This window comes from Oncorhynchus kisutch, linkage group LG19 (genome assembly GCF_002021735.2).
Source record: "Oncorhynchus kisutch isolate 150728-3 linkage group LG19, Okis_V2, whole genome shotgun sequence".
Classification (NCBI taxonomy): Eukaryota; Metazoa; Chordata; class Actinopteri; order Salmoniformes; family Salmonidae; genus Oncorhynchus; species Oncorhynchus kisutch.
The window spans coordinates 58476017-58604862 of record NC_034192.2 but is presented as its reverse complement, the minus strand read 5'-3'; the positions used below and the strand labels follow the sequence as shown (position 1 = coordinate 58604862).

General features: G+C 45.5%; 3 protein-coding genes and 1 long non-coding RNA gene across 5 annotated transcripts; 2 read left to right on the top strand and 2 right to left on the bottom strand.

Annotated features, from left to right (window-relative positions):
* Positions 1–30478: 30478 nt before the first annotated feature.
* Positions 30479–63440, top strand: LOC109881226 (E3 ubiquitin-protein ligase SH3RF3-like). Its single transcript, XM_031797355.1, has 9 exons — positions 30479–30620; positions 31156–31630; positions 42905–43445; positions 57026–57150; positions 57574–57744; positions 58400–58686; positions 58908–59350; positions 59821–60110; positions 62919–63440. The coding sequence occupies exons 2-9, from the start codon at positions 31617–31619 to the stop codon at positions 63097–63099; spliced, it is 2052 nt and encodes a 683-aa protein (XP_031653215.1). The 5' UTR covers positions 30479–30620; positions 31156–31616; the 3' UTR covers positions 63100–63440.
* Positions 63441–66441: 3001 nt separating this feature from the next.
* LOC109881224 (kinesin-like protein KIF3A) lies at positions 66442–96996 on the top strand. Of its 2 annotated transcripts, XM_031797353.1 has the most exons (18): positions 66475–66678; positions 67287–67569; positions 69058–69202; positions 69464–69548; positions 70407–70512; positions 73818–73957; positions 74420–74617; positions 75931–76105; positions 76619–76717; positions 80450–80527; positions 83686–83845; positions 84075–84255; positions 87328–87438; positions 88576–88701; positions 88819–88872; positions 89029–89097; positions 91357–91478; positions 92683–96996. In XM_031797353.1, exons 1-18 carry the CDS (start codon positions 66673–66675, stop codon positions 92729–92731), a joined length of 2187 nt encoding a protein of 728 aa, XP_031653213.1. In that variant the 5' UTR covers positions 66475–66672; the 3' UTR covers positions 92732–96996. The 2 variants fall into 2 exon arrangements, with proteins under 2 accessions (XP_031653214.1, XP_031653213.1); XM_031797354.1 differs by lacking the exon at positions 80450–80527 and having other exon boundaries at positions 66442–66678.
* On the bottom strand, positions 94751–96422 carry LOC109881225 (uncharacterized). The gene is made up of 4 exons (XM_020473376.2): positions 96213–96422; positions 96001–96060; positions 95516–95629; positions 94751–94921 (listed from the first exon to the last, which is right to left on the bottom strand). The coding sequence occupies exons 1-4, from the start codon at positions 96345–96347 to the stop codon at positions 94778–94780; spliced, it is 453 nt and encodes a 150-aa protein (XP_020328965.1). The 5' UTR covers positions 96348–96422; the 3' UTR covers positions 94751–94777.
* Positions 96997–110559: 13563 nt separating the features above from the next.
* On the bottom strand, positions 110560–111704 carry LOC116354946 (uncharacterized). Its single transcript, XR_004204121.1, has 2 exons — positions 111323–111704; positions 110560–110730 (listed from the first exon to the last, which is right to left on the bottom strand). It is a non-coding gene; the product is annotated as an uncharacterized LOC116354946 (long non-coding RNA).
* Positions 111705–128846: the final 17142 nt, after the last annotated feature.

Below are 128846 nucleotides of genomic sequence, written 5' to 3'. Positions count from 1 at the left end.
CCTATTCCTCACTGCCTCTGACCACAGTCCTCACTTCCTCTGACCACAGTCCTCACTGCCTCTGACCACAGTCCTCACTTCCTCTGACCCCTATTCCTCACTTCCTCTGACCACTATTCCTCTCTGCCTCTGACCACAGTCCTCACTTCCTCTGACCACAGTCCTCACTGCCTCTGACCACAGTCCTCACTTCCTCTGATCCCTATTCCTCACTTCCTCTGAACACAGTCCTCACTTCCTCTGACCCCTATTCCTCACTTCCTCTGAACACAGTCCTCACTTCCTCTGAAAACAGTCCTCACTTCCTCTGAACACAGTCCTCACTTCCTCTGAACACAGATCTCACTTCCTCTGATCACAGTCCTCACTTCCTCTGACCCCTATTCCTCACTTCCTCTGAACACAGTCCTCACTTCCTCTGACCCCTATTCCTCACTTCCTCTGAACACAGTCCTCACTTCCTCTGATCCCTATTCCTCACTTCCTCTGAACACAGTCCTCACTTCCTCTGACCCCTATTCCTCACTTCCTCTGAACACAGTCCTCACTTCCTCTGAAAACAGTCCTCACTTCCTCTGAACACAGTCCTCACTTCCTCTGAACACAGATCTCACTTCCTCTGAACACAGTCCTCACTTCCTCTGAACACAGTCCTCACTTCCTCTGAACACCGTCCTCACTTCCTCTGAACACAGTCCTCACTGCCTCTGACCACAGTCCTCACTTCCTCTGAACACAGTCCTCACTTTCTCTGAACACAGTCCTCACTTCCTCTGATCCCTATTCCTCACTTCCTCTGAACACAGTCCTCACTTCCTCTGAACACAGTCCTCACTTCCTCTGACCCCTATTCCTCACTTCCTCTGACCTCTATTCCTCACTTCCTCTGACCTCTATTCCTCACTTCCTCTGACCCCTATTCCTCACTTCCTCTGAACACAGTCCTCACTTCCTCTGACCCCTATTCCTCACTTCCTCTGACCCCTATTCCTCACCTTCTCTGACCCCTATTCCTCACTTCCTCTGACCACAGTCCTCACTGCCTCTGACCACAGTCCTCACTTCCTCTGACCCCTATTCCTCACTTCCTCTGATCCCTATTCCTCACTTCCTCTGACCCCTATTCCTCACTTCCTCTGACCACTATTCCTCACTTCCTCTGATCCCTATTCCCCACTTCCTCTGACCCCTATTCCTCACTTCCTCTGACCAAAGTCCTCACTTCCTCTAACCCCTATTCCTCACTTCCTCTGACCACAGTCCTCACTTCCTCTGACCCCTATTCCTCACTTCCTCTGACCACAGTCCTCACTTCCTCTGCCCACAGTCCTCACTTCCTCTGACCCCTATTCCTCACTTCCTCTGACCCCTATTCCTCACTTCCTCTGACCACAGTCCTCACTTCCTCTGACCCCTATTCCTCACTTCCTCTGACCACAGTCCTCACTTCCTCTGACCACAGTCCTCACTTCCTCTGACCACAGTCCTCACTTCCTCTGACCACAGTCCTCACTGCCTCTGACCACAGTCCTCACTTCCTCTGACCACAGTCCTCACCGCCTCTGACCACAGTCCTCACTTCCTCTGACCACAGTCCTCACTTCCTCTGACCCTATTCCTCACCGCCTCTGACCACAGTCCTCACTTCCTCTGACCACAGTCCTCACTGCCTCTGACCACAGTCCTCACTGCCTCTGACCACAGTCCTCACTTCCTCTGATCCCTATTCCTCACTTCCTCTGACCCCTATTCCTCACTTCCTCTGACCAAAGTCCTCACTTCCTCTGACCCCTATTCCTCACTTCCTCTGATCCCTATTCCTCACTTCCTCTGATCCCTATTCCTCACATCCTCTGACCCCTATTCCTCACTTCCTCTGACCACAGTCCTCACTTCCTCTGACCACAGTCCTCACTTCCGCTGACCCCTATTCCTCACCTCCTCTGACCCCTATTCCTCACTTCCTCTGACCACAGTCCTCACTTCCTCTGACCCCTATTCCTCACTTCCTCTGACCACAGTCCTCACTTCCTCTGACCACAGTCCTCACTTCCTCTGACCACAGTCCTCACTTCCTCTGACCACAGTCCTCACTGCCTCTGACCACAGTCCTCACTTCCTCTGACCACAGTCCTCACCGCCTCTGACCACAGTCCTCACTTCCTCTGACCACAGTCCTCACTTCCTCTGACCACAGTCCTCACTTCCTCTGACCCTATTCCTCACCGCCTCTGACCACAGTCCTCACTTCCTCTGACCACAGTCCTCACTGCCTCTGACCACAGTCCTCACTGCCTCTGACCACAGTCCTCACTGCCTCTGACCACAGTCCTCACTGCCTCTGAACACAGTCCTCACTTCCTCTGACCCTATTCCCTACCGTCTTTGACCCTATTCCCTACCATCTCTGACCCTATTCCTTACAGTCTCTAAACCTATTCCTTACAGTCTCTAAACCTATTCCTTGCAGTCTCTAAACCTATTCCTTAAGGTCTCTAAACCTATTCTTTACAGTCTCTAAACCTATTCCTTAGTCCCTAAACCTAGTCCTTACAGTCTCTAAACCTATTCCTCAGTCTCTAAACTTATTCCTTACAGTCTCTAAACCTATTCCTTACAGTCTCTAAACCTATTCCTTAGTCTCTAAACCTATTCCTTAGTCTCTAAACGTATTCCTTACAGTCTCTAAACCTATTCCCTACAGTCTCTAAACCTATTCCTTAGTCTCTAAACGTATTCCTTACAGTCTCTAAACCTATTCCTTACAGTCTCTAAACCTATTCCTTACAGTCTCTAAACCGAATCCTTGGTCTCTAAACCCATTCCTTACAGTCTTCTCCTGACCCCCTACCCGTACTACCTCTGACCCCCTACCCGTACTGCCTCTGACCCCCTACCCGTACTGCCTCTGACCCCCTACCCGTACTGCCTCATACCCCCTACCCGTACTGCCTCTGACCCCCTACCCGTACTGCCTCTGACCCCCTACCCGTACTGCCTCTGACCCCCTACCCGTACTGCCTCTGACTCCCTACCCTTTACTGCCTCTGACCCCCTACCCGTACTGCCTCTGACCCCCAGCCCTCACTGACTCTGACCCCCTACCCGTACTGCCTCTGATACCAGCCCTCACTGCCTCTGACCCCCAGCCCTCACTGCCTCTGACCCCCTACCCGTACTGCCTTTGACCCCCTACCCGTACTGCCTCTGACCCCCTACCCGTACTGCCTCTGACCCCCAGCCCTCACTGCCTCTGACCCAAGCCCGAGAGAGAGGGCAGAGGAGCTCAGGAAGTCCCAGAGGCAGGGAGAGGGAGGCAGGCAGCTGGCTCCAAGGTGTGTGTGGACTATTTTTAGTTTCCCTCATGTCTGTCTCCTACTCAGACAGCTGTTTGAGCATTCAAACACTAAATTACTAAGAGACTGCCACTAAGAGACTCAACACGAAGCAAAGGCATCTCCCGTGTTCAAAGGGAGTTCAGAGATGGGTAGGTACAGAAGAACTGTTTCAATTTTGATGGGATGGAGAGTGTGTGTGTGTGTGTGTGTGTGTGTGTGTGTGAGGGAGTGTGTGTGTGGGGATAACTAATACAAGCATACACCCATCCCCCACCTGACACAAATAAACCACAGCATGAGTTTGAAAAACTATTTATAAACTACCAGTTCAGCATGTTAGACTGTAGGTCCACTGGGGACCAGCTCAGCATGTTAGACTGTAGGTCCACTGGGGACCAGCTCAGCATGTTAGACTGTAGATCCACTGGGGACCAACTCAGCATGTTAGACTGGAGGTCCACTGGGGACCAACTCAGCATGTTAGACTGGAGGTCCACTGGGGACCAGCTCAGCATGTTAGACTGTAGGTCCACTGGGGACCAACTCAGCATGTTAGACTGTAGGTCCACTGGGGACCAGCTCAGCATGTTAGACTGTAGGTCCACTGGGGACCAGCTCAGCATGTTAGACTGTAGGTCCACTGGGGACCAACTCAGCATGTTAGACTGGAGGTCCACTGGGGACCAACTCAGCATGTTAGACTGGAGGTCCACTGTGGACCAGTTCAGCATGTTAGACTGTAGGTCCACTGGGGACCAACTCAGCATGTTAGACTGTAGGTCCACTGGGGACCAGCTCAGCATGTTAGACTGTAGGTCCACTAGGGACCAGCTCAGACTGTTAGACTGGAGGTCCACTGGGGACCAGCTCAGCATGTTAGACTGGAGGTCCACTGGGGACCAGCTCAGCATGTTAGACTGGAGGTCCACTGGGGACCAACTCAGCATGTTAGACTGGAGGTCCACTGTGGACCAGTTCAGCATGTTAGACTGTAGGTCCACTGGGGACCAACTCAGCATGTTAGACTGTAGGTCCACTGGGGACCAGCTCAGCATGTTAGACTGGAGGTCCACTAGGGACCAGCTCAGACTGTTAGACTGGAGGTCCACTGGGGACCAGCTCAGCATGTTAGACTGGAGGTCCACTGGGGACCAGCTCAGCATGTTAGACTGTAGATCCACTGGGGACCAGATCAGCATGTTAGACTGGAGGTCCACTAGGGACCAGTTCAGCATGTTAGACTGGAGGTCCACTGGGGACCAGCTCAGCATGTTAGACTGTAGGTCCACTGGGGACCAGATCAGCATGTTAGACTGGAGGTCCACTAGGGACCAGTTCAGCATGTTAGACTGGAGGTCCACTGGGGACCAGCTCAGCATGTTAGACTGTAGGTCCACTGGGGACCAGATCAAGTAACATGTTCAAAAGGTAGTCGCACTCAAACCATGAAAAGGAATAACCCAAGGAAGCTGAAATGCAAATATATATTTATCTTCTTAGTTTAATCCATATTCGAAAGCATACCATTTTTATTCTGGGGGGGGAGGTTGGGCCTTCATTAGGATTGTAGAAAGGAAGACAAGAGAAGAGACACGGACTTAAGTACACACACCTGCTGTGAGTAACAAGCTGGTGCAGCCATCTAATTAATTAGATACCAGCGAATGGGGAGTCGAGGTATATTAGCATAGAAATCTGTAGTAGAAAAATATACAAAATGGACAATTCAAATGTCACATATGATTTAAGTAAGACACAACGGTATAGGCTACATATATCAGTATATCGGTACTGTACTCAAGAGTAAAGCTCAAAGAGGGCAGGGCGGTGGACTGATTATAGTAAATGGATGTATCTTTCGTTAGGAAAAATGTTTTTTTTAATATATATATATATTTGTATTATATGTTCAAGGCAAGCAATCGTTTTGTTTTTTTTACAGGGTTCAGTAACTCCAGTCCTCGAGGGCCTGATTGGTCACAGTTTTGTCCCAGCCCCATCTAACACACCTGACTCCAATTATCACCTAATCACGATCTTCAGTTTAGAATGCTATTTGATTAATCAGCTGTGTTTGTTAGGGATGGAGAAGAAGTGTGGCACCAATCAGACCCTGGAGGACTGGAGTTGCCCACTCCTGATATAGAGAGTAGGGTGGCATTTGAGATGCATATCAATGGACTCAGAACATTATGAGGGACCATTGGTGGTTCTGCTACATTATTACTGTAATGACATTATCTCCCCTATTGATATGAGGGTTCTGCTACATTATTACAGTAATACCATTATCTTCCCTATTGATATGATGGTTCTGCTACATTATTACAGTAATGACAGTATCTCCCCTATTGATATGATGATTCTGCTACCCCGGCACACATATGTCAGAGTCAGGGTGGGTTGCAGTCCAGCCCACCATCCCAGTCTCTCCAACACTGTATTTTCAATAAAAGCTCAAAAATTACGAATGGAGCGGGACTGCCCCAATCTTTAAAAAATACCTTTCAGAATGAATAAATAATTGCAAAAAATGACCACATCAAACTCTCTGTATAGTGCAGTCCACTTTAGGGCACTACATAGGGAATAGGATGCAATTTGGGATGCAAAAAACATTGTCAGTACAGATCCAAGTATGTAACTTAGTTCATTGGATGGAAGTATAAAAACTGTCTGTTTTTACACTTTACTTTTTAAGACAGGTTATTTTATCCCATTTCACATCACCATCAATATTTATTACACAATATGCCTGCCTGCCTGCCTGCCGCCTTCCTGCCTTCCTGCCGCCTGCCTGCCTGTCTGCCTGCCTGCCTTCCTGCCGCCTTCCTGCCGCCTGCCTGCCTGCCGCACCTAACTCTGGGCGGAGAGAGAAACTACTGTGCAACTGTGAAGTAGCTCTCTGCTGCAGATAGATGTTAGGAAGGAGCTGGCTTATGGACCACCTGCGTACTCACACACACCACCCTCCCCTCACACCTACTCTTCCACTCAGCCTGCTGCCCGCCACATCTGTCCATTCTAAATTAGATTGCATGCTTTCAGACAGGCCTGATTAACTATCCCAGGATTGAAAAGTCAACTTACTGTAAACCATTAGCACAATTCTCTGTTGTTTCCTCTCCTCTGCCTGGCAGAGAGAGAGAGAGAGAGAGAGAGAGAGAGAGAGAGAAAAGACTGACTCTATCTGCAGGGGAGGGCCCAGAGAGAACCCATCTGGGAAAGTGCAAGGAATCACACACACACACACACACAAAACACAACTGCCCTCCCACCCCCACCACATACACATAGCCACGGTACAATGCAGATGTTCAGGTTGGTCCGGTTTGACCTGTTTCCTTTTAGTATTCCAAACTAGGCCTAGACTACAACAGTCTGGGTGAGAGAGAGTAGCACAGTAGACCTTTTAACATGCTATTAACATGAAGTAGCCCATCTCTACAGTAGACCTTTTAACATGCTATTAACATGAAGTAGCCCATCTCTACAGTAGACCTTTTAACATGGTATTAACATGGAGTAGCCCATCTCTACAGTAGACTTTAACATGGTATTAAAATGGAGTAGCTCTTATGAAGGAAAAGGTTGGAGACCCCTGATCTAGATTATATGTCCTAGGACCTTGGTAGGTAAAAGACATGAGTAACACATTTAATCCAGATCCTCAGAACTATACTGTCAGAAGGAATGCCACTTTGGGACTGAGGGACTATCTGGTCAGAACAGGAAAAGTGTATCGCATGGCCTTGGTGACATAAACAAAAGAGCTGTTAGATTTACTGTTAATCCCCTTCAAAATAGCGCTGCTGCAGGATTAGCTATGCTGCATGACTAACACCTTGCAAGACTGGTGCGACTGTGTGCACAGACACACCTGAATTATATTCATGCAGATGCACATAAACACATAAAGGAAATACCATTCAAAAACGATATTTTGGTATTTGTTTCATTAGTCCACCGTTGATACAATCCCAACAATGTTTTGCATTTCTACAATCAGGTTTTGCAGTATGATGTAGTATTATGTACTATGATGCAGTATGATGCAGTATTATGTAGTTTTATGTACTATGATGCAGTATGATGCAGTATGATGTAGTATTTTGTACTATGATGCAGTATTATGTACTATGATGTAGGATTATGTACTATGATGCAGTATGATGTAGTATTATGTACTATGATGCAGTATTATGTACTTTGATGCAGTATTATGTACTATGATGCAGTATGATGTAGTATTATGTACTATGATGCAGTATTATGTACTATGATGTAGTATTATGTACTATGATGCAGTATTATGTACTATGATGCAGTATGCTGTAGTATTATGTACTATGATGCAGTATGATGTAGTATTATGTACTATGATGCAGTATGGTGCAGTATGATGTAGTATTATATACTATGATGCAGTATGATGTAGTATTATGTACTATGATGCAGTATGATGTACTATGATGCAGTATGATGCAGTATGATGTAGTATTATGTACTATGATGCAGTATGATGCAGTATGATGTAGTATTATGTACTATGATGTAGTATGAATCAGTATGATGTAGTATTATGTACTATGATGTAGTATGATGCAGTTTGATGTAGTATTATGTACTGTGATGCAGTATGATGTAGTATGATGCAGTATGATCATGATCCCAACCCATCTTTTACGCTGCTGCTACTCTCTGTTCATCATATATGCATAGTCACTTTAACCATATCTACAAACTACCTCAATCAGCCTGACTAACTGGTGTCTGTATATAGCCTGGCTACTATATATAGCCTGGCTACTGTATATAGCCTCTCTACTGTATATAGCATCTCTACTGTATATTGCCTCGCCACTGTATATAGCCTCTCTACTGTATATAGCCTTTCTACTGTATATAGCCTGGCTACTGTAAATAGCCTCTCTACTGTAAATAGCCTCTCTACTGTATATAGCCTGGCTACTATATATAGCCTGGCTACTGTAAATAGCCTCTCTACTGTATATAGCCTCTCTACTGTATATAGCCTGGCTACTGTATATAGCCTCTACTGTATATAGCCTCTCTACTGTATATAGCCTCTCTACTGTATATAGCCTCTCTACTGTATGTAGCCTGGCTACTGTATATAGCCTCTCTACTGTATATAGCCTCTCTACTGTATATAGCCTCTCTACTGTATATAGCCTGGCTACTGTAAATAGCCTCTACTGTATATATCCTCTCTACTGTATATAGCCTGGCTACTGTAAATAGCCTCTCTACTGTATATAGCCTCTCTACTGTATATAGCCTGGCTACTGTATATAGCCTCTCTACTGTATATAGCCCTCTCTACTGTATATAGCCTCTCTACTGTATATAGCCTTTCTACTGTATATAGCCTGGCTACTGTAAATAGCCTCTCTACTGTATATAGCCTCTCTACTGTATATAGCCTGGCTACTGTATATAGCCTCTCTACTGTATATAGCCTCTCTACTGTATATAGCCTCTCTACTGTATATAGCCTGGCTACTGTATATAGCCTCTCTACTGTATATAGCCTCTCTACTGTATATAGCCTCTCTACTGTATATAGCCTCTCTACTGTATATAGCCCCTCTACTGTATATAGCCTCTCTACTGTATATAGCCTCTCTACTGTATATAGCACCTCTACTGTATATAGCACCTCTACTGTATATAGCCTCTCTACTGTATATAGCCTCTCTACTGTATATAGCCCCTCTACTGTATATAGCCTCTCTACTGTATATAGCCTCTCTACTGTATATAGCCCCTCTACTGTATATAGCCCCTCTACTGTATATAGCCCCTCTACTGTATATAGCCTCTCTACTGTATATAGCCCCTCTACTGTATATAGCCTCTCTACTGTATATAGCCTCTCTACTGTATATAGCCTCTCTACTGTATATAGCCCCTCTACTGTATATAGCCCCTCTACTGTATATAGCACCTCTACTGTATATAGCCCCTCTACTGTATATAGCCTCTCTACTGTATATAGCCTCTCTACTGTATATAGCCCCTCTACTGTATATAGCCTCTCTACTGTATATAGCCCCTCTACTGTATATAGCCCCTCTACTGTATATAGCCCCTCTACTGTATATAGCCCCTCTACTGTATATAGCCTCTCTACTGTATATAGCCTCTCTACTGTATATAGCCTCTACTGTATATAACCTCTCTACTGTATAGCCTCTCTACTGTATATAGCCCCTCTACTGTATATAGCCTCTCTACTGTATATAGCCCCTCTACTGTATATAGCCCCTCTACTGTATATAGCCTCTCTACTGTATATAGCCTCTCTACTGTATATAGCCTCTCTACTGTATATAGCCCCTCTACTGTATATAGCCTCTCTACTGTATATAGCCCCTCTACTGTATATAGCCTCTCTACTGTATATAACCTCTCTACTGTATATAGCCTCTCTACTGTATACAACCTCTCTACTGTATATAGCCTCTCTACTGTATATAACCTCTCTACTGTATATAGCCTCTCTACTATATATAGCCTCTCTACTGTATATAGCCTCTCTACTGTATATAGCCCCTCTACTGTATATAGCCCCTCTACTGTATATAGCCTCTCTACTGTATATAACCTCTCTACTGTATATAGCCTCTCTACTGTATATAGCCTCTCTACTGTATATAGCCTCTCTACTGTATATAGCCCCTCTACTGTATATAGCCCCTCTACTGTATATAGCCTCTCTACTGTATATAGCCTCTCTACTGTATATAACCTCTCTACTGTATATAGCCTCTCTACTGTATATAGCCTCTCTACTGTATATAGCCCCTCTACTGTATATAGCCCCTCTACTGTATATAGCCTCTCTACTGTATATAGCCTCTCTACTGTATATAACCTCTCTACTGTATATAGCCTCTCTACTGTATATAGCCCCTCTACTGTATATAGCCTCTCTACTGTATATAGCCCATCTACTGTATATAGCCCCTCTACTGTATGTATCCTCTCTACTGTATATAACCTCTCTACTGTATATAACCTCTCTACTGTATATAGCCCCTCTACTGTATATAGCCTCTCTACTGTATATAGCCCATCTACTGTATATAGCCCCTCTACTGTATGTAGCCCCTCTACTGTATATAACCTCTCTACTGTATATAGCCTCTCTACTATATATAGCCTCTCTACTGTATATAGCCTCTCTACTGTATATAACCTCTCTACTGTATATAGCCTCTCTACTGTATATAACCTCTCTACTGTATATAGCCTCTCTACTATATATAGCCTCTCTACTGTATATAGCCTCTCTACTGTATATAGCCTCTGTCTTTTTACTGTTGTTTCTGTTATTTCTTTACTTTTTGTTTACTTATTGTTCACCCAATACCTTTTTTGCACTATTGGTTAGAGCCTGTAAGTAAGCTGTTGTATTCAGCATTTCACTGTAAGGTCTACCTACACCGGTTCTATTCAGCATTTCAATGTAAGGTCTACCTACACCTGTTGTATTCAGCATTTCACTGTAAGGTCTACTACACCTGTTGTATTCAGCATTTCACTGTAAGGTCTACTACACCTGTTGTATTCAGCATTTCACTGTAAGGTCTACCTACACCTGTTGTATTCAGCATTTCACTGTAAGGTCTACCTACACCTGTTGTATTCAGCATTTCACTGTAAGGTCTACCTACACCTGTTGTATTCAGCATTTCACTGTAAGGTCTACCTACACCTGTTGTATTCAGCATTTCACTGTAAGGTCTACCTACACCTGTTGTATTCAGCATTTCACTGTAAGGTCTACCTATACCTGTTGTATTCAGCATTTCACTGTAAGGTCTACTACATCTGTTGTATTCAGCATTTCACTGTAAGGTCTACTACACCTGATGTATTCAGCATTTCACTGTAAGGTCTACCTAAACCTGTTGTATTCAGCATTTCACTGTAAGGTCTACCTACACCTGTTGTATTCAGCATTTCACTGTAAGGTCTACTATACCTGTTGTATTCAGCATTTCACTGTAAGGTCTACTACACCTGTTGTATTCAGCATTTCACTGTAAGGTCTACCTACACCTGTTGTATTCGGCATTTCACTGTAAGGTCTACCTACACCTGTTGTATTCAGCATTTCACTGTAAGGTCTACCTACACCTGTTGTATTCGGCACACGTGACAAATACACTTTGATTTGATGCAGTATTGTCCATTTACAGTACGGTGCGGTATGATGCCGAATGATGCAGTATGATGCATTTTGCCGTATAATGAAGTATGATAAAATATAATGCAGTATGATGCAGTATGGTTCAGTATGATGCATTTTGCAAGATGATGAAGTATGATGCAGTATCATGCAGTATGATACAGTATGATGCAGTAGTATGATACATTTTGTAGTATGATGCAGTATGATGCAGTGTGATGCAGTATGACGTATTATGATGCAGTATGATGCAGTAATATGATACATTTTGTAGTATGATGCAGTGTGATGCAGTATGATGTATTATGATGCAGTATGATGCAGTATGATGCAGTAGTATGATACATTTTGCAGTATGATGCAGTATGATGTATTATGATGCAGTATGATGCAGTATGACTCAGTATGATGCAGTGTGATGCAGTATGATGTATTATGATGCAGTATGACGCAGTGTGATGCAGTATGATGTATTATGATGCAGTATGATGCAGTATGACGCAGTGTGATGCAGTATGATGCAGTATGATAGGTTTTGTAGGATGATGAATGACATGTTCTGTATTTTGAAAGTTCTATAAGTTAAAAACTTGATTGCTGACATGCAAAACATTTTAGGATTGTATTAACAGTGGACTAATGAAACAAATACCAAAATATAGTTTTTGAGTCCAATTTTCTTTGACACATACACGCACAGGAACACACACACTGGAACACACACTGGAACACACACACTGGAACACACACACTGGAACACACACGGAGAGAGGCATTGCTCAAACAAATCACATTCAATGAGTTAGCAGCACTCTGTGAGTTAGACAGGACTTTAAATAAAACATGAAAGCCATGCAGGCCAGAGACAGAGAGGGAGGGAAAGATTGAGAGAGAGAGACTCTCCTCTCCTCATGCTGCAGTGTGTGACAGGGCCTGATATTCCCTGAGACAGCACTCCCAGCTCCCCCCTAGAGGTACCACTCCCAGCTAACCCCTAGAGATACCACTCCCAGCTAACCCCTAGAGATACCACTCCCAGCTAACCCCTAGAGATACCACTCCCAGCTAACCCCTAGAGATACCACTCCCAGCTCCCCCCTAGAGCTACCACTCCCAGCTAACCCCTAGAGGTACTACTCCCAGCTCCCCCCTAGAGATACCACTCCCAGCTAACCCCGAGAGATACCACTCCCAGCTAACCCCTAGAGATACCACTCCCAGCTAACCCCTAGAGGTACCACTCCCAGCTAACCCCTAGAGATACCACTCCCAGCTAACCCCTAGAGATACCACTCCCAGCTAAACCCTAGAGATACCTCTCCCAGCTAAGCCCTAGAGATACCACTCCCAGCTCCCAGCTAACCCCTAGAGATACCACTCCAAGCTAACCCCTAGAGATACCACTCCCAGCTAACCCCTAGAGATACCACTCCCAACTAACCGCTAGAGATACCACTCCCAGCTAACCGCTAGAGATACCACTCCCAGCTAACCGCTAGAGATACCACTCCCAGCTAAACCCTAGAGATACCACTCCCAGCTAAACCCTAGAGATACCACTCCCAGCTCCCAGCTCCCCCCTAGAGATACCACTCCCAGCTAACCCCTAGAGATACCACTCCCAGCTAAGCCCTAGAGATACCACTCCCAGCTCCCAGCTAACCCCTAGAGATACCACTCCCAGCTCCCCCCTAGAGATACCACTCCCAGCTAACCCCTAGAGATACCACTCCCAGCTAACCTCTAGACATACCACTCCCAGCTAACCCCTAGAGGTACCACTCCCAGCTAACCCCTAGAGATACCACTCCCAGCTAGCCCCTAGAGATACCACTCCCAGCTAACCCCTAGAGATACCACTCCCAGCTAACCCCTAGAGATACCACTCCCAGCTAACCCCTAGAGATACCACTCCCAGCTAACCCCTAGAGATACCACTCCCAGCTAACCCCTAGAGATACCATTCCCAGCTAACCCCTAGAGATACCACTCCCAGCTAGCCCCTAGAGATACCACTCCCAGCTAACCCCTAGAGGTACTACTCCCAGCTCCCCCCTAGAGATACCACTCCCAGCTAACCCCTAGAGATACCACTCCCAGCTAACCCCTAGAGATACCACTCCCAGCTAACCCCTAGAGATACCACTCCCAGCTAGCCCCTAGAGATACCACTCCCAGCTAACCCCTAGAGATACCACTCCCTGCTAACCGCTAGAGATACCACTCCCAGCTCCCAGCTAACCCCTAGAGATACCACTCCCAGCTAACCCCTAGAGGTACCACTCCCAGCTCCCAGCTAACCCCTAAAGATACCACTCCCAGCTCCCCCCTAGAGATACCACTCCCAGCTCCCAGCTAACCCCTAGAGATACCACTCCCAGCTAACCCCTAGAGGTACCACTCCCAACTAACCCCTAGAGATACCACTCCCAGCTAACCCCTAGAGATACCACTCCCAGCTAACCCCTAGAGATACCACTCCCAGCTAACCCCTAGAGATACCACTCCCAGCTAACCCCTAGAGATACCACTCCCAGCTAACCCCTAGAGATACCACTCCCAGCTAACCCCTAGAGATACCACTCCCAGCTACCCCCTAGAGATACCACTCCCAGCTACCCCCTAGAGATACCACTCCCAGCTAGCCCCTAGAGATACCACTCCCAGCTAGCCCCTAGAGATACCACTCCCAGCTAACCCCTAGAGATACCACTCCCAGCTCCCAGCTAACCCCTAGAGGTACCACTCCCAGCTCCCAGCTAACCCCTAGAGGTACCACTCCCAGCTAACCCCTAGAGATACCACTGCCAGCTCCCAGCTAACCCCTAGAGGTACTACTCCCAGCTCCCAGCTAACCCCTAGAGGTACTACTCCCAGCTCCCAGCTAACCCCTAGAGATACCACTCCCAGCTCCCAGCTAACCCCTAGAGGTACCACTCCCAGCTAACCCCTAGAGATACCACTCCCAGCTAACCCCTAGAGATACCACTCCCAGCTAGCCCCTAGAGATACCACTCCCAGCTAACCCCTAGAGATACCACTCCCAGCTAACCCCTAGAGATACCACTCCCAGCTAGCCCCTAGAGATACCACTCCCAGCTAACCCCCAGAGATACCACTCCCAGCTAACCCCTAGAGATACCACTCCCAGCTAGCCCCTAGAGATACCACTCCCAGCTAACCCCTAGAGATACCACTCCCAGCTAACCCCTAGAGATACCACTCCCAGCTAGCCCCTAGAGATACCACTCCCAGCTAACCCCTAGAGGTACTACTCCCAGCTCCCCCCTAGAGATACCACTCCCAGCTAACCGCTAGAGATACCACTCCCAGCTAACCCCTAGAGATTCCACACCCCATAGGGCTCAGGTCAAGAGTAGTGCACTATATTGGGAATAAGGTGCCATTTGTAATGCACCCCATAATAAACATACATGCTAAGACCTCATCCCACTGGAGGACTACAGTATTTCCTGGTGAGATCACATGACCAGGAGAAACTCAGGGCCCGAGTTATAGACTACAGTATTTCCTGGTAAGATCACATGACCAGGAGAAACTCAGGGCCTTAGTTATAGACTACAGTATTTCCTGGTGAGATCACATAACCAGGAGAAACTCAGGGCCCGAGTTATACCATCAGTCCTGTCAGTGTAGAGATATTATTATCCAGAAGAAATAATGTACAGTGAAAATGCTCTGTTCCAATGAAATATTTGGGCTCCCGAGTGGGGCAGCAGTCTAAGGCACTGCATCTCAGTGCTTGAGGCGTCACTACAGACACCCTGGTTCGATTCCAGGCTGTATCACAACCGGCCGTGATTGCGAGTTCCATAGGGCAGGCGCACAATTGGCCCAGTGTCGTCCGGGTTTGGTCGGTGTAGGCCGTCATTGTAAATAAGAGTTTGTTCTTAACTGACTTGCCTCGTTAAATTATAAACATGTAATAAAACATGATTCTGTGTTTATCAGCCTAACTATACCTTTCCACTCAACAGCCATTGGCTGCTGTAATGCTTGGACTGTGTCTCCTGCGTCAACATGTGAATAAGTAATGACAATTTTCTCTCTTTCTATCATTCTCCCATCCCTCTTTTTAAAAGCTATATTTAAAAATTCCCCCGTGCTCTGGTGTTCTGTTGACATGCAAAAGAGATAAAAGATTCATGCATGTTTAAAAGATTTAAGTGAATGTCCTGAACTTTCAGTACACTGCCAATAGCTAGGTTTTTATCCAATTGGCAACATATTTGCATGTGAATATACTAAGATGAAGTAGTGCCCATAAAAATGACTTTTGCAGTTAAATTCCCATGTACCGAATTCAAAATACAAGATAACTTGATTTCCATTGTATTTACAACTCTGAGGGTTTGTATTTACAACTCCATACTGATGGTTTTGTCACAAAACATTTTGCATTATATAGTGAATGTGCCCACTCTGCGAACTCTGGTCTTGGCACGTGGGCTCTAGCCAACAGCTCACAGACACAGTGTGGGTAGTCTACTAATCTAACCTGTCTGAAACTAGATACTGGTCTTGGCACGTGGGCTCTAGCCAACAGCTCACAGACACAGTGTGGGTAGTCTACTAATCTAACCTGCCTGAAACTAGATACTGGTCTTGGCACGTGGGCTCTAGCCAACAGCTCACAGACACAGTGTGGGTAGTCTACTAATCTAACCTGCCTTATCTCAGCTCACTGGTCACGATGGCAACACCCATCCGTAGCACGCGCTCCAGCAGGTGTATCTCACTGATCATCCCTAAAGCCAACACCTCATTTGGCCGCCTTTCGTTCCAGTACTCTGCTGCCTGTGACTGGAACGAATTGCAAAAATCGCTGAAGTTGGAGACTTTTATCTCCCTCACCAACTTCAAACATCAGCTATCTGAGCAGCTAACCGATCGCTGCAGCTGTACATAGTCTATTGGTAAATAGCCCACCCTTTTCACCTACCTCATCCCCGTACTGTTTCTATTTATTTACTTTTCTGCTCTTCTGCACACCAATATCTCTACCTGTACATGACCATCTGATCTTTTATCACTCCAGTGTTAATCTGCAAAATTGTAATTATTTGCCTACCTCCTCATGCCTTTTGCACACATTGTATATAGACCCCCCCTTCGTTTTCTACTGTGTTATTGACTTGTTAATTGTTTACTCCATGTGTAACTCTTTGTTGTATGCTCACACTGCTATGCTTTATCTTGGCCAGGTCGCAGTTGCAAATGAGAACTTGTTCTCAACTAGCCTACCTGGTTAAATAAAGGTGAAATAAAATAAAAAATAAATAAAAAAACTAGATACTGGTCTTGGCACGTGGGCTCTAGCCAACAGCTCACAGACACAGTGTGGGTAGTCTACTAATCTAACCTGCCTGAAACTAGATACTGGTCTTGGCACGTGGGCTCTAGCCAACAGCTCACAGACACAGTGTGGGTAGTCTACTAATCTAACCTGCCTGAAACTAGATACTGGTCTTGGCACGTGGGCTCTAGCCAACAGCTCACAGACACAGTGTGGGTAGTCTACTAATCTAACCTGCCTGAAACTAGATACTGGTCTTGGCACGTGGGCTCTAGCCAACAGCTCACAGACACAGTGTGGGTAGTCTACTAATCTAACCTGCCTGAAACTAGATACTGGTCTTGGCACGTGGGCTCTAGCCAACAGCTCACAGACACAGTGTGGGTAGTCTACTAATCTAACCTGCCTGAAACTAGATACTGGTCTTGGCACGTGGGCTCTAGCCAACAGCTCACAGACACAGTGTGGGTAGTCTACTAATCTAACCTGCCTGAAACTAGATACTGTTCTTGGCACGTGGGCTCTAGCCGACAGCTCACAGACACAGTGTGGGTAGTCTACTAATCTAACCTGCCTGAAACTAGATACTGGTCTTGGCACGTGGGCTCTAGCAGACAGCTCACAGACACAGTGTGGGTAGTCTACTAATCTAACCTGCCTGAAACTAGATACTGGTCTTGGCACGTGGGCTCTAGCCAACAGCTCACAGACACAGTGTGGGTAGTCTACTAATCTAACCTGCCTGAAACTAGATACTGGTCTTGGCACGTGGGCTCTAGCCAACAGCTCACAGACACAGTGTGGGTAGTCTACTAATCTAACCTGCCTGAAACTAGATACTGGTCTTGGCACGTGGGCTCTAGCCAACAGCTCACAGACACAGTGTGGGTAGTCTACTAATCTAACCTGCCTGAAACTAGATACTGGTCTTGGCACGTGGGCTCTAGCCAACAGCTCACAGACACAGTGTGGGTAGTCTACTAATCTAACCTGTCTGAAACTAGATACTGGTCTTGGCACGTGGGCTCTAGCCAACAGCTCACAGACACAGTGTGGGTAGTCTACTAATCTAACCTGCCTGAAACTAGATACTGGTCTTGGCACGTGGGCTCTAGCCAACAGCTCACAGACACAGTGTGGGTAGTCTACTAATCTAACCTGCCTGAAACTAGATACTGGTCTTGGCACGTGGGCTCTAGCCAACAGCTCACAGACACAGTGTGGGTAGTCTACTAATCTAACCTGCCTGAAACTAGATACTGGTCTTGGCACGTGGGCTCTAGCCAACAGCTCACAGACACAGTGTGGGTAGTCTACTAATCTAACCTGCCTGAAACTAGATACTGGTCTTGGCACGTGGGCTCTAGCCAACAGCTCACAGACACAGTGTGGGTAGTCTACTAATCTAACCTGCCTGAAACTAGATACTGGTCTTGGCACGTGGGCTCTAGCCGACAGCTCACAGACACAGTGTGGGTAGTCTACTAATCTAACCTGCCTGAAACTAGATACTGGTCTTGGCACGTGGGCTCTAGCAGACAGCTCACAGACACAGTGTGGGTAGTCTACTAATCTAACCTGCCTGAAACTAGATACTGGTCTTGGCACGTGGGCTCTAGCCAACAGCTCACAGACACAGTGTGGGTAGTCTACTAATCTAACCTGCCTGAAACTAGATACTGGTCTTGGCACGTGGGCTCTAGCCAACAGCTCACAGACACAGTGTGGGTAGTCTACTAATCTAACCTGCCTGAAACTAGATACTGGTCTTGGCACGTGGGCTCTAGCCAACAGCTCACAGACACAGTGTGGGTAGTCTACTAATCTAACCTGCCTGAAACTAGATACTGGTCTTGGCACGTGGGCTCTAGCCAACAGCTCACAGACACAGTGTGGGTAGTCTACTAATCTAACCTGTCTGAAACTAGATACTGGTCTTGGCACGTGGGCTCTAGCCAACAGCTCACAGACACAGTGTGGGTAGTCTACTAATCTAACCTGCCTGAAACTAGATACTGGTCTTGGCACGTGGGCTCTAGCCAACAGCTCACAGACACAGTGTGGGTAGTCTACTAATCTAACCTGCCTGAAACTAGATACTGGTCTTGGCACGTGGGCTCTAGCCAACAGCTCACAGACACAGTGTGGGTAGTCTACTAATCTAACCTGCCTGAAACTAGATACTGGTCTTGGCACGTGGGCTCTAGCCAACAGCTCACAGACACAGTGTGGGTAGTCTACTAATCTAACCTGCCTGAAACTAGATACTGGTCTTGGCACGTGGGCTCTAGCCAACAGCTCACAGACACAGTGTGGGTAGTCTACTAATCTAACCTGCCTGAAACTAGATACTGGTCTTGGCACGTGGGCTCTAGCCAACAGCTCACAGACACAGTGTGGGTAGTCTACTAATCTAACCTGCCTGAAACTAGATACTGGTCTTGGCACGTGGGCTCTAGCCAACAGCTCACAGACACAGTGTGGGTAGTCTACTAATCTAACCTGCCTGAAACTAGATACTGGTCTTGGCACGTGGGCTCTAGCCAACAGCTCACAGACACAGTGTGGGTAGTCTACTAATCTAACCTGCCTGAAACTAGATACTGGTCTTGGCACGTGGGCTCTAGCCAACAGCTCACAGACACAGTGTGGGTAGTCTACTAATCTAACCTGCCTGAAACTAGATACTGGTCTTGGCACGTGGGCTCTAGCAGACAGCTCACAGACACAGTGTGGGTAGTCTACTAATCTAACCTGCCTGAAACTAGATACTGGTCTTGGCACGTGGGCTCTAGCCAACAGCTCACAGACACAGTGTGGGTAGTCTACTAATCTAACCTGCCTGAAACTAGATACTGGTCTTGGCACGTGGGCTCTAGCCAACAGCTCACAGACACAGTGTGGGTAGTCTACTAATCTAACCTGCCTGAAACTAGATACTGGTCTTGGCACGTGGGCTCTAGCCAACAGCTCACAGACACAGTGTGGGTAGTCTACTAATCTAACCTGCCTGAAACTAGATACTGGTCTTGGCACGTGGGCTCTAGCCAACAGCTCACAGACACAGTGTGGGTAGTCTACTAATCTAACCTGCCTGAAACTAGATACTGGTCTTGGCACGTGGGCTCTAGCCAACAGCTCACAGACACAGTGTGGGTAGTCTACTAATCTAACCTGCCTGAAACTAGATACTGGTCTTGGCACGTGGGCTCTAGCCAACAGCTCACAGACACAGTGTGGGTAGTCTACTAATCTAACCTGCCTGAAACTAGATACTGGTCTTGGCACGTGGGCTCTAGCCAACAGCTCACAGACACAGTGTGGGTAGTCTACTAATCTAACCTGCCTGAAACTAGATACTGGTCTTGGCACGTGGGCTCTAGCCAACAGCTCACAGACACAGTGTGGGTAGTCTACTAATCTAACCTGCCTGAAACTAGATACTGGTCTTGGCACGTGGGCTCTAGCCAACAGCTCACAGACACAGTGTGGGTAGTCTACTAATCTAACCTGCCTGAAACTAGATACTGGTCTTGGCACGTGGGCTCTAGCCAACAGCTCACAGACACAGTGTGGGTAGTCTACTAATCTAACCTGCCTGAAACTAGATACTGGTCTTGGCACGTGGGCTCTAGCCAACAGCTCACAGACACAGTGTGGGTAGTCTACTAATCTAACCTGCCTGAAACTAGATACTGGTCTTGGCACGTGGGCTCTAGCCAACAGCTCACAGACACAGTGTGGGTAGTCTACTAATCTAACCTGCCTGAAACTAGATACTGGTCTTGGCACGTGGGCTCTAGCCAACAGCTCACAGACACAGTGTGGGTAGTCTACTAATCTAACCTGCCTGAAACTAGATACTGGTCTTGGCACGTGGGCTCTAGCCAACAGCTCACAGACACAGTGTGGGTAGTCTACTAATCTAACCTGCCTGAAACTAGATACTGGTCTTGGCACATGGGCTCTAGCCAACAGCTCACAGACACAGTGTGGGTAGTCTACTAATCTAACCTGCCTGAAACTAGATACTGGTCTTGGCACGTGGGCTCTAGCCAACAGCTCACAGACACAGTGTGGGTAGTCTACTAATCTAACCTGCCTGAAACTAGATACTGGTCTTGGCACGTGGGCTCTAGCCAACAGCTCACAGACACAGTGTGGGTAGTCTACTAATCTAACCTGCCTGAAACTAGATACTGGTCTTGGCACGTGGGCTCTAGCCAACAGCTCACAGACACAGTGTGGGTAGTCTACTAATCTAACCTGCCTGAAACTAGATACTGGTCTTGGCACGTGGGCTCTAGCCAACAGCTCACAGACACAGTGTGGGTAGTCTACTAATCTAACCTGCCTGAAACTAGATACTGGTCTTGGCACATGGGCTCTAGCCAACAGCTCACAGACACAGTGTGGGTAGTCTACTAATCTAACCTGCCTGAAACTAGATACTGGTCTTGGCACGTGGGCTCTAGCCAACAGCTCACAGACACAGTGTGGGTAGTCTACTAATCTAACCTGCCTGAAACTAGATACTGGTCTTGGCACGTGGGCTCTAGCCAACAGCTCACAGACACAGTGTGGGTAGTCTACTAATCTAACCTGCCTGAAACTAGATACTGGTCTTGGCACGTGGGCTCTAGCCAACAGCTCACAGACACAGTGTGGGTAGTCTACTAATCTAACCTGCCTGAAACTAGATACTGGTCTTGGCACGTGGGCTCTAGCCAACAGCTCACAGACACAGTGTGGGTAGTCTACTAATCTAACCTGCCTGAAACTAGATACTGGTCTTGGCACGTGGGCTCTAGCCAACAGCTCACAGACACAGTGTGGGTAGTCTACTAATCTAACCTGCCTGAAACTAGATACTGGTCTTGGCACGTGGGCTCTAGCCAACAGCTCACAGACACAGTGTGGGTAGTCTACTAATCTAACCTGCCTGAAACTAGATACTGGTCTTGGCACGTGGGCTCTAGCCAACAGCTCACAGACACAGTGTGGGTAGTCTACTAATCTAACCTGCCTGAAACTAGATACTGGTCTTGGCACGTGGGCTCTAGCCAACAGCTCACAGACACAGTGTGGGTAGTCTACTAATCTAACCTGCCTGAAACTAGATACTGGTCTTGGCACATGGGCTCTAGCCAACAGCTCACAGACACAGTGTGGGTAGTCTACTAATCTAACCTGCCTGAAACTAGATACTGGTCTTGGCACGTGGGCTCTAGCCAACAGCTCACAGACACAGTGTGGGTAGTCTACTAATCTAACCTGCCTGAAACTAGATACTGGTCTTGGCACGTGGGCTCTAGCCAACAGCTCACAGACACAGTGTGGGTAGTCTACTAATCTAACCTGCCTGAAACTAGATACTGGTCTTGGCACGTGGGCTCTAGCCAACAGCTCACAGACACAGTGTGGGTAGTCTACTAATCTAACCTGCCTGAAACTAGATACTGGTCTTGGCACGTGGGCTCTAGCCAACAGCTCACAGACACAGTGTGGGTAGTCTACTAATCTAACCTGCCTGAAACTAGATACTGGTCTTGGCACGTGGGCTCTAGCCAACAGCTCACAGACACAGTGTGGGTAGTCTACTAATCTAACCTGCCTGAAACTAGATACTGGTCTTGGCACGTGGGCTCTAGCCAACAGCTCACAGACACAGTGTGGGTAGTCTACTAATCTAACCTGCCTGAAACTAGATACTGGTCTTGGCACGTGGGCTCTAGCCAACAGCTCACAGACACAGTGTGGGTAGTCTACTAATCTAACCTGCCTGAAACTAGATACTGGTCTTGGCACGTGGGCTCTAGCCAACAGCTCACAGACACAGTGTGGGTAGTCTACTAATCTAACCTGCCTGAAACTAGATACTGGTCTTGGCACGTGGGCTCTAGCCAACAGCTCACAGACACAGTGTGGGTAGTCTACTAATCTAACCTGCCTGAAACTAGATACTGGTCTTGGCACGTGGGCTCTAGCCAACAGCTCACAGACACAGTGTGGGTAGTCTACTAATCTAACCTGCCTGAAACTAGATACTGGTCTTGGCACGTGGGCTCTAGCCAACAGCTCACAGACACAGTGTGGGTAGTCTACTAATCTAACCTGCCTGAAACTAGATACTGGTCTTGGCACGTGGGCTCTAGCCAACAGCTCACAGACACAGTGTGGGTAGTCTACTAATCTAACCTGCCTGAAACTAGATACTGGTCTTGGCACGTGGGCTCTAGCAGACAGCTCACAGACACAGTGTGGGTAGTCTACTAATCTAACCTGCCTGAAACTAGATACTGGTCTTGGCACGTGGGCTCTAGCCAACAGCTCACAGACACAGTGTGGGTAGTCTACTAATCTAACCTGCCTGAAACTAGATACTGGTCTTGGCACGTGGGCTCTAGCCAACAGCTCACAGACACAGTGTGGGTAGTCTACTAATCTAACCTGCCTGAAACTAGATACTGGTCTTGGCACGTGGGCTCTAGCCAACAGCTCACAGACACAGTGTGGGTAGTCTACTAATCTAACCTGCCTGAAACTAGATACTGGTCTTGGCACGTGGGCTCTAGCCAACAGCTCACAGACACAGTGTGGGTAGTCTACTAATCTAACCTGTCTGAAACTAGATACTGGTCTTGGCACGTGGGCTCTAGCCAACAGCTCACAGACACAGTGTGGGTAGTCTACTAATCTAACCTGCCTGAAACTAGATACTGGTCTTGGCACGTGGGCTCTAGCCAACAGCTCACAGACACAGTGTGGGTAGTCTACTAATCTAACCTGCCTGAAACTAGATACTGGTCTTGGCACGTGGGCTCTAGCCAACAGCTCACAGACACAGTGTGGGTAGTCTACTAATCTAACCTGCCTGAAACTAGATACTGGTCTTGGCACGTGGGCTCTAGCCAACAGCTCACAGACACAGTGTGGGTAGTCTACTAATCTAACCTGCCTGAAACTAGATACTGGTCTTGGCACGTGGGCTCTAGCCAACAGCTCACAGACACAGTGTGGGTAGTCTACTAATCTAACCTGCCTGAAACTAGATACTGGTCTTGGCACGTGGGCTCTAGCCAACAGCTCACAGACACAGTGTGGGTAGTCTACTAATCTAACCTGCCTGAAACTAGATACTGGTCTTGGCACGTGGGCTCTAGCCAACAGCTCACAGACACAGTGTGGGTAGTCTACTAATCTAACCTGCCTGAAACTAGATACTGGTCTTGGCACGTGGGCTCTAGCCAACAGCTCACAGACACAGTGTGGGTAGTCTACTAATCTAACCTGCCTGAAACTAGATACTGGTCTTGGCACGTGGGCTCTAGCCAACAGCTCACAGACACAGTGTGGGTAGTCTACTAATCTAACCTGCCTGAAACTAGATACTGGTCTTGGCACGTGGGCTCTAGCCAACAGCTCACAGACACAGTGTGGGTAGTCTACTAATCTAACCTGCCTGAAACTAGATACTGGTCTTGGCACGTGGGCTCTAGCCAACAGCTCACAGACACAGTGTGGGTAGTCTACTAATCTAACCTGCCTGAAACTAGATACTGGTCTTGGCACGTGGGCTCTAGCCAACAGCTCACAGACACAGTGTGGGTAGTCTACTAATCTAACCTGCCTGAAACTAGATACTGGTCTTGGCACGTGGGCTCTAGCCAACAGCTCACAGACACAGTGTGGGTAGTCTACTAATCTAACCTGCCTGAAACTAGATACTGGTCTTGGCACGTGGGCTCTAGCCAACAGCTCACAGACACAGTGTGGGTAGTCTACTAATCTAACCTGCCTGAAACTAGATACTGGTCTTGGCACGTGGGCTCTAGCCAACAGCTCACAGACACAGTGTGGGTAGTCTACTAATCTAACCTGCCTGAAACTAGATACTGGTCTTGGCACATGGGCTCTAGCCAACAGCTCACAGACACAGTGTGGGTAGTCTACTAATCTAACCTGCCTGAAACTAGATACTGGTCTTGGCACGTGGGCTCTAGCCAACAGCTCACAGACACAGTGTGGGTAGTCTACTAATCTAACCTGCCTGAAACTAGATACTGGTCTTGGCACGTGGGCTCTAGCCAACAGCTCACAGACACAGTGTGGGTAGTCTACTAATCTAACCTGCCTGAAACTAGATACTGGTCTTGGCACGTGGGCTCTAGCCAACAGCTCACAGACACAGTGTGGGTAGTCTACTAATCTAACCTGCCTGAAACTAGATACTGGTCTTGGCACGTGGGCTCTAGCCAACAGCTCACAGACACAGTGTGGGTAGTCTACTAATCTAACCTGCCTGAAACTAGATACTGGTCTTGGCACGTGGGCTCTAGCCAACAGCTCACAGACACAGTGTGGGTAGTCTACTAATCTAACCTGCCTGAAACTAGATACTGGTCTTGGCACGTGGGCTCTAGCCAACAGCTCACAGACACAGTGTGGGTAGTCTACTAATCTAACCTGCCTGAAACTAGATACTGGTCTTGGCACGTGGGCTCTAGCCAACAGCTCACAGACACAGTGTGGGTAGTCTACTAATCTAACCTGCCTGAAACTAGATACTGGTCTTGGCACGTGGGCTCTAGCCAACAGCTCACAGACACAGTGTGGGTAGTCTACTAATCTAACCTGCCTGAAACTAGATACTGGTCTTGGCACGTGGGCTCTAGCCAACAGCTCACAGACACAGTGTGGGTAGTCTACTAATCTAACCTGCCTGAAACTAGATACTGGTCTTGGCACGTGGGCTCTAGCCAACAGCTCACAGACACAGTGTGGGTAGTCTACTAATCTAACCTGCCTGAAACTAGATACTGGTCTTGGCACGTGGGCTCTAGCCAACAGCTCACAGACACAGTGTGGGTAGTCTACTAATCTAACCTGCCTGAAACTAGATACTGGTCTTGGCACGTGGGCTCTAGCCAACAGCTCACAGACACAGTGTGGGTAGTCTACTAATCTAACCTGCCTGAAACTAGATACTGGTCTTGGCACGTGGGCTCTAGCCAACAGCTCACAGACACAGTGTGGGTAGTCTACTAATCTAACCTGCCTGAAACTAGATACTGGTCTTGGCACGTGGGCTCTAGCCAACAGCTCACAGACACAGTGTGGGTAGTCTACTAATCTAACCTGCCTGAAACTAGATACTGGTCTTGGCACGTGGGCTCTAGCCAACAGCTCACAGACACAGTGTGGGTAGTCTACTAATCTAAGCTGCCTGAAACTAGATACTGGTCTTGGCACGTGGGCTCTAGCCAACAGCTCACAGACACAGTGTGGGTAGTCTACTAATCTAACCTGCCTGAAACTAGATACTGGTCTTGGCACGTGGGCTCTAGCCAACAGCTCACAGACACAGTGTGGGTAGTCTACTAATCTAACCTGCCTGAAACTAGATACTGGTCTTGGCACGTGGGCTCTAGCCAACAGCTCACAGACACAGTGTGGGTAGTCTACTAATCTAACCTGCCTGAAACTAGATACTGGTCTTGGCACGTGGGCTCTAGCCAACAGCTCACAGACACAGTGTGGGTAGTCTACTAATCTAACCTGCCTGAAACTAGATACTGGTCTTGGCACGTGGGCTCTAGCCAACAGCTCACAGACACAGTGTGGGTAGTCTACTAATCTAACCTGCCTGAAACTAGATACTGGTCTTGGCACGTGGGCTCTAGCCAACAGCTCACAGACACAGTGTGGGTAGTCTACTAATCTAACCTGCCTGAAACTAGATACTGGTCTTGGCACGTGGGCTCTAGCCAACAGCTCACAGACACAGTGTGGGTAGTCTGCTAATCTAACCTGCCTGAAACTAGATACTGGTCTTGGCACGTGGGCTCTAGCCAACAGCTCACAGACACAGTGTGGGTAGTCTACTAATCTAACCTGCCTGAAACTAGATACTGGTCTTGGCACGTGGGCTCTAGCCAACAGCTCACAGACACAGTGTGGGTAGTCTACTAATCTAACCTGCCTGAAACTAGATACTGGTCTTGGCACGTGGGCTCTAGCCAACAGCTCACAGACACAGTGTGGGTAGTCTACTAATCTAACCTGCCTGAAACTAGATACTGGTCTTGGCACGTGGGCTCTAGCCAACAGCTCACAGACACAGTGTGGGTAGTCTACTAATCTAACCTGCCTGAAACTAGATACTGGTCTTGGCACGTGGGCTCTAGCCAACAGCTCACAGACACAGTGTGAGTAGTCTACTAATCGAACCTGCCTGAAACTAGATACTGGTCTTGGCACGTGGGCTCTAGCCAACAGCTCACAGACACAGTGTGGGTAGTCTACTAATCTAACCTGCCTGAAACTAGATACTGGTCTTGGCACGTGGGCTCTAGCCAACAGCTCACAGACACAGTGTGGGTAGTCTACTAATCTAACCTGCCTGAAACTAGATACTGGTCTTGGCACGTGGGCTCTAGCCAACAGCTCACAGACACAGTGTGGGTAGTCTACTAATCTAACCTGCCTGAAACTAGATACTGGTCTTGGCACGTGGGCTCTAGCCAACAGCTCACAGACACAGTGTGGGTAGTCTACTAATCTAACCTGCCTGAAACTAGATACTGGTCTTGGCACGTGGGCTCTAGCCAACAGCTCACAGACACAGTGTGGGTAGTCTACTAATCTAACCTGCCTGAAACTAGATACTGGTCTTGGCACGTGGGCTCTAGCCAACAGCTCACAGACACAGTGTGGGTAGTCTACTAATCTAACCTGCCTGAAACTAGATACTGGTCTTGGCACGTGGGCTCTAGCCAACAGCTCACAGACACAGTGTGGGTAGTCTACTAATCTAACCTGCCTGAAACTAGATACTGGTCTTGGCACGTGGGCTCTAGCCAACAGCTCACAGACACAGTGTGGGTAGTCTACTAATCTAACCTGCCTGAAACTAGATACTGGTCTTGGCACGTGGGCTCTAGCCAACAGCTCACAGACACAGTGTGGGTAGTCTACTAATCTAACCTGCCTGAAACTAGATCACCTACATACTGGTCTTTTTTATTTAACCAGGCAAGTCAGTTAAGAACAAATTCTTATTTTCAATGACGGCCTGGGAACAGTGGTTAACTGCCTGTTCAGGGGCAGAACGACAGATTTGTACCATGTCAGCTCGGGGGTTTGAACTCGTTGAACTAGTCCAACGCTCTAACCACTAGGCTACGCTGCCGCACCGTCTCACAGACACAGTGCGGGTTGGCTACTAATCTAACCTGCCTGAAACTAGATACTGGTCTTGACGAGACAGCCTGCTCTCATAGACTAGATGTAACATAGTTAATGTAAATCAGTGAGACCCAAATTAGTATGATATGTTAAGTTTTGTATGGTTACATAAGACAGAAGGTTACTTAAGGCAAAAACGAATATGACACAAACATCTAGCAACCCAAAGGTTAAGTGTTTGAATCTCGTCACGGACAACTTTAGCTTTTTTAGCTACTTTGCAACTACTTAGCATGTTAGCTAACCATTCCCCTATCCCTTTTACCTAACTCCAAACCCTAACCCAGCTAACGTGAGCCACCTAGCTAATGTTAGCATTAGCCACCTAGCCACCTAGCTAACGTTAGCCACAACGAATTGGAATTCGTACCATATGATACGTTTTGCAAAGTTGTAACAGATGTTATTATCTTACTATTTCCTTGTTTTTTTATGAAGCAAATTGTTCTTACCTTTTAACTCTGTATTGTTGGAAAGAGCTCGTAAGTAAAGCATTTCACAGAAACATCTACACCCGTTGTATTTGGCACGTGACAATAAAATGTTTATTTGATTGTAATTCGTAACATATCATACTAAATGGATGATGGACAACCAGAAATGAATACATACCATAGGAAACGTAACATACCATACTAATTGGGGTGTACAGGATTGACATTTACTATGTTGGACGAGAAGAACTGCACTGTTCAACCGATCCAGTAAATGTGGAGGAGGAGTTAAGATGGGGTGTGGCCCATAGAGATGGAAAGAGGCCTCATTGTATCTGTGCAATTATGGCGTCTGTGACAGCCTCAAAGGCACTATCTCCATTTTGAAGTAGTACATTTTCTTCTTCACGATTGGTTGATCTCTCCTGATGACCCGGTTGGACATGACTCCAACAGTGTCAACCAACAGGGATCAGACAATGGGGTCGGAAGTCCCACCCAGTTGACTACGTTAAAATGGTGCAGTATTTCCTGGTGATGGCGCTGCACATGGTAATACAGCCTTTTGGCCACTAGAGGCCTCTATCGTCTATGTAGCCTCCAAAAGCGGAAGTGGGTTCACAGGGTCTTTCCATTTCTCCTGAAAACCGAAACATCCGGTTGTTGCTGGTAGGCTACCTTCATGATGAGATTATTATGGATAAAAGCTAGATCATTTTTATTTGTCAAAAGGCAGCCAAGCATCAGGTCTTATTCTGGTGACATGATGATTGATGCTTGACTGCCTTTTGACAAATAACAATTATTTATTGGAAAGCAGTATCAAGCTCATCATCATCCAATTTCACCACCCTGTGAAGTTCATCACAATTGATTTCATTTCTTGTCTAATAAACAACATGTTTTCCCGAGTCGTAGTGGGAGGACCACACCACATATCATCGCTTGACTCCAGTACTTCCATATGATGGTTATTATATCAATATTTGTGCATGTGGCGTTTCCACTGACATTTCTCACATAATCACAGCGTATTTTGTTTTGTAGACATTAGTAGTTTGCCGACAGATTGGCTGTATCCATCTGGCCTTTCGTCACATTTCTTTTATCTGACTTGAACTTTACTCGTATGAAAAGGTTGGATGGAAACCTGGTTAACATGGGTAAATCAGTTATCCATTGGATGTAAGAAAGGGAACTTGGAGTTTGGAGTTGAGTGTGTGGATGAAATTCTAGCCATGAATGGCATTTCATCACCCACATCATCATCACCACCACCACAGTCCTCCTCTTCTTACTCGCCTCATCATTGTCATTTAACTGACATAAATAAGTTCAAAGAGTTTCCAAGAAAATGCATTAAATGTCAGAGGTTTGAGCCTGAAATATTGCAGTATTTCTTTATTGCCCTGTTATAATACGTAGTTAAAAGATGGTAATAGCAGATGTCTCTATTTTCCGATTAAATGTGTGAAATGTGCCTTCTACCACTAGAGGGAGGACATGATACATGATAGAGAGAGAGAGACAGCCGACTCCGACAACAGAGCCAATATCATGACACTTCAAATCATTAGCCTGCTGATAGGCCTACTTCTTTCTGCCAGCATCAATTTCTATTGTACAGATACAATCTTCATTATAGCTTCACAGTAGTACACATTTTATATTCAGTTAAATACTCACCAATCACATTGTCACAGGCCGTATATGGTCAGGCCTACTTCAAAATATTACATACGAAAAATAACTATTACCCTTTTGATAAACTAAGAACGATAATGTAGGTGACTTGTATGTATTTTACAGTTTGGCGATATAGCCCGCTGTGTGGTGATGGTTTGGTTACGTGCTGACTACGTACCTTTCCAGTTTTGATTGTTTACAAACACATATAATGATTTAGTGGTGAAATCTCCGCCACCTACCAGTCAAGGGTTAAGGAATGAGACGTGTAAACCGATACGAGTGTCTGGCAAGTGCAGTTGCAAAACGTGTTCAGTTTGGACGTGGGAATGTTTGTTAGCATACTTGCCTTTAGAAGAGTGTTTCCGACAAAAGAGGTAGGCTATGTATTGATATTGTGGACAAATATGTGGTTTGAATTTAAAACATTGCATTGAAACGCGTGTCTGTAAATCGACAAGGAGATGTGTCAATTGTGTGGCTTTCCACTGCGTCAGCCGAGGCGCTAGAGACAGTTCCAGCGCGTAACCAATTTTTTTGCCATTTATTTTCATACGTTTATTGAAATCTACCGTATACTGTCTGTAATTTTAACAAGCACGCTACGTCATTCATTACAGCGAGTATGTTGGTGTTTTTCGATTGAGTAGACAGGTATGTCGCTTGGTATTGCACTTCCGGTTACCTGAACAAGTCGGCCTAACCGCAGGTGACATGACACTTGTGCGCGAGCTGCACAGCTCAAGAGAAGAAGAAACCATATTCGAGGCGATGTTTACAAATGGAAAGTATTATCACTAGGCTGTATTTAATGTAATAACAATACATTACGTAGTATAGAATTGTATACATGGGAGATTTTTTTAAAGGAAATCTTTATATAACTTCTGATTTCTTTATCCTTCTTTCCAGAATGCTGTAATCAGTCTGATGAATGAGAACACATAGCCACACCGAAGCAGAACCCTGCACCCATTCTAAGATGGAGGAGCTGGCTGTGTTGGACTTATTGACGTGCCAGCTGTGTTTAGAGCGGCTGGATGTTTCAGCCAAGGTCCTGCCTTGCCAGGATACCCCCTGGAAGCCCAGCCTGCATCAACAGGAGAACTCCAGGCCCGGGGCCAAGATTGCGCTCCACTGCCCAGAGTGTCATACCCTGGTCCAGGCCAGGTCGGTGGAGGAGCTGCCCCCTAACCTCCTGGTTCGGCTCTTGAAGGGGCTCAACCAGGGGTCCATGGAGCCAGGTCAGGACAGGAACAAACCGTCTGCCCGATATATGGTAACCTCTGCCAGGGGCAGGGAGGCCCAGCAGCAGCATCAGAAACAACAACAACAGAACCCACAGTCTGATCAGCAGCACAGAGAGAGGCAGCATGGAAGGAATGAGGTGAGTAGCTGGGTGTTATTATGGATCCACTCTCCTTTGAAGTTATGATGTGAAACTCACTCAATGACTAGTGCAGAATGACAGCACCAACTGGTATTCTGTCACTAAACTTTACATTTGGACTGATCTTCAACTAAATGTGTTTTGGTAAAATGTGTTAAGTGTGCAAAGAGTTGTTTGGTTTGTTTAACTTAAATCACTGGTTTTTGTTTGACATACATTTTAAAGTGGAAAATACTGCTGATATAGTGCTCCTACAGGGATTTGATCCATGCTGGTATACAGTAGTGCTCCTACAGGGGTTTGATCCATGCTGGTATACAGTAGTGCTCCTACAGTGATTTGATCCATGCTGGTATACAGTAGTGCTCCTACAGTGATTTGATCCATGCTGGTATACAGTAGTGCTCCTACAGTGATTTGATCCATGCTGGTATAGTGCTCCTACAGTGATTTGATCCATGCTGGTATACAGTAGTGCTCCTACAGGGATTTGATCCATGCTGGTATACAGTAGTGCTCCTACAGGGATTTGATCCATGCTGGTATACAGTAGTGCTCCTACAGTGATTTGATCCATGCTGGTATACAGTAGTGCTCCTACAGGGATTTGATCCATGCTGGTATACAGTAGTGCTCCTACAGTGATTTGATCCATGCTGGTATAGTGCTCCTACAGTGATTCGATCCATGCTGGTATAGTGCTCCTACAGGGGTTTGACCCATGCTGGTATAGTGCTCCTACAGGGATTTGATCCATGCTGGTATACAGTAGTGCTCCTACAGGGATTTTATCCATGCTGGTATAGTGCTCATACAGTGGTTTGATCCATGCTGGTATACAGTAGTGCTCCTACAGTGATTTGATCCATGCTGGTATAGTGCTCCTACGGTGATTTGATCCCATTCATGGCTAGAATTTCATCCACACACTCAACTCCAAACTCCAAGTTCCCTTTCTTACATCCAATGGATAACTGATTTACCCATGTTAACCAGGTTTCCATCCAACCTTTTCATACGAGTAAAGTTCAAGTCAGATAAAAGAAATGTGACGAAAGGCCAGATGGATACAGCCAATCTGTCGGCAAACTACTAATGTCTACAAAACAAAATACGCTGTGATTATGTGAGAAATGTCAGTGGAAACGCCACATGCAGAAATGTTGATATAATAACCATCATATGGAAGTACTGGAGTCAAGCGATGATATGTGGTGTGGTCCTCCCACTACGACTCGGGAAAACATGTTGTTTATTAGACAAGAAATGAAATCAATTGTGATGAACTTCACAGGGTGGTGAAATTGGATGGTGATGAGCTTGATACTGCTTTCCAATAAATAATTGTTATTTGTCAAAAGGCAGTCAAGCATCAATCATCATGTCACCAGAATAAGACCTGATGCTTGGCTGCCTTTTGACAAATAAAAATGATCTAGCTTTTATCCATAATAATCTCATCATGAAGGTAGCCTACTGGCAACAACCGGATGTTTCGGTTTTCAGGAGAAATGGAAAGACCCTGTGAACCCACTTCCGCTTTTGGAGGCTACATAGACGATAGAGGCCTCTAGTGGCCAAAAGGCCGTATTACCATGGGCAGCACCAGGAAATACTGCACCATTTTAACGTAGTCAACTGGGTGGGACTTCCGACCCCATTGTCTGATCCCTGTTGGTTGACACTGTTGGAGTCATGTCCAACCGGGTCATCAGGAGAGATCAACCAATCGTGAAGAAGAAAATGTACTACTTCAAAATGGAGATAGTGCCTTTGAGGCTGTCACAGACGCCATAATTGCACAGATACAATGAGGCCTCTTTCCATCTCTATGGGCCACACCCCATCTTAACTCCTCCTCCACATTTACTGGATCGGTTGAACAGTGCAGTTCTTCTCGTCCAACATAGTAAATGTCAATCCTGTACACCCCATTTAGTATGATATGTTACGAATTACAATCAAATAAACATTTTATTGTCACGTGCCAAATACAACGGGTGTAGATGTTTCTGTGAAATGCTTTACTTACGAGCTCTTTCCAACAATACAGAGTTAAAAGGTAAGAACAATTTGCTTCATAAAAAAACAAGGAAATAGTAAGATAATAACATGGCTATATACAGGGAGTACCAGTACCGAGTCAATGTGCAGGGGTACGAGGTAATAACATGGCTATATACAGGGAGTACCAGTACCGAGTCAATGTGCAGGGGTACGAGGTAATAACATGGCTATATACAGGGAGTACCAGTACCGAGTCAATGTGCAGGGGTACGAGGTAATAACATGGCTATATACAGGGAGTACCAGTACAATGTGCAGGGGTACGAGGTAATAACATGGCTATATACAGGGAGTACCAGTACAATGTGCAGGGGTACGAGGTAATAACATGGCTATATACAGGGAGTACCAGTACAATGTGCAGGGGTACGAGGTAATAACATGGCTATATACAGGGAGTACCAGTACCGAGGCAATGTGCAGGGGTACGAGGTAATAACATGGCTATATACAGGGAGTACCAGTACCGAGTCAATGTGCAGGGGTACGAGGTAATAACATGGCTATATACAGGGAGTACCAGTACCGAGTCAATGTGCAGGGGTACGAGGTAATAACATGGCTATATACAGGGAGTACCAGTACAATGTGCAGGGGTACGAGGTAATAACATGGCTATATACAGGGAGTACCAGTACCGAGTCAATGTGCAGGGGTACGAGGTAATAACATGGCTATATACAGGGAGTACCAGTACCGAGTCAATGTGCAGGGGTACGAGGTAATAACATGGCTATATACAGGGAGTACCAGTACCGAGTCAATGTGCAGGGGTACGAGGTAATAACATGGCTATATACAGGGAGTACCAGTACAATGTGCAGGGGTACGAGGTAATAACATGGCTATATACAGGGAGTACCAGTACAATGTGCAGGGGTACGAGGTAATAACATGGCTATATACAGGGAGTACCAGTACCGAGTCAATGTGCAGGGGTACGAGGTAATAACATGGCTATATACAGGGAGTACCAGTACCGAGTCAATGTGCAGGGGTACGAGGTAATAACATGGCTATATACAGGGAGTACCAGTACAATGTGCAGGGGTACGAGGTAATAACATGGCTATATACAGGGAGTACCAGTACAATGTGCAGGGGTACGAGGTAATAACATGGCTATATACAGGGAGTACCAGTACAATGTGCAGGGGTACGAGGTAATAACATGGCTATATACAGGGAGTACCAGTACAATGTGCAGGGGTACGAGGTAATAACATGGCTATATACAGGGAGTACCAGTACAATGTGCAGGAGTACGAGGTAATAACATGGCTATATACAGGGAGTACCAGTACAATGTGCAGGGGTACGAGGTAATAACATGGCTATATACAGGGAGTACCAGTACAATGTGCAGGGGTACGAGGTAATAACATGGCTATATACAGGGAGTACCAGTACAATGTGCAGGGGTACGAGGTAATAACATGGCTATATACAGGGAGTACCAGTACCGAGTGAATGTGCAGGGGTACGAGGTAATAACATGGCTATATACAGGGAGTACCAGTACAATGTGCAGGGGTACGAGGTAATAACATGGCTATATACAGGGAGTACCAGTACCGAGTGAATGTGCAGGGGTACGAGGTAATAACATGGCTATACAGGGAGTACCAGTACCGAGTGAATGTGCAGGGGTACGAGGTAATAACATGGCTATATACAGGGAGTACCAGTACCAAGTCAATGTGCAGGGGTACGAGGTAATAACATGGCTATATACAGGGAGTACCAGTACCAAGTCAATGTGCAGGGGTACGAGGTAATAACATGGCTATATACAGGGAGTACCAGTACCGAGTGAATGTGCAGGGGTACGAGGTAATAACATGGCTATATACAGGGAGTACCAGTACCGAGTGAATGTGCAGGGGTACGAGGTAATAACATGGCTATATACAGGGAGTACCAGTACCGAGTGAATGTGCAGGGGTACGAGGTAATAACATGGCTATATACAGGGAGTACCAGTACCGACTGAATGTGCAGGGGTACGAGGTAATAACATGGCTATATACAAGGAGTACCAGTACCGAGTCAATGTGCAGGGGTACGAGGTAATAACATGGCTATATACAAGGAGTACCAGTACCGAGTCAATGTGCAGGGGTACGAGGTAATAACATGGCTATATATAGGGAGTATCAGTACCATGTCAATGTGCAGGGGTACAAGGTAATAACATGGCTATATACAGGGAGTACCAGTACCATGTCAATGTGCAGGGGTACGAGGTAATAACATGGCTATATACAGGGAGTACCAGTACCGAGTGAATGTGCAGGGGTACGAGGTAATAACATGGCTATATACAGGGAGTACCAGTACCAAGTCAATGTGCAGGGGTACAAGGTAGTTGAGGTATATTTGAGGTAATATGTACATGTAGGTAGGGGTTAAAAGTGACTAGGCAATCAGGATAGGTAATAAACAGAGTAGCAGCAGCAGATGTGAAGAGTGTTAAAGTGTGTGAAAATATGTGTGTGTGTGTGGCATCAATATGCTCGTGTGTGTTTTGTGTGTATTGGAGTGTCAGTGTAGTATGTGAGTGTGTGTGTGTGTGTGTAAAGTCCAGTGAGTGTGCATAGAGCCAGTGCAAGAGACTCAGTGCAATTTTTTTATTTGATTCATACAATCAGTTACAACTTTGCAAAACGTATCATATGGTACGAATTCGTTGTGGCTAACGGTAGCTAGGTGGATAATGCTAATATTAGCTAGGTGGCTAATTGCCTTTAAATTGTTTAACTTGGGTCAAACGTTTTGGGTGGCCTTCCACAAGCTTCCCACAGTAAGTTGGGTGAATTTTGGCCCATTCCTCCTGACAGAGCTGGAGTAACTGAGTCAGGTTTGTAGGCCTCCTTGCTAGCACATGCTTTTTCAGTTCTGCCCACACATTTTCTATAGGATTCAGGTCAGTGCTTTGTGATGGCCACTCCAATACCTTGACTTTGTTGTCCTTAAGCCATTTTTCCACAACTTTGGAAGTATGCTTGGGGTCATTGTCCATTTGGAAGACCCATTTGTGACCAAGCTTTAACTTCCTGACTGATGTCTTGAGATGTTGCTTCAATATATCCACATCATTTTCCTGCCTCATGCTGCCATCTATTTTGTGAAGTGCACCAGTCCCTCCTGCAACAAAGCACCCCTACAACATGATGCTGCCACCCCCATGCTTCATGGTGGGATGGTGTTCTCTGGCTTGCAAGCGTCCCTTTTTTCCCCCCAAACATAACAATGGTCATTATGGCCAAACAGTTATATTTTTGGTTCATCAGCCCAGAGGACATTTCTCCAAAAAGTTGGACTTATTTCTTTATTGCCTTGTTATAATACAGTGATTTGATCCATACTGGTATACAGTAGTGCTCCTCCATTGATTTGATCCATGCTGATATTGTGCTCCTACAGTTATTGTAGTGAGGCTCTTATCTGAGCAGTTCAATAGAAATAACAGTCAAGCTAAGTTTACTGACCGGTATCATAACTGTTGAAAGGCTTCTTCTTGTTACGGGTTTCTTCCATCGAAGGAGAGTCGGACCAAAATGCAGCGTGGTAATTTTCATACATGTTTAATAATGATGAAAAACGAACAATACTGGATCACTGCAAGGACTGTCTCACCTTCCACAAGGTGCGTCTGCCTGTCTCTCTTTAACTGTATATACTACTACAGGGCTTGAATTACTTTGATGTATTGGAGACCCACAGGCTGTTACCCCTGGAGACCCACAGGCTGTTACTCCTGGAGACCCACAGGCTGTTACCCCTGGAGACCCACAGGCTGTTACTCCTGGAGACCCACAGGCTGTTACCCCTGGAGACCCACAGGCTGTTACTCCTGGAGACCCACAGGCTGTTACCCCTGGAGACCCACAGGCTGTTACCCCTGGAGACCCACAGGCTGTTACTCCTGGAGACCCACAGGCTGTTACTCCTGGAGACCCACAGGCTGTTACTCCTGGAGACCCACAGGCTGTTACCCCTGGAGACCCACAGGCTGTTACTCCTGGAGACCCACAGGCTGTTACTCCTGGAGACCCACAGGCTGTTACTCCTGGAGACCCACAGGCTGTTACTCCTGGAGACCCACAGGCTGTTACTCCAGCCAAGTTGATGTTGTTCTCCAGGTCTCCTCAAATAAAAAATATACTGTATTTTATACCATCTATTGCATCTTGCCTATGCCACTCGGTCATTGCTCATCCATAGATTTATATGTACAGTTGAAGTCAGAAGTTTACATACACTTAGGTTGGAGTCATTAAAACTTGTTTTTCAACCACTCCACAAATTTCTTAACAAACTATAGTTTTGGCAAGTCGGTTAGGACATCTAATTTGTTCATGACACAGGTAATAGTTTACATACAAATTATTTCACGTATAATTCACTGTAAAACAGTTAGAGGTCGACTGATTAATCAGAATGGCCGATTTAATTAGGGCCGATTTCAAGTTTTTATAACAATCGGAAATCAGTATTTTTGGACACCGATTTTGCTAGCAAAACACACGAAAGTGCTGTTTGAATGAATGCTTATGAGCCTGCTGGTGCCTACCATCGCTCAGTCAGACTGCTCTACCAAATCATAGACTTAATTATAACATAATAACACACAGAAATACGAGCCTTAGGTCATTAATATGGTAGAATCTGGAAACTATCGTCTCGAAAACAAAACGTTTATTCTTTCAGTGAATGATGGCATCCCTAAGTCTAAATATTCCTGCTACATTGCACAACCTTCAATGTTATGTAATAATTACGTAAAATTCTGGCAAATTAGTTTGCAACGAGCCAGGCGGCCCAAACTGTTGCATATACCCTGACTCTGCGTGCAATGAACGCAAGAGAAGTGACACAATTTCACCTGGTTAATATTGCCTGCTAACCTGGATTTCTTTTAGCTAAATATGCAGGTTTAAGAATATATACTTCTGTGTATTGATTGAAAGGCATAGATGTTTATGGTTAGGTACAGTCTTGCAACGATTGTGCTTTTTTCGCAAATGCACTTTTGTTAAATCATCCCCCGTTTGGTGAAGTTGGCTGTCTTTGTTAGTAAGAAATAGTCTTCACACCGTTCGCAACGAGCCAGGCGGCCCAAACTGCTGCGTATACCCTGACTCTGTTGCAAGAGAAGTGACACCATTTTTCCTAGTTAAAAGAAGTTCATGTTAGCAGGCAATATTAACTAAATATGCAGGTTTAAAAATATATACTTGTGTATTGATTTTAAGAAAGGCATTGATGTTTATGCTTAGGTACACGTTGGAGCAACGACAGTCCTTTTTCGCGAATGCCACCGCATCGATTATATGCAACACAGGACACGCTAGATAAACTAGTAATATCATCAACCATGTGTAGTTAACTAGTGATTATGATTGATTGTTTTTTATAAGATAAGTTTAATGCTAGCAACTTACCTTGGCTTCTTACTGCTTTCGCGTAACCGGCAGGCTCCTCATGGAGTGCAATGTAATCAGGTGGTTAGAGTGTTGGACTAGTTAACCGTAAGGTTGCAATATTGAATCCCCAAGCTGACGAGGTGATCGGCCATTCCGATTAATCGGTCGACCTCTAATCCCAACCGTGAAGCACGGGGGTGGCAGCATCATGTTATAGGAGTGCTTTGCAGCATTAGGGACTGGTGCACTTCACAAAATGCATGGCACCACGAGGCAGGAAAATTATGTGGATATATTGAAGCAACATCTCAAGACATCAGTCAGGAAGTTAAAGACCCACAAATGGGTCTTCCAAATGGACAATGACCCCAAGCATACTTCCAAAGTTGTTGCAAAATGGCTTAAGGACAACAAAGTCAAGGTATTGGAGTGGCCATCACAATGCCCTGACCTCAATCCCATAGAAGCTGTGTGGGTGGAACTGAAAAAGCGTGTGCGAGCAAGGAGGCCTACAAATCTGACTCAGTTACTCCAGCTCTGTCAGGAGGAATGGGCCAAAATTCACCCTACTTATTGTGGGAAGCTTGTGGAAGGCTACCCGAAACATTTGACCCAAGTTAAACATTGTAAAGGCAATGCTACCAAATACTAATTGAGTGTATGTCAACTTCTGACCCACTGGGAATGTGATGAAAGAAATAAAAGCTGAAATAAATCATTCTCGCGACTATTATTCTGACATTTAAATGTATTTGGCTAAGGTGTATGTAACCTTCCGACTTCAACTGTAGATATTCTTATTCCATCCCTTTACTTAGATTTGTGTGTATTAGGTAGTTGTTGTGGAATTGTTAGATTACTTGATAGATATTGCTGCACTGTCGATACTAGAAGCACAAGCATTTCACTACCCTCGCAATAACATCTGCTAACCAACGGACTTGCCTAGTTAAATAAAGGTTAAATAAAATTGTAAGTATTTGGATTGATGATAAAACTGCCTTTTAAAACACACGTTGAAAAACTAAGGAATTAAGTTCGGGTTCCTCTATAGAAATAAATCCTGCCTTACTTTTGAAAACAGGAGGAAGATTGTTCAAGCATCGTAGTACTTAGTGACTATAGTGATTTAATCTACATGGATGCAATAGCCTCTGGTTTAAAACATTTAGATTCAGTCTATCACTCAACCTTGTGTTTTTTCACTGGAGACAATTTTTGCACACATCATTGCCATTTATATAGTTCTGTTGGTTGGGAGTCTCTGACTACCAGAAGGGCCCAACATTGGCTGTCAGTTTGAGGCGTAACTCTGGTCTGGAAGGGTCAGTTTGAGGTATAACTCTGGTCTGGAAGGGTCAGTTTGAGGCGTAACTCTCTGGTCTGGAAGGGTCAGTTTGAGGTGTAACTCTCTGGTCTGGAAGGGTCAGTTTGAGGCGTAACTCTGGTCTGGAAGGGGCAGTTGCGGATTTTGAGGAGAAATGTTGTAAAGGAGAACTGCACTTGTTTTGATTGATGTGAATCAATTTGTTGTAATGTGTAATTGTACATTTATAGTGTCCCAGGGTACCCTTGTAAATGAGACCCTGTTCTCCAGGGGTTGCCCCTGGTTAAATAAAGCTAAAAAAGAAATATAGGACTTCACCTTCTTGTTAAATGGAACTAATCATCCAGACAGTGATTCATTTAGTCAGATGTGTTCGTACTGGCCATGCACACCCTGTGGGTCGCCACATTGAGAGGCCTGTCCTGACAGAGTAGTTTCTAGCATGTGAATACATTACTTTCTTTCTCAGAGATTGTGTCGTTCTTATTCAAATTAGGTTTGGGGGGTTTCTTTGATTTGATCAGTTGATTATTAGTTAACAGATCATTGTGTATAAACCCACCGTACCTCTCCTTCTCTCTCTCTCTCTCCTCTCCTTCTCTCTCTCTCTCTCTCTCTCTCTCTCTCTCTCTCTCTCTCTCTCTCTCTCTCTCCTTCTTTCTCTCTCTCTCTCTCTCCTTCTTTCTCTCTCCTCTCTCTCGCCTTCTTTCTCTCTCCTCTCTCTCTCCTCTCTCTCTCTCTCCTTCTCTCTCCTCTCTCTCTCCTCTCTCTCTCCTTCTTTCTCTCTCCTCTCTCTCTCTCTCCTTCTCTCTCTCTCTCTCTCTCTCTCTCTCTCTCTCTCTCTCTCTCTCTCTCTCTCTCTCCTCTCTCTCTCTCTCTCTCTCCTTCTCTCTCTCTCTCTCTCTCCTTCTCTCTCTCTCTCTCCTCTCTCTCCTCTCTCTCCTTCTCTCTCTCTCTCTCTCTCTCTCCTTCTCTCTCTCTCTCTCCTCTTCTCTCTCTCTCTCTCTCCTTCTCTCTCTCTCTCTCTCTCTCTCTCTCTCTCTCTATCTCTCATTCTCTCTGCTGAGGCAGTACTTTGATTCATACCTAAATGTCAGACCTCCTGCCTTCTGAACTGCAGTGTACTGAGGAGAATAGCTCTAATCCTACTCTCTCTGGCCCAAATCCCTATAAAGTGCACTACTTTTGCCCAGAGCCCTTTTCTATTTTCCTCATTTCCTATCTGCCACTCTTCTTTGTATTTTTACCCTTCCACTCTTCTTTCTTCTCCTCTCTGTGACCTTCCACTCTTCTGTCTTCTCCTCTCTGTCCTTCCACTCTTATATATCCTCTCCTCTTACACCTTCCACTGTTTTCTCTTCTCTGACCTTCCACTCTTCTGTCTCTCCTCTCTGACCTTCCACTCTTTCCTCTTCTCCTCTCTGACCTTCCACTCTTCTGTCTTCTCCTCCCTGACCTTCTCCTCTCTGACCTTCCACTCTTCTGTCTTCTCCTCTCTGACCTTCCACTCTTCTGTCTTCTCCTCTCTGACCTTCCACTCTTCTTTTCACTTTTAGCTTTTCATATTTATCCCTCTGTTTTCCTGTTATGTTCTCTCCTCTCTGTCTCTCTGAGCCTGCGTCCTCTCCTCTACACCCCGTGTCAGGCAGTGAAGCGTAAGGACACAGTAATGCTTTCTGTGCTTGGATGGCATAACAGCACTGTAGGGAGTGAGAGCATTAGCACTGTCTGTCTGTCTGTCTGTCTGTCTGTCTGCCTTCCTTCCTTCCTTCCTTCCTTCCTTCCTTCCTTCCTTCCTTCCTTCCTTCCTTCCTTCCTTCCTTCCTTCCTTCCTTCCTCTCTGCCTCTCTGCCTCTCTGCCTCTCTTCCTCTCTTCCTCTCTTCCTCTCTTCCTCTCTTCCTCTCTTCCTTCCTTCCTTCCTTCCTTCCTTCCTTCCTGCCCGTCTGCTTTGCCTGTTTAGCAGCCTCGCTCTGCTCCACTCTGCCTCCTGCTCCTCTTAACACCAGTCACGACTGACTGCCTATCTCAACTGGTGCTTTTCTGCCTGCCTGCCTGCGTAGAGCCTAGAGCCTAGCCAACAAGTGCAGGATGAGAGCTGGGTACAGGGCTCTTTAAAACAGCTGCGTCACAGATCAGAGAAGACCACAGTGGAATGAGAGTACAGGCCTCTTTAAAACAGCTGCGTCACAGATCAGAGAAGACCACATTGAGGATCCATGGGATGTCAGGTAAAGAGGCTGAGAGAGGGAGAAGGGAGGAAGAACATTTTCCTCTCTGTTTGTGATCAACACTTTTATTTTCACTGGGAGATTAGGAGTGAGTGGGTTCTCTATTTATGCTCGGTCTCTCTCTCTCTCTCTCTCTCTCTCTCTCTCTCTCTCTCTCTCTCTCTGTCTCTCTCCTCTGTTCTCTCAGTCTGATCCTCTAATGTGTGTCTTCTCTCCCAGCCATTCACAGAGGCAGCAGCCAAGCTTCTGGAGGGAAAAGACCTGGAAGGGGAGTGACTCCTCGGCTGAATCTCGCCCAGGGATCGGTAGTGAGAGTGGATTAAGCAACAGCGGGACTGGTGACTCAACAAACCCCGACCGGGCAACCTGCTTCGGGGCGACCCAGAGCCCCACGAAGACCTCCAATATTTCTGCTCTCAACCCCCCCACCACCACCCAGGGGAAACAGCAACAAGCTAACAGCAGCACCCTGTACCAGTCCAACCAGACACAACCTTCGAATATCAATGGTCTGTACCAGTCAACCCAGGCACAACAACCTGCTAATATCAACAGTGGGTACCAGCCGACCCAGACCCAGGGGCGGGGGCAGCCACCCAGCGTCAGTGCCCTCAACAGCCTGAACCATCAGGTTCAACAGAGCCAGCTGTCCCAACCCTCCGCCCCCCCTCCCAACCACAGCTCTTCTCACCGCTCAGGTGTGACCTCACAGCGCGTGAAGCGAAACTCAGTGAGAACTGGCAGACACCTGTCACAACAGGTGAGTCCTCAGGTGTGTTTGTGTTCAGGGCAGCGTAGAGGATTTGGATAAAGCTTCAAGCCATTTACTCTGTGGCTCAGTGTCTTGGTGTTGACTTTGTGCTTCATACATCTGGTTCTTTTTGTTGTATTCTTCCTCCTTGGAATTCCCCCATTAACTGTCTCTCTATTGCTGTTGTCTCAAGATCTCTGTGGAATGCCAGGGTTAGAGAGAGAACTAGTCCTTTAACACAGGCTGTTTTCACAATAACTAGTCCTTTAATACAGGCTGTTTTCACAATAACTAGTTAATTTAACACAGGCTGTTTTCACAATAACTAGTCCTTTAACACAGGCTGTTTTCACAATAACTAGTCCTTTAACACAGGCTGTTTTCACCATAACTAGTCCTTTAATACAGGCTGTTTACACAATAACTAGTCCTTTAATACAGGCTGTTTTCACCATAACTAGTCCTTTAATACAGGCTGTTTTCACAATAACTAGTCCTTTAATACAGGCTGTTTTCACCATAACTAGTCCTTTAACACAGGCTGTTTACACAATAACTAGTCCTTTAACACAGGCTGTTTTCACAATAACTAGTCCTTTAATACAGGCTGTTTTCACCATAACTAGTTCTTTAATACAGGCTGTTTTCACAATAACTAGTCCTTTAACACAGGCTGTTTTCACAATAACTAGTCCTTTAATACAGGCTGTTTTCACAATAACTAGTCCTTTAATACAGGCTGTTTTCACCATAACTAGTCCTTTAACACAGGCTGTTTTCACAATAACTAGTCCTTTAACACAGGCTGTTTTCACCATAACTAGTCCTTTAACACAGGCTGTTTTCACCATAACTAGTCCTTTAATACAGGCTGTTTTCACAATAACTAGTCCTTTAACACAGGCTGTTTTCACCATAACTAGTCCTTTAACACAGGCTGTTTTCACCATAACTAGTTCTTTAATACAGGCTGTTTTCACCATAACTAGTCCTTTAACACAGGCTGTTTCACCATAACTAGTCCTTTAACAAAGGCTGTTTTCACCATAACTAGTCCTTTAACACAGGCTGTTTTAAAAAGGATAATTGAGTCAGAGGAGAGCCAAGGTCTGCATCCCAAATGGCACCCTTAGGGGATGGAACCATTATGACCATGTGCACCCTACACCTTAGGGGATGGAACCATTATGACCATGTGCACCCTACACCTTAGGGGATGGAACCATTATGACCATGTGCACCCTACACCTTAGGGGATGGAACCATTATGACCATGTGCACCCTACACCTTAAGGGATGGAACCATTATGACCATGTGCACCCTACACCTTAGGGGATGGAACCATTATGACTATGTGCACCCTACACCTTAGGGGATGGAACCATTATGACCATGTGCACCCTACACCATAGGGGATGGAACCATTATGAGCATGTGCACCCTACACCTTAGGGGATGGAACCATTATGACCATGTGCACCCTACACCTTAGGGGATGGAACCATTATGACTATGTGCACCCTACACCTTAGGGGATGGAACCATTATGACCATGTGCACCCTACACCTTAGGGGATGGAGCCATTATGACCATGTGCACCCTACACCTTAGGGGATAGAACCATTATGACCATGTGCACCCTACACCTTAGGGGATGGAACCATTATGACCATGTGCACCCTACACCTTAGGGGATGGAGCCATTATGACCATGTGCACCCTACACCTTAGGGGATGGAACCATTATGACCATGTGCACCCTACACCTTAGGGGATTGAACCATTATGACCATGTGCACCCTACACCTTAGGGGATGGAACCATTATGACCATGTGCACCCTACACCTTAGGGGATGGAACCATTATGACTATGTGCACCCTACACCTTAGAGGATGGAACCATTATGACCATGTGCACCCTACACCTTAGGGGTTGGAACCATTATGACCATGTGCACCCTACACCTTAGGGGATGGAACCATTATGACCATGTGCACCCTACACCTTAGGGGATGGAGCCATTATGACCATGTGCACCCTACACCTTAGGGGATGGAGCCATTATGACCATGTGCACCCTACACCTTAGGGGATGGGAACCATTATGACCATGTGCTTTAGGAATGAACCAGAGGGAGGGGAAGCATTATTACAGGTGGAGGTAGTGAAGGATAGAGGTTGTGAAGGAGAGGTGGGTGGAGGTAGTGAAGGGGAGGTGGGTGGAGGTAGTGAAGGGGAGGTGGGTGGAGGTAGTGAAGGGGAGGTGGGTGGAGGTAGTGAAGGGGAGGTGGGTGGGTGGAGGTAGTGAAGGATAGGTGGGTGGAGGTAGTGAAGGATAGGTGGGTGGAGGTAGTGAAGGATAGGTGGGTGGAGGGTAGTGAAGGATAGGTGGGTGGAGGTAGTGAAGGATAGGGGTGGAGGTAGTGAAGGAGTGGTGGAGGTAGTGAAGGAGAGGTGGGTGGAGGTAGTGAAGGAGAGGTGGGTGGAGGTAGTGAAGGAGAGGTGGGTGGAGGTAGTGAAGGGATAGGTGGGTGGAGGTAGTGAAGGATAGGTGGGTGGAGGTAGTTGAAGGAGAGGTGGGTGGAGGGTAGTGAAGGAGAGGTGGGCGGAGGTAGTGAAGGAGAGGTGGCCGGAGGTTGTGAAGGAGAGGTGGGTGGAGGTAGTGAAGGAGAGGTGGGTGGAGGTAGTGAAGGAGAGGTGGGTGGAGGTAAGTGAAGGAGAGGTGGTGGAGGTAGTGAAGGGGGGTGGGTGGAGGTAGTGAAGGATAGGTGGGTGGAGTGGTGAAGGGGAGATGGGGTCTATAGGAAACAGTAAGACCAGGCTTCCCTGAAGCTGATGAGTAGCCGTCTGAAAGGACATAGCCTGGCCTGCTGTGGTCTAGCCTGGCCTGCTGTGGTCTAGCCTGGCCTGCTGTGGTCTAGCATGCTCCTGCTGTGGTCTAGCCTGTCCTGCTGTGTTCTAGCCTGGTCTGCTGTGGTCTAGCCTGGCCTGCTGTGGTCTAGCCTGGCCTGCTGTGGTCTAGCCTGGCCTGCTGTTGTCTAGCCTGGCCTGCTGTGGTCTAGCTTGGCCTGCTGTGGTCTAGCATGCTCCTGCTGTGGTCTAGCATGCTCCTGCTGTGGTCTAGCATGCTCCTGCTGTGGTCTAGCATGCTCCTGCTGTGGTCTAGCATGCTCCTGCTGTGGTCTAGCATGCTCCTGCTGTGGTCTAGCATGCTCCTGCTGTGGTCTAGCCTGGCCTGCTGTGGTCTAGCCTGGCCTGCTGTGGTCTAGCCTGGCCTGCTGTGGTCTAGCATGCTCCTGCTGTGGTCTAGCATGCTCCTGCTGTGGTCTAGCCTGCTCATGCTATGGTCTAGCATGCTCCTGCTGTGGTCTAGCCTGGCCTGCTGTGGTTTAGCCTGGCCTGCTGTGGTCTAGCCTGGCCTGCTGTGGTCTAGCCTGGCCTAGGAGATAGAATACACCTGCATCCAAAATGGGACCCAATTCCATATATAGACCAGGGCTCTGGTCAAAAGCGGTGCACTATGTAGGTTGTAATTTGGTATGGAGCCACAGACAGGAAGGGTGCTCAATAAGGTGTATCTGAGACGAGATGAAGGGGACAACAACCTTGAACTTACTTAATGTACCTTAAACATCATCTGGACTGCTGATGCAGTGTTAGCTATGCACCTAGGCTGACTCAGGTGCAGTACCTACCGTGTGTTATGTTGTGCCTGGTCCCAGATAAAGAAATGAATCCTCTACCTTTTAACCCTGAGTGATACTGTACAACTACACTATGCTCGTGCTATGTCAGTCTTACCAACACAAAAACACCTGATTTCATTTCAAACCTCAGGGCTCTACATGGACCTTTTTGTCTTCTAAGTTAAAACACGGAGGCACACACAAAGGGATTTAGGAGCACAATGAAAACATATTTTTAGGTGGTATTAAAGCTAGAATCCTTCATTCTTCTGTGTACACTGGTACTCCTTAATAACAATTCCAGGTCTCACAGCTAAATATTTGTACGTGAGTAGAATGGTCCCACCGCAGAGCCTTGTAACCTACTTCTCACTGACTGTTGCCAGGTGACCTACCCCTTTAAGATAATTAGGTTGATTAAATAGAAATGTCATTGTTCTACCCTGCAATTATCCATGTCATGTCAGGGAGGGACAGAATAATGTTGAAAGTGCAGTGTAGACTCATGCTCTCAGGCAGGGATAAAGAGGAGGAGGAGGAGGAGGAGGAGAAGGAGGGTCCAGAGTGCCCCTCTGTCTCTCTGTTGATCCCTCACATGCTTATGATGATGATGGTGAGTCACTCTGTAGAGTCAGTTATATAACAGCACCCCTGGTCTCTCTTTCTGTTCTCTCCTCTCGTTCCTGATTTCCCCCCCCCCTCTCTTTCTGTTCTCTCCTCTCGTTCCTGATTTCCCCCCCCCCTCTCTTTCTGTTCCCTCCTCTCTTTCTCTCGTTCCTGATCTCCCCCCCCTCTCTTTCTGTTCTCTCCTCTTTCTCTCGTTCCTGATTTCCCCCCCCCTCTCTTTCTGTTCTCTCCTCTTTCTCTCTCGTTCCTGATTCCCCCCCCCCCTCTCTTTCTGTTCTCTCCTCTCCTTCTCTCGTTCCTGATTACCCCCCCTCTCTTTCTGTTCCCTCCTCTCTTTCTCTCGTTCCTGATTCCCCCCCTCTCTTTCTGTTCTCTCCTCTTTCTCTCTCGTTCCTGATTCCCCCCCTCTTTCTGTTCCCTCCTCTCTTTCTCTCGTTCATGATTTCCCCCCCCTCTCTTTCTGTTCTCTCCTCTTTCTCTCTCGTTCCTGATTCCCCCCCTCTCTTTCTGTTCTCTCCTCTTTCTCTCGTTCCTGATTTCCCCTCTCTTTCTGTTCTCTCCTCTCTTTCTCTCTCGTTCCTGATTTCCTCCCCCCTCTCTTTCTGTACTCTCCTCTTTCTCTCTCGTTCCCGATTTCCCCCTCCCTCCTCTTTCTGTCTTTGTCTTTCCCTCTCTCTTTCTCTCCCATCTCCCTCTCTTTTATCTGCCTGAGAGCTCCTTCCTCTTCACTGAGCAGGTAACAGTCCTTCACATCGCTGTGCCTATAATAGCAGACAAGCCTGGTCCTGCATTCCCTCCCTCCCTCCCTCCCTCCCTCCCTCCCTCCCTCCCTCCCTCCCTCCCTCCCTCCCTCCCTCCCTCCCTCCCTCCCTCCCTCCCTCGTTCCCCTCCCTCCCTGCCTCTCTCCTGCCCTCCCTCCCTCCCTCGTTCCCCTCCCTCCCTGCCTCTCTCCTGCCCTCCCTCCCTCCCTCGTTCCCCTCCCTCCCTCCCTGCCTCCCTCGTTCCCCTCCCTCCCTGCCTCTCTCCCTCCCTCCCTCCCTCCCTCGTTCCCCTCCCTCCCTCCCTCGTTCCCCTCCCTCCCTCCCTGCCTCTCTCCCTCCCTCCCTCGTTCCCCTCTCTCCTGCCCTCCCTCCCTCCCTCCCTCCCTCCCTCCCTCCCTCCCTCCCTCCCTCCCTCCCTCCCTCCCTCCCTCCCTCCCTCCCTCCCTCCCTCGTTCCCCTCCCTCCCTCCCTCGTTCCCCTCCCTCCCTGCCTCCCGCCCCCCCCCCCTCCCTCATCGCCTCCCTCCTGCCCTCCCTCCCTCCCTCCCTCGTTCCCCTCCCTCCCTCGTTCCCCCCCTCCCTCCCTCGTTCCCCTCCCTCCCTGCCTCCCTCCTGCCCTCCCTCCATCCCTCGTTCTCCTCCCTGCCTCCCTCCTAACATTGCTGTTCGTTTGTAGAGTTTTAATTTAACGTTATACAGTACGGGCTTTATAATCAGAGAGCCACGTTCTGTAAATATTATCAACATGTCAACATGGATATACAATGCTATGAAGCTCTCTGTGGAGAACAGTCTATTTCTCCTGTTTCTTTGCCAGATCTGAATTGTGATGTTTGGAATGAGTTGGCTAATGAAGTACAAACAAACAGATCTGTGCTAACAGTCACTAACAGTTTAACAGTTGCTCAGAAGTTACCTGCTGCTAACAGTTGACTTGTTATGTTGCTGGAGATGGTATGAGATTATACCAAGTGGTGAGACAGTAGGAACACCCTGCTAGAATGTGTTTCTAGAGGTGTGATGCTAATAGCCTGGGTCTGGAACACCCTGCCAGGATGTGTTTCTAGAGGTGTGATGCTAATAGCCTGGGTCTGGAACACCCTGCTAGAATGTGTTTCTAGAGGTGTGATGCTAATAGCCTGGGTCTGGAACACCCTGCTAGAATGTGTTTCTAGAGGTGTGATGCTAATAGCCTGGGTCTGGAACACCCTGCCAGGATGTGTTTCTAGAGGTGTGATGCTAATAGCCTGGGTCTGGAACACCCTGCTAGAATGTGTTTCTAGAGGTGTGATGCTAATAGCCTGGGTCTGTAACACCCTGCTAGGCTGTGTTTCTAGAGGTGTGATGCTAATAGCCTGGGTCTGGAACACCCTGCTAGGCTGTGTTTCTAGAGGTGTGATGCTAATAGCCTGGGTCTGGAACACCCTGCTAGGCTGTGTTTCTAGAGGTGTGATGCTAATAGCCTGGGTCTGGAACACCCTGCTAGGCTGTGTTTCTAGAGGTGTGATGCTAATAGCCTGGGTCTGGAACACCACAATGTAGTGTTTACAGAGTGACTATAAAGTGAACCACCAACCATTACAAGAGGGAGGAGGAGGAGGGTAGTGTGAGGTTGAAGGTAGGAGTGAGATGCTTAAGAAATAACCACATCAACAGGAGGGGAGGAGAGCAGGAATGAGAATATATGGTACTGAGATTCACTGCTAGTTTTGTCTTTGGACTGAAGAAAAACAAACCAAAAAGCTCTCAGGTCATTGTTTCTTGGATCTTTCTATCTCTGTCTTTCTTGCTCTATCTATCGCTGTCTCTCTCTCATTATTAGAATGCTGCACAACATCGCACTTGAAACAACAGGCTTTGAGTCTGAAGTGATGTTGTTGGCATCCTGGTCAGAACAGCCGGTTCCTAGATTCTGAAGTGATGTTTTTGACATCCTGGTCAGAACAGCCAGTTTGTAGAGTCTGAAGTGATGTTGTTGACATCCTGGTCAGAACAGCCAGTCAGAACAGCCAGTTTGTAGAGTCTGAAGTGATGTTGTTGGCATCCTGGTCAGAAGAGCCAGTTCCTAGATTCTGAAGTGATGTTTTTGACATCCTGGTCAGAACAGCCAGTTTGTAGAGTCTGAAGTGATGTTGTTGGCATCCTGGTCAGAACAGCCAGTTTGTAGAGTCTGAAGTGATGTTGTTGGCATCCTGGTCAGAACAGCCGGTTCCTAGATTCTGAAGTGATGATGTTGACATCCTGGTTATAACAGCCAGTTTGTAGAGTCTGAAGCGATGTTGTTGACATCCTGGTCAGAACAGCCCGTTTGTAGAGTCTGAAGTGATGTTGTTGACATCCTGGTCAGAACAGCCGGTTCCTAGATTCTGAAGTGATGTTGTTGACATCCTGGTTATAACAGCCAGTTTGTAGAGTCTGAAGCGATGTTGTTGACATCCTGGTCAGAACAGCCCGTTTGTAGAGTCTGAAGTGATGTTGTTGACATCCTGGTCAGAACAGCCAGTTTGTAGAGTCTGAAGTGATGTTGTTGACATCCTGGTTAGAACAGCCAGTTCCAAAAGTAGTGCACTATGTAGGGGGGCTCTGGTCTAAAGTAGTGCACTATGTGGAGATTATATAGGGTACCATTTGTTTGCATCCATGAACTAATTGTCAACCTTTCAAGTGTTTCTAAAGAAGAGCCTAAATAGATAGCTCTCTCTGCTGTCTACCCTATTCCCTGGATGGTGGAACTGTGATGAACTGTCACCATTCACCCTTCCAGAATCCTCTTAAACAACAGCAGCATATCTCCAGGATATGCCATGGGATGCTCACCTGGTGTCACGTTACTTCTGCCTCATAGCATTGCTTTTTACATTGCAAAGTGCATGTCATGCAGGAGACTGTGGCTGATTTTGTAGCTACTGTATAGCAGGGTCCCAAATGACTTCCTGTTTCCTACATAGGGCACAACTTTTGATCAGAACCGTGTGTGTGTGTGTGTGTGTGTGTGTGTGTGTGTGTGTGTGTGTGTGTGTGTGTGTGTGTGTGTATTACACAGGCTGTTTTCACAATAACCAGAGAGAGAGTTGTTACCCCTCAAACACCCGGAGGGTAACACTACCGCTTTCATAATGTTGTCTAGCACCATGTATTAAACTGGTCCATGTCTGATTGCTGGACGGTTTCACCGTAATGCCAACACACACACTCTGAGATTACCGTAGACTCCTAGGCAACGCAATGAGAATATTTAATGTTGTTAATAGCGTGAGGCACACATAAAACGCCTCTGCAAATGAGTCACCCTCTATTTTGAGTGGCTTGGTTATGTAATGAAGGGTCATTATCCTGAAGGCTGTGGTCTGACCTGTTGGGAGACTCACTTCAGGTTGTCAGTACTGACTCAGACACACCTCAGACTAGAGCCACACTAAACCTGCATCAGTACTGACTCACAGACACACCTCAGACTAGAGCCACACTAAACCTGCATCAGTACTGACTCACAGACACACCTCAGACTAGAGCCACACTAAACCTGCATCAGTACTGACTCACAGACACACCTCAGACTAGAGCCACACTAAACCTGCATCAGTACTGACTCACAGACACACCTCAGACTAGAGCCACACTAAACCTGCATCAGTACTGACTCACAGACACACCTCAGACTAGAGCCACACTAAACCTGCATCAGTACTGACTCACAGACCTGTTCAGCTCTCTGTAGTTCTATTGAAGCAGAGATTTCTAGTTAAAAGGTCCGTTCTGTAGCGCGGTAGGCAGACTAGGCACACTGTGTCTTGTTCAGAGTTCCTCATTACTGCATTTCATAGGAAATTAATCTAAATGCATAGTGAAGAGACTAGTTGAGGGCAGAAAGGAGCTCTGCTGGCTAAGAGCATCAGCATCAGCATTTTTTTGCTGTTCCCATCATGAAATAACAATTACATTGACTTTTACCAAACACTGAGAGTGAGGCCCAAATGGCTCCCTATATAGTGCACTACTTTTGACAAGTAGTGCATTATATAGGGAATAGGGTACCATTTGGGCCACACGCCTGCTACTTCCTCCCCTGGTATCTACAGTATGGGGTAAATCACCTTTTTTGATTTGAACCAAACTATCCATACATATTTTCCCATTTGTAGAAGTGCTGAAAAGTTACTTTTTGTTGTTGACCTGAATGCCAAAATATTCCAGAGGTGAAGGTGCTGAAAGTTGACCCGTTTTGCGTACGACACTATGAGACGGCCATGTCGTCATCACTGGGAAAGATAAATGGTTGAGATGGATATAATTTAAAAGCTTACAAACAGGTTGGACATAATGGCATTCATTTATCTATAAGTATAGACGTTACATTGTTGACTTTCCCCCAGAATTCAACCCCCCCCCTGGGCATTTCCACAGGACAGGCTGAAAAATGCCAAGGGCCCCAGAAATCAACCCCCCCCCCCCCCCCCCTGGGCATTTCCACAGGACAGGCTGAAAAATGCCAAGGGCCCCAGAAATCAATGGTGATGGATTAATACCATGTGATGTCTTTTTTTAAGTGATTTTTTAGATGGATTTCTAGATGATCCAACATGTTTCCCCCCGTACCGTCTCCCAATGTATTTGTCTGTCAGCAAGTGTAAAATCTTTTTCCAATAGAGTGGATAGAGTTCATGGTTTTTGTGCTGCTAGAATTAACCGACTGCAGATGTCAGAAACAACTCCTTTTGAGTGGCGTCTGTCCGTTAGAAGTTTGACCAATGGGTGTACTGCTAGCTCTGCTCCCCAGGGGACCCCATAGGCTGGTGTGGACAGACAGAGTTGAAGGTGAAGACTAAATGATGAACATGGGACATTACAACACTGGCAGATTTCCTGGAAACTGAGGAGTCTATTCACATTGAATATGTCTTTGAAAGAAGTATAAATACCCTTCTTAGACCAAGGATCTGATATAAATAGTTTCTTACGCGCTAAGAATTCTTTATTATGTGTGGAAGGACCACCAGAGGGCAGGCTGGGCTCACGGATAGTAGCCCAACAAGGCATGGGAGACAAGGTAACCAGAGGCAATTAAGCACAGCTGACGGTACTAATGACATACTCTCCTTCCCCTATAAGAGAGAGAATGGAACCAGCAGAGAGAGGGGGAAAACTATCTCTGGGAGATGGCCACCGAGACAGAGGAGCTATCCAGGAAGAAACACTAAGAATGGCCACCGAGAAGAGAGGAGCTATCCAGGAAGAAGCACTAAGAATGGCCACCGAGAAGAGAGGAGCTATCCATGAAGAACCACTAAGAATGGCCACCGAGAAGAGAGGAGCTATCCGGGAAGAAGCACTAAGAATGGCCACCGAGAAGAGAGGAGCTATCCGGGAAGAAGCACTAAGACGGTGACAATCCTGTGACTTTTGTTGTAGTTTAAAGATGATCGTATTGTGTTCCTGTTTCATCTGGAGAAGATGTATGTTTTTCCTTGGAAGATGTTCATTGATTATGTTGGAGTGTTTGTGTTGACCAAATGCCCTCAGTAGAGAACTGTGTTCAATCAAGAAAACCTACTCCTGACTCGTTTATTCCACCTTCCCGCTTTAGAGTGACGCCCAATTACTTGGTCCGCTCACATACGCCATATTGGAGAGTATGAATTGAGATCGAGATCTCATCTGCTTCTCTGTAGCTTTCCACACGTTTACTGAGTATGCTATAATGGATCCAAACAATAATGCACTTTTTTTAAAGAGTCAATTAAAATAATAATAAATATTGAAATCTTATTGGAGAAACTATTGACTCTCCTATAGCACGCCAAGGAACAGAAGCCATCTGGGTTCAACCAGGGCTTCAGGAAATTCATTTGGAATGATGGGTGTTAAAATGTCAGGTTTGGAACTAACTGCAAGTTCACCTTATGCTTTTGTTCTTCGTTAGTGTTGCATATTTAATCTGTGGTCTCATTCTCCCACAAATGAACTTCTTTATGGCAGAGTCCAGTTTAGACCAGGAATCTATAGGAGGAGGCAGTGGTAGCATGGACGTCATCAAGGTGATAGGAGGCAGGACATTCATTTTAATAATTGAGATTGTGAAACCGTCCATCAATCAGACATGGACCAGTTTAATACATGGTGCTAGACAACATTATGAAAGCGGTAGTGTTACCCTCCGGGTGTTTGAGGGATAACAACTCTCTCTCTGGTTATTGTGAAAACAGCCTGTGTAATACACACACACACACACACACACACACACACACACGGTTCTGATCAAAAGTTGTGCCCTATGTAGGAAACAGGAAGTCATTTGGGACCCTGCTATACAGTAGCTACAAAATCAGCCACAGTCTCCTGCATGACATGCTTGCAAAGAAGAAGTAGCCAAAGCAGACTGTATTTCTTCATCCAAGGGCAAACAGCTGGATGTTTTGTTTAAAGGGAAAGGGGGCAGTTGTACAACTGAATGCCTTCAACTCAAATGTGTCTTCCGTATTTAAACCAACCCCCTCATCACATCCACGTCTTCGGCGCCCGGGGAACAGTGGGTTAACTGCCTTGCTCAGGGGGGCAGAACAGATTTTTTTTACCTTGTCAGCTTGGGGATTCGATCCAGCAACCTTTTGGTTACTGGCCCTGCGCTCTAACCACTAGGCTACCTGCTGGTTACTGGCCCTGCACTCTAACCACTAGGCTACCTGCTGGTTACTGGCCCTGCGCTCTAACCACTAGGCTACCTGCTGGTTACTGGCCCTGCGCTCTAACCACTAGGCTACCTGCTGGTTACTGGCCCTGCGCTCTAACCACTAGGCTACCTGCTGGTTACTGGCCCTGCGCTCTAACCACTAGGCTACCTGCTGGTTACTGGCCCTGCGCTCTAACCACTAGGCTACCTGCTGGTTACTGGCCCTGCGCTCTAACCACTAGGCTACCTGCTGGTTACTGGCCCTGCGCTCTAACCACTAGGCTACCTGCTGGTTACTGGCCCTGCGCTCTAACCACTAGGCTACCTGCTGGTTACTGGCCCTGCGCTCTAACCACTAGGCTACCTGCTGGTTACTGGCCCTGCGCTCTAACCACTAGGCTACCTGCTGGTTATTGGCCCTGCGCTCTAACCACTAGGCTACCTGCTGGTTACTGGCCCTGCGCTCTAACCACTAGGCTACCTGCTGGTTACTGGCCCTGCGCTCTAACCACTAGGCTACCTGCTGGTTACTGGCCCTGCGCTCTAACCACTAGGCTACCTGCTGGTTACTGGCCCTGCGCTCTAACCACTAGGCTACCTGCTGGTTACTGGCCCTGCGCTCTAACCACTAGGCTACCTGCTGGTTACTGGCCCTGCGCTCTAACCACTAGGCTACCTGCTGGTTACTGGCCCTGCGCTCTAACCACTAGGCTACCTGCTGGTTACTGGCCCTGCGCTCTAACCACTAGGCTACCTGCTGGTTACTGGCCCTGCGCTCTAACCCCTAGGCTACCTGCTGGTTACTGGCCCTGCGCTCTAACCCCTAGGCTACCTGCTGGTTACTGGCCCTGCGCTCTAACCCCTAGGCTACCTGCTGGTTACTGGCCCTGCGCTCTAACCCCTAGGCTACCTGCTGGTTACTGGCCCTGCGCTCTAACCCCTAGGCTACCTGCTGGTTACTGGCCCTGCGCTCTAACCCCTAGGCTACCTGCTGGTTACTGGCCCTGCGCTCTAACCCCTAGGCTACCTGCTGGTTACTGGCCCTGCGCTCTAACCCCTAGGCTACCTGCTGGTTACTGGCCCTGCGCTCTAACCCCTAGGCTACCTGCTGGTTACTGGCCCTGCGCTCTAACCCCTAGGCTACCTGCTGGTTACTGGCCCTGCGCTCTAACCCCTAGGCTACCTGCTGGTTACTGGCCCTGCGCTCTAACCCCTAGGCTACCTGCTGGTTACTGGCCCTGCGCTCTAACCACTAGGCTACCTGCTGGTTACTGGCCCTGCGCTCTAACCACTAGGCTACCTGCTGGTTACTGGCCCTGCGCTCTAACCACTAGGCTACCTGCTGGTTACTGGCCCTGCGCTCTAACCACTAGGCTACCTGCTGGTTACTGGCCCTGCGCTCTAACCACTAGGCTACCTGCTGGTTACTGGCCCTGCGCTCTAACCACTAGGCTACCTGCTGGTTACTGGCCCAACACTCTAAGGATGCTGTCAGAGTGATTGAATTCAAAGGGAATTCCCATATTAGCTTAATTCATATCCTTATTTTAAATCAAACAGGTTTAAGTCCATATATCTTCCTGTTTTTTTTTCTCTCACATCTCTTTCTAGCATTCCTTCTTTGTCTGCTTTATTCCTCATTGATACCACGTAAATGTCCTTTCACATTTAACATGAGAATATCTTATTCTTACTCGGTCTTTAACAGGTCAGTTTACATGATATCATCTCCGACTTTACTGTTTGATATCTTGGTCTTCCTTTCTATATAGGGGTGAGAGGAAGAACACTCTATGGCAGTATACATATTTACATCCTGGTCTTCCTCCTCCTCTCTATCTATAGGGCGTGAGGAAGATGAGTAGTGGTGAAGCTCCTCCCACCATCACCATGGCTCTGATCAACCCCCAGTCCTCCTCCGTCTCCTCGGACACCAAACAGTCCTCCACTCAGCAGCTCTCCATCAGTGTGTGAGTAACATGTTAGTAACATAGTAATAGCTTTGTAGTAACATGAGTAGCAGCCTCCGCTGACACCAATGTGTGCTCTACACAGCAGAGAAACATTGGGGTAACATAGTAGTAACATGGTAGTAACAGCCTCCGCTGACACCAATGTGTGCTCTACACAGCAGAGAAACATTGGGGTAACATAGTAGTAACATGGTAGTAACAACCTCCGCTGACACCAAGCAGTCCGCCACCTAGGGACTCCATCAGCGTTGTGAATAACACTGGAGTAACACTGAGTAACATCAGCCGGTGTCACAAAGTGCCATACAGAAACCCAGCCTAAAACCCCAAACAGCAACCAGTGCAGATGTAGAAGCACAAGTGATGATAGAGAATTTGTCATCTATGTGAGATTGTGTTAACATGTAATCTGTCCTTCAGGTGTGCTGCTCTGTACTCCTACAAGCCCTGTCGTTCTGAGGAACTAGAGCTGAGGAAGGGGGAGATGGTGGGGGTGTATGGGAAGTTTAAGGAGGGCTGGCTCCGAGGCCTCTCTCTACGGACGGGCAAAGTGGGCATTCTGCCCGGCAACTACGTCACACCTGTCCTCAGGTAAGTGGGCATCCTCCCCGGCAACTACGTCACACCTGTCCTCAGGTAAGTGGGCATTCTGCCCGGCAACTACGTCACCCCTGTCCTCAGGTAAGTGGGCATCCTCCCCGGCAACTACGTCACACCTGTCCTCAGGTAAGTGGGCATCCTCCCCGGCAACTACGTCACCCCTGTCCTCAGGTAAGTGGGCATCCTCCCCGGCAACTACGTCACACCTGTCCTCAGGTAAGTGGGCATTCTGCCCGGCAACTACGTCACCCCTGTCCTCAGGTAAGTGGGCATCCTCCCCGGCAACTACGTCACACCTGTCCTCAGGTAAGTGGGCATCCTGCCCGGCAAATACGTCACACCTGTCCTCAGGTAAGTGGGCATCCTCCCCGGCAACTACGTCACACCTGTCCTCAGGTAAGTGGGAGATCTATTTCTACCGGTTTCATTAGGCGGACCGTGAGAAACAAGTGGCAATTGTTATTGGGATTGTAATGTTGTGGTTTTATATAATCATTGAGAGGATCAGCCTTTCTGTTAGACAATGTGTGTGTCATTATTGACCACTTTCTCACTGTGGTTCCATCTCTTTGACTTTCATTTGTGTCATGGACACCTCATTTATTGATTTTGACAGCAATATCTATCTATTTCCTGTCCGCCACAGAACCTCTGCCAGGCTCTTGGAGTCCAAGGCAGTGACGGCAGGCCCCGGTACAGTTCCTGGAAGAAGAACCTCCTCGTCCTCCAAGACCCCAGCGGTGGTTCTAGCTCTCCACAGGGTCAACTCCGATGAAACGACCTATTCTACGGGACAACGGGTTCCGCTGCAGTCCGCCTCCATGGCCACGCAGCCTGTGACGTCATCAGGCGGCGCCACCAGGAAGTCCCGGCACGGGGTGGGCTCGGAGGGATGGGACACAGTGAGGAGGGTCTTCCATAGTTCACACAGAGGTGAGAGTGGCGGAAGTTCGTAACTCAGCAAAGTTCCATTTTCAATGGTTGGTTATTATCCTAACATTATGCAGTATTTAAGTCCGATAGTAAACCTGTAAAGACTTCTCTGTTCTAGTTTGTATATGTCTGATAATCACAATATGGAACCCAGAACAGTGCAGTGGAAATTAGATTGATTTGACAAGGATCCATTTTGAGTGATTTCAATGTCCCCTCAGGCTCATCTCAGCGGGGAAACCACTACCCCCACACCACCATCTCTTCCAGCTCAGCCCTTCAGACCCAGACCCACAGTCAGAGCTCATCCCAGCGCTGTAACCACTACCCCCACACTACCAGCGCCACCTCAGGCCTTCAGCCCCATTCTCAGTCCCATTCTCACAGCCAGAACTTTAGCCATATCCAGGCCCCTGGCTACTCCCCTGCTCTGCTCAGGAAGAAACAACACATGAGCATCCTGCCCAATCACAACAGATCTCTGGCCTGGATGTCTGAGGGACCCGTGCCCTCTAGTGGTGGTTTTATGAAGGACAGGGACACTGCTGCCAGAGAGGTGTTTGATAGGCAGGTGTTGGAGACAAGGCAAGCAGCATCGAATGGTCAGCAGTCCATCAACTCCATCCTAGTGAGACCAGACGCCCTCAAGAACAACACAGAGAAGGTAACACACCTGCCGTCTAGGTATTATTAAGTAGTGGCGCAGCGGTCTAAGGCACTGCATCTCAGTACTTGAGGCGTCACTATGGACACCCTGGTTCGATTACAGGCTGTATCATAACCGGCCATGGTTGGGCGGCGCACAGTTGGCGCAGCATCGTCTGGGTTTGACCGGTGTAGGCCATCATTGTAAATAAGAATTGTTCTTAACTGGCTTGCCTAGTTAAATAAAGGTTAAATAAAAAAATATACTAAGTAAATGTAAAAGTAGCTTGGAGGGATAGTTGACTGACTTCATGTCTACTTTGACTTCTATTTCAGATTGTCTTTATTGTGAAATTTTCTCTTAACATGAACTCTTTCACGTAGCAAATGCTGACTGCCACTGTCTTCTATATCCAGCATCAATCATCTTTATTCCTATTCCACTACTGTATCATAATGCCAACATTTTTTGTGTGTTGTATCCCTCAGCCCACTAAGTCAGTGCGGTTCCTGACCCAGCCTGATTCCCCTCCACCACGGCCCAGGACCACCTCCCTGCCCTCGGGTAGCCAGCCTCCCTCCAGTACCCGGCCTGGTCCCCCTCCCCTGGAGGTCTGGGCTCCATCACTCACACTGGGGCGAGATGGGCCTGGGATCATCCTGAAAGAAGGCAAGGCTCCTGTTCTTAGGAAAGGTCTGGAGACAAACCCCTCAGATGTTTTGACATCCAATCAGAAACCTACATCATCAGCACCATCAGTGTCCAGCAGCCCTAGCAGGTACAGTGAGTTTCACTCAAATTACAGTACACATCAATTCTACAAGAAAGGGAGATAGATATACCAATGTTGACATTGTAATGGTTATGGGGGCAGCTGTGATCTGTGATGAGGGTAACAAGCATCACCTCTTTCACAAGCTGACCTGCTTAGTGTCTTGCTTCAGGAAGTAGGATTTCTGTATTCTGAATGTGATGGTGGTCCTCTGTTGCTCGCTTGCATCGCCAAGGGTCGTTAGTTCCTCCTGTTCACCCATAACTGCATGGTCAACCACGACTCCAACACCATCATTAAGTTTGCTGACGACACAACAGTGGTAGGCCTGATCACCAACAGATGAGACTGACCTCCTCCCTATAGGCTGAGATCTGGTAGTGTGGTGTCAGGATAGCAACCTCTCCCTCAACATGATCAAGACAGGAGATGATCGTGGACTACAGGAAAAGGAGGGCCGAGCACACCCCCGTTCTCATCGACTGGGCTGTAGTGGAGTGGGTTGAGAGCTTCAAGTTCCTTGGTGTCCACATCACCAACAAACTATCATGGTCCAAACACACCAAGACCGTCATGAAGAGGGCACGACAACGCCTTTTCACCCTCAGGAGACTGAAAAGATTTGGCATTGGTCCTCAAAAAGTTATACAGCTGCACCATCGAGAGCATCCTGACTTGTTGCATCACCGCCTGGTATGGCAGTGTCTCTCTTTGGACACTGTGCTATCTAACCTCCAAACAAGCTTCAATGCCATACAACACTCCTTCCGTGGCCTCCAACTGCTCTTAAACGCTAGTAAAACCAAATGCATGCTTTTCAACCGGTCGCTGCCTGCACCTGCATGCCCGACTAGCATCACCACCCTGGATGGTTCCGACCTAGAATATGTGGACGTCTATAAGTACCTAGGTGTCTGGCTAGACTGCAAACTCTCCTTCCAGACTCATATCAAACATCTCCAATCGAAAATCAAATCAAGAGTCGGCTTTCTATTCCGCAACAAAGCCTCCTTCACTCAAGCCGCCAAGCTTACCCTAGTAAAACTGACTATCCTACCGATCCTCGACTTCGACGATGTCATCTACAAAATGGCTTCCAACACTCTACTCAGCAAACTGGATGCAGTCTATCACAGTGCCATCCGTTTTGTCACTAAAGCACCTTATACCACCCACCACTGCGACTTGTATGCTCTAGTCGGCTGGCCCTCGCTACATATTCGTCGCCAGACCCACTGGCTCCAGGTCATCTACAAGTCTATGCTAGGTAAAGATCCGCCTTATCTCAGCTCACTGGTCACGATGGCAACACCCATCCGTAGCACGCGCTCCAGCAGGTGTATCTCACTGATCATCCCTAAAGCCAACACCTCATTTGGCCGCCTTTCGTTCCAGTACTCTGCTGCCTGTGACTGGAACGAATTGCAAAAATCGCTGAAGTTGGAGACTTATCTCCCTCACCAACTTCAAACATCAGCTATCTGAGCAGCTAACCGATCGCTGCAGCTGTACATAGTCTATTGGTAAATCGCCCACCCTTTTCACCTACCTCATCCCCATACTGTTTTTATTTATTTACTTTTCTGCTCTTCTGCACACCAATATCTCTACCTGTACATGACCATCTGATCTTTTATCACTCCAGTGTTAATCTGCAAAATTGTAATTATTTGCCTACCTCCTCATGCCTTTTGCACACATTGTATATAGACCCCCCCTTTGTTTTCTACTGTGTTATTGACTTGTTAATTGTTTACTCCATGTGTAACTCTTTGTTGTATGCTCACACTGCTATGCTTTATCTTGGCCAGGTCGCAGTTGCAAATGAGAACTTGTTCTCAACTAGCCTACCTGGTTAAATAAAGGTGTTCTCAACTAGCCTACCTGGTTAAATAAAGGTGTTCTCAACTAGCCTACCTGGTTAAATAAAGGTGTTCTCAACTAGCCTACCTGGTTAAATAAAGGTGTTCTCAACTAGCCTACCTGGTTAAATAAAGGTGAAATAAAAATAAAAATAAAAACTGCTCGGCCTACTGACCGCAAGGCACTACAGAGGGTTGTGCGTATGGCCCAGTACATCACTGGGGCCAAGCTTCCTGCCATCCAGGGCCTTTATACCAGGCGGTGTCAGAGGAAGGCACTAAATATTGCCAAAGACTCTAGTCATTCTAGTCATAGACTTTTCTCTCTGCTACCGCATGGCAAGTCTAGGTCCGAAAGGCTTCTTAACAGCTTCTACCCACAAGCCATAAGACTCCTGAACAACTAATCAAATGGCTACTCAGACTATTTGCGTTGACCCCCCCCCCCAACCCCATTTTCACACTGCTGCTACTCTGTTTATTATCCATGCATAGTCACTTTACTTCGACCTACATGTACATTATTACCTCAATTACCTCGACTAACATGTTCCCCCGCACATTGACTCTGTACCGGCACCCTCTGTTACTGTTATGTTATTGTTACTCTTTAATTATTTCTTTCATTTTTTATTTTTTATTTTTTTTAACCTAAGTTTATTTTTTAAATACTTTCTTAACACTTATTTTTCTAAAAACCACAATGTTGGTTAATGGCTTGTAAGTACACATTTCACTGTAAGGTCTATCTGTTGTATTCGGTGACAAATAACATTTCATTTGATTTGAGTTTGATTCCCGCTGGGGCCCCCCCATACGTAAAATGTATACATGCATGACTGCAAGTCTCTTTGAATAAAAGCGTCTGCTAAATGGCATCTATTATGTTATGTGTTAGATGGAAAATCTCTTTCTCAATTCCACTCATGAACCTTTCTCTATCCTCCCTCAGACACAGAGTAGCGGTGTCGTACCAGGCCCAGACGGAGTCAGAGATGAGCCTGATGCAGGGTGAGCCTGTCCTGCTCCACAGACATCGGCCCGACGGCCGGGTTCTGCTCACCCAGGAGAGCAGTGGCCACACGGGCCTCTTCCATAGCAGTGTTCTACAGTTCTTAGACCGGTTCAGTTGACTGCCTGTAGTGTTTAGTTGTTATTATTATATGTGTGTTTTTCACATAGAAATAGAATGACTAGCACGGAAAAGCTCCCTAGACCGCGACAATTTGATAGTACACTCAATATGGCTGCTGGCCCACCCCGGTACAATCAATTTGGCCACTCCATCATGTAAAGTTGACTTGAAAAACAATGTCCATTCTAGCTATTCTATTTCTATGGATCTCCATACGTTGACACTGCCAAATGAGATGCCCAAACTGTGGAAGTGTGTGTGTTTTATCTGTGTGTTGAAAATAATATATTATACTGCCATATAATGACTATATATGAAGTATGTGGGCACCCCTTCAAATGTTGTGGATTTGGCTGTTTCAAATCAAATCAAATTTATTTATATAGCCCTTCGTACATCAGCTGATATCTCAAAGTGCTGTACAGAAACCCAGCCTAAAACCCCAAACAGCAAGCAATGCAGGTGTAGAAGCACGGTGGCTAGGAAAAACTCCCTAGAAAGGCCAAAACCTAGGAAGAAACCTAGAGAGGAACCAGGCTATGTGGGGTGGCCAGTCCTCTTCTGGCTGTGCCGGGTGGAGATTATAACAGAACATGGCCAAGATGTTCAAATGTTCATAAATGATCAGCATGGTCGTATAATAATAAGGCAGAACAGTTGAAACTGGAGCAGCAGCACGGCCAGGTGGACTGGGGACAGCAAGGAGTCATCATGTCAGGTAATCCTGGGGCATGGTCCTAGGGCTCAGGTCCTCCGAGAGAGAGAAAGAAAGAGAGAAGGAGAGAATTAGAGGATTCACACAGGACACCGAAGTACTCCAGATATAACAAACTGACCCTAGCCCCCCGACACATAAACTACTGCAGCATAAATACTGGAGGCTGAGCCACACCTGTTGGTGACAGGTGTTTAAAATTGATAACACAGCCATTCAATCTCCATAGACACAAATTGGCAGTAGAATGGCCTTACTGAAGAGCTCAGTGAATTTATATTTGGTACCGTCATAGGATTCCACCTTTCCAACAAGTCTGTTCGTCAAATGTCTGCCCTGCTAGAGCTTCTCCAGTCAATTGTAAGTGCTGTTATTGTGAAGTGGAAATGTCTAGGAGCAACAACGGCCCAACCGCGAAGTGGTAGGCCATAGAAGCTCACAGAACGGGATTGCCGAGTGCTGATGCGCGTCTGTCCTCGGTTACAACACTCACTACCAAGTTACAAGCTGCCTCTGGAAGCAACATCAGCACAACAACTGTTCGTCGGGAGCTTCATGAAATGGGTTTGGGATGAATTGGAACGCCGACTGCGTGCCAGGCTTGATCGCCCAACATCACTGTCCGACCTCACTAATGCTCTTGTTACTGAATGGAATCAAGTCCCCGCAGCGATGTTCCAACATCTAGTGGCAAGTCTTTCCGTAAGAGTGGAGGCTGTTATAGCAGCAAAGGGGGGACCAACTCCATTTTAATGACTTCCCGGAAGAGTGGAGGCTGTTATAGCAGAAAAGGGGGTGACCAACTCCATATTAATGCCTTCCTGTAAGAGTGGAGGCTGTTATAGCAGCAAAGGGGGGGACCAACTCCATATTAATGACTTCCCAGAAGAGTGGAGGCTGTTATAGCAGCAAAGGGGGGACCAACTCCATATTAATGACTTCCCAGAAGAGTGGAGGCTGTTATAGCAGCAAAGGGGGGACCAACTCCATATTAATGACTTCCCAGAAGAGTGGAGGCTGTTATAGCAGCAAAGGGGGGACCAACTCCATATTAATGCCTTCCCAGAAGAGTGGAGGCTGTTATAGCAGCAAAGGGGGGACCAACTCCATATTAATGCCTTCCCAGAAGAGTGGAGGCTGTTATAGCAGCAAAGGGGGGACCAACTCCATATGAATGCCTTCCCAGAAGAGTGGAGGCTGTTATAGCAGCAAAGGGGGGACCAACTCCATATTAATGCCTTCCCAGAAGAGTGGAGGCTGTTATAGCAGCAAAGGGGGGGACCAACTCCATATTAATGCCTTCCCAGGAGAGTGGAGGCTGTTATAGCAGCAAAGGGGGGACCAACTCCATATTAATGCCTTCCCAGAAGAGTGGAGGCTGTTATAGCAGCAAAGGGGGGACCAACTCCATATTAATGCCTTCCCAGAAGAGTGGAGGCTGTTATAGCAGCAAAGGGGGGACCAACTCCATATTAATGCCTTCCCAGAAGAGTGGAGGCTGTTATAGCAGCAAAGGGGGGACCAACTCCATATTAATGCCTTCCCAGAAGAGTGGAGGCTGTTATAGCAGCAAAGGGGGGACCAACTCCATATTAATGCCTTCCTGTAAGAGTGGAGGCTGTTATAGCAGCAAAGGGGGGACCAACTCCATATTAATGACTTCCCAGAAGAGTGGAGGCTGTTATAGCAGCAAAGGGGGGACCAACTCCATATTAATTACTTCCCAGAAGAGTGGAGGCTGTTATAGCAGCAAAGGGGGGGACCAACTCCATATTAATGCCTTCCCAGAAGAGTGGAGGCTGTTGTAGCAGCAAAGGGGGGACCAACTCCATATTAATGCCTTCCCAGAAGAGTGGAGGCTGTTATAGCAGCAAAGGGGGGGGCCAACTCCATATTAATGCCCATCATTTTGGAGTGAGGTGTCCACATACTCTTGGTCATGTAGTGTATTTTTTTTCTTTTTGATGTTCTTTGGACCGTTTTAAACTAGATAACTATGAGGTTCAGAGATATATTTGTGTATATGTTGATGTGCAGAAGCATGAGAGTTGCATAGACCTACTGTATACATTTATTATTACCAATCCCAGTTGCACAAACCCACCTCAGACCAATGTTTTGCTTAAAGAATTAGTGTTCTCTTTATTCAAGAGCTATTACGATACACTAGTCAGTGCCTTTGCAAAGCCCACAAAGTATAGATTTGAAAACAATAACAGCCCTCTTACCAGAGGCAAAATGTATGCAAAAGTGATGATCATATAGTGGTAAACAATGCTTCTGTCAACTATAGCATGCGTTTGTTACATTCTCAACCTGATTTTGCTAAATAACTGCACACCTATGTGTCCTGTCCTGCACTTTGAAGACTTCAGAAAACATGCACAGGTGTCCTCTAACAAATTCTACTTCTCTGCTCTTTACTTTGTCAGTGCTGAAAATAAATCATGTATGACACGTTGTAGCTAAAAGACTCATTTTATTGGCTGTTGCATGGATCATGATCCCTTATTCTGTTTTCCATTTTACTCTATATCATCCCGTTTTTCAACAAACATTATTGTTGTTCATTAAAGCCAACATATATTTGGCTTTAAGTCCTTTCACCTCTACCTATGGCGATGCCACCTCTAATGTACTGTACACTACCCCTCCCCACCAGTCTACTGCGCCGCCGCAGACTCAATTCGATCAGGCTTGACAATTTTATCAGCATCGGAGGAAATGGGCAAGTGATGAACTAGGCACTGCGTTGGCATCTAAATCATTTTTGTAAGATAAACACTACCATCAAAGCATCCAAAAGCGTTTGCTATTGTCTCATGTAATTTTAAACATCAAAACTAAAGTCTTAAAATGCCGGTAAGTGGGCCCTTTGTATTCTGCTGTTTTTCAGAGGTGTTCCTCCCTTCACTCGAATGATATGACGCTAGCGTTAGTTTAGCTAGCTAGCTAATGCTATTTTCAACCTATTTTAGACGGTGTCATTATATTTGATAGATATGCAGCCATATACATTACAACCAGGATACAGCAAGGGCATGATGTTAGCCAAGTTACTGTGTTAACTAAGTTTTATTCGTTGTGCATAAAAATGCAGCAGCTGGTTATTAAACATGCTAATATTAGCTAGCTTGCTTGGCAACAGCAAGAGTTTGCAATACATTGCAGATTAGCTACGTGCCCTCAAGTATTGGCCATACATTGAACTAGCAGTTAGCTCTTTCAACTATCTTGACACTTAATTAGCTATCTAACTATCTTAACTAGCGTTAGCTGTACGGTAATGTTCGTTTGCTAATTGGATTCATTATAGCAAGCCAGCCAGTTTGTCTCCCTTTGCTGTGGCGAGATTATTAACGTTAGCTATGAGCGATGTTTTCATTTTGCATTTACATGAGGCATCGGCTCGGAGGTCATGTAGCTACTAGGTGGCTGGCATCATGAATAGTTATTTCCCTCCCTTGCAGAGCAATAAGATGGACAAATCTGACAAGCCGGAGGTCATGGACAACGTCAAAGTGGTTGTGCGATGTCGCCCGCTGAACCAGAAGGAGAGAAGTATGGGCCACAAGCAGGCTGTCAGTGTGGATGAGAACCGAGGGACCATAACCGTCAACAAATTAGAGACCACCCACGAACCCCCCAAGACCTTCACATTTGACACCGTGTTCGGACCAGACAGCAAACAGCTGGACGTTTACAATCTGACAGCCCGCCCCATCATAGACTCAGTATTGGAGGGTTACAATGGTAAGTGGAGAGAGGATTTGAAATGATCACTGTTGCTGACACACCATTCAGAACTACACAATTGCATTTCTTCAAATCAAGCGTTATTCCTACAGCACATTTCAGACATGCAGTGCAATGTGCTTTACAGGGGGGAAAACAATGGAAATAAAATATGAAATATTTACTACAAAACAAACACAAGTTTGACACAAACTGAAACAGGAAAAGCAAAGGTAAAAATATGTCTTTTAAGATCTCTTTTAAATGTGTCCACAGTTTCAGCCCCCCCTCAGGTTCTCTGGCAGGCTATTACAGAGGGCTGGGGGCATGGTGACTAAAGGCTGCCTCTCGGTCCCCCTCAGGTTCTCTGGCAGGCTATTACAGAGGGCTGGGGGCATGGTAACTAAAGGCTGCCTCTCGGTCCCCCTCAGGTTCTCTGGCAGGCTATTACAGAGGGCTGGGGGCATGGTGACTAAAGGCTGCCTCTCGGTCCCCCTCAGGTTCTCTGGCAGGCTATTACAGAGGGCTGGGGGCATGGTGACTAAAGGCTGCCTCTCGGTCCCCCTCAGGTTCTCTGGCAGGCTATTACAGAGGGCTGGGGGCATAGTAACTAAAGGCTGCCTCTCCATGCCTCTCGGTTCCCCTCAGGTTCTCTGGTAGGCTATTACAGAGGGCTGGGGGCATAGTAACTAAAGGCTGCCTCTCCATGCCTCTTGATCCTAAGCTTTGAGGCCAGAGGACCTGAGGAACCTAGTGGGTACTGAAGGTTTGGATTTCTGAGCTTTAACTATAATTAATCATTAGTTATAAAAGAGACCATGAGGGGTGCCATAATGAAGTTTGGGAGGGGCTGGGTATTGATAAGGGGAGGAACCGCTTAAGGCCTATATCACTCAGCTCCCTGACTAGCAATAATGATGCAATGTTTAGCGATGAGGAGACTCCACCCAAAGTGGGGTATGTATAGTACCACGGGTGGAACATGTCTTTGTCTAATGCGGCTGTATTGACCCTCTGGGAAGAATAAACTTGGTTTGAGCTTTGACAATGTCCGTAGAGTTCTGTCTCTGGTAATAGAGCCTAACAGTACGTAACTTACAAGCATGTCTGACATGTATTGGGGTGCACCATTTTGGATTGATTTTAAACACCAATAGGATAATCTTAAAAAATATTCTTAAACTCACAAGCAACTAGTGCAGAGACCTTAAAACCGGTGTAATGTGTGCTCTACATCTGGTCTTGGTCAGTGGCCGTGCTGCAGCATTCTGTAGGTTTTGCAGTTGACCAATGGCTTTCTTGGACCAGACAGGAGAGCATTACAGTAGTCAAGCCTGCTTGTAATAAAAGCATGGGAGGAGACTCTATCAAGGGCGGTTTGCGGACACAGATTAAGCGTAGTAGAAATTCTCCATTTAACGTGTTTTTTTTAGTACAGGACACGGCTCCATCTGCCGGGGAAAACCACCTCTTAATGTTTTAGTACTGAGCCTGTGTTTTCTCCAGGGACCATCTTCGCGTACGGACAGACAGGGACAGGAAAGACGTTCACCATGGAGGGAGTGAGGGCAGTGCCAGAGCTCCGAGGAATAATCCCCAACTCCTTTGCTCATGTGTTCGGCCACATCGCCAAAGCAGAGGGCGACACTCGGTAAGGACATTAACACAAACAGGCAAAACAATCGGAACTGGTTCATTGCCAGGCAATTGTTTGATGCAACATGCTATGACTTGACTTATTATTTTCAGCCCCTAGGAGAGCAAAAGGCCTCAGTCACACAACACTGGTTGGAGTCAGAAGAGGCTTAGGCCTACAAGAAAAAAAGACAGGCGTTGTTTTTGACATGCTTGCTGCTGACAGTCTCTCAGTTTGAGGTTGATTTGAAAAAAGTATCTTACCTCTCATCCGCAGGTTCTTAGTTCGCGTGTCTTATCTGGAGATTTACAATGAAGAAGTGAGGGACCTGCTGGGGAAGGACCAGATGCAGAGGCTAGAGGTTATAGATGTTTCATATGATATGATGATATGCTTCTCAGAAAAACCATCCCATTAATTTAGCAAGAAGCAGCTGTAGATATGAAGAACATTATCCCATTAATTAGATTAACCATACAAAAAAAAGATATATATTTTTTTTAACACTGGTGCTAGCTTCATAGGTAGTAGCTTATTGGTTTGATTTAAACACTGGTGCTAGCTTCATAGGTAGTAGCTTATTGGTTTGATTTAAACACTGGTGCTAGCTTCATAGGTAGTAGCTTATTGGTTTGATTTAAACACTGGTGCTAGCTTCATAGGTAGTAGCTTATTGGTTTGATTTCAAATCAAATGTATAAATCCTTTTTTTTTTTTTTTACATCAGCTGATGTCTCAAAGTGCTGTACAGAAACCCAGCCTAAAACCCCAAATAGCAAGCAATGCAGGTGTAGAAGCACGGTGGCTTTGTAGATTTGTAGATAAGACCACAGTGACCAAATGATAAAGATGAGTATGATAACGTTGTTGGTGCCTAGAAGCACAGAATGGGACATTACACAATATTAGGGGCCCAGAAAGGGAATTGAAGATGATTTCCTTATCATAACTAATCTCCATTGGTTTCTCAATAACACATCAATGTCATTGGTTCCTGAAAGGAGACAACAGGACATAGCACATGACTGGGATGTTCTCTGTTAAGGGAACTATAGATGATTAAACCTCTCATAATTCACTTCTTAGTTTCTAATACAGATGAGCATGATAACGTTGTTGGTTGCCAGGAGGGAATTTAAGATATGAATGTATAAGAGGAATTTGAGAGTATTGCCGGCTCCTAACTCATATCATTGATTTGTGTTTGTGTGACCACCAGGTGAAGGAGAGGCCAGATGTGGGTGTTTACATCAAGGACCTGTCTGGTTATGTGGTGAACAACGCTGATGACATGGACAGGATTATGACAATGGGGCACAAGAACCGTAAAGATTCACACAAAACATTTATAAGAGTTCTAAGCATTAGAATTCATGATCGTACAGTATATACCATTTGTCAGACCCCCCCCCCCTCACAAAATAGATTTCTAACCTCAAGGGTTCTGTCTTACTATCCAGGTCTGTACCCAAACAATTCAAGCTTCTACTTCTAAAAAATTAACCTTTCCAGAAACAAGTCTCTCACCGTTGCCGCTTGCTATAAGACCACCCTCTGCCCCCAGCTGTGCCCTCAACACCATATGTCGCGGCGGCAGGTAGCCTAGCGGTTAGAGCATGTTGACTAGTAACCGAAAGTTTGCAAGATCGAATCCTCGAGCTGACAAGGTAAAAATATATATATGTCATTCTGCCTCTGAACAAGGCACTTAACCCACTGTTCCTAGGCCGTCATTGAAAATAAGAATTTGTTCTTAACTAACTTTCCTAGTTAAATAAAGGTTAAAAAAAAAAGAAAAGTGAATTGATTGCCCCCCATCTTTCTTCAGAGCTCGTGCTACTAGGTGACCTAAACTGGGACATGCTTAACACCCCGGCCATCCTACAATCTAAGCTTGATGCCCTCAATCTCACACAAATTATCAATGAACCTACCAGGTACAACCCCAAATCAGTAAACACGTCACCCTCATAGATGTCATCCTAACTAACTTGCCCTCCAAATACACTTCTGCTGTTTTCAATCAAGATCTCGGCGATCATTGCCTGCATCCGTAATGGGTCTGCGATCAAACGACCAACCCTCATCACTGTCAAACGATCCCTGAAACACTTCTGCGAGCAGGCCTTTCTAATCTATCTGGCCGGGGTATTCTGGAATGACATTGACCTCATCCCGTCAGTGGAGGATGCCTGGTTATTCTTTAAAAGTGCCTTCTTCACCATCTTATATAGGCATGCCCCATTCAAAAAATGTAGAACCAGGAATAGATATAGTCCTTGGTTCACTCCAGACCTGACTGCCCTTGACCAGCACAAAACATCCTGTGGCATTCTGCATTAGCATCGAATAGCCCCCTTGATATGCAACTTTTCAGGGAAGTTAGGAACAAATATACACAGGGAGTTAGGAAAGCTAAGGCTAGCTTTTTCAAACAGAAATTTGCATCCTGTAGTACAAACTCAAAAAAGTTCTGGAACACTGTAAAGTCCATGGAGACTAAGAGCACCTCCTCTCAGCTGCCCACTGCTCTGAGGCTAGGAAACACTGTCACCAACGATAAATCCACTATAAATGAGAATTTCAATAAGCATTTCTCTACGGCTGGCCCTGCTTTCCACCTGGCTACCCCTACCCCGGCACAGCAATCTGGACCCTCTCTTTCTAAAATGATCTGCCAAAATTGTTGCAACCCCTATTACTAGCCTGTTCAACCTCTCTTTCGTATCGTCGGAGATTCTCAAAGATTGGAAAGCTGCCGCAGTCATCCTCTTCAAAGGGGGAGACACTCTAGACCCAAACTGCTACAGATCTATCCTACCCTGTCTTTCTAAGGTCTTTGAAAGCCAAGTTAACAAACAGATTACCAACCATTTCGAATCCCACTTTACCTTCTTTGCTATGCAATCTGGTTTCAGAGCTGGTCATGGGTGCATCTCAGCCACGCTCAAGGTTCTTATTGATATCATAACCGCCATCGATAAGAGACATTACTGTGCAGCCGTATTCACCGACCTGGCCAAGGCTTTCGACTCTGTCAATCACCACATTCTTATTGGCAGACCCGACAGCCTTGGTTTCTCAAATGATTACCTCGCCTGGTTTACCAACTACTTCTCTGATAGAGTTCAATGTGTCAAATCGGAGGGCCTGTTGTCCGGACCTCTGGCAGTCTATGGGGGTGCCACAGGGTTCAATTCTTGGGCCGACTCTCTTCTCTGTATACATCAATGATGTCGCTCTTGCTGCTGGTGATTCTCTGATCCACCTCTACGCAGACGACACCATTCTGTATAACTCTGGCCCCTCTTTGGACACTGTGTTAACTAACCTCCAGACGAGCTTCAATGCCATACAACTCTCCTTCGGTGGCCTCCAACTGCTCTTAAATGCAAATAAAACTAAATGCATGCTATTCAATCGATCACTGCCCGCACCTGCCCGCCCGTCCAGCATCACTACTCTGGACGGCTCTGACTTCGAATACGTGGACAACTACAAATACCTGGGTGTCTGTTTTAGACTGTAAACTCTCCTTCCAGACTCACATTAAGCATTTAATCCAAAATTAAATCTAGAATCGGCTTCCTATATCGCAACAAAGCATCCTTCAGTCATGCTGCCAAACATACCCATGTAAAACTGACCATCCTACCGATCCTCGACTTCGGCGATGTCATCTATAAAATAGCCTCCAACACTCTACTCAACAAATTGGATGCAGTCTATCACAGTGCCATCCGTTTTGTCACCAAAGCCCCATACATTACCCACCACTGCGACCTGTACGCTCTCGTTGGTTGGCCCTCGCTTCATACTCGTCGCAAAACCCACTGGCTACAGGTTATCAACAAGTCTCTGCTAGGTAAAGCCCCGCCTTATCTCAGCTCACTGGTCACCATAACAGCACCCACTCGTAGCATGCGCTCCAGCAGGTATATCTCACTGGTCACCCCCAAAGCCAATTCCTCATTCGGCCGCCTTTCCTTCCAGTTCTCTGCTGCCAATGACTGGAACAAACTGCAAAAATCACTGAAGCTGGAGACTCCCATCTCCCTCACTAGCTTTAAGCACCAGCTGTCAGAGCAGCTCACAGATCACTGCACCTGTACATTGATGGGCTGTTTACAGACGGGCTATCTAACTACCTCATCCCCATACAGTATATATTTATTTATCTTGCTCCTTTGCACCCCAGTATCTCTACTTGCACATTCATCTTCTGCACATCTACCATTCCAGTGTTTAATCGCTATATTGTAATTACTTCGCCACCATGGCCTATTTATTGCCTTATCTCCCTTATCTTACCTCATTTGCACTCACTGTACATAGACTTTTTGTTTTCCATTTTCAACTGTATTATCGACTGTATGTTTTGTTTATTCCATGTGTAACTCTGTGTTGTTGTATGTGTTCTTATTGCAAATGAGAACTTGTTCTCAACTAGCTTACCTGGTTAAATAAAGGTCAAATAAATAAATAAATACAAATTGTCCAGGTTAAATAAAGGTTACAATCACACTCATGGAAGTTACTATGACGTGTAACCAAGTTATTATGAAGTGAACCAAGAAAATACAGTCTTGAGTTTTATGTTTCTGAATGTGTTATGCTTTATCCTACCCAGGCTCGGTTGGCTCCACCAACATGAATGAACACAGCTCTCGCTCTCATGCCATCTTCACCATCACCATCGAGTGCAGCGAGAAGGGTGTGGATGGAGACCAGCACGTACGCATGGGAAAACTCCACTTAGTGGATCTGGCGGTAAGGTAGTCACATGAAAGTTTTCTGTGAAATAGAATAAAGATATAATTTACCTCAACAGATATCAAACCGATGGAATCTCCCAGAGAGTGAACTTGATGCTTTGAAGGAGTAAGCACATTTTGGTAACTTGGTTTCTGTTTTTTGAGATTTAAGAACCAAATCTGTATAGATTACCGTCATACATTTCTCTGGCTATGGTTTTCTTAGTCTCTGCAATGGGAATTATAATTTGAATTCCAATATAGGATTTGAATGTTTTTTTTGTTGTTGTCCAATTATCAATGTTTAAAGGCCGCTAGGTGAAGTCAGTAAGCCCTGTTGAGCGAGTTCTTATCAGATTCAACATGTTATTGTGGAATGGAAATGTTTCTGTGGCTTTAAGGCATGTGGCCCACACATGGCAAACAGACAGACAGTTAACCCCCCCACACTGTTCTCTATCTTTCTCTCTCCCCCCAGGGTTCTGAGCGCCAGGGGAAGACAGGAGCGACTGGCCAGCGACTGAAAGAGGCCACTAAGATCAACCTGTCTCTGTCCACGCTGGGTAACGTCATCTCAGCCCTGGTGGACGGGAAGAGCACCCACGTCCCCTACAGGAACTCCAAACTCACCCGCCTGCTGCAGGACTCACTGGGGGGAAACTCCAAGACCATGATGGTAACTATAACAACACTTCCTGCTTTTACTTCCTGCTGCTTTAATGCTATGGGTACACACAAAATGGCTGCCAGTACTCCCCTTCTACATCGTTGACTTGGTTGTGGCGGCCCGTTCTACTCATTCTAGTTCTGTGTAGCTACCATTGACACTAATTGGTGCCAATGACTCATTCGTTTTAATGTCACATGCACAAGTGCAGTGAAATGCCTTTTCTTGTAAACTCAAAACCCAACATTTGCAGTAATCACTAACAATGTAACAGTAGAATAAACAGTAAATAAGTAAGCATGTTATATACAGGGTCAGTTCCAATACTATATTTACATATGCAGAGGTACAAACATATAAACGCAACATGTAAAGTGTTGGTTTCATGAGCTGAAATATAGATCCCAGAAATGTTCCATATGCACAAAAAAGCTTATTTCTCTCAGATTTTGTGCACACATTTGTTTACATCCCTGTTAGTGAGCATTTCTCCTTTGCCAAGATAATCCATCCACCTGAGAGGTGTGGAATATCAAGAAGCTGATTAAACAGCATGATCATTACATATGTGCACCTTGTGTTAATGGGTTAATAAAAGGCAAATCTAAAATGTGCAATTTTGTCACTCAACACCACAGATTTTTCAAGTTTTGAGGGAGCGTGCAATTGGCATGCTGACTGCAGGAATGTCCACCAGAGCTGTTGCCAGATAATTTAATGTTAATTTATCTACCATAAGTCACCTCCAATGTAGTTTTAGATAATTTTGTCAGTACGTCCAACCGGCCTGACGACAGCAGACCACTTGTATCCACGCCATCTGGCTTCTTCACCTGCGGGATCGTCTGAGACCAGCCACCCGGACAGCTGATGAAACTGTATTTCTGTCTGTAATAAAGCCCTTTTATGAGGGAAAAACTCATTCTGATTGGCCTGGCTACCAAGTGGTTGGCCCTATGTCCTCCCAGGCTCACCCAAGGCTGAGCCCCTGCCCAGTCATGTGAAATCCATAGATCGAGGCCTAATTAATTTATTTAAATTGACTGATTTCCTTATGAACTTTAACTTGTTGAAATTGTTGCATTTTGTGTATTTTGTTAGGTATTTATCCATCTTATTACTTGGGGGTAGATCAGATTAAGTGACACAAATGCCAACTGGCATCCAATTTTGAAAACTATTAATAAATACATATATACAGATGTTTCATTTATTATGGTGAAGTCTACCAAGCTCTCGTTCCTTGCTGTTCTTTCATAAAAGGTCAGATTTTAATCTCTCATAATATATATCGTATTCTCATAAACTTTTTCAACGGTCAGTGTGCGAACATCGGCCCAGCGGACTACAACTATGACGAGACCATCAGCACGCTGCGTTACGCCAACCGGGCCAAGAACATCAAGAACAAAGCCCGGATCAATGAAGACCCCAAGGATGCCCTGCTACGGCAGTTCCAGAAGGAGATCGAAGACCTTAAGAAGAAACTCCAAGAAGGTCAGTTAGTGGTCCTCTCTATTGATGCTGTCTTCATTTGGGACAGGAGTTGTAAAATGACAAACACACTTCTGTGTTCAAGTTAGGATTGGATCCAAATACTTTTTGGGCTGATTTCCCATTTCCTAGTCTTAGACTGAAAAGTATGCTTCATGGAGAATCGTTTTAGTCCAAGACTAGTCTTAATCTATTTCTAGTAAACCTGCGCTAAGGGTTTAAGGAGAGTTAACCTGCGCTAAGGGTTTAAGGAGAGTTAACCTGCGCTAAGGGTTTAAGGAGAGTTAACCTGCGCTAAGGGTTTAAGGAGAGTTAACCTGCGCTAAGGGTTTAAGGAGAGTTAACCTGCGCTAAGGGTTTAAGGAGAGTTAACCTGCGCTAAGGGTTTAAGGAGAGTTAACCTGCGCTAAGGGTTTAAGGAGAGTTAACCTGCGCTAAGGGTTTAAGGAGAGTTAACCTGCGCTAAGGGTTTAAGGAGAGTTTGTAACTAAATTGTTTTCTGTTCTGCTGTTCCAGGGGAAGAGATCTCCGGGTCGGAGGGCAGTGGATCAGAAGAGATGGATGAAGGAGATGACGAGGGAAGAGAAGGAGGAGAGGGACGAAGGAAACGGAGAGGTAAAGGGGCCCCGTTCTTCCTCTCTCCCAACAGGATTGTGTTGGCTCCTTATGAAGGTCACTGGGTTTCTGTGAAGGTCACTGGGTTTCTGTGAAGGTCACTGGGTTTCTATGACATGTACTAAAATGTTGTCCCCTAATATAGGGAATAGGATGCAATTTGGGATGCAGCAGAGGACTGCTCCCCAGTCCCCATGTCCCCTGATGCTTTTTAAAACTTAATATACGAAAAAAATATGTTTTCAGAGAAGAGTTGGCTTTATTTATGGCAACCCTGCTCCCAGCCCTGCATTAGGAAGATGCACTTTAATGCACTCTAATACAACGGGGGGAAAAACTGATGCATGAATTCTTGCACACACAATCATCTTAGCCATTTATTGTTGACGCTAACATCAAAGGTTTGTCCGCCTTCATGTGAACGAGTTGTCAGTCAGATGTTAGACATGATTATTAGTGTGGGCTTATTTCCTGATGACAAAAATGAGTCAGCATCCTCCATGTGAAGGAAATCGCTCTGAAAGTACCCAGAAGCCATGTAGAGAGAGAGAGAGACATGACCTCTGTGTGTACTCTGGCTTAATAAACACTAAACTGGTTTCGGTAGTCTGAGCTAGGAAGTTCCCCAAAGGCTTTTTAGGTTAGGCAAAGGTGGAAAAGATGAGAAAATGTGAAACTGTACACATCTACGACGGCTTCAGAAAGTATTCATACCCCTTGACTTATTCCACATTTTGTTGTGTTACAGCCTGAATTCAAAATGGATGAAATGTATGTTTTTCTCTCACCCATCTCACACACACTACCCCATAATGACAGTGAAAACATGTTTTTTGAATTGCTTGCAAATGTATTGAAAATGAAATACAGAAATATCTCATTTACGTAAATATTCACACCCCTGAGTCAATACATATTAGAACTTTTTGACAGTGATTACAGCTGTGAGTTTTTCTGGGTAAGCCTCTAAGAGCTTTCCACACCTGTCAATTTTGAAGTCGATCATTGCTAGACAACCATTTTCAAGTCTTGCCATAGATTTTCAAGCAGATTTAAGTCAAAACTGTTACTTGGCCACTGTCTTTTTGGGAAGAAACTCCAGTGTAGATTTGGCCTTGTGTTTTAGGTTATTGTCCTGCTGGAAGGTGAATTCATCTCCCAGTGTCTGGTAGAAAGCAGACAACCAGGTTTTCATCTATGATTTTGCCTGTGCTTAACTCCATTCCGTGTATTTATTATCCTGAAAAACTCCCCAGTTCTTAATGATTACAAGCATACCCATAACATGATGCAGCCAGCACTATGCCTGAAAATATGGAGAGTGGTACTCAGTAATGTGTTGTATTGGATTTTCCCCAAACAAGACACTTTGTATTTAGGACAAAAAGTGAATTGCTTTACCAAATGTTTTGCAGTATTATTTTACTCTCTTGTTGCAAACATGATGCATGTTTTGGAATATTTTTTTATTCTGTACATGCTACCTTTTCACTCTGTCAAATAGCTTAATATTGTGGAGTATCTACAATGTTGTTGATCAATGCTCAGTTTTCTCCTATCACAGCCATTAAACTAACTGTTTTAAAGTCACCATTGGCCTCATGGTGAAATCCCTGAGCGGTTTCCTTCCTCTCCGGCAACTGAGTTAGGAAAGATGCCTGTATCTTTGTAGTGACAGGGAGTATTGATACACCATCCAAAGTGTAATTAATAACTTCACGATGTTCAAAGGGAAATTCAATGTCTGCTTCCGTATTTTTACCCATCTACCAATAGGTGCCCTTCTTTGTTTGCGAGGCATTGGAAAATCTCCCTGGTCTTTGTGGTTGAATCTGTGTTTGAAATTCACTGCTGGACTGAGGAACCTTCCAGATAATTGTATGTGTGGGGTACAGAGATCTGGTCGCCATTAAAACATCATGTTAAACGATATTATTACAACCAGAGTGAGTCCATATAACTTATTATGGGACTTGTTAAGCAAATATTTACGACTGAACTTATTTAGGCTTGTCATAACAACAGGGTTGAATACTATGACACATGACATTTCATCATTTCCTTTTCACTTTAATTATAATTCCACTTTGACATTATGGGCCATTGTATGTTCGTCAGTGACACAAAAAAATTATCTCAATTTAGACCACTTACTAATTCAGGCTGTAACAACAACAAAATGTGAAAAAGTTGAAGGGTTTGAATACTTTCTGAAGGCACTGTTCAAGTCAGAATGATCATTCACACGCCATTTCTCAAATTATTTTTAGATTTATTGGGACCTTATTGGGACCTCAGGAAACACTCTGGGCTCTGTGTATAACCTTTGTGCTGTTTGCTTTAAATTAGACGTTGGATGCTATGGTGCTGGCACTGTACATTACATTAGTGTGTGTGTGAGGGCTGGGCGATATGGCCAAAAAATCATATATTTTTTCACGAGATACACTGAGGACACCTGTTCTTTCCATGACAGACTGACCAGGTGAAAGCTATGATCCTTAATGATGTCACTTATTGATGTTAAATCCACTTCAATCAGAGTAGATGAAGGAGAGGAGACGGGTTAAATACATTTTTTATGCCTTAAGACAATTGAGACATGGATGGTGTATGTGCCATTCAGAGGGTGAATAGGCAAGACAATGGGGTATGTTATTAGGTGCCAGGCGCACCGGTTTGAGAACTGCAACACTGCTGTGTTTTTCACATTCAACAGTTTCCTGAGTGTATTTGCCAAAAAATTTGCCTAAAATGACATACCCAAATCTAACTGCCTGTAGCTCAGGACCTGAAACAAGGATATACATATTCTTGATACCATTTGAAAGGAAACACTTTAAAGTTTGTGGAAATGTTAAATGAATGTAGGAGAATATAACACATTAGATCTGGTAAAAGATACAAACAAAAAAACATACGTTTTCTATATATTTGTGTTGGTTCCATCAGCTTTGAAATCCAAGAGAAAGGCCATAATATAATGTAGGAGTCTAGGCACAATTTAGATTTTGGCCACTAGATGACAGCAGTGTGTGCAAAGTTTCCGCTTGATCCAGTGAAAATTTGTAATACTGCACAATATTTTCTATCAAGTCTACCCAAATGTGCCGAATTGGTCAATTGATACATTTGAAAGTACATAACTATAGAGAACATACCAAAATTATATGGTAATACAACATTTAATTTGACACACTCCCAGGAATGTCATACATGATGGATCATGCTTATACACTGACCTTCACACATCTAGATAGCAGGGTAGTTGTGGAGCCAGAGACATCAAGGGTTCAAACTGTAGAACCCAGTTCCTACATTTGACTATAATGGATTTTATCAAACAGTTTACCTCGATTCTTGCAATACAGGCATTTGGAACATCGCACTAAAACATACATTTTAAATTAATTTGATATATCGCCCAGCCCTAGTGTGTCCGTTGTCCATGCACTGCTTAATGTAGCAGGTTATATCAACTGTATAGGATTGGCTTGTAGGCTGGTTGCTCTCCAGGTTTATTGTGCTTTCTCAATGTCCCCATTTGCCCCCATCTTGCTCTCCTCCATCTCTCACTCTCTCTGTGGTCGGCGTGTCCTTGGAGCCTCTTTCTCTCTCCTTATCTTCTCTCTCCCTCCCTCTCCCCATCCTTCCATCACCCCCCCCCCCCTCTCCATCTCTCTCTGTGTTTGACGTGTCCCTGTTGAGTGTCTACTCTACTCTGTGTTGCAGGCAGTGGCAGCAGCATCAGTAGCTCAGACTCCTCTATAGAGGCACAGACCACTGAGGAGAAACCCAAGGCTCAGACTAGTGAGTGGGAGCAGCTTGCTGTCTGCACTACAAACCCTACCACCAACTGCTAGTTAATATGGTCCAGGGACTGTATTCACAAAGCATCTCTGAGTTGAGAGTGCTGATCTAGGATCTGTTTTGCCTTTTAGGCCTATATCATAATGATTTTATGGACAAGGGGGCCTGATCCTAGATCAGCACTCCCAACTCTGAGGAGCCTGATAGACCCAGACCTACAAACTGTCCCTGATCTGTAGGTGCTGTGGCTAACTCCTCAAAGTATTGACTGGAGTTCTCTCAGGACCCTCCTAATGTTAACCTCCCTTACCTGCCTGCCTGCCCTGCCTGCCCTACCGGTCTTATATAAACAGTTGAAGTCGGAAGTTTACATACACCATAGCCAAATACATTTAAACTCAGTTTTTCACAATTCCTGACATTTAATCCTAGTAAAAAAAAATCCCTGTTTTAGGTCAGTTGGGATCACCATTTTATTTTAAGAATGTGAAATGTCAGAATAATAGTCGAGAGAATTCCCAGTGGTTCAGAAGTTTACATACACTCAATTAGTATTTGGTAGCATTGCCTTTAAATTGTTTCGCTTGGGTCAAACGTTTCGGGTAGCCTTTCACAAGCTTCCCACAATAAGTTGGGTGAATTTTGGCCCATTCCTCCTGACAGAGCTGGTGTAACTGAGTCAGGTTTGTAGGCCTCCTTGCTCACACACGCTTTTTCAGTTCTGCCCGCAAATGTTCAATTGGATTGAGGTCAGGGCTTTGTGATGGCCACTCCAATACCTTCGACTTTGTTGTCCTTAAGCCATTTTGCCACAAATTTGGAAGTATGCTTGGGGTCATTGTCCATTTGGAAGACCCATCTGCGACCAAGTTTTAACTTCCTGACTGATGTCTTCAGATGTTGCTTCAATATACCCACATAATTTCCCTGCCTCATGATGCCATCTATTTTGTGAAGTGCACCAGTCCCTCCTGCAGCAAAGCACCCCCACGACATGATGCTGCCACCACCGTGCTTCACGGTTGGGATGGTGTTCTTCGGCTTGCAAGCCTCCCCCTTTTTCCTCCAAACATAAAAATGGTAATTATGGCCAAACAGTTCTATTTTTGTTTCATCAGACCAGAGGACATTTCTCCAAAAAGTATGATCTTTGTCCCCATGTGCAGTTGCAAACCGTAGTCTGGCTTTTTGATAGCGGTTTTGGAGCAGTGGCTTCTTCCTTGCTAAGCGGCCTTTCAGGTAATGTTGATATAGGACTTGTTTTTACAAGTGGATATACATACTTTTGTATCTGTTTCCTCCAGCATCTTCACAAGGTCCTTCGCTGTTGTTCTGGGATTGATTTGCACTTTTCACACCAAAGTACGTTCATCTCTAGGAGACAGAACACTTCCTGAGCTGTATGACGGCTGTGTGGTCCCATGGGGTTTATACTTGCCCACTATTGTTCGTACAGGTGGACGTGGTACCTTCAGGCGTTTGGATATTGCTCCCAAGGATGAACCTTGTGGAGGTCTACAATTTTTTTAAGCATTTTTTTAAATGTAGGCTTTGAAATATATCCACAGGTACACCTCCAATAGGCTAATTGACATCATTTGAGTCAATCAGAAGCACAGTCAACTTAGTCTATGGTAACTTCTGACCCACTGGAATTGTGATACAGTGAATTATACGTCTGTAAACAAACAATTGTTGGAAAAATGACTTGTGTCATGCACAAAGTAGATGTACTAACCGACTTGCAAAAACTTTAGTTTGTTAACAAGAAATGTGTGGAGTGGTTGAAAAACTAGTTTTAATGACTCCATCCTAAGTGTATGTAAACTTCCGACTTCAACTGTCTCTCATACTCTCTTTTTATCGGTCTTTCTCTGTGTCCTATTTCTCTCTTGGTCGGTCTGTCTGTCTGTCTGTGTTTCTGTTTCCTATTTCTCTCTTGGTCTGTTTGTCTGTCTGTCTGTCTTTCTGTTTCTGTTTCCTATTTCTCTCTTGGTCTGTCTGTTGTGTCTGTGCCTCCTCTCTGAGGAGTCTAGAAGACTGTTCCACACTGCACCTTATTCCCACATAGAGGACTCTGGTTAAAAGTAGCATTCAAAATAGGTAGTAGGGTGCTGTTTAGGACATCCAATGTCTCTAGTCTGGTTCTAGATCTGTATGTGCACAGGCAACTTCTTTACTCTGGTTGTCAGACAGATCTGGGACCAGGTTATATTTGCAATTTATTTCAGTGAACTATAGAATTTAATTTAATTATCGAACTGATAGAATTTAATTGACTTGATTAACTAGCTTTAACGCTAACAAAAAACGGCAACAGAATTAAATCTGGTTCAGTCAGTCAGTATGATTTAAGGTTCTCTCTCTATATCACTGTACTGCCACTTTGCCATGGTCTTCTCCAATCACTTACTGTCTCCATGTCTATATCTCTGAGAGAGAGTGCCTTGTGAATAGGCCTGAGGCCTGCACTCTGTCTAGAAGCTGTTCTCAAATGGCACCCTATTCCCTATGTAGAGCACTACTTTTTTTTACCAAGGCCCATAGGGCATAGTGCACTATTTAGGGATTTAGGGTCCCATTTGAGACACACACAGATATCTTTAAAAGCACCTTTTAACTTCCTGCTTGTAATCTAATGGATAGTATCTGCAGAAAGAAGAGACAGCAGTCTGTACATCAAGGAGCTGAATCATACAGCCAATGTAGTTTTTACTGCTCTGTAGAAGACTGTAGCTACTATCTAACACCTTGGAGAGAGAGCGACTATATGTGTGTTACATCTAATATTTGACTAATTGACCATTGTAATATGATGTGCTGTCTTAGCCTGGTCCCAGATCTTCAAACCTACGAATCAGACTGGGTTGGTTATAGGGTGATGTTCCCCTAGATGCAGATCTTAGATCAGTTTTGCATGTTCTAACGGTGAAGGTTAGGGATTGGGCGATGGGAAGCTGATCCTACGTCTGCATTCTGTACCTAGGGGGAAACTTCCCCCTCCCCTTAGTGGGTGGGTTGAGGTGGTAGGGAGGATCTGAACAATAACATGTCATTCTGAAACGTCCATGATGGCTGTGGACTTCAGGAATGGCTCTATAAGTCAAATAAATTATTATTATTATTATTATTATTATTATTATTTATTATTATTAAAGGGAAGAAGAAGAAGGTTTCTCCTGACAAGATGGTGGAGATGCAGGCGAAGATCGAGGAGGAGAGGAAGGAGCTAGAAGCCAAGCTGGACATGGAGGAGGAGGAGAGGAACAAGGTCAGGGCAGAACTGGAGAAGAGAGAGAAGGATCTCCTCAAAGCGCAGTGAGTCTGGGGTTACAAACATTCCCTAAATTCCCAAGTTTTCCAGAAATCACGGTAGAAGAATAATCTACTGCTTTAAAATATGCTTGCCCCCCTACTCCTAGATACTTTCGGATGTCCTCTTATAGATTTGAGACATCCTAGAAGGGTTGAAGAAATATGCCAGAAACTCCACCTAGCCTACTGAAGGTATTTTCTGATCTACTGACCTCTAACCTCCTTCCCCCAGGCAGGAGCATCACCTGCTGCTGGAGAAGCTGTCAGCCCTGGAGAAGAAGGTGATCGTAGGAGGAGTGGACCTCCTGGCCAAGGCTGAGGAGCAGGAGAAACTACTGCAGGAGTCTAACAATGAGTTAGAGGAGAGACGCAGGAGGGCTGAGCAGCTCCGCAGAGAGCTAGAGGAGAAGGAGGTATACCATCTTACACACTGTATCACAATATATTACCTTCAGAAAGTGTTCCCAGCCGCTTGGCAACATGTTGTTGTGTTACCGCCTTAATTTACAAATAGATGACATTGAGATTTTGTGTCACTGGTCTACACATAAAACCCAATAATGTCAAAGTGGAATGATGTTTTCTGAAATTCAGGCTGTAACACAACAACAACAACAACAACAAGTCAAGGGGTGTGAATACTTTCTGAAAACACTGTACATCTCAATATGGATGTAGGACTATCAACTCAAAGCAGCACTGCAGAGAACTGGAGGAAGAGGAGTTATAGCACACAGTGAAATAGAGCATCTACATTGAAAGGGGGGGGGGGATAACCAGGGTGAGTCTTAGTTCAGCCAACTGAAGAGCTGTAATGCATATATGCCTCAGTGGTTAACTGTGACAGCATGCCAGTCATTTCTGCATCAAAATGCTTACCACCAAACTTTCTCTGTCTGTCTGAGTGGAGAGGGGATGTTGATCAGTGATAAGTGGAGATGTTATATTTTGGTATGAGGGCACTGACAGGATATGGCATCATCGTCATTCCCAGCACCGAAATGAGTCATTTAACGTAAAGTAAGAGAGAAAAAAGATTAATGAACATGCACCTGTGGAACGGTCGTTAAGACACTAACAGCTTACAGACGGTTTTCAATTAAGGTCACAGTTATGAAAGCTTAGGACACTAAAGAGGCCTTTCTACTGACTCTGGAAAACACCAAAAGAAAGATGCCCAGGGTCCCTGCTCATCTTCGTGAACGTGCCTTAGGCATGCTGCGAGGCATGAGGACTGCAGATGTGGCCAGGGCAATAAATTGCAATGTCCGTACTGTGAGACGCCTACGACAGCGCTACAGGGAGACAGGACGGACAGCTGATTGTCCTCGCAGTGGCAGACCATGTATAACAACACCTGCACAGGGTCGGTACATCCGAACATCACACCTGCGGTACAAGTACAGGATGGCAACAACAACTGCCCGAGTTACACCAGGAACACACAATCCCTCCATCAGTGCTCAGACTGTCCACAATAGGCTGAGAGAGGCTGGACTGAGGGCCAAACATTTACAGTACAGATTCTTCTATGGGACAATATACAAATGTGTTTGTGCAAGATAATTAGAAATATTGTAAATGTATACATTGGTTCTCTTAATTGAATGATTTTAACATTATTTGTTGATGTGAAAACCATTTACCTATTTCAACGTTGTCCTCAGATTTTTGGGTGAGGTAGGGGTCACCAGAATTTCTGGTGGGAAAAAATGGGGTCAGTGTTGAAGAAGTTTGAACACCTCTGCTTTAAAGTCACACCAGTCAGCACCTTGCTAGTTCAGATGAGTTGCCTGCTTTGTTTTTCTCAGTCTCAAAATGACAATGTAATCTGTCCACATAATACATGTTGCATACTGACAATAACAGACCAATACTGAAGGATCAGTAGTCTTGATTTAATCCCTAAAGCGTATTGCCTGAGTTTATGACATCAGACGTTTCCTTCTTCACGAACACTCACAAATTTACTCTTTGATTCCATGAGGAAATCTGTTGAATGTTCTGCTGAAATGAGCGAGTGGTCAGAAATAGTGGACCCCGTCTGGAGCACTCCACTGTTGGACCCCGTCTGGAGCAGTCTACTGTTGGACCCCGTGCTGGAGCAGTCTACTGTTGGACCCCGTCTGGAGCACTCTACTGTTGACCCCGTCTGGAGCAGTCTACTGTTGACCCCGTCTGGAGCAGTCTACTGTTGGACCCCGTCTGGAGCAGTCTACTGTTGACCCCGTCTGGAGCAGTCTACTGTTGGACCCCGTCTGGAGCAGTCTACTGTTGGACCCTGTCTGGAGCAGTCTACTGTTTGCCCCAGTCTGGAGCAGTCTACTGTTTGACCCCGTCTGGAGCAGTCTACTGTTTGACCCCGTCTGGAGCAGTCTACTGTTGTCCTCGTCTGGAGCAGTCTACTATTGACCCCGTCTGGAGCAGTCTACTATTGTCCCCGTCTGGAGCAGTCTACTATTGACCCCGTCTGGAGCAGTCTACTATTGTCCCCGTCTGGAGCAGTCTGCTATTGTCCCCGTCTGGAGCAGTCTACTATTGTCCCCGTCTGGGGCAGTCTACTGTTGTCCCCGTCTGGGGCAGTCTACTGTTGTCCCCGTCTGGGGCAGTCTACTGTTGTCCCCGTCTGGGGCAGTCTACTGTTGTCCCCGTCTGGGGCAGTCTACTGTTGTCCCCGTCTGGGGCAGTCTACTGTTGTCCCCGTCTGGGGCAGTCTACTGTTGTCCCCGTCTGGGGCAGTCTACTGTTGTCCCCGTCTGGGGCAGTCTACTGTTGTCCCCGTCTGGGGCTGTCTACTGTTGTCCCCGTCTGGGGCTGTCTACTGTTGTCCCCGTCTGGGGCTGTCTACTGTTGTCCCCGTCTGGGGCAGTCTACTGTTGACCCCGTCTGGAGCAGTCTACTGTTGACCCCGTCTGGAGCAGTCTACTGTTGGACCCCGTCTGGAGCAGTCTACTGTTGGACCCCGTCTGGAGCAGTCTACTGTTGGACCCCGTCTGGAGCAGTCTACTGTTGTCCCCGTCTGGAGCAGTCTACTGTTTGCCACAGTCTGGAGCAGTCTACTGTTTGCCCCAGTCTGGAGCAGTCTACTGTTTGACCCCGTCTGGAGCACTCTACTGTTGACCCCCGTCTGGAGCGGTCTACTGTTGACCCCGTCTGGAGCGGTCTACTGTTGACCCCGTCTGGAGCGGTCTACCGTTGTCCCCGTCTGGAGCAGTCTACCGTTGTCCCCCGTCTGGAGCAGTCTACCGTTGTCCCCGTCTGGAGCAGTCTACCGTTGACCCCCGTCTGGAGCAGTCTACCGTTGACCCCCGTCTGGAGCAGTCTACTGTGTTAAAGGGACACTTTACAACTTTTTAACCTCAGATTCATTATCTCCAGCACCATTCCAGGATCTACATGGAGATAATTAATGAGGTTCAAAAGTGTTGAGGTTTTCCGTTAATGATGAAATAAATGAAATGCCAAACTCCCGGTCTTTTTTGCAGGCGGAGCGTCTGGACATTGAGGAGAAGTACACCAGTCTGCAGGAGGAGGCTCAGGGGAAGACCAAGAAGCTGAAGAAAGTCTGGACCATGCTGATGGCTGCCAAGTCAGAGGTAAGAATCCAAGTCCCACAGGGCTCTGGTGAAAACTAGTGCACTATATAGTGAATAGGATACATCCCAAGTGGGTTCAAACACAGGACTTGGGGACTTATTGTGTTGTTGATGACCTGCAGCAGGAGCAGAACATTAACACACATCATTGATTCATGACCTCATTAACACACATCATTGATTCATGACCTCATTATCACACATCATTGTTTCATGACCTCATTAACACACATCATTGATTCATGACCTCATTAACACACATCATTGATTCATGACCTCATTAACACACATAATTGATTCATGACCTCATTAACACACATCATTGATTCATGACCTCATTAACACACATCATTGATTCATGACCTCATTAACACACATCATTGATTCATGACCTCATTATCACACATCATTGTTTCATGACCTCATTAACACACATCATTGTTTCATGACCTCATTAACACACATCATTGTTTCATGACCTCATTAACACACATCATTGATTCATGACCTCATTAACACACATCATTGATTCATGACCTCATTAACACACATCATTGATTCATGACCTCATTAACACACATCATTGATTCATGACCTCTAACACACATCATTGATTCATGACCTCTAACACACATCATTGATTCATGACCTCATTAACACACATCATTGATTCATGACCTCATTAACACACATCATTGATTCATGACCTCATTAACACACATCATTGATTCATGACCTCATTAACACACATCATTGATTCATGACCTCATTAACACACATCATTGATTCATGACCTCATTAACACACATCATTGATTCATGACCTCATTAACACACATCATTGATTCATGACCTCATTAACACACATCATTGATTCATGACCTCATTAACACACATCATTGATTCATGACCTCATTAACACACATCATTGATTCATGACCTCATTAACACACATCATTGATTCATGACCTCATTAACACACATCATTGATTCATGACCTCATTAACACAGCATTGGTTCTGGGTTCATTCAGATATTGTTGTTGTGTTGTCAGATGGCCGACCTGCAACAGAACGTTAACATAACATTGGTTCAGTGGTTGTTGTTGGTTGTTGAGAGGTTGTTGTTGTGTTGTCAGATGGCCGACCTGCAGCAGGAACATCACCGGGAGATCGAGGGCCTGCTGGAGAATATCCGCCACCTCAGCAGAGAGCTACGACTGCAGATGCTCATCATAGACAACTTCATCCCACAGGAATACCAGGTGGGTGGGTGTGTGTTTGAGAACGCGCGTGTCCATCCGTCCATTTATACTTGTGTGAGCGAGTATTTAGTTAGCACTGATGCTAATATGGTTCCTGCTTCTTCCTGTCTGGTGCAGGAGATGATTGAGAATTACGTACACTGGAATGAGGACATTGGGGAATGGCAGCTGGTGAGTTCTGCAATCAGCCACAGTGAAATATTTAACCTGAGAATAGTTAGGCTAAAGGGAGGGAGTTTCTTCATTAACATAGACAGTACAGAGCAACGTTGGTGTGATTGCTTCATGCTTATTACATTGTTTCCATGGTTACTTGTTGGTCCTCAGAAATGTGTAGCCTACACTGGTAACAACATGAGAAAACAGACCCCCGTGCCGGACAAGAAAGACAAAGATGTGAGTTCTTAGTTCACGCCTACATAACAAGACAAACGCAGCATGGTGGATCTGGATAATATTATTCTACCTTCACATTCTCCTTCACCTGTCCCTCTCCTTCCTCTATCCCTCTCCTCCACCTGTCCCTCTCCTTCCTCTATCCCTCTCCTCCACCTGCCCTCTCCTCCACCTATCCCTCTCCTTCCTCTATCCCTCTCCTTCCTCTATCCCTCTCCTTCCTCTATCCCTCTCCTTCCTCTATCTCTGTCCCTCTCCTTCCTCTGTCCCTCTCCTTCCTCTGTCCCTCTCCTTCCTCTATCCCTCTCCTCCCTCTGTCCCTCTCCTCCCTCTCCTCCCTCTGTCCCTCTCCTCCCTCTGTCCCTCTCCTCCCTCTGTCCCTCTCCTCCCTCTGTCCCTCTCCTCCCTCTGTCCCTCTCCTTCCTCTGTCCCTCTCCTCCCTCTATCCCTCTCCTTCCTCTGTCCCTCTCCTCCATCTGCCCTCTCCTCCCTCTGTCCCTCTCCTCCCTCTATCCCTCTCCTTCCTCTGTCCCTCTCCTCCCTCTATCCCTCTCCTTCCTCTGTCCCTCTCCTCCCTCTGTCCCTCTGTCCCTCTGTCCCTCTCCTCCACCTATCCCTCTCCTTCCTCTGTCCCTCTCCTCCACCTGCCCTCTCCTTCCTCTGTCCCTCTCCTCCACCTGCCCTCTCCTTCCTCTATCCCTCTCCTCCCTCTATCCCACTCCTCCCTCTATCCCTCTCCTCCCTCTGTCCCTCTCCTCCCTCTGTCCCTCTCCTCCCTCTGTCCCTCTCCTCCACCTATCCCTCTCCTTCCTCTGTCCCTCTCCTCCACCTGCCCTCTCCTTCCTCTGTCCCTCTCCTCCACCTGTCCCTCCTCTTCCTCTGTCCCTCTCCTCCACCTGCCCTCTCCTCCCTCTATCCCTCTCCTCCCTCTATCCCTCTCCTCCCTCTGTCCCTCTCCTCCCTCTGTCCCTCTCCTCCCTCTGTCCCTCTCCTCCCTCTGTCCCTCTCCTCCCTCTGTCCCTCTCCTCCACCTATCCCTCTCCTTCCTCTGTCCCTCTCCTCCACCTGCCCTCTCCTTCCTCTGTCCCTCTCCTCCACCTATCCCTCTCCTTCCTCTGTCCCTCTCCTCCACCTGCCCTCTCCTTCCTCTATCCCTCTCCTCCCTCTGTCCCTCTCCTCCCTCTGTCCCTCTCCTCCACCTATCCCTCTCCTTCCTCTGTCCCTCTCCTCCACCTGCCCTCTCCTTCCTCTGTCCCTCTCCTCCACCTATCCCTCTCCTTCCTCTGTCCCTCTCCTTCCTCTATCCCTCTCCTCCCTCTGTCCCTCTCCTCCACCTGCCCTCTCCTTTCTCTATCCCTCTCCTCCACCTATCCCTCTCCTTCCTCTGTCCCTCTCCTCCACCTATCCCTCTCCTTCCTCTGTCCCTCTCCTCCCTCTATCCCTCTCCTTCCTCTGTCCCTCTCCTCCACCTGCCCTCTCCTTCCTCTATCCCTCTCCTTCCTCTATCCCTCTCCTCCCTCTGTCCCTCTCCTCCCTCTGTCCCTCTCCTCCACCTGCCCTCTCCTTTCTCTGTCCCTCTCCTCCACCTATCCCTCTCCTTCCTCTGTCCCTCTCCTCCCTCTATCCCTCTCCTTCCTCTGTCCCTCTCCTCCACCTGCCCTCTCCTTCCTCTATCCCTCTCCTTCCTCTATCCCTCTCCTCCCTCTGTCCCTCTCCTCCCTCTGTCCCTCTCCTTCCTCTGTCCCTCTCCTCCCTCTATCCCTCTCCTTCCTCTGTCCCTCTCCTCCCTCTATCCCTCTCCTTCCTCTGTCCCTCTCCTCCACCTATCCCTCTCCTTCCTCTGTCCCTCTCCTTCCTCTGTCCCTCTCCTCCCTCTGTCCCTCTCCTCCCTCTGTCCCTCTCCTCCCTCTGTCCCTCTCCTTCCTCTGTCCCTCTCCTTCCTCTATCCCTCTCCTTCCTCTATCCCTCTCCTCCCTCTGTCCCTCTCCTCCACCTGCCCCTCTCCTCCCTCTGTCCCTCTCCTCCCTCTGTCCCTCTCCTCCCTCTGTCCCTCTCCTCCCTCTGTCCCTCTCCTCCCTCTATCCCTCTCCTCCCTCTGTCCCTCTCCTTCCTCTGTCCCTCTCCTTCCTCTGTCCCTCTCCTCCCTCTGTCCCTCTCCTCCCTCTGTCCCTCTCCTTCCTCTATCCCTCTCCTCCCTCTATCCCTCTCCTCCACCTGTCCCTCTCCTCCACCTGTCCCTCTCCTTCCTCTCCCCCCCAGCCGTTTGAGGTGGACCTGTCTCATGTGTACTTGGCCTACACAGAGGAGAGTATGAGACAGTCACTGATGAAGCTGGAGAGGCCCAGGACCTCCAAGAGTAGTAGGTCCAAGACTGGACGAAGGTAAACCACCACCACCGCCTGTCTCCCAGCTGCTGTCGGTACATGATTATCCAGAAAATACAAAATTAAAATAACAACAATAGTAATATTTCATTTCTGAATAAATGTCCGATTATAGAGAATACTATAAAGTCTGAAGTAATGGTTTACTATAATGTATCACTTTGTCAGGTGTTACGTCCCATGGTAAAATGTGACTGTAAAAGCTGTTATCACAGCGTTCTGCACTTCTGAGAAATACTACACGTTGTTATTATCATATATCTGCTGCTTTCTGGTCAACCTTAATGTCACTTCCCTAGAACTATAGAAATATATACACTTAGTGTATAAAACAGCGTTTAGACACACATTCCTCATTTTGAGTTGCCCCCCCCCCCCTCCCCTCAGAACAGACTCAATTCGTTGGGGCATGGACTCTACAAGGTGTTGAAAGCGTTCCACAGGGATGCTGGCCCATGTTGACTCTACAAGGTGTTGAAAGCGTTCCACAGGGATGCTGGCCCATGTTGACTCTACAAGGTGTTGAAAGCGTTCCACAGGGATGCTGGCCCATGTTGACTCTACAAGGTGTCGAAAGCGTTCCACAGGGATGCTGGCCCATGTTGACTCTACAAGGTGTTGAAAGCGTTCCACCGGTATGCTGGCCCATGTTGACTCCAAATTCTTCCAACAGTTGTGTCAAGTTGGCTGGATGTCCTTTGGGTGGTGGACTATTCTTGATACACTTGATACACATTCTTGATAAACTGTTAAATGTGAAAAACCCAGTAGCGTTGCAGTTCCTCACACAAAGCTGTGCACCTGGCACCTACTACCATACCCCGTTCAAAGACACTTAAATCTTTTGTCTTGCCCATTCAGCCTCTGAATGGCAACACATACACCATCCATGTCTCAATTGTCTGAAGACTTAAAAATCCTTCTTTAACCTGTCTCCTCCCCTTCATCTACACGGATTGAAGTGGATTTAACAAGTGACATCAATAAGGATCATAGCTTTCAGCTGGATGCCCCTGGCCAGTCTGTCATGTAAACAGCAGGTGTTCTTAATGTTTTGTATACTCAGTGAATATTAACCCCATGATCATCTCATCTGTGTCCCCAGTGTCACCCTATTCCCTATGAGCCCAGGTCAAAAGTAGTGCACTATATAGGGAAAAGGGTGCAATTTTCTTAATGCTGCCCTCTTATCTCCTGACAGGAAAAGATCATCGAAGCCCGAGGCTGTGATGGAATCCCTGCTGCAGTGAGAGAGACAGGAAGAGAGCCAATCAGGGCTGGAGCCCCATGTACTGCAATGAATCTACACTACTATACCTTAGAGTCAACAACAGCAGTCAGTCAAGAGTCCAGATCTTTATTATTGAATGTCGTCCATTTCAAAGTATGTTATCTTAATACACTGTATAGTAAGGTTCTACATGTGAATGGAGATGAGACGTTGGTTTATTGGTCTCAGTGAGGGAAGGAGGGAGCCGCCACTGTACTGTAGGATTTGGGCCTTTCCCTTTAAACTGGGGGTGAATGGCCGAAGTCTAAGGTACCTTGTGTTGTATTAAACGGAGACGTGTTGAGGGATAATCAGCTTAACGTTGAGTCTTAATGTAGCCATCGAGCACAGTTCAGGTGGCAACACACTTGATTTCATCCCAAATGGCACCCTATTTCCCTTTTTTAGGGCACTACTTTTGACTACGGCTCATACGGTGTCCCATGGGGCTCTGGTCAAAAGTAGTGCACTTAAAAGGGAATAGGGTGCCATTCGGGACATAAAGAGATGAGTCGATGATGAGCACAAGCCATGGTTTGTGACCACGTCATCATCTGCCAAGACAACGATGACAACAACAGTCTTCTGTCATTTGAGATGAAGATGCCACCACTTCTAATGGCAGGACATCATTAGGATACATCTGATACCCTTCAACATAGTCAAAATCAAAAACTGTTCTAGAAATAATTAATATCTATACCACAGGTCATAATTCCCCTTATTTCAAGGATCACACTTATGGAAGTCTAAAATGTACTTTAAACTTAGTTTCCTCCTTTGTCTGAATGGTAGGACGTGCATGACATACCGCTTCTGTAGACGGGCTGGTTGTTTAGCAACAATACCGACGTGTCAGCAACTATAGGGCAAACTATATTTCGTCTCCAAATGTTCTTTGAAAACATAAATAGATTTGCACAATGAGCGCTTGTTGTTGGTTAGATAGCAAATGTCAGCCATTTTAGCAAAGACGTGGCATCAGTCGAAACACCTCATGTTATTAATAGGAAGATGCAACAACCTGAAACCAGCCTCATACGATTCCCCACATGGCAGCTTCTTGTCATTGTTGCTAGCTATCTGACCGTTCAGAATCATAACGCCACACGGACTTCTGCCTTATCTACGTGCTTGTCATTTTCATGACGTTGTCAGCTAACCCGTCTATATAGTAGTACCATTCACCCATTAAACACTAACTCACTTATTATGCTTTTATTTCTTCCTTCTCATGTCATCGTTTATGGTGCATTGTAGTGGAAGCAAAGTGTCTTTCTTTTGTATTATACTGTATGTCAAATGTTTACATCTACTGAGCCCCCCTGTATCTCTTAATCATTTATTAAATTATTGGACATGTTTAATCTCGCTCTTTCTTGTTCCTTTTTCAACATCCCTCTTTTTGTTTATTTCAGTCTCTTGTTTTGATTTGTCTGGTTGCCGTGTGTAGCATGTTTTAAGATTGGAATCATGCTAAGTTTCTTCCACTCTAGGTTTCTTCCTGCCTTCTAGGGAGTTTTTCCTAGTCAATGTGCTTCTGCATTGCTTGTTCTTTGGGGTTTTAGGTTGGGTATCTGTCGAGCGCTTTGAACACTGCTGACGTAAAAAGGGCTTTATAAAATAAATGTGAATGATTGGTTGATGCTATAACGCCATGGCACTGCCACGAAGTTGACTTGTTCCATGATTTTCCCAGTGGTCCACACACGATACAGTATAATGTTAATGATTGGCAGTCTCCACTCTAAAGCACTGGTAAAACACAGACCGTTGAGTGATTCCACATTCTAAAATGTAGTTTGAGGCTAGAGTCAGTAATAGGTCAAATCTAGAAAATCTTTGTTGTAGTAGTATCAACACTTAAAAAATAAACCACATTTATAAAAAAAATAGTTTTACCAATTAGTTAATTTATTCATAAATAGTACAAAAATAAATGTCATAGTACATTTAAATACAATTGAATAAATAATAATTTGTGTTATTGGACTATGCACGGTCGACAGAGTTCCCCTCAGTCCCCTCAAAGTGTTGGGGTCGTTTTGTGATGAGTGACAGAGTGGGGACGGGAATAGATGGCTTGGGCACAGTTGTAGAGGTTCATCAGGAGAGCACGGAGCTGTTCCTCGTCTCCATTCTTCTTCATAGTGCAGTTGGAAGGGTGAAGCTAGGGAGAAAACGGAACATTCCACTTAGAACCACAGACTAAAGAACCCAGAAGACTACCTTAGAACCCTAACTACTTCCACAAGGCTCATGGTGCATGTTGTTCAATACATCCTGTGTTAAGAAACACTATTTTGTGGATGAATCAAATAGTAATGCATTATGGGGGTGTTTTCCTGGACTAGGATAAAGACAGTTTCATATATGCAGATTTCCATTAAAGAAAATGCTTTTTAGTCCAGGACTAGGCTTCATCCATGTCTGGAACACAGCCGTATAAATTGAGTTAGTTTTTATAATATTTTTTATTTCTTTACACATAATTGTTATGACCAACAGTGAGAGTAGTTGTTACTGTTTGATTGACAAGAGCAGGGCTCTGTTCAAGTGGGAGCAATGTTACAAGATATAAATACGAAGTGTTGAACAGACATCTCTATTCGTTCATTTCTATCTGCGACAATTTGGATGTTTCACTGAATACACCTAGCCTGGCCTGGGTACCAGTCTGTTTGTGTCATCATACCACTTTAGGTCTGCGACCCAAGCTAGAGTACACCCTCAACCCAGTTAATTTGTCTGAATGATTCCTTACCTTATTGTACTGCTCCAGCACTCTGCTGATTGTCTCTACGTTGTTGTCTGAAGTCCCGTACTGCGTTTTGTTTATGTTAGACAGAATCGTCTCCGCTATGCAGAAATCTTTAGGCTGGAATTTGAGATTATTATAATTATTGATTGTTGTATGATGAATCTTTTGCTGTAATGGCTAAAATAGCCTGTTGAAAATTCTAAAATACATTGTCAACTTTGTGGTCAGCATTATTAACAAGTGTCTGATTGCGTCAACAAGTGTTGACATGAGTAAGTTAACCGATCAATTAACAGTAGTTATCACTGATGGACATGAGGGGACAATTTCACGGACACAGATTAAAGCCTATTCTCGGACTAAGGAGCACTTTCAATGGTGAATCTCCGTTGAACATAGTTTTTATTCTCTAGGACTAGGCTTAATCTGTGTCTGTGGAAACCTGCACACTGTCTCATGATTTCATCAAGAATATGGATGCAACTTACCCCGTGTAACTTGCAGCGATCTTGATTGAATTCTGCTGGCACTAGATGGTTCAAAAGGGCCTGAAAGGATGACGAAAGGTCACAATGGTTTAATTTCTTCATGACCCCTTTTCATTTTTAACAAGAGACTTTCTAATCAGATAGAGCAGTGCAACATTTGATAACACTAGATACAATGAAATATGAAAAGTACAATAATACAATCTTCTTACCTCCGGGCCTTCCTTGAGCGTCTTGTTAGCCTCTTTCATGATCCTCTGCAGTAGATGAATCTCATCAGGTGTTTTAGTGGGCGCAGTGAAGACCAGCACAAATGCAAAGGAGAAGAGGAGAGCAAGAGTCTTCATGGCTTTACAGTAGTAATACTAGTAGCAGGCTGTGACTTGACACTGTCTCGGGGTGAAGAAGGTTCAAATGTGACTGACTTGCAACATCAAACACAGGCCTCTTATATTGTCACTAGACGCTGACACCCTCAGAGCCCACTAGATAGAGATCACTACATCACAGCTACAATTCTGATCAGCATCCAGGATGTCCTTATATGGACATATAGCATATAATCAATTAGCAATCAAATCTTTTCAAACTGAAACTTGACTGACAGAGGGAAAACATATGAAGAATTGCATTTCAAAACGCTATATCTTTCACATTAGTGTTTTTAATTAAATCAGAAATGATTGCTTAAGGGTACCTTCACGTATTTGTAAAATATTACTGTACTCAGACCTTTTAGTCCATATATTTAAGATGTATTAAAATGTGTTTTGTTGCAAAACGCTATATATCCATTGTTTAGCTGTAATGGAAAGTTGGTATCCTGTACATTTGACTGATATGTGGTTGTCTCACCTAGCAATCTTAAGATGAATATACTTGCTGTAAGTTGCTCTAGATATGACGATCTGCTAAATTACTAAAATGTAAATATTTCATGCACAGATCTCATATTACTGTACTGATTAATATAAAATAAACCATTTATATTGATGTCACATGTATTATTTGTACAGTTCTTTGTTTTTTTCCCCTCATCAATCTACACACAACACCCATAATGACAAAGAAAAACAGGTTTTTAATATTTTTGCAAATGTATAAAAAAAACAGAAATATTACATTTAGTATTTAGACACTTTACTCAGTACTTGTTTTGTTGTTGAAACATATTTGACAGTGATTACAGCCTTGAGTCTTCTTGGGTATGACTCCACAAGCTTGGCACACCTGTATTTGGGGAGTTTCTCCTATTCTTCTCTACAGATCCTCTCAAGCTCTGTCAGGTTGGATGTGGAGCGTCGCTGCACAGCTATTTTCAAGTCTCTCCAGTGTCATTTTTTATTTTTTTATTTCACCTTTATTTAACCAGGTAAAACAAAACAATGTGATACAGACAACAACACAGAGTTACACATGGAGTAAACGATAAACAAGCCAATAACACAATAAACAAGTCAATGACACAGTCATAACGTTGGCCTGTGGGTAAGATTTATGACCCTCTCCATAAATACCTTTCTCCCTTCCCTCTCTCTCTCTGACTCTACTGAAGGACTCTTGAATAGCCTTTGTTAAACATAGAGAGTCTGTGAACATCAAACAAGTGGGGGGGAAAGGAACTATTTTGGTAATAGAACCAGTTGAAAATATGTGTTGGTACAAAATGAATATGATGTCAGTTCGGTTGTCATCTGAGACATTATGACTGATGACAGGACGACATAAACTGTACCTGGGAAAGTCTACACATTCTAGTTATCAGATTCACATGGATTTGTTGTGCAATTTAAATGTTTGAATTCGAAACTATTTGTGAAAAGATTAAATGTAATTTTAGCTTCCAAATGAGACAATTGGGTGTTCATAAGGTAAGAGCTCTGCTCAATCAGTGGCCTGCCCCTGTGAAGAGACATGGGTTATAAACTATGAAACACACCCTTCTCCCTCCACTATGTAAGCCCTTGACAAAAATGTAACCTTCTGTTCCGAGTACGCGAGGCCTGCAGCCTCTGCGTTAAAAGTGCAAATAACTTGCTGTTCCGGGTACATTAGGACGACGGTCCAATGTCAGAAGGATTCAGAAAATAACTACAGAACGAAGCTAACCTCAGCGTGAGCGTTGGTTGCGAATGGTATGAACTTTGATGTCTTATTCACTGCAGAAGTGATACCTCCTAGCCGTTTAGTTAGCAGCGGCTGCTGTAAACGTGGGCTAGGAAAGAACGGACGACGAATCTAGTCTAACACACAACGACGATACTACAATCTATCTAATTTACCACCAGTGTGACATTCTTCCGAGGACAGGAAGATCTCTGTTGGCCAACACAGCCAGCATCTACGACCAACCTACCGAAGCGCAGCTCAGTGTCACGGCTCTCGTCGGAATGAGGATCGGACCAAAGCGCACATTCTTCCGAGGACAGGAAGATCTCTGTTGGCCAACACAGCCAGCATCTACGACCAACCTACCGAAGCGCAGCTCAGTGTCACGGCTCTCGTCGGAATGAGGATCGGACCAAAGCGCGTGGTAAATGTTCATGATATTTTATTAATCAAAAAACACTCGAACAAAATAACAAAGTGAAAAAACCAAAACAGTTCTGTCAGGTGCTGACACTAAACAGAAACTAACTACCCACAAAACACAGGTGGGAAAAAGGCTGCCTAAGTATGATTCCCAATCAGAGACAAGGATAGACAGCTGCTGTCATGGAGAATCGTAACAAAATTTAACACTTACAAGAACTTGTGAATTCAATATAGGCTTTTAATACAAACATATCAGAAGCCTAGATGGTCCGCGGAACACACACTTTTCCAGAGCACTGGCTCTGATTTATACACATACAACATATGAGTCCATCCCACATGCAAATGAAGTTACTTCCCTCAGTCCATCTGCCACCATTATCTTTCAATCTCTGCTTCCTGCTTGTTCACGCCCAATAACGCCATATCTGCTTTCAGTCAAGTTATAATGGTGACAGGACCTCTTCATGTCCCAAAAATAATACATGCCCATCTTATCCTATAGGCCCCCTTACGTTCAGCCTGGTGTGTTCTTTGGTATGTCTGTCCTTATTAGGACTCGTAGACTATGTGTCTCTTCTGACATATCTTCAGCATCTTCATGTCCTAAAAATATATGTCCTATGTCTATAGTCCATCAGTTGGTCATTTGACTGACCCCCTCCTTTGTATGTCCCTCTGACCTTGGTCCAGCTGTCCTATGCTCTCATGGCCTTATTCTGGTTTCCTGTCCTATACAATATTCAATGCATTTTACCAGAATGGCAAATGCACTCTAAGTGTATCTTTCTCTTGTGTTACAGTATTATGTTTCTCCCTATATGTACATCTTTCTCCCACACTGCCTCTGATTGGGAACCACACTCAGCCAAAAACAAAGAACTAGAAAACAAAGAAATAAAGAACCTAGAATGCCCAACCTAGTCACACCCTGGCCTAACCAAAATAGAGAATAAAAGCCTCTCTATGGCCAGGGTGTAACGGTTCTCTTGGGGTGAAGTAGAGGTGGACCAAAATGCAGCGTGGTTGTTATTCATTGTACTTTAATAAAGAAACTACACGAATAAACTAACAAAACAACAAACGTACGAAACCCTAAAACAGCCCTATCTGGTGCAAAACACAGAGACAGGAACAATCACCCACAAACACACAGTGAAACCCAGGCTACCTAAATATGGTTCCCAATCAGAGACAATGACTAACACCTGCCTCTGATTGAGAACCATATCAGGCCAGACATAGAAATAGACAAACAAGACATCCAACATAGAATGCCCACTCAGATCACACCCTGACCAACCAAAACATAGAAACATACAAAGCAAACTATGGTCAGGGTGTGACACAGGGCGTGACACTCAGAGTAAATATTTATTGCATTTTCCTTTTCCAAATGGGCGGTAATTTAGAATGCATAAGATACTGTATTTATGATAGCACAGCTTCTCACTTTGTTCCTCAGTCTTCCTGCTCTTTCACTCAAACCCAACCCCCTTTCTTTGTGTAACCAGCTGTCATATCTGTTCCGTCCACTAGGGACGTTTTCTTTTATGACGTAATTTGTAATCAAGGTATAATTTGCATTCTGTGTATATGTAATTCTGTGTGATTAGTTAGGTATTTAGTAAATAAATAATTAAACTGCAATTTTGCATTGCTGATTTAACTTGTTAGCCAGGGTTCGTGAAGATAACCAAGAATTCTACAATGTTCAGATGAGACTGAAATAAGGTGACGATTAATATTAACTGCTATTGATGTAAAATATTACTAGGTCTTTCAGAGTTTATTCGGAAGATAACCGCTCTATAAACACTCTTTCGTGGTGCCCCGACTTTCTAGTTAATTACATTTTCATGATTAGCTCAATCAGGTAATATTAATTACAGAGAAAGGATTTTATAGAATAGCATGTCATATCACTTAGTCCGGCATAGCCAAAGTCACGACACCAGAGATGATCGATCGAGTTCAAGTCCGGGCTCTGGCTGGGCAACTCGAGGACATTCATAGACTTTTCCGAAGCCACTTTTGTGTTGTCTTTGCTGTATGCTTAGGGTAGTTGTCCTGTTGGAAGAGGAACCTTCGCCCCAGTCCTAAATTAGCTGTAACTCGTTAAAATCACTAGACTAGTCAAGATTGAGGGAAAGGTGAACGGAGCAAAGTACAGAGAGATACTTGATGAAAACCTGCTCCAGACTGTTCAGGACCTCAGACTTGGGCGAAGCTTCATCTTCCAACGGGACAATGGCCCTAAGCACACAGCCAAGAAAATGCTTGAGTGGTTTAGAGACAAGTCTTTGAATGTGCTTGAGTGACCCAGCCAGAGCCCGGATTTGAACCCGATTAAAAATCTCTGGAGAGACCTGAAAACAGCTGTGCAGCGATTCTCCCCATCAAACCTGTCATAACTTCTAAGGATCTGCAGAGAAGAATGGGAGAAACTCCCCAAATACAAGTGTGCCAAGCTCGATAAACTATCGTCCTATATCGAATCTTCCATTCCTCTCCAAAAAAATTGAAAAGGCTGTTGCGCAGCAACTTACTGCCTTCCTGAAGACAAACAATGTATACGAAATGCTTCAGTCTGGTTTTAGACCCCATCATAGCACTGAGACGGCACTTGTGAAGGTGGTAAATGACATTTTAGTAATAGGGGTTGCAACAATTTCGGCAGATAGTTTTAGAACGGAAGGGTCCAAATTGTTTAGCCTGGCAGATTTGTAGGGGTCCAGATGTTGCAGCTCTTTCAGAACATCAGCTGAATGGATTTGGGAGAAGGAGATATGGGGAAGGTTTGGTCGAGTTGCTGTGGGGGGTGCAGTGCTGTTGACCGGGGTAGAGGTAGCCAGGTGGAAAGCATTGCCAGCCGGAGAAAAATGCTTATTGAAATTCTCAATTATAGTGGATTTATCGGTGGTAACAGAGTTTCCTATCCTCAGTGCAGTGGGCAGCTCAGATTATTGAATGGTTTGCATTTTCGGTTAAAAAAAATTCAATCTGACACAGCGGTTGCATTAAGGAGAGGTATATCTATATTTACATGTCTAACAATTGTATTTTCATCGACATTTATAATGAGTATTTCTGTAAAAGGATGTGGCTCTCTGTGAGACACTGTGCTGTTTTTTGTCAAGGGCTTCAGTGATATAATTTAAAATATTGGAACTAGTGAACGTAACGCGCCAATGTATACTGAGATTTTTTTATATAAATATGAACTTTATCAAACAAAACAAACATGTATTGTGTAACATGAAGTCCTATGAGTGTCATCTGATGAAGATCATCAAAGGTTAGTGATTCATTTTATCTCTATTTGTGCTTTTTGTGACTCCTCGCTTTGGCTGAAAAAATGGCTGTGTTTTTCTGTGAGTTGGTGGTGACCTGACATAATCGTTTGTGGTGCTTTCTCTGTAAAGCCTATTTGAAATCGGACACTGTGGTGGGATTAACAACAAGATTACCTTTAAAATGGTATAAGATACATGTATGTTTGAGGAATTTTAATTATGAGATTTCTGTTGTTTTGAATTTGGCGCCCTGCACTTTCACTGGCTGTTGTCATATCGATCCCGTTAACGGGATTGCAGCCCTAAGAAATGTTAAGCATGTCCCAGTTTCGGTCACCGAGCTCTGAAGATAGATGGGGGGCAATCAGTTCACATATGGTGTCCAGAGCACAGCTGGGGGCAGAGGGTGGTCTATTGCAGGCGGCAACGGTGAGAGACTTGTTTTTAGAGAGGTGGATTTTTAAAAGTAGAAGTTCAAATTGTTTGGGTACAAACCTGGATAGTAGGACAGAACTCTGCAGGCTATCTCTGCAGTAGATTGCAACACCGCCCCCTTTGGTTGTTCTAGCTTGTCTGAAAATGTTGTAGTTAGGGATGTAGATTTCAGAGTTTTTGGTAGTCTTCCTAGGCCAGGATTCAGACACGGCTAGGACATCCAGGTTGGCAGAGTGTGCTAAAACAAATTTAGGGAGGAGGCTTCTAATGTTAACATGCTATGCTAAAAGCTATGAGAATTGGTCGTCTAGGACGTCTGGAAAAGAGAGTCAAAGGAGCAGGTTTCTGGGGGCGATACAATAGCTTCAAGGTATAATGTACAGACAATGGTATGGTAGGATGTGAAATACAGTGAATGTAAACCTAGGCATTGAGTGATGATGAGAGAGATATTGTCTCTAGAAACATAATTGAAACCAGGTGATGTCATCGCATATGTGGGTGGTGAAACTGAAAGGTTGGCTAAGGTATAACGAGCAGGGCTAGAGGCTCTACAGTGAAATAAGCCAATAAACACTAACCAGAACAGCAATGGACAAGGCATATTGACATTAAGGAGAGGCATGCTTAGCCGAGTGATCATAAGGCTCCAGTGAGTAGTGAGATTGGTTGGGGTCACGGCGATTCAGACAGCTAGCCGGGCCATGGGTAGTAAGCTGGCAGAGGATGGAGGTCTGTTTTCAGCCACCTCATGCGTTTCCGTCGGTAGATTAGTGGGGTTCCGTGTGGTAGAGGGGACCAATCCAATTGGCAAAAAAGATATAGTTATAGTGACCCAAGAAAATTGTCTGATAGACCTATTCAGATAGCAGCCGATAAGACAGCTAACGATTAGCGGGCCGCAGATGGGAGTTCAGGTAACGGGGCCAGTTGGATAACTCCCTCGGGCAGATAACGTTGGTAGTCCAGTCGTGAAGGCACGGTGGGGCTCCGTTTCGGCAGTAAAACGGGTCGGGATAGGTGATTGTAGCCCAGGAGTGGCTGATGGAACTCTTCAGCGGGCTAGCTCCGGAATAATTGATGTTTGCTCCGGGACCGACGTAAGTTAATAGTCACTTGGATAGCAGCTAGCTAGCTGCAAGGTCCAGGTGTAAATGTCCAGAGCTTGCGGTAGAAATCCGGGGATATGGAGAGAAAATAGGTCCGGTATGCTCTGGTCTGAGTCGCGTTGTACAAAACTGGCGATAGCTTTTCGAGCTAAAGGATAGCTGAGTTTTATTTTATTTAACCTTTATTTAACCAGGAAGGGCTCATTGAGATGTAAAATCTATTTTTCAAGAGGGTCCTGGCCAAGATAGGCAGCACCAAGTCATTACACAAATTACAGACAAACAACATGAAAAGCTACAAGTATTCTAGTAAAAACCATAGAATTCACAAGAATATAACAAAATCAAAAACAGCAAATTAATAACATTGACAGGTCAGGGAATGAGTATCAATATCATTCATCATTTGTTTTAAAAATACCAATCGGGACAAGTTCTTCCAGTTTAAAAGTATTTTGTAAGGCGTTCCAAGACGATGGCACAGAGTACATAAAAGCCCTTTTACCAAATTCAGTTCGGACATTTGGAACAGTTAGCTGGATAAAGTCCAGCGAACGAAGAGAGTACCCACCACATTTCTGAAAAAAAAAATGCCCAAATAAAAAGGTAGCAAACCCAAAATGGCTTTGTAAACGAAAGTATACCAGTGCCTGAGCCTACGAGTGACTAGAGAAGGCCAGCCAACCCTGGTATAGAAAGTGCAGTGGTGCGTTAGGGTTTTGCAGTTTAAAATATATCTCAAAGTGCCATCGTAAAAGGTGTCAATTGATCTCAAACACTAAGTGGAAGCATTCATATATAAAATATCCCCATAGTCAAGTAAAGGCATAAATGTAGCTGATACTAGCCTCCTTCTGGCTTCAAAAGAAAAACATGAAATTACCAATTTCAGCTTAAAGTTTTTTGTAAGAGTTTGAATATGCAATTTAAAAGAGAGGCCGTCATCAATTAAAATTCCACTATGTTTATATGAGGTTACAACCTCAATCTCCTTGTCCTGACAGGTAGTAACAGGTGAAAGGTTCAGAAGTCTATTTCTTGCTTTAGAAAACACCATTAGTTTGGTTTAGTCAGTATTGAGGATAAGCTTCAATTGACACAAGGTATGTTGAACAGTATCAAAAGCAGTTAGCAAGTTCTGGAAAGCTTTTGTAAGAGACGTGGCACAACAAAAAATAACAGTATCATCAGCATAAAAATGAAGTTGCGCATTTTGGACATTTTTGTCTAAATTATTTATATAAATAGTGAATAAGAGAGGACAGAGTACAGAGCCTTGGGGCACACCATTAAAGACAGACAATTTAACAGACATACAGTGCCTTGCGAAAGTATTCGGCCCCCTTGAACTTTGCGACCTTTAGCCACATTTCAGGCTTCAAACATAAAGATATAAAACTGTATTTTTTTGTGAAGAATCAACAACAAGTGGGACACAATCATGAAGTGGAACGACATTTATTGGATATTTCAAACTTTTTTAACAAATCAAAAACTGAAAAATTGGGCATGCAAAAATATTCAGTGGTAACAGATATAACATTGATGACTTGGCCTTCCTGAGAAGAAAAGAACACTTGTTTCTTAACGGCCTAAAAATAAGCCAATCAGCATCAGAACATGATTTCCTTGCTGTAGCCCAGGCTAGATTACGGTCGGGAATAATACAAGACAGCTCAGAAGAAAACCCTGGATTATCCCGCCTTTTAACCCTGAACCTGTGGAATGGGCCATTGGGCGATTACAGCCTTGAATCTTCTTCGGCATGACCCTACAAATCAAATCAAACCAAATCAAATGTATTTATATATAAAAAAATAAACTTTATTTAACCAGGCAAGTCAGTTAAGAACACATTCTTATTTTCAATGACAGCCTGGGAACAGTGGGTTAACTGCCTGTTCAGGGGCAGAACGACAGATTTGTACCTTGTCAGCTCGGGGGTTTGAACTCGCAACCTTCCGGTTACTAGTCCAATGCTCTAACCACTAGGCTACGCTGCCGCCCCTTCGTACATCAGCTGATATCTCAAAGTGCTGTACAGAAACCCAGCCTAAAACCCCAAACAGCAAGCAATGCAGGTGTAGAAGCACGGTGGCTAGGAAAAACTCCCTAGAAAGGCCAAAACCTAGGAAGAAACCTAGAGAGGAACCAGGCTATGTGGGGTGGCCAGTCCTCTTCTGGCTGTGCCGGGTGGAGATTATAACAGAACATGGCCAAGATGTTCAAATGTTCATAAATGACCAGCATGGTCATTTAATAATAAGGCAGAACAGTTGAAACTGGAGCAGCAGCACAGTCAGATGGACTGGTGACAGCAAGGAGTCATCATGTCAGGTAGTCCTGGGGCATGGTCCTAGGGCTCAGGTCCTCCGAGAGAGAGAAAGAAAGAGAGAATTAGAGAGAGCATATGTGGGGTGGCCAGTCCTCTTCTGGCTGTGCCGGGTGGAGATTATAACAGAACATGGCCAAGATGTTCAAATGTTCATAAATGACCAGCATGTTAGAATAATAATAAGGCAGAACAGTTGAAACTGGAGCAGCAACACGGCCAGGTGGACTGGGGACAGCAAGGAGTCATCATGTCAGGTAGTCCTGCGGCATGGTCCTAGGGCTCAGGTCCTCCGAGAGAGAGAAAGAAAGAGAGAAGGTGAGAATTAGAGAACGCACACTTAGATTCACACAGGACACCGAATAGGACAGGAGAAGTACTCCAGATATAACAAACTGACCCTAGCCCCCCGACACATAAACTACTGCAGCATAAATACTGGAGGCTGGGACAGGAGGGATCAGGAGACACTGTGGCCCCATCCGAGGACACCCCCGGACAGGGCCAAACAGGAAGGATATAACCCCACCCACTTTGCCAAAGCACAGCCCCCACACCACTAGAGGGATATCTTCAACCACCAACTTACCATCCTGTGACAAGGCTGAGTATAGCCCACAAAGATCTCCGCCATGGCACAACCCAAGGGGGGTGGGGGGGCGCCAACCCAGACAGGATGACCACATCAGTGAATCAACCCACTCAGGTGACGCACCCCTTCCATGTACGGTATGAGAGAGCCCCAGTAAGCCAGTGACTCAGCCCCTGTAATAGGGTTAGAGGCAGAGAATCCCAGTGGAAAGAGGGGAACCGGCCAGGCAGAGACAGCAAGGGCGGTTCGTTGCTCCAGAGCCTTTCCGTTCACCTTCCCACTCCTGGGCCAGACTACACTCAATCATATGACCCACTGAAGAGATGAGTCTTCAGTAAAGACTTAAAGGTTGAGACCGAGTTTGCGTCTCTGACATGGGTAGGCAGACCGTTCCATAAAAATGGAGCTCTATAGGAGAAAGCCCTGCCTCCAGCTGTTTGCTTAGAAATTCTAGGGACAATTAGGAGGCCTGCGTCTTGTGACCGTAGCGTACGTGTAGGTATGTACGGCAGGACCAAATCAGAGAGATAGATAGGAGCAAGCCCATGTAATGCTTTGTAGGTTAGCAGTAAAACCTTGAAATCAGCCCTTGCATTGACAGGAAGCCAGTGTAGAGCGGCTAGCACTGGAGTAATATGATCACATTTTTTGGTTCTAGTCAGGATTCTAGCAGCCGTATTTAGCACCAACTGAAGTTTATTTAGTGCTTTATCCGGAAAGTAGAGCATTGCAGTAGTCTAGTCTTAGTAGTCTAACCAGCTAAAAAAGCTGGCCTTGAAATGGTCTTGATATGTTCTTCAAAAGAGAGATCAGGGTCCAGAGTAACGCCGAGGTCCTTCACTGTTTTATTTGAAACGACTGTACAACCATTAAGATTAATTTTCAGATTCAACAGAAGATCTCTTTGTTTCTTGGGACCTAGAACAAGCATCTCTGTTTTGTCCGAGTTTAAAAGTAGAACGTTTGCAGCCATCCACTTCCTTATGTCTGAAACACATGCTTCTAGCAAGGGCGCAATTTTGGGGCTTCACCATGTTTCAATGAAATGTACAGCTGTGTGTCATCCGCATAGCAGTGAACGTTAACATTATGTTTTCGAATAACATCCCCAAGAGGTAAAATATATAGTGAAAACAATAGTGGTCCTAAAACGGAACCTTGAGGAACACCGAAATGTACAGTTGATTTGTCAGAGGACAAACCATTCACAGAGACAAACTGATATCTTTCCGACAGATAAGATCTAAACCAGGCCAGAACTTGTCCGTGTAGACCAATTTGGGTTTCCAATCTCTCCAAAAGAATGTGGTGATCGATGGTATCAAAAGCAGCACTAAGGTCTAGGAGCACGAGGACAGATGCAGAGCCTCGGTCCGATGCCATTAAACTTCTTGGATATAGGGGCGCTCTTTTAATTTATGGATTAAAAAACGTGCCCGTTTTAAGCGCAGTATTTTGTCACGAAAAGATGCTCGACTATGCATATAATTGACAGCTTTGGAAAGAAAACACTCTGACGTTTCCAAAACTGCAAAGATATTATCTGTGAGTGCCACAGTACTCATGCTACTGGCGAAACCAAGATGAAACTTCAAACAGGAAATGAGCAGAATTGTGTCTGCAGCATTGTGAAGTATTTGTAGGCATATCATTGGAAGATTGGCCATAAGAGACTACATTTACCAGGGCTCCGCCCGGTGTCCTTTGTCTAAATTGGTGCGTAATCTCCAAGCTGCACGCATTCATCCATGTGATTCAGGGGAGAGAGGAGACCTCCACGAACGATATATCATCGAAGATATATGTGAAAAACACCTTGAGGATTGATTCTAAACAACGTTTACCATGTTTCAGTCGATATTATGGAGTAAATTTGGAAAAAAGTTCGGCGTTTTGATGACTGAATTTTCGGGTTTTTTTGGTAGCCAAACGTGATGTACAAAACGGAGCGATTTCTCCTACACAAAGAATATTTTTGGACAAACTGAACATTTGCTATCTGAATGAGAGTCTCCTCATTGAAAACATCCGAAGTTCTTCAAAGGTAAATGATTTTATTTGAATGCTTTTGTTGTTTTTGTGAAAATGTTGCCCGCTCAATGCTAACGCTAAATGCTACGCTAGCTATCAATACTGTTATACAAATGCTTGTTTTGCTATGGTTGAAAAGCATATTTTGAAAATCTGAGATGACAGTGTTGTTAACAAAAGGCTAAGCTTGAGAGCTAGCATATTTATTTCATTTCATTTGCGATTTTCTTGAATAGTTAACGTTGTGTTATGGTAATGAGCTTGAGGCTGTATTCACGATCCCGGATCCGGGATGGCTAGAATCAAGAGTTAACCTGTTCAACCTCTCTTTCGTATCGTCTGAGATTCCCAAAGATTGGAAAGCAGCTGCGGCCAGGGGGTCACTCTTGACCCAAACTACAGACCTATATCTATCCTACCCTGCCTTTCTACGGTCTTTGAAAGCAAAGTCAACAAACAGATTACCCACCATTTAGAATCCCACCACAACTTCTCCGCTATGCAATCTGGTTTCAGAGCTGGTCATGGGTGCACCTCAGCCACGCTCAAGGTCCTAAACGATATCTTAACCGCCATCGATAAGAAACAATACTGTGCAGCCGTATTCATTGACCTGGCCAAGGCTTTCGACTCTGTCAATCACCACATCCTCCTCGGCAGACTCGATAGCCTTGGTTTCTTAAATGATTGCCTCGGCTGGATCACCAACTACTTCTCTGATAGAGTTCAGTGTGTCAAATCGGAGGGCCTGTTGTCCGGGCCTCTGACAGTCTCTATGGGGGTGCCACAGGGTTCAATTCTTGGGCCGACTCTCTTCTCTGTATACATCAATGATGTTGCTCTTGCTGCTGGTGAGTCTCTGATCCACCTCTATGCAGACAACACCATTCTGTATACTTCAAATCAAATCAAATTTTATTTGTCACATACACATGGTTAGCAGATGTTAATGCGAGTGTAGCGAAATGCTTGTGCTTCTAGTTCCGACAATGCAGTAATAACCAACAAGTAATCTAACCAACAATTACTTTTGGCCCTTCTTTGGACACTCTGTTAAAACAACCCTCCAGACGAGCTTCAATGCCATACAACTCTCCTCCCGTTGCCTCCAACTGCTCTTAAATACAAGTAAAACTAAATGCATGCTATTCAACCGATCGCTGCATGCACCTGCCTGCCCATCCAGCATCACTACTCTAGATGGTTCTGACTTAGAATATGTGGACAACTACAAATACCTAGGTGTCTGGTTAGACTGTAAACTCTCCTTCCAGACTCACATCAAACATCTCCAATCCAATGTTAAATCTAGATTGGCTTTCTATTTCGCAACAAAGCATCCTTCACTCATGCTGCCAACCATACCCTCGTAAAACTGACCATCCTACCGATCCTCGACTTCGGTGTTGTCATTTACAAAATAGCCTCCAATACCCTACTCAATAAATTGGATGTAGTCTATCACAGTGCCATCCGTTTTGTCACCAAAGCCCCATATACTACCCACCACTGCGTGCCTGTACGATCTCGGTGGCTGGCCCTCACTTCATACTCGTCACCAAACCCACTGGCTTCAGGTCATCTACAAGACCCTGCTAGGTAAAGTCCCCCCTTATCTCAGCTCGCTGGTCACCATAGCAGCACCCAACTGTAGCACGCGCTCCAGCAGGTACATCTCACTGGTCACCCCCAAAACCAATTCCTCCTTCGGCCGCCTCTAATTCCAGTTCTCTGGTTTCTTCCTGCCTTCTAGGGAATTTTTCCTAGTCAATGTGCTTCTGCATTGCTTGTTCTTTGGGGTTTTAGGTTGGGTATCTGTAGAGCGCTTTGAACACTGGTGATGTAAAAAGGGCTTTATAAAATAAATGTGAATGATTGGTTGATGCTATAACGCCATGGCACTGCCACGAAGTTGACTTGTTCCATGATTTTCCCAGTGGTCCACACACGATACAGTATAATGTTAATGATTGTGTTTTACCAGTGCTTTAGAGTGGAGACTGCCATACAGTTGAGTGATTCCACATTATAAAATGTAGTTTGAGGCTAGAGTCAAATCTAGAAAATCTTTGTTGTGGTAGTATCAACACTTAAACAATAAACCACATTTATATAAAACATTTTTTTTCTTCCAATTAGTTAATTTATTCATAAATAGTTCAAAAATAAATGTCAAAGTACATTTAAATACAATTGAATAAATAATCATTTGTGTTATTGGACTATGCACGGTCGACAGAGTTCCCCTCAGTCCCCTCAAAGTGTTGGGGTCGTTTTGTGATGAGTGACAGAGTGGGGACGGGAATAGATGGCTTGGGCACAGTTGTAGAGGTTCATCAGGAGAGCACGGAGCTGTTCCTCGTCTCCATTCTTCTTCATAGTGCAGTTGGAAGGGTGAAGCTAGGGAGAAAACGGAACATTCCACTTAGAACCACAGACTAAAGAACCCAGAAGACTACCTTAGAACCCTAACTACTTCCACAAGGCTCATGGTGCATGTTGTTCAATACATCCTGTGTTAAGAAACACTATTTTGGATGAATCAAATAGTAATGCATTATGGGGGTGCTTTTCTGGACTAGGATAAAGACAGTTTCATATATGCAGATTTCCATTAAAGAAAATGCTTTTTAGTCCAGGACTAGGCTTCATCCATGTCTGGAACACAGCCGTATAAATTGAGTTAGTTTTTATAATATTTTTTATTTCTTTACACATAATTGTTATGACCAACAGTGAGAGTAGTTGTTACTGTTTGATTGACAAGAGCAGGGCTCTGTTCAAGTGGGAGCAATGTTACAAGATATAAATACGAAGTGTTGAACAGACATCTCTATTCGTTCATTTCTATCTGCGACAATTTGGATGTTTCACTGAATACACCTAGCCTGGCCTGGGTACCAGTCTGTTTGTGTCATCATACCACTTTAGGTCTGCGACCCAAGCTAGAGTACACCCTCAACCCAGTTAATTTGTCTGAATGATTCCTTACCTTATTGTACTGCTCCAGCACTCTGCTGATTGTCTCTACGTTGTTGTCTGAAGTCCCGTACTGCGTTTTGTTTATGTTAGACAGAATCGTCTCCGCTATGCAGAAATCTTTAGGCTGGAATTTGAGATTATTATAATTATTGATTGTTGTATGATGAATCTTTTGCTGTAATGGCTAAAATAGCCTGTTGAAAATTCTAAAATACATTGTCAACTTTGTGGTCAGCATTATTAACAAGTGTCTGATTGCGTCAACAAGTGTTGACATGAGTAAGTTAACCGATCAATTAACAGTAGTTATCACTGATGGACATGAGGGGACAATTTCACGGACACAGATTAAAGCCTATTCTCGGACTAAGGAGCACTTTCAATGGTGAATCTCCGTTGAACATAGTTTTTATTCTCTAGGACTAGGCTTAATCTGTGTCTGTGGAAACCTGCACACTGTCTCATGTTTTCATCAAGAATATGGATGCAACTTACAGCGATCTTGATTGAATTCCGCTGGCACTAGATGGTTCAAAAGGGCCTGAAAGGATGACGAAAGGTCACAATGGTTTAATTTCTTCATGACCCCTTTTCATTTTTAACAAGAGACTTTCTAATCAGATAGAGCAGTGCAACATTTGATAACACTAGATACAATGAAATATGAAAAGTACAATAATACAATCTTCTTACCTCCGGGCCTTCCTTGAGCGTCTTGTTAGCCTCTTTCATGATCCTCTGCAGTGGATAAATCTCATCAGGTGTTTTAGTGGGCGCAGTGAAGACCAGCACCGCCCTTTAGTAGTGGTTTCTTTGCAGCAATTCGACCATGAAGGCCTGATTCACACAGTCTCCTCTGAACAGTTGATGTTGAGATGTGTCTGTTATGTGAACTCTGTGAAGCATTTATTTGGGCTGCAATTTCTGAGGCTGGTAACTCTAATGAACTTATCCTCTGCAGCAGAGGCAACTCTGGGTCTTCCATTCCTGTGGCGGTCCTCATTAGAGCCAGTTTCATCATAGCTCTGGATGGTTTTTGCGACTGCACTTGAAATGTTCCGTATTGACTGACCTTAATTTCTTAATGTAATGATGGACTGTTGTTTCTCTTTGCTTATTTGAGCTGTTCTTGCCATAATATGGACATGGTAGTTTTGATGTCTTCACTATTATTTTACAAAGTAGAAAATACAAAAATAATATAAAACCCTTGAATGAGTAGGTGTTCTAAAACTTTTGACCGGTAGTTTATGTAAAGTAATATTTAAGTAAAAAAAATTTATATAACATTTCTAAACATAAAAAAACTGTTTTTGCTTCATCATTTTGTGTTATTGTGTGTAGATTGATGAGGGAAAAATACATTTTAATCCACTATTTGAGGTAGACCTGCCTGCGTAACGCTAGTGGGATGTTCAAAGAGAAGAGTGGAGATAACATCTTGCTGTCTAAACCTTCGGCAGGATACTGCCAAGGCAAGGGGATATTCTTCAACAGAATATGACTAAATACCACGAGATAATTTCATCAGATTTCATCACGGAATCAAAGAGTAAATTGATGAGTGTGTGAAGAAGGAAGCTGCTGATGTCATAAAATCTGTTGGAATTAGGGTGATAATTCAGTCAACCATTACTAACTGAAATATCAGGCAATACGCTTTAGGGATTTATCAAAACTACTGATCCTTCAGTATTGGTCGAAACGGCACCAACTAGACCATGTTGATGACTGTTAATTAAATAAATGTTGTTCTCTATCACCGCTCTGTTGTCGATGCTGCTGTTTCAGAGTGAGTGTGTATGAGATTGTTATCTCTATTGCATCCTGTCAAAGATTAGTCAGGACTCAACCCTGCTGTAGCTTTAAAAGGGCAATCTTCAATTGCTACATACAATTTTGGACTTGTGAATTAATGATATGTACCCATTGATTCTTGAAGATTATACCTTACAAAAGCCTCATGAGCTTAGTTCAACTGTCGTACCCCATCAGAACCCAAAGTATCAGCTTGTTTTACTCCAATGTTTGTAAACAAAGTAAATGTAAACAAACACCTTACAGCCTAAAAACATGGTTCAAAGTATAATGTTGATACCAACGGGGGGCGGGGGATGGGGGTGGGGAACGGGGGGCGGGGAACGGGGGATGGGGGTGGGGAACGGGGGGCGGGGGATGGGGGTGGGGAACGGGGGGCGGGGGATGGGGGTGGGGAACGGGGGACGGGGGATGGGGGTGGGGGACGGGGGACGGGGAACGGGGGATGGGGGACGGGGACGGGGTACGGGGAACGGGGGATGGGGGTGGGGGGCGGGGGACGGGCATTTCAAAGCACTTCCTGGGAACCAGACCTGCCGCCTGTCTGGGTGTGGATAGCTTCCTACAGTGCCTTAGGAAAGTATTCTAAATGGTAAAGAATGGTTGACTGAATTATCAGATTTTATGACATCAGAAGTTTGTTTTATGACATCAGCAGGTTCCTTCTTCACACACTCATCAATTTACTCGTTGATTCCGTGATGAAATCCGCTGATTGGACCCTGATCTCTCTTTTGACGAACATATCAAGACTGTTTCAAGGACATCTTTTTTCCATCTGCAAAAATCTGAGGGGTTATAGAGGGGTTATATCCTACCTGTTTGGCCCTGTCCGGGGGTATCATCGGATGGTGCCACAGTGTCTCGTGACCCCTCCTGCCTCAGCCTCCTTGCTGCAGTAGTTTATGTGTCGGGGGGCTCATGTCAGTTTGTTAAATCTGGAGCACTTCTCCTGTCTTATCCGGTGTCCTGTGTGTATTTAAGTATGCTTCTCTCTTTCTCTCTTTCTTTCTCTCTCTCGGAGGACCTGAGCCCTAGGACCATGCCTCAGGACTACCTGGCATTTTATTTATTTATTTATCCGTTATTTTACCAGGTAAGTTGACTGAGAACACGTTCTGATTTGCAGCAACGACCTGGGGAATAATGACAGGGGAGAGGAGGGGGATGAATGAGCCAATTGCATGATGACTCTTTGCTGTCCCCAGTCCACCTGGCCGTGCTGCTGCTCCAGTTTCAACTGTTCTGCCTGCGGCTATAGAATACTGACCTGTTCACCGGATGTGCTACCTGTCCCAGACCTGCTGTTTTCAACTCTCTAGAGACAGCAGGAGTGGTAGAGATACTCTTAATGATCGGCTATGAAAAGCCAACTGACATTTACTCCTGAGGTGCTGACTTGCTGCACCCTGGAAAACTACTGTGATTATTATTATTTGACCATGCTGGTCATTTATGAACATTTGAACATCTTGGCCATGTTCTGTTATAATCTCCACCCGGCACAGCCAGAAGAGGACTGGCCACCCCTTTTATAGCCTGGTTCCTCTCTAGGTTTCTTCCTTGGTTTTGGCCTTTCTAGGGAGTTTTTCCTAGCCACTGTGCAGCTTCACCTACAGTGCCTTGCGAAAGTATTCGGCCCCCTTGAACTTTGCGACCTTTTGCCACATTTCAGGCTTCAAACATAAAGATATAAAACTGTATTTTTTGGTGAAGAATCAACAACAAGTGGGACACAATCATGAAGTGGAACGACATTTATTGGATATTTCAAACTTTTTTAACAAATTAAAAACTGAACAATTGGGCGTGCAAAATTATTCAGCCCCCTTAAGTTAATACTTTGTAGCGCCACCTTTTGCTGCGATTACAGCTGTAAGTCGCTTGGGGTATGTCTCTATCAGTTTTGCACATCGAGAGACTGAAATTTTTTCCCATTCCTCCTTGCAAAACAGCTTGAGCTCAGTGAGGTTGGATGGAGAGCATTTGTGAACAGCAGTTTTCAGTTCTTTCCACAGATTCTCGATTGGATTCAGGTCTGGACTTTGACTTGGCCATTCTAACACCTGGATATGTTTATTTTTGAACCATTCCATTGTAGATTTTGCTTTATGTTTTGGATCATTGTCTTGTTGGAAGACAAATCTCCGTCCCAGTCTCAGGTCTTTTGCAGACTCCATCAGGTTTTCTTCCAGAATGGTCCTGTATTTGGCTCCATCCATCTTCCCATCAATTTTAACCATCTTCCCTGTCCCTGCTGAAGAAAAGCAGGCCCAAACCATGATGCTGCCACCACCATGTTTGACAGTGGGGATGGTGTGTTCAGGGTGATGAGCTGTGTTGCTTTTACGCCAAACATAACGTTTTGCATTGTTGCCAAAAAGTTCAATTTTGGTTTCATCTGACCAGAGCACCTTCTTCCACATGTTTGGTGTGTCTCCCAGGTGGCTTGTGGCAAACTTTAAATGACACTTTTTATGGATATCTTTAAGAAATGGCTTTCTTCTTGCCACTCTTCCATAAAGGCCAGATTTGTGCAATATACGACTGATTGTTGTCCTATGGACAGAGTCTCCCACCTCAGCTGTAGATCTCTGCAGTTCATCCAGAGTGATCATGGGCCTCTTGGCTGCATCTCTGATCAGTCTTCTCCTTGTATGAGCTGAAAGTTTAGAGGGAAGGCCAGGTCTTGGTAGATTTGCAGTAGTCTGATACTCCTTCCATTTCAATATTATCACTTGCACAGTGCTCCTTGGGATGTTTAAAGCTTGGGAAATCTTTTTGTATCCAAATCCGGCTTTAAACTTCTTCACAACAGTATCTCGGACCTGCCTGGTGTGTTCCTTGTTCTTCATGATGCTCTCTGCGCTTTTAACGGACCTCTGAGACTATCACAGTGCAGGTGCATTTATACGGAGACTTGATTACACACAGGTGGATTGTATTTATCATCATTAGTCATTTAGGTCAACATTGGATCATTCAGAGATCCTCACTGAACTTCTGGAGAGAGTTTGCTGCACTGAAAGTAAAGGGGCTGAATAATTTTGCACGCCCAATTTTGGGCCTATTTTGGGCCTACAGCAGCACCTAGATCTGTCACCAACCAAGGAGGGCCTACAGCAGCACCTAGATTAAAGTTAAATAAAGTTTTTTTTTTTATATATAAATACATTTGATTTGGTTTGATTTGATTTGTAGGGTCATGCCGAAGAAGATTCAAGGCTGTAATCGCCCAATGGCCCATTCCACAGGTTCAGGGTTAAAAGGCGGGATAATCCAGGGTTTTCTTCTGAGCTGTCTTGTATTATTCCCGACCGTAATCTAGCCTGGGCTACAGCAAGGAAATCATGTTCTGATGCTGATTGGCTTATTTTTAGGCCGTTAAGAAACAAGTGTTCTTTTCTTCTCAGGAAGGCCAAGTCTGAATATGTTATATCTGTTACCACTGAATATTTTTGCATGCCCAATTTTTCAGTTTTTGATTTGTTAAAAAAGTTTGAAATATCCAATAAATGTCGTTCCACTTCATGATTGTGTCCCACTTGTTGTTGATTCTTCACAAAAAAATACAGTTTTATATCTTTATGTTTGAAGCCTGAAATGTGGCAAAAGGTCGCAAAGTTCAAGGGGGCCGAATACTTTCGCAAGGCACTGTACATTGCATGCTGTTTGGGGTTTTAGGCTGGGTTTCTGTACAGGACTTTGAGATATCAGCTGATATAGAAGGGCTATATAAATACATTTGATTTGATTTGAAATTATCTCGTGGTATTTAGTCATATTCTGTAGAAGAATATCCCCTTGCCTTGTCAGTATCCTGCCGAAGGATTAGACAGCAAGATGTTATCTCCGCTCTTCTCTTTGAACATCCCACCAGTGTTACGCAGGCAGGTCTACCTCAAACTGTTGTTTGTGTCCCAAATATATATATATAAAAAATATTGGATATATAAAGAAATACAAATTACAAATTGAACAGATACGTCCTTTTATCCCCCTATACTTATTGAAATACCTTCCTCCCATTAACAACAAAAGCAGCATACAACCAAAAATCTAATAAAAAAATCTAAAAATCTAATGTAACATACAATTGGAAATAATGATATGTAAATATACATATTTGTGCATGATTATACACTACCGTTCAAAAGTTTGTGGTCACTTTGAAATATCCTTGTTTTTGAAGGAAAAGCAGATTTTTTTTGTCCATTAAAATAACATCAAATTGATCAGAAATGCAGTGTAGACATTGATAATGTTGTACATGACTATTGTAGCTGGAAATTGCTGATTTTGAATGGAATATCTACATGGACCCATTATCAGCAACCATCACTCCTGTGTTCAAATGGCTCGTTGTGTTAGCTAATCCATGTTCATCATTTTAAATGGCTAATTGATCATTAGAAAACCCTTTTGCAATTATGTTAGCACAGCTGAAACTGTTGTACTGATTTAAGAAGCAATAAAACTGTCCTTCTTTAGACAAGTTGAGTATCTGGAGCATCAGCGTTGGTGGGTTCGATTACAGGCTCAAAATGCCCAGAAACGAATAACTTTATTCTGAAACTCATCAGTCTATTCTTGTTCTGAGAAATTAATGCTATTCCGTGCGAAAAATTGGCAAGAAACTGAAGATCTCATACAACGCTGTGTACTACTCCCTTCACAGAACACCGCAAACTATCCTTAACCAGGATAGAAAGATGAGTGGGAGGCCCCGTTGCACAAGAGGGCAAGTACATTAGAGTGTCTAGTTTGAGAAACAGACGCCTCACAGATCGTCAACTGGAAGCTTCATTAAATAGTACCCACAAAATCAAATCAAATCAAATGTATTAATTTAGCCGTTCGTACATCAGCTGATATCTCAAAGTCCTGTACAGAAACCCAGCGTAAAACCCCAAACAGCAAGCAATGCAGGTGTAGAAGCACGGTGGCTAGGAAAAACTCCCTATGAAGGCCAAAACCTAGGAAGAAACCTAGAGAGGAACCAGGCTATGTGGGGTGGCCAGTCCTCTTCTGGCTGTGCCGGGTGGAGATTATAACAGTACATGGCCAAGATGTTCAAATGTTCATAAATGACCAGCATGGTCAAATAATAATAATCATAGGCATAACAGTTGAAACTGGAGCAGCAGCACGGCCAGGTGGACTGGCGACAGCAAGGAGTCATCATGCCAGGTAGTCCTGAGGCATGGTCCTAGGGCTCAGGTCCTCCAAGAGAGAGAAATAAAGAGAGAAAGAGAGAATTAGAGAGAGCATACTTAAATTCACACAGGACACCGGATAGGACAGGAGAAGTACTCCAGATATAACAAACGGACCCTAACCCCCCGACACATAAACTACTGCAGCATAAATACTGGAGGCTGAGACAGGAGGGGTCAGGAGACCCCCGGACAGGGCCAAACAGGCAGGATATAACCCCACCCACTTTTCCAAAGCACAGCCCCCACACCACTAGAGGGATATCTTCAACCACCAACTTACCATCCTGAGACAAGGCCGAGTATAGCCCACAAAGATCTCCGCCACGGCACAACCCACAAGGGGGGCGCCAACCCAGACAGGAAGATCACATCAGTGACTCAACCCACTTAAGTGACGCACCCCTCCTAGGGACGGCATGAAAGAGCACCAGTAAGCCAGTGACTCAGCCCCTGTAATAGGGTTAGAGGCAGAGAATCCCAGTGGAAAGAGGGGAACAGGCCAGGCAGAGACAGCAAGGGCGGTTCGTTGCTCCAGAGTAAAACCTTGAAATCAGCCCTTGCCTTGACAGGAAGCCAGTGTAGGGAGGCTAGTACTGGAGTAATATGATCAAATTTTTTGGTTCTAGTCAGGATTCTAGCAGCCGTATTTATCACTAACTGAAGTTTATTTAGTGCTTTTTCCGGGTAGCCGGAATGTAGAGCATTGCAGTAGTCTAACCTTGACGTAACAAAAGCATGGATTAAATTTTCTGCATCATTTTTGGACAGAAAGTTTCAGATTTTTGCAATGTTACGTAGATGGAAAAAAGCTGTCCTTGAAACAGTCTTGATATGTTCGTCAAAAGAGAGATCAGGGTCCAGAGTAACGCCGAGGTCCTTCACAGTTTTATTTGAGACGACTGTACAACCATTAAGATTAATTGTCAGATTCAACAGAAGATCTCTTTGTTTCTTGGGACCTAGAACAAGCATCTCTGTTTTGTCCGAGTTTAAAAGTAGAACGTTTGCAGCCATCCACTTCCTTATGTCTGAAACACAGACTTCTAGCGAGGGCAATTTTGGGGCGTCACCATGTTTCATTGAAATGTACAGCTGTGTGTCATCTGCATAGCAGTGAAAGTTAACATTATGTTTTCGAATGACATCCCCCAAGAGGTAAAATATATAGTGAAAACAATAGTGGTCCTAAAACGGAATCTTGAGCAACACCGAAATTTACAGTTGGTTTGTCAGAGGACAAACCGTTCACAGAGACGAACTGATATCTTTCCGACAGATAAGATCTAAATCAGGCCAGAACTTGTCCGTGTAGACCAATTTGGGTTTCCAATCTCTCCTAAAGAATGTGGTGATCGATGGTATCAAAAGCAGCACAAAACACCAGTCTCGACGTCAACAGTGAAGAGGGGACTATGGGATGCTGGTCTTCTAGGCAGAGTTCATCTGTCCAGTGTCTGTGTTCTTTTGCCCATCTTAATCTTTTCTTTTATTGGCCAGTCTGAGATATGGCTTTTTCTTTGCAACTTATATATATGCACACAAATACACATGCACAAAAATAGATAGAAAATATCACAACATACTATTCCTTCCCTCCTACACCCTCCCGTTGGCCAAAATTCATACTCTTGATCAATAGAAGGCAACTGTTCAAAAAAGGAAATTAAAGGCTGCCATCTCAAGAAAAAGTTAAAAGTACAGTCTCTCAAAGTACAGTATATTAAAAAAAATTCTAAGTGTAGAAAAGACATTAGATCTTTCAACCAGGATGATAAAGTGGGAGGTTTGAAGGATTTCCAGCTAAGCAAGATCTTCTGGCGGGCTATAAGGGAGGCAAACGCTACACTTACTTTTAGTGAGACTAGGCAACAAAGATGGAACTCCAAATATAGCTATCAGAGGGCAAGGCTGCAGGTCAAGATCTCGATTTTTAGAAAGAGTATTAAAAAGGATGACCAATTGTCACGACTTCCGCCGAAGTCGGTTCCTCTCCTTGTTCGGGCGGCGTTCGGCAGTCGACGTCACCGGTCTTCTAGCCATCGCCGATCCACCTTTCATTTTCCATTTGTTTTGTCTTGTTTTCCCACACACCTGGTTTTCATTCCCTCATTACGTGACGTGTATATAACCCCCTGTTCCCCCCCATGTCTGTGTGTGGTATTGTTTGTTGTAAAGTGTATGTGCATTATAGACTGGTTTGCTACAGGTTATTTCAACGCATATTTTGTTGTTCTGAGTGCCGTCGGTTTTGCCTCATTAAACTGCTCCGGTTGTTACCCAGTTCTGCTCTCCTGCGCCTGACCTCCCTGCAGACAGTTACTCACCTCTTACACCACTCAGACAGCTTAGAACACAAATAAAACATATAGCTGTGGTCAGGTGGTTCGGTGTGAATGAACATCTATCACATTACTATGTTTTTCTTTGGTGTAGGGAATTCTGTGCAAGACCTTGAACTGAATGAAACTTAACCGAGCACATGAAGATGTGGAGTTAACCATAGGGCCTCCTCCCACCAGTCATCTGTAAAGCCTCATCCCACCAGTCATCTGTAAAGCCCCACCCCACCAGACATCTGTAAAGCCTCATCCCACCAGTCATCTGTAAAGCACCATCCCACCAGTCATCTGTAAAGCCTCATCCCACCAGTCATCTGTAAAGCCTCATCCCACCAGTCATCTGTAAAGCCTCATCCCACCAGTCATCTGTAAAGCCTCATCCCACCAGTCATCTGAAAAGCCTCCTCCCACCAGTCATCTGTAAAGCCCCACCCACCAGTCATCTGTAAAGCCCCACATATCTGGCCTTTTCACCATATCTGGCCTTGTCACCATATCTGGCCTTTTCACCATATCTGGCACTGTCACCATATCTGGTCTTGTCACCATATCTGGTCTTGTCACCATATCTGGCCTTGTCACCATATCTGGCCTTTTCACCACATCTGGCCTTTTCACCATATCTGGCCTTTTCACCATATCTGGCCTTGTCACCATATCTGGTCTTGTCACCATATCTGGCCTTGTCACCATATCTGGCCTTTTCACCATATCTGGCCTTTTCACCATATCTGGCCTTGTCACCATATCTGGCCTTGTCACCATATCTGGTCTTGTCACCATATCTGGTCTTGTCACCATATCTGGCCTTGTCACCATATCTGGCCTTTTCACCAAATCTGGCCTTTTCACCAAATCTGGCCTTTTCACCATATCTGGCCTTTTCACCATATCTGGCCTTGTCACCATATCTGGCCTTGTCACCATATCTGGCCTTGTCACCATATCTGGCCTTGTCACCATATCTGGCCTTGTCACCATATCTGGCCTTGTCACCATATCCGGTCTTGTCACCATATCTGGCCTTGTCACCATATCTGGCCTTGTCACCATATCTGGCCTTGTCATCATATTCCTAGGACGTCCCCTTTGTTCGTTGCAACAGAAATTCTGATTTACCAGCAGATTAAATGGAGTTTGAAATTTCAGCCAATCTGCATATAATTCAGAGGATGGTGAAGTTGAATATTTGGCAGTCTATTGCCAGGATTGAGTTCACCAGTTCCTGATGTTTCAGTTTTCTTTGTTTGACATAATGAGAATTGTAAGAAATGATCTTTCCCTGTAATAGAGCTTTGAAAGTCTCCCAAAGAAGAGATGGGTAGGACCCATCATTTTGATTTGTTTGAATGAATACATCTATGTTGGTCTAAATAATGTCACAGAATTCTTTGTTAGACAATGTTAAATCTTCAATTCAATCTTCAATTTTTGCATTTAGAGCAAGAGCTAAATCCAGAATGTTGGGGGGTGTCACGCCCTGGTCGAAGTATTTTGTGTTTATCTTTATTTATTTGGTCAGGCCAGGGTGTGGCATGGGTTTTTGTATGTGGTGTATATGTATTGGGATTGTAGCTAGTGGGGTGTTCTAGTTAAGTCTATGGCTGTCTGAAGTGGTTCTCAATCAGAGGCAGGTGTTTATCGTTGTCTCTGATTGGGAACCATATTTAGGCAGCCATATTCTTTGAGTTTGTCGTGGGTGATTGTCCTTAGTGTCCTTGTTCCTGTTTTTGTTAGTTTACACAAGTATAGGCTGTTTCAGTTTTCGTTTCGTTCGTTACGTTTATTGTTTTGTAGTGTTTGTTTTTAGATTTGTGTTACGTTTGTTCATTAAACATGGATCGCAATCTACACGCTGCATTTTGGTCTGACGAAATCACTATCGCAGAATATTCTGTAGTTTTAACTGAAGGGAGAAGGGCTCTAGGCATGATGAACATGAGAAAAATAGGAGAAGTCTTTTGTGACCGGGTGGAGGAAACGCCATGGGATCAACACAACCCATTTGGGTCATGAATGTAGAAATAGCTTTTTCCATCCCGGAAGGAGTAAGTGTTCTGGGATTAGACCAAAGCGGATTCCCTTCTTGTACAGAGTGGACTTGATGTCATTGAATGGGGCCAGTTTCTTCACCAGGCTAGAACATAAATCCTTGGAAAGTGATGTCGCCTTGTTCCCTTGCCCACCGAAGGACGAGCTCCTTTTCTTTGTATCGATGGAACCACACTATGATGGGACACGGTCGGCCGCCTGGGTGAGGTTTCGGTGCAAGGCAGCTCTATTGAGTTCAGGAAGATTGGGAAAAGCCTTATCGCCCAAAACCTCCTTGAACAGCTCTGCCATGAACTGGCAGTCCAATCACGCGGATATTCTGGCGTTTTGAACGTGAAATCAAATCTTCCACTTGTAGCTGCGGAGACCTGTTGGTGGCAGCCACATCGTCAAGCCTGCTTTCCAGGGTAGTGAGTTGGACGCTGTGGCCCGACAGCCCGGCCTCAACTTCTACCAGTGTGGTAGTGTGAGATGCCACAGAACCCCTTATAGTTTCCATGGTTGCCTGAATTGGAGCCAGAGCCACGGCCAGTGAGTTATTCAGTAATTTGGTGAGTTCTGCTGCCTTTTGGTTTCCACGGCTGCCTGAATTGGAGGATGGCAAGGATCTCCAGTGTTACCAGTGAGTTATTCAGCAATTCGGGGAGTTCTTCTGCAAAACTTTTACGTGATTTCGCCAGCTCTCTGGCAAGGATCTCCAGTGTTATCAGGTCAGCCATATCGCACGGAGTGGCTATTGAAGCCTTGAATGAAGTTGGGATGGTAGCTGTTTTAACTGAAGTTGATTGGTGGAGTGTGAAGTTTTCCGCCGGCCAGCTCTAGGAAGAGTGTTGGTGGTTCCAAACTTCTTCCATTTAAGAATGATGGAGGCCACTGTGTTCTTGGGTGAATGCTGCAGTTTTTTTGGGTACCCTTCCCCAGATCTGTGCCTCGAAACAATCCGGTCTCAGAGCTCTTATGGACAATTCCTTTGACCTCAAGGCTTGGGTTTTTGCTGTGACATGCACTGTCAACTGTGGGACCTTTTATTGACAATTGTGTGCCTTTCCAAATCATGTCCAATCAACTGAAATTACCACAGGTGGACTCCAATCAAGTTGTAGAAACATTTCCAGGATGATCAATGGAAACATGATGCACCTAAGCTCAATATGTGTCTCATATTAAAGGGTCTGAATACTTATGTAAATAAGGTATTTCTGTTTTCTATTTTAAATAAGTGTGGTAAAATAAAAATAAAAATGTTTTTACTTTGTCATTGTTGTGTGTAGATTGCTGCAGATTTGATTTATTTAATCCATTTTAGAATAAGGCTGTAACGTAATGTCACATCGACTCCTGCTCCTCCCCTCTGACGTCGCTCGTATTCTAACCACCGGTCCTGGGATCCATCTGGCATCAATCATTACTCGGGAGGGTAGAGAGGGTGATGAGCGTCTACTCCAACTACGGCAGGGGGACCAGACGGCTGCCGAGTACGCGCTTACCTTCCGGACAGTAGCAGCATCCAGCGGATGGAGCGAGCCGGCGCTTCGTACAATATTCAGAAGAGGTCTGCGACAGGCCAGACGGAACTGGCCTGTCGAGACGACAATCTCTCTTTGGACGCACTCATTGCGATGGCTATCCGTCTGGATAACCTACCTTGGGAGCGTCGGTACTCTCATTGGTTCTCTTCCTCCCTCAGTGAACACTCTGGATCAGAGCCTGAACCCATGGAGGTAGAGGCCACACGCCTCCCCGCGGCGGAGCGATGCAGACTGAGACAGCTGGGGCTGTCTGTATTATGGTCACTTCCTAATCTGGGATCCACAAGAGCAGAGGGATGGTCAAGGGATGGTCAAGTGATCTTCCACCTCCTGGGGCAGGAGTGATTATTCCATCTTCATCACTTTCTGCAAAACTCTTTTTGGTGTCCATCACACTAGTTGACTGTCCTTCAGACCCTTGCCTCCTCTCTTAACATAATCTCATAACATAATCACATACCAGCTCTCCTCTCCTTTCCCAGTTCAAGCCATGGATAGGATCCAGAACCGTCACCCACATCACTCCACTACTCACCCTCAGGGTGGAGTCCATTCATCAGGAGAACATTCCCCTCTTCATTACCAGTGCAACAGTCCACAATATCACCCTCCGCATCCCTTGGCTTCAATGCCACAACCATATCATCTCATGGTCAATAATGAGAATTTGACTGGTCACCCGAATGTCAGAGGACATGCTTCCCCATCCCCTGTGGTTCCACGTCAGTTGTTTTTTTTGTCTTTTCTTTTTTTTCTTCTTTTTTTTCCACCTTTATTTAACCAGGCAAGTCAGTTAAGAACAAATTCTTATTTTCAATGACGGCCTGGGAACAGTGGGTTAACTGCCTGTTCAGGGGCAGAACGACAGATTTGTACCTTGTCAGCTCAGGGGTTTGAACTCACAACCTTCCGGTTACTAGTCCAACGCTCTAACCACTAGGCTACGCTGCCGCCCCGGCAGTTGAGAGTTCTTTGGTTGCCCTTCAGCCCAACATCCTGGAGGTATACCAGGACCTGCGGGAGGTATTCTCCGAGACCCGCGCCACCTGTCTTCCTCCTCGTCACCCCTGGGACTGTGCCATCGCTGGCAGGGCCCGAGCCTCTGCGCAGATGCATCTACCCTTTGTCGGTGGCTGAGAGCTAGGCCATAGAGGAGTACATCCAAGAGGTGCTCCAACAAGGTTTAATCCGCAAGTCCACTTCTCTTGCGTTGGCTGTTTTTTTTCTTTTTGGCCAAGAAGGATGGAGGGTTAAGTTCATGTATTGATTACAGAGGACTCAATGAAATCACCACGAAGTACCGTTACCATCTCCCGTTGTTGCCATCAGCCATCGAACAGCGCCACCAGGCTTGTTTCCTTACCAAACTGGACCTGGGAAGTGCATACAATCTCATCCACATCCGGGAGGGGGATGAATGTAAGACTGTGTTTTGTGTTGATGTCTGGCCACTACGAATAGTTTGCGATGCCATCTGGCTTAGCCAATGCTCCGTCAATATTCCAGGCATTGTTTACGCCAGGTGTTCGTGGTCGCCAGGTGGTCGTGTATGTCGATGACATTCTGGTATCCTGATCTACTCGGCTACGCTAGAGGATCACATCACTCACGTTCGAGCAGTCCTGGAATGCCTCCTGGCTAACCACCTGTACGTCAAGGCTGAGAAGTGGCAATTTCATCAGAAGGCTGTCTCCTTCTTAGGCTGCCAAATCAGCCTGCAGGGAGTGAGGATAGATGACAAGAAGGTAGATGCGGTCAGGTCATGGCCAGTCCCAACCACCATAAAGGGGTTACAATGGTTTTTGGGGTTTGCCAACTTCTACCGTCGTTTCATCAGGAACGTCAGCTCCGTCACCGCCCCTCTCACCTTTCTCCTCAAGGGTGGTCCCCGTAGGTTTTTGTGGAACCCAGCAGCCGATGAGGCCTTCCATCTACTCGAGGAGTTTCACCTCCGCCCTATTGCTCAAACGCCCAGGTCTCACGATATCCTTTGTGGTGGAGGTGGATGCTTCAGAGGTGGGTGTGGGGGCCGTTCTGTCTCAATGACAGGGTAATCCACAGAAATTGTATCCGTGTGCATATCACTCTAAGAAACTGTCCCTTGCAGAGAGGAATTATGATGTAGGTCATCGAGAGCTCCTGGTGGTGAAGTGGGCATTAGAGGAGTGGAGACACTTGCTGGAGGGCGCCAAGGAAACATCCTCACCGCCCATCGGACACTGGAGTACATATGGAGGAAGCTGAATCCGCGCCAAGCAAGTTGGACCCTTTTCTTCACAAGGTTCGACTTTACTCTGACCTATCGCCCAGGTTAAAAAAACACCAAGGCCGATGCCCTGTCTCATCTCTACGATTCGTTAGAGGGTCCTGTCCAGAATGCACCTATAATCCCATCCTCTTGAGTCGTAGCTCCTGTTGTCTGGGACGTAGATGTGGACATTCGCCAGGCTCTGGAGAGGGAGCCCGCACCCACTAACTGTCCTCCCGAGCGCATCTACATTCCCATGGGGATAAGGGATTGGCTGCTGACCTGGGCACACACAGCTGTTGTTGCTGGACATCCAGGTATTTCTCGCACTACACAATGTCTAAGAAGTACTGGTGGCCAACCTTGGCGTAGGATGTCACTTGCTATGTCAACTCCTGTTCTGTATGTGTCCAAACCAAATCCCCCTGGAATACTCCAGCAGAGAAAGTCCTTCCCCTTCCCATGCCTCAGCATCCCTGGTACCATCTATCCATTGACTTTGTTACTGATCTCTCCTCCTCTGATGGTTTCACCACCATTTTGGTGGCTGTGGATAGATTTTCAAAATCTTGTCGTTTAATCCCTCTTTCTGCTCGCCCTACTGCTCTCCAGGTCGCTGAGGCACTATTCCAGCAGGCCTTCTGGCATTATGGCCTTCCGGAGGACATCGTCTCTGACCATAGCCCCCAATTCACATCACTGGTATGGAAAGCCTTGGGGTCACGGTCAGCCTCACTTCCGGGTATTAGGCCTCAGTACAACAGGCAGGTGGAGAGGATGAACCAGGAGCTGGGGAGGTTCCTGAGGAGTTAATGTCAGGACCGGCAGGGAGAGTGGGCTCGACTACTTCCATGGGCGGAGTATGCCCAGAACTCTCTACATCACTCCTCCACTGGGTTGACCGCCTTCCAGTGTGTTCTGGGTTTTCAGCCGTCCCTGGCTCTGTGGACCCTGGGCCAGACAGAAACTCCTGCGGTTAATGAGTGGTTCATGCGCTTAGAAGAAGTGTGGAGCGATGCACAAGTGAGACTCCAGCGCACCGTCCACCGTAAAAAGGAGCAGGCAGACCACCACTGCTGTACGGCCCCGTGTACCACCCTGGGGATTGGGTCTGGCTCTCTACCAGGAACTTCCCACTCCACCTGCCATGCAAGAAGTTGAGTCCCCGGTTTGTGGGGCCATTCAAGGTTCTCCGGAGGGTCAACGAGGTGAAGTATAGGTTACAGCTTCCCTACCGTATCTCACCTTCTTTTCATGTCTCCCTTCTCAGGCCAGTGGTTCCTGGTCCCCTAGCTGATGTTGTCCCCCACGACACCCCTCCGCCCCCCCTGGACATCGTGGGGGTCCGGCTTATGCTGTCATGGGGGTCGGCTCCAGTACCTGGTGGACTGCGAGCGGTATGGCCCAGAGGAGTGGTGTTGGGTTCTGGTGGAGGACATTCTGGATCCCAACATCATCTGTGATGTCCATCTTCGTTGCCCTGACCAGCCTGCTCCTTGTCCTCGGGGCCATCCCTCTGGTCGTCATCGTCCTGCGGCTGGGGTCGTGAGTCGGGGGCGAGGGGAATACTGTTATGTCTACTCCCCCTCCTCCCCTCCGGAGTTCAACGTCGCCGGGATATACTAACCACCGGTTCTAGGATCCATCATTACTCACACCTGGCATCAATCATTACTCACACCTGGCATCAATCATTACTCACACCTGCACGTCATCATCAGACACACCTGGACTCCATTACTTCACTTATTACTTCCTGCCACTCCCTTAGGTCTTTCTCCAGTCAGTATTGTTCCTGTGTTTATGCGTAGACACTACTGTTATGTTGTCTCATTCCATGTTTGTTGTTTAATTAAACGTTTCACCTTCTTCTCGACTCTCAGCATCTCTATTGCACTTAACAAAATTTGGAAAAAAATCAAGTGATCTGAATACTTTCTGAAGGAACTGTACATATAGATCCAAGTGTCTGGATGTGGATAGCTTCCTATAGATAGATCCAAGTGTCTGGGTGTGGATAGCTTCACATACAGTGCCTTGTGAAAGTATTCAGCCCCCTTGAACTTTGCGACCTTTTGCCACATTTCAGGCTTCAAACATAAAGATATAAAACTGTATTTTTTTGTGAAGAATCAACAACAAGTGGGACACAATCATGAAGTGGAACGACATTTATTGGATATTTCAAACTTTTTTAACAAATCAAAAACTGAAAAAATGGGCGCAAGGCACTGTAGATAGATCCAAGTGGAGGTTGTTTTTTCCTTAATTTTCAGCTTTCAAAAACACACCGTGGACTTTCTTCTGATGTAGCTAGCCGTTTGATCTG

Bases quoted from the DNA above. Each gene is read 5' to 3' on its own strand.
- LOC109881224 (XM_031797353.1), top strand. The intron at 69,549-70,406 runs GTTATAGATGTT...TGTGACCACCAG, and splicing joins ACCAGATGCAGAGGCTAGAG to GTGAAGGAGAGGCCAGATGT. The intron at 70,513-73,817 runs GTAAAGATTCAC...TATCCTACCCAG, and splicing joins GACAATGGGGCACAAGAACC to GCTCGGTTGGCTCCACCAAC.
- LOC109881226 (XM_031797355.1), top strand. The intron at 59,351-59,820 runs GTAACACACCTG...TGTATCCCTCAG, and splicing joins TCAAGAACAACACAGAGAAG to CCCACTAAGTCAGTGCGGTT. The intron at 60,111-62,918 runs GTACAGTGAGTT...ATCCTCCCTCAG, and splicing joins GTGTCCAGCAGCCCTAGCAG to ACACAGAGTAGCGGTGTCGT.
- LOC109881225 (XM_020473376.2), bottom strand. From the start codon at position 96,347: ATGAAGACTCTTGCTCTCCTCTTCTCCTTTGCATTTGTGCTGGTCTTC. The intron at 95,630-96,000 runs GTAAGTTGCATC...CTCAAATTCCAG, and splicing joins ATCGCTGCAAGTTACACGGG to CCTAAAGATTTCTGCATAGC. The intron at 94,922-95,515 runs GTAAGGAATCAT...TTTTCTCCCTAG, and splicing joins TGCTGGAGCAGTACAATAAG to CTTCACCCTTCCAACTGCAC.